This window comes from Triturus cristatus, chromosome 1_1 (assembly GCF_964204655.1).
Source record: "Triturus cristatus chromosome 1_1, aTriCri1.1, whole genome shotgun sequence".
NCBI classification, from domain to species: Eukaryota; Metazoa; Chordata; class Amphibia; order Caudata; family Salamandridae; genus Triturus; species Triturus cristatus.
The window spans coordinates 67,405,907-67,526,798 of NC_140579.1; the positions used below are offsets into that span (position 1 = coordinate 67,405,907).

A 120,892-nucleotide genomic window follows, 5' to 3' on the forward strand; every position below is an offset into this window, starting at 1 on the left:
GGGTAAAGACTCATGGGTGCAGGGCAGTTGAGTTATTGAGGGATTATGAGTCAATTGGGAGATTTGATAGGCCAAGGTGCTGAAATGTCTGTCAAAAATGTTGAGGTGGATATCAGATGCTTGAATGAGGATGTTGCCTGTTCTGAATAAGGAAATATCGATTTCCCCCTTGAAGGTGGGGGAAGGGGAAGTCGACAGTTTTATTCCATATGGGATTTTGATAGATTTGGTGACAGAAAGGTGGAGAAGGAAAGTGTTTTTCTATTGAGTGGTGCGCTTGGAGTGGAAAATAAAATCAGTTTTCATTGGACGAGAGAGGCTGCGGTAGGTATCAGCTGAGAGCGTTTCAGGGTGAGGCTTCAGTAATTTGTGGATGAAAATTTTCTTTGCGTATTTTGAAAGGTTGGACGCATATGAATTGCTCCAAGAGATAGGGCCCTGTCTAAAGAGGGAAGGATCCGGGGGTAAGGGGCGGGGGGCTTGGGGGAAGACATGGTGCAATGTACAGTAAGAAAGGAGGCAAGGACAGGATGGAGGCAGGACAAGGACGGGTGCAGAGGAAAAGCGCAATATGGGGTGAGGTTCTGGAATAAGGAGATATTCGAAGTGGGGAAAGACCAAGGGCCATATTTACAAGCAGGCGATACAAAATTATCGCCACTTTTGCGTCCGTTTTCGGCCGAAAAGCGGCGATAATTTTATCGCTAAATTAGCAAGGCCACGCTAACGAGTGAAACCTTGCTTTAGCGTCAAAATTCCTAACGCCCAGCTTTGCATCTCTAATGAGATGCAAAGTGGGCGTTCCTGACCTAACATGATAGGAGAAATGTCGCTAAGCGACATTTCTCCTATCATCAAGCCCCACGCTATGAAGCATAGCGTCAGGAAAAGTAGCGATAACCCCTGTTATCGCTACTTTCCTAACACCGGCTTCAGGACTGACTTAGCCATGATATCCTATGGGAGGAGGATATCATGGCTAAGTTTGTCTGTCCCTATCAACAAGCTAACGTGAGATTATCGCTGGGTTCCAGCGATAATCTCACGTTAGCCAGTTAGCGTGAGGATTTTTATCGCTATTGAGATAAGCGTTGCTAATAGCACGCTATCTCAGCGATAAAAATCCGCGCTAGCCGGCGATAATTATCCTCACGCTAAGTGCGCTTTGCGATAATTATCGCCGGTTGTTGTAAATATGCCCCCAAGCCGGGTAATGGGAGAAAGGTAAGGTCAGAGGAAAAAAACGGAAAAAAACCATCCAATGCAGGAACATAGGTAAAGTCAGAGTATTAAAAACATCCAATGTAGGAACACCAAACAGGTAATGGAATAGTGCTCAAAAAACAATTAACATCGAAAAACATCAACATCGAGTTCAAAACATCAAGACCAATGTGAGTAGGAATAAAGTTTATTTTTTATTTTTTTTATTATTGTCCCAAATTGTAGTCCTTGATCAAGTAGCAAAAATTCAGTCCAACTTCCGTTTCCTTAGAGGGTATTATTAGTGGTGACTTGTGTCCGTGACTACTGTGGGAATAAAGAGGCCATCTTGTGAAACCACCAGTGAAAGTGAAAAGAGAGAGGTACACAAAATGGAGGGGAGCCCTCGGTCAAACAGAAGTGATAGAGACAGTCATACCTCCGTTTCCATGGAGAATTGTATTACGAGTGTCTTGTGAATATGACTATTATGGGATTTAAAAGGCCATCTTGTGAAAAACCACCAGTTACGAGTGGAGAGAGAGGAGAGCACAAAATGGAGGGGAGCCCACAGACCAACAGTAAAATGAGCCGCATAAACGATGAGGCCGTCACCACGTGAAGGAGCAGAGCGAACCCAGCAGAAACAGCGTAGCTGCACACCGGGGGTTGAAGGGGCTGCAAGAAGAGCAGGTCACCCTCCCTGTGCAGGATAAAGTAGCGCAGAGGATTAAGATGCATGCCTGCTGCAAAGAGCATGTCCTTGTGTGTCCAGAGGTTTTCAGGCGACAGTAAAAATGTAAAGGTAACCTCGGCAATTAATGTTTCTGTGAGAGAGAGATCGGAAGTTTTATCCAATGGCTGTTTCCACTCATGTTAAAATAGCGCAGAGGATTAAGGTGCCTGCGGCAAAGAACATTTACTTGTGTGTCTGTAAGTTTTTAAGCAACAATAAAAATGTAAAGTTAACTTTGGCTGATTAATGTTCCTGCAGGAGACAGATCGGAGTTTAATCCAGTGGCTGTTTCCACTCAAGCTAAAGTTTCGTAGAGGATTAAGATGCCTGCTGCAAAGAACATTTACTTGCGTGTTCAGAGGTTTTTCAGGCGACAATGAAAATGTAAAGTTAACCTTGCCAAACAATGTGTCTGCGGGAGAGAGATCGGAGTTTTTTCTAGTGGCTATTTCCACTCATGCTAAAGTAGTGCAGAGAATTAAGATGCCTGCTGCAAAGAACATGTCCTTGTGTGTTCATACGTTTTCAGGCGACAATAAAAATGTAAAGGGAATTTTGGTGATTAATGTTCCTGCTGGAGAGAGATAGGAGTTTTATCTAGAGAGCCTGTTTCCACTCACGCTGAAGTAGCACAGAAGATTAAGATGCCTGTTGCAAAGAACATGTCCTTGTGTGTTCAGAGGTTTTCAGGCGACAATAAAAATGTAAAGTTAACCTTGGCAAATAATGTGTTTCCGGCAGAGAGATCGGAGTTTTATCTAGTGGCTGTTTCCGCTCATTCTGAAGTAGCGCAGAGGAATAAGATGCCTACTGCAAAGAACATGTACTTGTGTGTTCAGAGGTTTTCAGGCACCAATAAAAATGTAAATATAACTTTGGCGATTAATGTTCGTGCTGGAGAGAGATGGGAGTTTTATCTAGTGGCTGTTTCCACTCATGTTAAAGTAGCGCAGAGGATTAAGTTGCCTTCTGCAAAGAACATGTCCTTGTGTGTCTGTAAGTTTTTAGGCAACAATAAAAATGTAATGGTAACTTTGGCAATTAAGGTTCCTGCTGGAGAGAGACATTAGAGTTTTATCTAGTGGCTGTTCCGACTTATGTTAAAGTGACACAGAGGATTAAGAGCCCTGCTGCAAAGAACATGTCCTTGTGTGTCCAGAGGTTGTCAGGCAACAATAAAAATGTAAAGGTAATCTTGGCTATTAATGTTTCTGTGGGAGAGAGATAGGAAGTTTTATCTTGTGGCTGTTTCCACTCATGCTAAAGTAGCACAGAGGATTAAGATGCCTGCTGCAAAGAACATGTCCTTGTGTGGTCTGAGGTTTTCAGGCAACAATAAAAATGTAAAGTTAACTTTGGACATTAATGTTCCTGCAGGAGACAGATCAGAGTTTTATCCAATAGCTGTTTCCACTTATGCTAAAGTTTTGCGGAGGATTAAGATGCCTGCTGCAAAGAACATTTCCTTGTGAGTTCAGAGGATTTCAGGCGACAATAAAAATGTAAATGTATCTTTGGCGATTAAGGTTCCTGCGGGAGAGAGAAGGAAGTTGTATCTAGTGGCTGTATCCTTGAAGGAGTATGTGGAGAGGTGTGGAGTCTACAGTGGAACTAGATTTAACTTTACTAAAAAGTGTTGAAAGAGTTTATCTGGTAATGGGAGGTCGCGTTTGTGAGGCAAACGGTGGGTGAGTCCAGAGTCTTTTTTTGGGGGGTAGAATTTGGTGTATTTATTGTACTTTATGGGGAACAGTAAAGTTCAGGGATTTAAAAAAAAAGTTGCTAGATCATTGCAATGAGTGACTGTGTGTTCTGGGAAATTGCCGCCAATCAATGTGGTTAGGGTTTTAACAATTTGGAAACACAAACACTAAACATAAGAGTTAACGACAGGCCGGTAGTTTCGTTGTTTTCATTCGATATTTTACTATTATAAACATGTTAGATTGGTCCATGGGGCCATGCATATTACATTTACCCTTATTGCCCTTTCAATAAATTGTAGACAAGCATTATTAATCTAATTACAATTGGGGATTTTTGTTGTAAAGATGCATCTGCCACCCGCATGCACCCCAGCACACTACCCACATGCATCCCACCAACACACACCTTATAACAACACACCACACCATGCCACTGCCCCACGTCACTGCACTAGACACCAAGTTTGCAGTACGGAGCACAGCAGCCACACTGCTCTACAACATACGTAAACACTTACAAGCTCCTAAAGGCGAGACCTGCTGGCTATGCCAATGCTTGTTTAATTCTGCAGAGACTTTATGATATGTTACATGCGGTTTGGTGGATGATTCACACGGCAAACATTGTCTGCCCTTGTTTTAAAAATGTACATGGAAAAGAGATACATAGTTTCACGTGAGGCTTCTGGTTGTCATGGCAACAGGCGAGAGGGTCCTTTGGAATGTTGGGGTTTGAAGATCCTTTGGAATGTTGGTGTTTGAAGATTCTTTGGAATGTTGATGTTTGAACTGTAGATGACAGTTGGGGGGGAGGGAGGCTCACACCAGCCTCAGCTCCGTTCCTCCCCAGAGACCGAAGATGGGGAAGAGCCTCTGTGTGAATGGGGCCTGCGGGAAGGAGTAGAGAAGCTCCATGGAGTCAGCATTGTACAGGGACAGCCGCCCCCCCTCGTAGTCCAGATACACCCCCAGCTTCAGGGTCCTCTCACGAGGGGACAGAGGGGTCTGAGGGGAGGAGAGAGCCTTGTACTGACCCTCACACCCCCTCACAGCCCAGACTCCCCCCTCAGGTGACCATGTGATGTCTCCCTTCCTGTTCACAGACTCTGCCGTGACCCCCACACGCCACCGCAGCCCCTCCTGCAGCAGCTGCACCTCCCAGTAATGTCTGCCGGAGGTGAACCCCTCGCTCCCCAGCACACAGGGGAAGTAGGAGGTGAATCTCTTGGGGGGATCTGGCAGGGTCTGTGCTGTGCCCATCCGTCTCACACGTCTCCCCCCCTCAGACAGGAGGAGCCGAGGATGAGCCGTGTCAGGATCCAGAGTCACCATCACTGCAGAGAAGAGATTCACAATTAGAGATTTAATGACACAAAGAAAGGCTGTAATTACTGCTTCTGTTTTACATATGATTAATGTACACCACACCTGGAAGGAGCACACAGCGCTAGAGAGCGTGCGGCACTAGACTGCTCACTACACTAAAGCGAGCGGCACTAGACTGCTCACTACACTAAAGCGCGAGGCACTAGACTGCTCACTACACTAAAGCGCACGGCACTAGACTGCTCACTACACTGAAGCGCTTAGGCACTAGACTGCTCACTACACTAAAGCGCACAGCACTAGACTGCTCACTACACTAAGGTGCACAGCACTAGACTGCTCACTACACTAAAGCGCACAGCACTAGACTGATCACTACATTAAAGCGTGCGCACTAGAGTGCTCACTACCCTAAAGCGCGCGGCACTAGACTGCTCACTACACTAAAGCGTGTGGCACTAGACTGCTCACTGCACTAAAGCGCGCTGCACTAGACTGCTCACTACACTAAAGCGAACAGCACTGGACTGCTCACTCCACTAAAGCGCACAGCACTAGACTGCTCACTACAGTAAAGCGCACGGCACTAGACTGCTCACTACAGTAAAGCGCACGGCACTAGACTGCTCACTACACTAAAGCGTGCGGCACTAGACTGCTCACTAAACTAAAGCACATAGCACTAGACTGATCACTACACTAAAGCGCACGGCACTAGATTGCTCACTACACTAAAGCGCACAGCACTAGACTGCTCACTACACTAAAGCGCACAGCACTAGACTGATCACTACACTAAAGCGCGCGGCACTAGACCGCTCACTACACTAAAGAGTGCGGCCTAGAGTGCTCACTACACTAAAGTGCATATTCATCCAGAGCACACACTACACCGAACAGCACACTGCACTACACAGGACATTCTACTACACACTACACTGCACCACGCAGCATACTACATTGCTCTACCACACATGACGCACACTACAATAGCAGAGAGTAACAGTAACTTGATTAGATGGTACGGAGTGATAGCTACCCCAAGGTTTACTGTACTAGTCAGTACCCTGGATTATATTATACAGAGTGAGAGAGCTCCTAGAAGTCATGCAGTACTAGTCGGTACACTGCATGGTATACAGTACTGTACACTGCATTAGAGGGAACAGAGTGAGAGAGCTACTCTAAGTCATCCTGTACAAGTCAGCACTCTATAATAGATAGTAGAGAGTAACAGAGCTGCTACAAGGAAAACAGTACTAGTCAATCTTGACCCTTCCTATGGCCGTATTCTTGATGAAGGCCAGCCATGGTAGTTTGCTTGCACCCTGTAAGATCAACACTTCGCTCAGCTCTTCCTTGTGTACAGCCAGTTCTGGGGTACCCCACAGACGTCGCCAGAATAAAAGTGGTCTAAGAGCGGCATCGTCTGCAATTGGACTAATCCCAAGGTCCATGTGAAGCGGTGTAAGCGGGGAGCTTGGGGGAAGACCCAACAATTGCCTGGCAAAGGAATTCTCAATTTTCTCTTTAGAGCCAGATGGACGATGACCCCATATATCAACCCCATACAGCGCAGCACCCCTAGCTTGTGCTTTGTAGATTTCCACCACCGGCCCAACAGATATATGGATACAACTTCTGTATACCTTTGTCAGTTCCCCCATTGTCTGGGCCAGCTTTAACTTTGCTTTCTTGATTTTGGCACCCCAGTCCATTTTTTCGGTGAGCGTGATTCCAAGGTATTCAAAGACAGTCACCCTCTCAAGGGGTTTCCCATCTAGGCAAGGATTTGACTGAACACTATTACCTGCATTAAATACCATGCATTTGGTTTTCTGCAAATTGATCTCCAACCCCCTATTTTTGCAAAAAACATAAAAGCTGTCTAAGGCCCTCTGAATTCCCATAGGTGACTTTGAGAGCAGAAGGGGTTCTTCACGGTTCGCCAGCTTAGGGGCATCAATATCCTTCCCAGCAATCAGAGCCTCAACTAGGCCATTAATAAAATGGCAAAAAAAGGGTCGGGACAAGACGCAGCCTTGGCGTACACCTCAGTCTACAGGTATGGGGGCTGTAAGTTCACCATTTTTGCCGTTCCTAATTTGGGCAAAATTGCCTTCATGCAGTCATTTCAGCAGGTGGCAAAGGAAAGGTGGAGCCACAAGTCCAATAAAATAGCCCACAGTTTGTCCCTCGACACCAAGTCAAATGCGGATTTTAGGTCCACAAAAATGAGTTACAGGCTGCCACCCTCTATACACACTGTCTTCCAATGTAATAGTTGTAACCTAAAAATGAGATCTATTGTGGACATCTTTTCTATGAACCCGGCTGAAAGGTTCCCTCCCCGAACTTTCTCACTGGGATTGGGACAAGGAAGTACAATGTGTCCATCGATTTCCCTCATCACCTGCCAGGCCCTCATCCAGTGAGCGGGCGCTGCCCCGTGCTATATTGGTCTATTCTGGAAATGTTTTGTTACGCCAGGCTGTGTATGACCTAACCAGACCTAATGCTGAAAGAAGTTTTGAGGGTTTCTTCTTTTTTGCCAAACCAGATTTCGCACACGCTGCTGTTGAGAGGAGATGGCGGCTTAGACAGTTTATAACCCCTCTCCAGACAGCAGGGGCTGCAGTATTTTTGCAAAATCCAGCTAGGCTGAAAGTTCTCTTTCAGGGTCAGAATTTAAGCTTAAATTCTGAAATCCAAGTCTAGAAGCTACTGGATGATATCTTAGCAGGGGCCATCGGTGGTAAAAAATAAGTGTAACATGTTAGGGAAAGCGCTAGATAGAGGCTGGAAATCCCTCTTTATGGGAGAGCTGTTTTTTTTAATGTTTATTTGATCACTGGTGGGGGAGTGAGAGGGAGGCAGAAGAGGAGTGGTCCAGACGTCCTCACGCAGGCTCATGGTTGAGCCTGATTGCCTAGGTTGTGGCGAGGGGGGGGCAGGGAAAGGGGGGGAATGGGATCCTCAGACGGGTGATAAAAGGGGCTGGTTCAATAGTGTTTTTTGTCACATTTATCACACTTTTCACATCAGATGAAAAGAGTGAGGGATCGGTGTGGTGGGATTGCTGTACAGCGATGTGGTGCCAGAATCTGGTTAATGTTATAAGCCGACATGGGCAGACTTAGAATCGCAACTATCAACATCCGTGGTCTCAATGACATCAAGAAAAGGCAGAGGGTAGCGGTTGGGTTACAAGCGTTTATGGCAAATACTATTTGCCTCCAAGAGACACATATGGAAGGATCACAATTGCATGTATTAAAAACACTGGGGTATAGGGTGGTTAGTGCAACAACGCAGGGGGCCAGGGTTTGAGGCGTTGCTATATTGGCTCAAGGAGGCGGGATCCAATGCACACGGTCATGCTCTGATAAGTTTGGCCGGGGGGCGATTACTGAATGTCAATATAGTGTGGGTAAGAAACTGACACTATGTACAGTATATGGATGTAATAGCGACGATCCTGGTGTACTTGATACTATCTCCAGTGAACTCGCTCATTGGCCTCTTCCACTTACTCTGTGCGGGGGCTATAATATTAACTTACCCAGTGATTGGTCTCTAGAGGCCGGATGGAGCTATACGGGTAGGAAACCAAAAGCGTTTCAGGCATTAAGGAATCTATGCCAGACCCATGGTCTGATCGATTGCTGGCACCTGATAACACCAAACGACCCAGTGTACACTTATTTTTCTGACCCGCATACCACTCATGCTAGACTGGACTACATGTTTCTTTCAAATACGCTGAGCTCGAAATATCAGACCATAACCCGTTGGTCCTCGATTTAGAATTGGAATTATCGAGGCCAAACTTAAGATCATGAACATTTGAGAGATCAATGCTGGTAAATGAGGGATATTGTATACAAATGAGACAATGGATCCCAATGTTCACGGAGGATAATATGGGGAGTACATCAATTGAGGTGGCGTGGGATGCTTTGAAAGCAGGTTTTAGGGGGAAACATTGAGGTATTCCTTAAATCTTAACAAATGCGCCAAGAAAACAATGAAGGCTCTTCAGGATAATTTAGGGGAGGAAGAGGATGGTTTGGTAAGGGCTGAAGGACGGGATCTGGAGGTAGAACGACGACGGGTGGCGATCGCTAAAGCCGCCATCACTGATATTCTGGTGGATAAAGCAATGAGTAAAGCAACAACACAAAAAGAAACAGTTTATGAGTTTAGCGAGCAGATTGGTCACCATTTGGCAGTTCATACCACGCGGTAAATAACATCTAACAGAATCCGAGCAATTAATGACCCTGTGCTAGGGCGGATTACCAACCCAGATTTCATTAGGGCTGCATTTAGGAGGAATTATCAAACATTATATACGGCTGACAATGGGGTGGACCAGATTGATATCAAGGAACATCTCGATTCAGTTCCACTTTCAAAATGTTTAAAAGCATCCAGGAAAGTTTAGACAGCTCGCCTCAGTGGGATGAGACTTTACTAAACATGAACAGCTTGGCAAAAGGGAAGGCGGCTGGCACCGACGGCATTCCGACCGAATCCTATACTACTTTTTCCCGTCAGTTTAAAGGAATTATAAATTAATTATTTGTACATATTTTCAATTGTGGGTGGCCTCCGGGATCAAGGTCTTTGGCTAAAATTGTGGTTATCTTTTACAATTGGGCTCCTAACATTCTATTACCTTGATTAACGGCGACTCTAAAATCTATTCAAAGTTATTGGCCATCCGACTTGCGGCAATAATTCATAAGGTTATCTCGGGGCGCCAACATGGGTTTGTTCCCAGGAGATCTACAATTGACCATGTCCAGAGAGTTATCGCACTATTTGATATCACCAATGTTGCGGGAGTCCCAATGGCTCTTATCCAATTGGATGCAGAAAAAGCTTTTGATAGGGTCTCCTCCCAATATCTATGGACGGCCATGTCTAGAATTGGTATTAGGGATGGTTTTATTCAAGCGGTCAAAACATTATATGTCGAACCATCAGCGGTAGTAATGGTGAACGGTACACTCTGAATTATTTTTTATTTCCCGGGGGACTAGGCAGGGTTGCCCTTGCTCCCCTCTTTTCTTTGCAGTGTGTATTGAACCTTTAATCAGCAATATGGCCACAGAACTGGGTACCTAAGACCTTGGCCTACGCAGACGATATTGTCCTTGTTACATCAGATCCATAATTCTGCCATAAAGGTAATCGAAGATGCGGCTGAGCGCTTCCGGCATATCTCTTGATATGCTCTTGAATCAAGAGACGATGCAGGTTGTGCTTAATGATAAAGTCAAGATGATAGACAATCAGGTAGTCAAAAAGGCCACGTATTATTATAACCTCCAGATTGGATAATGTGGTCAAGGACAATATGGTGCCTCTAATGGAGAACACTAAGAAAGATCTCGCAAGGTTAAATAACCTACATTTTTCCGTAGGGGGTAGGTGTAATGTGATAAAAACGCTCTTTTTCATAAAATTTGTATACCTTTTTAGGGCCATCTGTTTAGAATTCACTCATCAATGGTTTATAGCAATAGAAAATATATTCTCTGGGTTTATAAGGGCATATCCGCGACCTCGCAGAGCCCTTAGGTTTCTCACCCTACCGAGGGACAGGGGGGGTTTGGCTCCCCCGAACCTGAAACTATACTATTGGGCCTCCACACTGATATATAGTCGCGAGCTGCTCATGACGAATGCAGGTTCCTTCTCCGTTTGAACTTATGTTGGGGGGAGAGACGGGAGGATGTTTTTGGTGACAATAATACGACAGTTATTACAAAAAAGTTTGCTTTAAAACTCTTTCTAGTGCCTTTAAAGTATGGAGTGCTATTCGTAGAACCCTGGGAATTGGTAGATTATCTTTTTATACACCTATATCTAATAATTGCAATCTTCCCGAGCTCTTTGGAGATTTGTAAATGGATAAATAGATTAGGGCTGGAATAGATCAGTTTGGCTGTTTTTACTCCCCCTGAAATTAAATAAGAATATAATCTTGATTGGTAGGATTTTTTTAAGTTTCTTCAGATTTGGGATTTTCTCTTACGAAAAGGAAGTGGACGGGCCAAGTTTGAGAGAGTGGAAACCATTGAAAGTATAGTTAAAGATAAAGTAAGTTCTAATGGGGAGATCTACGGTCTTATAAATGCGGCTAGGCCCGATGATTTGGACAAGTGTTCTCAAAGATGGCAGCTGAAATTGGGGGTTTCAGCCAAGATTTTTCTGTATGCGTATGAGATGTCACAATCTATATTAAAGTCCACTGGGCTACAAGCACAATTTTATAAGACCTGGTTTTTTTTATATCATACGCCCGACAGGATAACAGAATGGGGGGCTGAAAAGGGATCATTCAGTCCACGTTGTGCACTTTATAATGCTGATATCATTCACATCTTAGTGTCTTATAACGTATCGCAAAAATGATTCAATGATATATCAGATTTTTTATAGGAGGTGTTAAAAACTGAAATAATATTGTCAAAGGATGTAATATTGTTAGGGATTTCTGAAGCAAATCGAACGGGGAAGGGTCATGAATTCATTTTTATATCTATGGCGGTCTTAAGGATGTGTATTGCTTCCACCTGGCTGGACTCTAGGTCACCTGCTTTTCAACAATGGCTCGCCAGATTATTAGCAACGTGTAGGTGGAAATAGCTATATATAAACGGAAAGGGAGCCGCTTATGCCGAAAAGGCATGACAATATGGGACCTCCTGATTACTTGGATTCAAGGTCGAAGCGGGACATGATCGAGTATATGTATTTATTTTCCCCTGTAGGTTTTTCAGGCTGAATAATAGCGTTTATATTGTAAGAGGAAATCTGCACATTTCACTTTAGGAATGTTTTATCGGCGTCACACAAATTGCGCTTTAACAGGATTGTATCGGATTGATGGATCATTGGGAGTTTATATGTATTTTAAATATGAAATGATGTCATGTATTGCACTGCACTTGCACTTGATTAATTATGTTTGATGCAATTACGTTTTACCTGTCTGAGGTGGGGGCTGGGGGGTCCGGTGAGGGGGTGGATCGACAGGTATTTAAAATAAAATGAATAAAGATTATTTTGAAAAAAATAAAAATAAGGTATTCAGTAAGAGTCAGTACACTGCAGTAGATGATACACAGTAACAGAGCTACTCCAAGGTATACAGTACTACTCAGTACATTGTATTAGATGGTACAGAGTGACAGACCTACCCAAAGGTGTAATGTATTAGTCAGTACACTGAATCGGATGGCACAGAGTGACAGAGCTATTATAAGGTATACTGTACTAGTCCGTACACTCCATTGGATGGTATAAAGTGACAAGGCCACTCCAAGGTATACTGTACTAGTTACCAAACTATTAGGGATAAAGGACTAGTTAGCAAACTGCATTCAATGGCACAGCGTGACAAGGCTGCTCTAAGATATGCAGTACTCATCAGTGCACTGCATTAGATGGTACAGAGTAAGAGGGCTATTAGAAGGGATAAAGGACTAGTCAGTACACTGACAGAGCTAGTAGAAGGTGTACTGTACTAGTAAGTACACTGCATTAGATGGTACAGAGTGAAAAAGACACTCCAAGGTATAAGGTACTAGTCAGTACACTGCATTAGATGGTGTAGAGTGATAGAGCTATTCTAAGTTATTCTGTACTAGACAGTACACCGCCCTAGAAAGCACAGAGTAACAGAGTTACTCCAAGGTATACAGTAGTAGTCAGTACACTGCTTTAGATGGTACAGAGTGACAGAGCTACTCGAAGGTGCACTGTACTAGTCAATACACTGTATTGGATGTTACAGTGTGACAGAGCCGCTCCATGGCATACTGTACTTGTCAGTACTCTATATTAGATGGTACAAGCTAACAGAGCTAACAAAAGGTATAGAGTACTATTCAGTACACTGCATTAGATGGTACAGAGTTCCTTGATAAGAGTCAGTACACTGTATTGGATGTTGCAGTGTGACAGATCTACTCCAAGGTATACAATACTAGTCGATACACTGCAGTGGATGGTACAGTGTGACAGAGCTACTAGAAGGTGTACTGTACTAGTGACTACTCTGTATTATAAGGTACAGAGTTTCAGAGCTACTTAAAGGTATACTGTACTCATGAGTATTAGAAGGTACTGAGTGACAGATCTATTAGAAGGTCTACTGTACTACTCAGTACACTGCATTATAAGGTACAGAGTGACAGAGCTACTCCAAGTTATACTGTACTAGCGAGTCATTGTAGGTGCATGCGCTAGGTCAGTGTAGGTGCATGCGCTAGGTCAGTGTAGGTGCATGCGCTGGGTCAGTGTAGATACATGCAGTAGGTCAGTGTAGGTGCATGCGCTAGGTTACTGTAGGTGTATTCGCTAGGTCAGTGTAGATGCATGTGCTAGGTCAGTGGAGGTGCATGCGCTGGGTCAGTGTAGGGTTATGAACTGGGTCAGTGTAGGTGCATGTGCTAGGTCTGTGTAGATGCTTGCGCTAGGTCAGTGTAGGTGCATGGGCTAGGTCAGTGTAGGTGCATGTGCCAGGTCAGTGTAGTTGCATGCGTTGGGTCCGTGTAGATGCTTGCGCTAGGTTAGTGTAAGTGCATGTGCTAGGTCAGTTTAGATGCATGCGTTGGGTCCGTGTAGATGCCTGCTCTAGGTCTCTGTTGGTGCTAAAACTCTGAGAAATAGAATGTTATGTGGCAAATACCAAATTCTGAGGTAATTTCCCATTCAATAGTCCCAGAATACTGCAGTAACTGAGTTGCTCGCAGTTGTCACGTCTAGCAGTATCATTAATGTGGGTTGTGAAATTACCACATCTGAATTTCCAATAAACTTAGCATGAATGTCCAAGGGGAAGAATGATTTAAACAAAGGAAATGCGTCAGCACGTATACAGAATGGAGATAAGTAGAAATCTGGAAAAGATAAAGTTTAGAGACAAATCAAGTAACTGTACCCTGACGTGAGTGCACGTTACCACTAAATGCCACACAATACCATACCAAACCATACCACCCCATACCATACTGCCATCCCATTCCATCCATTACCACCATACCACACCATCCCATAACACTATACCATATTATACAATGATCTCACTCTATACTACACCCACCATTCCATCATAACATTCCATACCATACCAGCCCACACCATACCATCCAATCCCTTCCCACCATAAAATTCCATAACATACCATACATACCATACCATTCCGTAGCACACCACACCATACCATACCATAGCATACCACACCACACCATACCATACCATAGCCCACCATACCACACCACACCATACCATAGCACACCACACCATACCATAGCACACCACACCATACCATAGCACACCACACCATAGCACACCATTTCCATGAACAGTAATATTCAGAGCTAATTATCGCAATGGTATTTACCTTTATAACTCTTCACCACCACCTCTGGGCACTGAATCTTCACATTATTACACCTGTAATAACACACACATCATCTTTGTATTAAAGAACAATGACAGCTACAGGAACAAAGGATGAACATCACATAGGACCTGTATTTGAAATAAGATTCAGTATTAAGAGCAGCGCCTGCGGGACTAGAGCTCAGTGTGAGTTACTGTTCATACACAACAGTCAAAGCTCTAACGATATCCAAAAGTAGCGTTAACATCTTATGAGAGGATGTGGGTGTTCTATGGCAGATGGCTCAGTGAGACCAGTGTGCTTTATATGATGCTATGGAGTGCCTCGTTGTGGGTTTTCTAGGAGCGGCCGTTGGCTGAGTGAGAGGGGGGCGGTTGAGTAACAGGTTACATCTGCTCCTGGTGGGGTCTCGTGTATATACTTAATAAAAACCTTCCTACCTGAGGTCCACGTGAATTCCTGACAGGACGCACAACACAACATTGTCACATCCAATCCCTGCCAGTGTAAACCTTGTCACCATTCTGTACAACTAAGATATTGAAAAGCCTTAGTGGGATATATAAGAAAGATTTGAACCCAGATGTTAGTAATGAAAAACTGATTGCAAAACAAAAACTCCCATGTCTTACGGAACAGCAGATTTTAGGCCGTAGGGGAAGGATCACAGAGGGAGCGATAAGGGAACAGGTTAGGAGGCTCAGTAAAGGGAAAGTAGCAGCAGGCCCAGACGGGATCACAGAGGGAGAGATAAGGGAATAGGTTTGGAGGCACCGTTAAGGGAAAGCAGCAAGCCCAGAAGGGATTCAAAGAGGGAGAGATAAGGGAACAAGTTAGGAGGAACCATAAAGTGAATGCAGCAGGCCCAGACGGGATCACAGAGGGAGAGATAAGGGAACAGGTTAGGGGCTCAGTAAAGGGAAAGCAGCAGGCCCAGAGGGGATCACAGAGGGAGAGATAAGGAACAGGTTCGGAGGCTCAGTAAAGGGAAAGCAGCAGGCCCAGGCGGGATCACAGAGGGAGAGATAAGGAACAGGCTCGGAATCTCAGTAAAGGGAAAGCAGCAGGCCCAGACGGGATCCCATCTTAGTTGAACTGTGATTACAAAATGATTACAGGAATCTTGGCTAAGAGGTTGTCAGATGTCCTTCCAAAGTTGATCCATTTCGATCAAAAGTGGTTTGTGCCTGGAAGGAAGTTGTATAAATTAACCCATTGACTTATCGGTGCGAATGATATGGCCGAGGCCTCTAATCTCCTGTTGACAATCGCAAGAATCAATGCTGCTAAAGCATTTGATAGGGTTAATTGGGTCTATCTTTGGGAGGTATTGCAGTATTATCGTTTCAGCAGCAATGTTACAGACGTTGTGCAAATGCTATATAAGGTGCCGGCAGCTAAGATTTTGGATGGCGAACTTCCAGCTTCATTTCAGATATCCAGGGGAACTAGGCAGGGGTGTCCTTTGTCACCAATTCTGTTCTATCTATATATTGAGCCGTTTTCCCAGATGATTCGACAGGATTAGACCATTCTTCCCTTTGAAGCTGCAGGGTTACCAACCAGACTAGCACTGCATGCTGATGACAAAGTTCTGTATGCATCGAAACCAGAGCTCTCTGTTCCACAGCTTGAGATGCATGCCAGAGATTTTGGGAGTCTGTCAGAATATCTAATCAATAAGGGGAAGACAGAGATTATGAAATCGGCTAAAGAGAAGGTAGGGCTTCAAACTAGAAACCAGATTAGGAATCCTGGGATCATCGTAATTTAGAGTTTGGAGGAAATACCGGATGTAAACTTAACTAAGGTATCCCATTGTAAATTTTGAAAAAATTGATGCTGATATGACAAATGATACATTCATTTATGTGAACAAGATCTCGTCCTTATTAACAAATTCGCCTGTTGTGAATGCCACATCAACCCAACTCGCAAATACGTAGCCTGGCAAGCACTGAGACCGATGCCCAAGGTTACTGATTGACAGGCCACAGGTGGGGTGGCACGTAGCCGGCAGACAAATGCATGGACGGGAAACCCGAGATCAATCCCACAGATTAGTGAAGCGACACTACAATGGTGAAGGGAGATTGGCCCCAATAAAGCACGCATGGCTGGAGGGGGTACGCAAGCTCCAAAAACACCATAAAGTCAGATGCCACATGAGTTAGGAACATAGAGCAAATCAGAACACTGCACACGCAGTGATCACGTGCTCCCCGTGCCAGACATCTGGACACTTTAACCACTGGCCGCATTTTGTCCATGGAAGGTCGAGGCCCAACTGGATTATCCATAAAAATGTATTTAGGACTCTAGAGGCAGCAACTTACAATTCTCTCCCTACAAGGATCCCCAGAAACATTTCATAGCCTATAATGAATTGTAAATAAGAATGATACAGATCCATTGTAAACTGAGACAGTACTCAGACCCTGTGCCTGTAACTGTTCTCCCGGCCGCTATGTTTAATTAAACAAACTGTTCCTGTTTTGCCAAGCGCCTCTTGTTTTTCAAAGGTATTTCATGTTCAAGCAACACCGTGATATAAATGCTCTCCTTACAAGATGGAGGGAAAATCTGCCCCTCGGTATCTATGGGAGGGTGAACACCATTAAGAAGCTGGTTCTTCCGAAGGTGATTGTCTTGTTTAACACTAAACCACTTCCTTTCCCCAAAAAGCTTTTGCAGAAATTGCAAGGGAGGGTCAGAAGCTTTATATGAGCATCCAAAGGAGCCAGGATCTCATGAAAGAAACTCCGGATGAGACTGGAGCAAGGGAGGGCTGGCTCTCCCGGATTTTCAAGCCAATTGTTATGCTTTCCAGTTCAAGAATTCCCGGCTCTTGGCTGGAGAGCTAGATAATTCTTACATGGGTCAATTGTATAGAGCTATGTTGAATCATTTAGGCCTGAAAACGTATTTTTTTTAAGTTCGGGGACCTGAAGTTTTTAAACAAGGTAGGTTAAAGGTACTCTTAACAGCCCTGAGGGTGAGGGAATCCTTTAGGAAAAGTCTTGTGATAGATTACTATGTGAACCTGGCACCAATTTGGGGCTCTCCTGGAACATCCGAGTGACTTAAGGATAAACTTAGTTACTGTAGGAGAGTAGGATCTGCACTTATGTTGCCCCCACTTTTTTTCTGATGTATACACTGGTTTCTGGCTATAGTCTGGCTGGGTCCCTGCTAATCACGACCCCAGTCTCTCTGTTCTCTCTAAACGACTTGGTGTGCATATTAGGTGCACTAGTGATTGAATACTGTGGTACCTTATGAGCCCCTAGTATATGGTACCTTAGGTACCTAGGGCATAGGTACTTCACAGGCCTACCAGGGGATGCAGCATGTATTATGCCACCCCTGGGAAGCATTCTCCATCTGACACCACAGGCCTGCTACTGCAGCCTGTTTGAGGTAGTGTTAGCACTCCTCACAGAGATATAGGTTTCTATATCTCACCATACACACACATATAAACCTATCAGCCACCCCATGGCAGGCCCTATCAATCCTGAGGGCAGGGTGCATGGCTTACTATGTGAGGGGGTGCCTCTGCCTGAGCAGGGCCCCTCTGCAGCTGGCAGGGTCTATCCCTTGTGGCTGTTTGTGGATGCGGTTAAACCATATACTCTTAAGTGCATTATAACCTTGCGGTAAATGCTAACTTTGGAATGACTGCATCAAAACATGTCGTGTTTGGTGTCAAACAACTTGGAATCATACCCCCACACCAGTAACTGGTTTGGGAGTATGATCCCACCCTTCTAGAGGGGACGACATGTACCCACTGTGGAAACACGGTAGAAATCTGAAAGAGCCTTGGCATCACAAAATGGATGCCACCAGCACAGACACTGTGCTGCCATCCTGCTACTGACCGAAACTCGCAGTGGAGAAGGTCCAACAATAGGCATCCTGTCACAGGGAGGCGTCACCACCTCCCAGACAGGATTTAGTGTATTGGGGCTGGGTGGGTGCACTTCTAGAGTGCTTTGAAGTCCTGCACTGGGTGAGCAGTAGGCTCCTCTGTGCATATGCCAGCTCAAACCGGTTCAGGGGCTACCTGTCCCTGCTCTGGCGTGAAACTGGACAAAGGGAAGTGGGTGTAACCACCCACTCCCCTAACCCTCCCAGAGGAGTGGTCATAGAGCTAGTCCCTCCCCTATCTTCACTATAAGATAGCAAACCTTGCCCATGCAAATCAGATATCCCTGGACGACGCTCTACAAAGAAGAATCCTGGCCCTTCGACGTTCCACTACCTTTGGAAGACAGAAGAATCTCCCTTGGAGTCAAGGAGTGACTCCCCTGCTTGGCAGGCACCAAAACTCTTAATCAATGGATGCACACTTTCCTGCTCCCGCCGGAGTTCAAAGTCCCTGCTGCCCCGGATGCAGATCTTCTGACTTCTCAATGGCCATTGTGAGTCCCCAGCAGAGCTGTGGTGAGTGGACCTCATGAGTGATGAGGAACAGCAATACCCGGGTACCGTGCACTATTGTCGAGTGCAACCCCTTCACAATGTTCTACAAACTTGTGCTTTGGACCATTTGTGGCCCAAGCCTCCAGCAGGTCTTGCAGCGAAAATCAGCGGCCTACCACGTCCCGAGTGACCGTGGGCTCCTGTGAAGCATTTCCTGACGATGCGTCTTTGCGATCCTTTGCCCGTTGGCTAGCGGGTCCCCCGAAGACTTTCTGACCAACTCAAAGGGCTCCCCTGGTTGCTGCAGGCCTGCCCTCACTTACCCTCGCTGGGTAAGTCCATCAGACCTTGCTGTTCTGCACCATTGACTTTCTTCAGTCTACACAAGACTTGCAGTTGCCAAGGATTGTTGGCTCCAATCCAGTTGCCGACACCGCCATCAGCTGCAACTGTTGTGGGACACTCCGAATCCAGCTGTTGGTCATCGTCGATTCCTCCTGGACCTCGTGAGCGAAGAGTCAAAACACCTTCGATGACCTGAAATCACCCGACATCCGTGGTCAGCCATCTTCCTGCCACCGGTCACTGGCAAGTGATCTTGAACACTGTCCCTTCAATTTTCAGGTCTTCAGCAACTTGAATCCACCCTTGGATTCCACCGGACACTTCTTCAGTCGACACAAGCAGCAAGTCTTCTTTGGCCTCCATAGAATACAGCGACGCGACCCGACACCAAAAGACACCTATGCACCCGGCTTCCCTGGGTGAGGTAACTCGTGCACTCCGGTGCCCTAGTGTGTGTTGGCCAGTGGCGGCTGGTGACAATTGAAAGTGGTAGGGCCTAAAAGTTGGGCATGACTTAAGTAGCAAGCGAAGCGAGCAAACTTAATGAACAAACATGGTGTCCAGGAATGTATAAATATTGCTATATAATGAGAACTCATAAAATAAAATAGAAATACTTGAAAAGAGAATAGAATGACATGAATTAATAATAAACCATAAAATAATAATGAATGTCACATGGAATTCACCACAGCACCAAACCGTGTAATCCACCCATGGGGTTAGGGTGGGAGCAGTGCATTGGCAATCAATAGTGTAGCACATACAATAGGATCAGGGCCCAAGATTGTAATGGGTGGGGGGCATTATATCCCAGTTATGTCTGTCCATTACTACCCAGTTGAGGGGAGGGAGGCCAGTTTACCTTTACTACCTTAAGGCTCACATCTTTCTTTCTGTGCAAAGGTGAGCAGCTGATGATACTTCCTCCCTTCTAGAGTTGAGTGCAGACTGCAGAGCTCAGCTCCTGATGGAATAAACTTGTGCAGGCAGAGGCCTGAAACTGAATTTAATGGACTACGCTACTGTTTGCCAGCACACAAACAATCACATTGTCAGAAATGATTTGTCTCGTAGCATATGACATGTAAAGATAAACAAAGCCCCCCTCCTGCCCTCAGAATAGCAGAACCTGCCTAGAAGCACGGAGGGAGGGAGTTTTGGAGAGTGAAGAGGCCAGGGTACACAATCTGGACAGCGTGAGAGAGTCTAGGCATTTGCTCCTCTTACAAATGCTGATGTGAAACCCAACAAAATGCTTTAAACAGCTTTGGAAATTGTGAAACTTGACACCACAGATAAATTTCACGCCAAGCTTAAAACGGCAGTTTGCACAGGCATGCCTTCCATTTGCAATCACTTCAGATAGAGCGCTACATTAAAGTACTCCCGTACTTCGTGACGGTTCTACTCTTATCCTAATACCCATCTTGTAACCTTTTAGACTCTCAGGCATCATCTGTTCTTTCTGTAAATGTAGAAGTTCATGTACTAGAATAAATTCAGCATGTAAAGCCCACGGCGCTCTTTGCCTTCGGAATTTATTAGGCGCTTTCCTGCCCGTCTTTCCCCTACATCTAAATGTTGGAGCCCAGTTAACCAGGGCTCCAGCAGTTCAGTCAAAAATAGACAGATTTCCAAGACTGGCAAAAAACACGCTCTAGATTATATTGTAAATGCGACCCGTACAACTCATTCCGCTGTCTCCGCTTCCATGGATATCTGACTGGCACTGCTGTGGCAGCAGATAAACGCGGCAAGTTCTATTTTTATTTCTTTTGCCCAGCACTCCAGGGCCTAAGACCTGCACGCATTATAAAACACAGCAATGAACCTCCTGGATTGGAAGTAGCCCCTTTGGAAAGAAAGTCAGGAGTGACACCTTGTTTAAATGGATGTGGATCAAAGTGTGGCTGTTATGTTGGCTGAGGCAGCCAAGGGCAGTTGAGATTACAAAGGGTGGGGAGGGACACCGGCAGTTCCTTTCCATCCCATGCTTATTTTATATAGTTCACATGTAGCGCCACATTCTCACTCATTCTCGGTTAAAACACGCACACGACTGGGCACCGTCAGAGTGACCCATACCTTATGTATATGTCATTCGTGCCGTTTGAAAGCTTACCATCTCTCTGCTCTCAGCCCTGAGGTGCGACGCAGCAGAACTCCTCCAGTGGTGGGTGGGTTTGCCAGTCTTCAGTGCTCAACTCTCTCAGCAGAGCTGGTCTTCGGGGCCCTGTGCTGCCCTGAATGACTAGAGCCGCCCCTAGGCCTCACGCAGTACATGGGACACCTCTCACAGCCCGACTCCCGTGTGAATCACAGGCCCAGACAGTGCAACTGCTGCCAGTCTGCAGCAAGGGCCGGCCGCACCAACTAACTGCGCAACGCATATCAGCACACAGGCCTAGGAAGTACACCTGCCACCACCCTCCTTCAAAGCACAGACGTGCAACTGCTCCCACTCAACTTTACAAGCTAGGTACAGATAAATGATGTCAGTCACCTGCACGGTTGAAAAACTGCAAGTATCAGTCACGGGCACAACCACCCACTTTCGGTTTACAGAATGTACCAACTACCAGTAATCCACAGTCGCGGCTCGCGGGGGGAGGGGGGGGGGGGGGTGGGTGTCGCGCACGGGGGAATGAAATATTAAAACAAAAAACTTACCTTACAGCCGGTCCACGCCACCTCTCAGACCTCTGCTCCCCTTGGCGCCTTCACGAACGGCACTGGAGGGGCCTGCCAACCCCTCTCAGCCAATCCTGGCGCTGCCAGCAGCGCCAGGATTGGCTGAGGGCACAGCTTACGCTCCGCCCGCCGCCTGCCCTTTAGGAGACCGAGGGGCTCCTAATGCGCATGCGCAAGCCAGCGCAAACACAAGTACGCATGACTGGGCACGGGTGAAAATTCGCTCACCTTCCCCACTCATGCGCACTTGTGCTGCTGCCTGTTGCCCCTGGTCTGACAATCATGTCAGTCAACATGACGCCGGACCGCCCACCCACTTCAGACTCTGAAGGGGGTGGGCGGTCTGACGTCATGCTGACTGACAAGATTGTCAGTTGGTTCTCCCTCGGCGTCTTTGAATTTAAGTAAACTGATTCAGTTTACTTAAGTTTAGAAACGCCGAGGGACCTACGGGTGGGGGGGCTACGCCCCAACGCCCCCAATGGACGCACCGCCACTGGTGTTGGCCCTAGAAATACTTACCTTGTAAGTAGCTTGCTTGTAGACTTCCTCGAAGTACCCTAGAACTTTAAAAATCAAACCGCGACTTGCACTATTATAATCAATAGGGAACCCGTGACTGTGTTCACACACTGCACGCTTCTCCCGTGGGCCTGTTACTTACCTGCTAACACTGCAGTAGTGAAGCCCCAGCGATTCCCCAGGCCCTAGGTCTTGTCATTCTGCAAGTGGACATACTTATACCACTTTCTTAGTTTATGGTCTGGTACGCCCCTTGGGCTCCAGCCATATTTGTGCTTAATTTATTGAGAAACGTTGACATTTGAATGTGTACCTGGCTTCTAATCTCATAAAGAGATTAGTAGAGTGTGTTTAGAAATAAATACATCTATATTTGATATATATACCTGTGTGGTGTCTTTTCATTTGGTAATTCAATAGATTATAAGGTAAAACAAGCTGCTTCACATTCCTCTGAGACTTAGCCTGAAGGCTGCTCTCCACAGCTACCACTAGGATAGCTTTCTTTAAAAGGTTGTCTTAAACCTATCTACCATAAGAGTCGAATTGGACTGGTGCAAGGTGGCCACTATAACTAGTGACCAGCATATGCCAGGCCAACTTCTCACAGTTACCCTCACCAGTATAGCAATCTTTCCACCTGGGGTAACATGACAAGAGCTCTCTGAACTTTTGAAGCGGGGCTTTCAAAATTTAAATGCCTGCAGCATTGTTCTTGCGGGTCATCACAAACGTAGTCAGAGGTGAGCGGTTCGGTGCAGGAGTATATTCTCGAGTGGGTAAGGGCTAAGTAACAACCTAAAAAAGAGGTTTCCCAGAGGCAACACATGAGAAAATGGGAGTCTCATACCTGCGCTGAGAAAAGGATATTCTGGCGCTGGCCAAAGAGCAATTATTGCGAGTATCTTTAAATCTGTTATACACTCTGATCAAAACAGTACCACTTAAAAAGAATCATTTGTTAATCTTGTCTAAGATCACATTGGAACCATCAAAATATAAGAAGTGCGGTGACACAGAGGCGGATGATATACGCATGTTCGCAGACTGCCCGTTATTGGCCTTCATCTAGGGGTAGGTAAGTCAGGTGTTCCGAGAAATTATTGGCTGCGAAGTTAAGGTAAACCCCTGCCTGATCCGATTTGGGATGGACTTGTGCCCTTACTGGGACGAGTTAAACTCGGATCAGACCTCGCTGATATTTTTTCTGATATCGCTAGCAAGAGAGGAAATCTGTAAGAAATTGATCACTACCAATCCGCCAAAGGTATCAGAATAGGTCAGATCTGTAGAGATGTCAGTAGAATGGATTTGGACCACATGTCGGCCTTAGTAGAGGAAAGATGGCGTCACGTGGAGAGGTGTGGCTCACTGGTTAGAGGCGGCAGACCCGTAAGCAGAGAATCGGCCAGGGACCAGGGTTCAATTCCCGACGCGGCAGGGTCGTGGACCAGGGTCAAAACGGACTTGATAATTCTCGCCTCGGTACCTACTCTAACCAGGAACACACTCGGCAACTCTGGGCATTAAGCTTGCCTCATCTCTACAACGGCCCCCCACAGACGCCGGGGATGCCTGGTTTCACCTTGGAGATACCCAGAAAGGGACCATCTCACAGGGATAGCCAGGACGGGTTCCCCAGCGGTCTACAGCGCCGGGACGCCCCGTTGCTGGGGCAGCTGTGCGCTTTACAAGTCTACAACATTTACATTTACATTTACTTTGTGATATGGCAAAGTAAATCCTAACGTCCTCTGTCTTGCTGAGAAATGGGCCGTTCTCCTTCCTACAAAAGGGGAAAACTATAAGAAATATTCAATAAACACATAGGCTGGACACTCCAGGTGGTGGTGTCTTGGCTCACAGCTTACTTAGCTGGATGGTGATACGAGGACAAAAAATGTAAACCATTCCTCTACAACCTGGATTAGCACACAACCTCTGTTACTGCAAACTCCATCATCGCTGCTCTAGAACTTTGGAGCAGAAACCCCTCTAAAAATATATCCCTGAGTTTACAAGAGGGCTCAGTGAGGTAATTGCTGTTTGACCAGTAAGACACAACTGTGAATTTCAGCAAGACAAACTCATCCTTTCATCCTTGTCGGGTTGTTTCACTGCTCACCATCAAAGTGGAAAATATCTATTTCATGAACAGCAAAAATGAATGACCGAAAGCTGCAGAACTTTGGGAGGTCTCTGCCCACACACCCTCACTACAGAGGCAGACAGGCACACAATCACTGCCACTGTAATCACAGTCATCACTGCTCTAGAACCTTGGAGGGATTAGCACACAACCGCTAACACTGAAATCACCATCATCACTGCTCTAGAATCTTGGTAGGATTAGCACACAACCGCTAACACTGTAATCACAATCACTGCTCTAGAACCTTGAAGGGATTAGCACACAACTGCTAACACTGTAATCATCATCATCACTGCTCTAGAACCTTGATGGGATTAGCACACAACCGCTAACACTGTAATCATCATCATCACTGCTCTAGAACCTTGATGGGATTAGCACACAACCGCTAACACTGTAATCATCATCATCACTGCTCTAGAACCTTGATGGGATTAGCACACAACCGCTAACACTGTAATCATCATCATCACTGCTCTAGAACCTTGGTGGGATTAGCACACAACCGCTAACACTGTAATCATCATCATCACTGCTCTAGAACCTTGATGGGATTAGCACACAACCGCTAACACTGTAATCATCATCATCACTGCTCTAGAACCTTGGTGGGATTAGCACCCAACCGCTAACATTGTAATCATCATCATCACTGCTCTAGAACCTTGAAGGGATTAGCACACAACCGCTAACACTGTAATCATCATCATCACTGCTCTAGAACCTTGGTGGGATTAGCACACAACCGCAAACACTGTAATCACCAACATCACTGCTCTATAACCTTGGTGGGATTGGCACACAACCGCTAACACTGTAATCACAATCACTGCTCTAGAACCTTGAAGGGTTTGGCACACAACCGCTAACACTGTAATCACAGTCATCACCGCTCTAGAACCTTGGAGGGATTAGCACACAACCGCTAACACTGAAATCACCATCACCACCACTCTAGAAGCTTGGAGGGATCAGCACACAACCGCTAACACTGTAATCATCATCATCACTGCTCTAGAACCTAGGTGGAATTTGCACACAACCACTAACACTGTAATCACCATCATCACTGCTCTAGAACCTTGACGGGATTAGCACACAACCGCTAACACTGTAATCACCATCATCACTGCTCTAGAACCTTGGTGGGATTAGCACACAACCACTAACACTGTAATCATCATCATCACTGCTCTAGAACCTTGGTGGGATTAGCACACAATACCTACAACTTTAAACCCCTTCATTGTTGCTCTAGAATCTTGGACCAATAAACACACAATCCCTGACACTGTAAACCCCGTCTTCCCTATTCTAGAACTTTAAATGGGATTAGTGCACCATACTACCTCTGCAGAGAGGAGAAGTCATCTCACTATACGCTGTAATCTCGAGGCACTATTACTTCCTAAAATTCTTCTTTTCATCTTTGGTTCTGGCATCCATAGGATCTATCTGTTCATTTATCCTATGGGGGATCCATAGGATCAGCATTGCCATCATTCTATTAATGGTAGATAAAATTGGGGGGCGTGGCCAACAAGTTAGCCGGGAGGCAGCACTAAAAGAGAGCTCAGCCCAGACACAGGCATAATCCATCCTCCTGCCGCCCCCTTGACTCTGAAAATCTTGAAACTGATCTCCAGATAAGGCGGCGCCAGGAGGCATGGAAATAGCGACACCCAACGCGCTGATACACAACCCGTAGAGAGGCCTATGAGTCACTCCCTCTCTGTCGGCACCCAGGCGGCCTGCCGAAGCTGTGAGGCGGACCTGTGGAGCTGCCGCAAGGAGGTGAACGGAGTGTGGGCGGTAGAGCAAGACAGCCGATACCCCGATAGCGGTGGGAACGGCCTGCTGATAGCACCTGAAGCCTGGGATGGAGCCCCGGCGTGCCTCCGCTCTTGGTGACTGCCTCACCACAGAGAGACGCCCCAACTTGGCAGCTGCATTGATTTACTCCCCTCCTCCTGAGACCGAGTGCGAGAGAGACTGCGACCACTGATCCCCGGGACATTGCAGGCACTCCTACATGCCGTGACGGAGGTGCGCCCTGGTTGATGAATGAAATAACTTTTGTATAGTGCAACGTCCACTCCAAGGAGTATCTTGGCGCTGTATGCGGGGGGGAGAAGGCACCTTCCAGAAGAGAAAAAAACTGGCATAGTCTCAGAGATAGAAGAATGGGGACGGATCCGGTGGTGGTCCTGGTGGACTCATGGTGCTTGAGGTGGAGCTGTTCTGTGGACTCTAGACATCCACCCCCTTGTGCTGTGCAGGGGTAAGGCTGGAGGATATAATAAATGCGGCTGTACACACAAGCGAGAGGCTGCCAGCAATTGTTTAATCGCCCAACCCCGGGATTGTAACACTTGAGGATCGTGCAGAGGAGCGTGAGGGTAAACGGACCGTCAGCCTTGGTAGCGTGTAGGTGAACTGGACTGGACGTGAACCCACACACCTGGTGGCCGGCCCCATTAACTGGTGAGTGGGCTGTGTGACTTGCAACCTGCCATTGGTCTTGGCATTCTCCTCCGGTAGAATTGTCGTAGTTAACTAGTTCTGAACTAGGAGCGTGGCCTCCACAGTCACATGACTGCCTGGCGCCATTCCTGCGCAGGCATCTGAACTCCAGACCGTGGATTTGAATCAGAGCTGTAGGTGATACTAGGAGGTGAGAACTCTGTATCCTCTGTGCTGCTGCACCCCACCCCTACTCCTGGAGTGCCTCACACAGCCTGCCTGTGGGGAATTGGACTGGCAACACTGGTGGCATCCATTCTAGACACACAACAGGGTTGAGGTGTGGGAAGCAACCTCAACTGCAGCGCTTCCGTCAGGAATCCTGGAGATATTGAGGGAGAGAAAGTTGCAGGCCCTCACGGAGTCATGGGTAAGGACAAACTGCGCAGCGGCACCAAGCAAAGATTGACCAGTTCAAGGCACAGAGAGCAGGTACCACCACATCGCAGTCTCTCGGGGGCCCAGATTCTGGCATCAATTGAATCCTCAGAACAAAGCCGAAGCCACGGCCATAGACGTGAACCTCCTCTGCACCGACCTGTGCACGGTAGAGGAGCGATTAGTGGAAACGGAGACACAGGTCAGGGAAGTGCAGGGGGAGATCTGCGCATTGAAGCTGACGGTGGCCGCCCAGGAGATCTGCTTGAGTTGATTGAAGGCCCGGATGGAATATGTGGACGGCCGGTCCCACAGATGTAACTTACGATTAGTGGGATTCCCCGGGGGCGCCGAGGGTAATGTTCCAGAGACCTTCATGGAAGACTGGATCAAGATGGCATGCCCACTATTGTTCGTGGTGGAAAGGGCCCAGAAGTCATTTGCCCCAACGCCCGAACCAGGAGCTCCACCCAGAACTATATTAGGGAAATCTCTCAACTACAGAGACCGGGATGAACTCCTATGAGGGGTTCGGAGCCATGGAGACCCGATATTTGAAAATAGCAGTATACGAATATTCCCAGACTACACAAGAGCTGTCCAATTGCAACGGCAGTCCTTTGGTAGTGTCAAACAAAAGCTAAGCCCCGCCAGACTGAAGGTGCTGCGGGATGGACGTTCTCATATTTTCATAACGCCAGAGAACACTCAGGACTGGCTGGAGGTCCATAGTTCTGAATGTCAGTCTTCGACATCCACGGGATGGGCTCAGGGTTCACTGTGGCACGGAGATGTCCCCTCGGCTCCTCCAAGGAGATAAAGCTGATGTAGACGCCGTTCCAGATCTGCCACAAGAGCGGTGGTGCAATCTGATGGTACACTGGACCTACCAAAACAATGATAGGAGCGAGAAGCAGCCAGTACCTTAGTAGAGGCAGTTACCTCTGCTGCTTCCTCAAACACAGAATCAGATCTTTTGGGGATTCCCGAACACCCGAGCGAGACTCTAATTAAAAATAGTTATTTGTTTGTAAAAAATTGTTTTATTTATTTAATATATATTTCTAGATATTTGTCACATCTATTGAACATTATAATATGTTTCTATTTTTTTTTCTTTCATATTTGTATATATATATTTTATTTGTTTTTTTATATATTTTGTGTTGTTGTTGATATTTTGTTTGTTTTTAATTTTGAACTGACTCCAGTGGGAATATTCATTTTTACCCTTCCCCTATCCAACACTTTCCCTTATTGAAGCACTAACTGGAGTGGGAATAGTCATTTTTACCTCTCCGCTATCCAATACTTTCCCTACTGTTGCACTAACTGGAGTGGGAATGGTAATTTGAACCCCTCTGCTATCTAACACTTTCCCTACTGTTGCCCTCACTGTAGATGGGAATAGTAATTTGTACCCCTCCGCTATCCAACACTTTCCCTACTGTTGCATTCACTGGAGTGGGAATAGTAATTTTTACCCCTCCGCTATCCAACACTTTCCCTACTGTTGCACTCATTGGATTGGGAATAGTAATTTTAATTATTCAGCTATCCATCATTTTCTCTACTGTTGTATTTTTTGTTTTGTGAAATGTACGTTTTAATTATTTTTTTATAGTTAAATGTTTGAATTAATTATAAAATGGTCATTTTTTTAATGTATGTATATATTTTATTTTTATATAATTTAAAACTGAAAATTAAATAAAGATAATAGTGATTAAATTATTTGAAAGTAAATATATGTATATGTATAAAATATGTTTGTGTGTTTATATATTTTTAATTTGTTTATTTCTTTATATTTAGTTAAAATGTATATTAAATGTAATTCATTTTGTTAAAAATTTTAATATTATAAATATTCAATATATTGTATTATTGTATTTTTAAAACAATATTTTTTTACATCTATATTTTTGACTTCGATATTTTTGTACTTACCTGTTAAGGTATTGAAGTCGATATATTTTTGGTTAATATATTTATTTCGATATATTGATCATCTATATTTTTAACATTGATATTCTGTCATTGATCCGTACCAATGCTCAGTCCTCATGGTTGCGTCCGGTATGAGGACTGACTACTCTTTTGGTATTATACTAACCGATCACCACCAGTCAGTCATAAAAGGCTTCTTGCTTATTTCCCACTCCACTAGGAAATTCACAAGACAAATATTCATACATTGGCCCTTTGCATTGTATTCCTCTACACTTGGAATCACTTCCCTCGTTTCACCTGGGTGACCAGTTTCCTTTCTAAACTGGTGTATTTTTATATGTTGTTACTTGAACTTCCCTTTCTACTACTCAGGAGACTTCGCTCTCCTTACGATGTACTAATTTTTACTTTTCCGCACAGTACTATATTTTCCTCAGCATGGTCGCATATACATACAATTGTATATATTTTAAATAGATTCCAACAAGATCTTCTCTGTATCTCTCGGACTACTTTTGGACATTGTCCTTACTACAAGGCGCTCAGGTATTCTATATTCTTATTAAATCTCACTAATGTTTATTCTATCCTTGCATGCAAAATGGAAAACTAAATACACACATTTCTTCGTATCTTAGAGAGCACAAGGCATGCAAAATGTAGTTTTTCACTTGTATTATAATATATACTGGCATTCCCTATGGCCCCCTTACTTGGGTTCTCATCTTTCGGTCAACATCACCTATCATGGGTACCGCTTTTTATGGCTTTGGGTGAGCTGACGCTTCAATGCATTTTTACACAATATCCTCATTGCGTTGTGACCGGCATATATAATTTCATGTCACTATTTTCCAATGCCTCATCACTGCTATATGAGGTTGACTCGTAAGAATTTTACGTAAAAGATTTCATGAGTGATGATGTTCCATACCAATGTATTTATTTTTTCTGCAGTCTTGACAAAGCCCAATGGACGAAACACGTGTCGGCTGCTAGTGCTCGTATAGACCAGATATTGGCAGTTCCTGCTTGTATATAAACCGAACATTGTGGAAACTACAAATGGAATAAAATAACGTCACGAAAAAGAACAAAAACTTTGATGGTCTTCATATTAGGACTACTTTCTTTATTAAATGGACTTTCTATGTGTGCTCTAGTACTTATTATTTTGTAAATTTTTTGCCAAGGACATTGTCCTAAGCAGGTGCACACCCTAGGTGGCGGGGTGTCTGCCGTACCATGGTAGCTCCTCTACCCCACATGAAGATATATGTGTATGATCCAACATCCCTAACAATAGTGCTGAAAATTGGATCTGCAATTGTCGTGAGCGTAGCCACCATTTGTGTCTGTATAGTTAGGAAAGTATGACTTAGTTTTTGCCCAACTTTAAATTGAGGAAAACCTGGGGGACTTTTCTAGAATGGGCTTGCCTTGTCTGTATGTTCAGGGAACTTTTCTTAGGAATTCAGTTAAGCTTTAAAGATACAAATATGTTTTGTGAGGACAGCAACTCATTTCTGTGGCAATTACTTCAAGACTCAAAAGAGTTTGCTGAAAATTTGCAGAGATTTATGAAAATTTAAGAGAGCTTCCTGATGACCCAGGGAAGGTTTCTGAGGACTTAAAGATTTTTTTTTGAGAATGCAAAGTGATTTTATGAGGATCTGAAAGTTTCCTAACACTTTGTGTGAGCTCATTAGTGGCATTTACACACTGCAGCAGTGAGACCTGCTCCTTACACACTGACAGGAGGATAATAAATCAGCCTTACCTGCTTAGGGTGCTTCTAACATCCTGCAAAACAGAGAGACAAACAAAGTGAATTCAGTTTCCATAGGAGATGTTAAAGATATGGCAGTATTTTTAGGAGTGAAACATTTAACTATGTATGGTTAGAAAACAGTGACTGGGGTCACATGACACAGCACATTCTGGGGTATCGCATGACTAAGCACAAAATGTGATGCTCTGAATGAGGTCACAAGATATAACAGAAACTGATATTTAGAATGGTAATGACATAGCACAGTGCCATTCTGAATGGAGTCACAAAACACAGCACATTCTGATATTCTGAATGAGGTCACTTGGCACATTGTATGATGTTCTCAACAGGGTCACATGCATTGACATCATTTAGGGATTGCCAGGGGTCGCAGCTGTGACTCCTGGCTTGCCCCTTGTGACCCCTGGCACTGCTTGTGCGACCTCTGGCTTCAGAGGAAGCAAAATGAGGACCAAGAACACAGAGGAAGCTCGCCCTTATGGGAGCCGTGCTCCACCTTTGTTTTCAGCCAATTTTATATTACACTAATAGTGAATGATAGATTATTATTCACTGTTAGTGTAATAAAAAGTGGGGCACGAGGATCTAGAATGAGAACTTCTGTGGCAGATGTCTTAAATAAAAAAATGCTTCTAAATGTATGTTGGCTTTGTGAGAGTGTTTATACGTGTGAGCATGAGTGTGTGTAAGTAAAAGTGAGTGTCAGTGACAGGTAGTGTGAGAGAGCCACTAAAAGGGAGTGAGAATAAGTGAGAATGAGTGGCAGTGAGCGTGAGTGAGTCAGAATGAGCGACAATTATAGTGAGTGCACCAGTGAAAAAGTATGAGTGAGTAAGACTTAGAGTGAGTGTGAATGAGGGAGAGAGAATGAGTGATACAGAGTGTGTGAGAATGATGGAGTTAGAGCAAGTGAGTATGAGTAAGTATGTCGGAGTAAGAGTACGAATGAGTGAGAGTGAGGTAGACTAGGTGAGAATGAATGATTGAATGTGGTTGAGTAAATGTGAGTGAGAATATGATGCAAGGCTTATAGAGGGACCTATGGAAAAATTCTACTGCTGGAATACTGGAGGCAATTGTAGGCATGGACAGGCCCCTGAGAAAACCACTGCTACTGGCACACTGGAGGCAGCTGTTGGCAGGCAGCTGTGAAAACCAATGCTACTGGCACACTGGAGAAATTGTTGGCATAGGGGGTAACTGTGGCAAAATACTGGCCTAGCTCATTAGAAATGCTTCTTGGCATGGAAAACCATGACATACGGAAGCAACAATCACAAAATTCTAGCCCTGGTGTACTAGATGTAAATCCACCAATCAGCGGTTTCTCTATGGGGGCGATGCCCCCCTGTATTTGCTGCCCCCCTGGACCCTAATATGCATTTAGATAGTTTATAGTTTCGGCCGTAGTGCTTATATTACAGCTACGGGCCGGCTGCACATTGCAAGCAGCAGACTTTCAATTTATGAGTAGGCGGGGCATCATTAAAGACAGCACCGGAAGAGTGTCTGGGTCTAAAGATGTGCAAGTGCGCATGTCGGGTTGGACAGGTGTCTTCCTATGACCAACCCGACATGCACACGTAAGGCCTCTCCTACCTGCACAAGGTTAGTGAGCCAGGGATCACATCTGCAGCCTCCCCGGTCTCCTAAGGAGCACTGACTTTGCCTGCTCCAGCCAATCCCAACGCTGCTCTTATGCTGTGAAGCAGCTTCTGGATTGGCTCAAGAGGAGAAGAGTAGGCCTAGTCTTGGAGGCAGCAGGTTTGGCTTTACAGAAGGACATGGCCAATCACAGTATGCCTTTATTATGAAGCCACGCAGTGATGGGTCATTTTCTATCCCTTGCTGCCTTCCTTTCAGTCGCTCTACTATTCCTGCGTCATCATCATGCGCAGCTCAGGGAGTAGCAAAGACGAGGGCGAGAAGCGCTGCGAGTAAGTAACAGTTATGGTAAAAAAATATTTTACAGGATTAATCTTTTCTTAAGATGTTTTACAAGACAGAAATTAACCTGGTAAACAGATATAAGAGATACCTGAGAAGATGTTCAGAATATGGTAAAAAACATCATGAAAACGGACCATGGAATTGAAGGGTGTAGAGAGATAAACAACAGAGGAGTGAAAAATAAAATCACAACGGGAAGCCAGATGAGTGAGGCACAAAAATATACATTTTCTGGTTCGTAAAATGTAAATTTCATCATTTAAGTGTAACCATGCTACCTCGGAGACGATCTAGGAAGGCCAGGCGGCACTAAAACGGTAATATAGTACGACTTCAGGATAGACTTCAGGATGATAAATGTTTAATAATAAGCAAGCGTCCTGTGGTTGTATGTTAGTTCATTACAGTACGACTTCAGGATGGTAAAATTTCAGAATAATAAGTGTCCCGTGGTCGTATGTTGGCTAATTTTTAAGGAAATTACTATCAAGAATTATGGGGGAGAAAATCCAGAAACATTTAAAGCAGAGGTCTGCAACCAGTCGATGGCGAGCTAGAGGTGGCTCGCCGACAACCTGTCAGTACCTCACAGCCTGACCCCACCTGTGTGTCCTGCCATTGCAATTTTGTTTATTTTTAGGCCTTTTTGGTCTCTTATCCATTCTTGCCCGCTGTCGCACACACCAACTGCTCCAATTGACTATTAAGCTTCGCTAGGGAGTGCTGGGGCAAAACGAGTGACGTCAGTCCCGCATGTGCGGTGTTAGACTGCCCACCGTAAGTGACTGGTGTGCTTCCAGTCCATGTTGGCCGCTTCCCATTGGCTGTTATACAAGGTGGGATGTTCTTACACTGCCTCTACCAGCCCTTGTGTGCTGCGGCTCTGTCTGCAGCGCTTGAATAATGTCACAAAAACATGACCCACCACCTACGAGACCTTAACTGGCTCCCCGTTGAGTGGAGAATCACCTTCAAGCTCCTCACCCACACCTACAAATCCTTCTACAACATCGGACCGAAATACCTCAATGAGAGAGTATCCTTCCACGTACCCAAAAGGAACCTCCGCTCCACCGACCTTGCCCTTGCAGAAGTCCCCACATCTGCAGAAACAGAGCAGGCGGGAGAACCTTCTCCTACATCGCAGCCAAGACCTAGAACGAGCTCCCGGTGAACATCAGACGTTCCCCGACCCTGCACACGTTCAGGAAGGACCTCAAGACCTGGATATTCGACTGATCCGGAGCTGCTCCCCCACCAGTTCCTTGAGACCCTCACGGATGAGTAGCACACTCTGTAAACCTCCTGACTGATTGATTGATAGGTTCGCTAGTGCGGCGCCTGTGAATTTAAAGCTTTCTCTCGAAACAGAAGCTGGCGGACCCCCTCCTTGATGGACTGGAACCTGCAACCCGACACCCCGACCCCCCAGTGTCTTGAGACCCTTACGGGTGAGTAGTCGCACTTAACAAACAAACACCCAGTCCACCAAGCCATTCTCTGGAAATGATATAGCTTGACACGCTTGCAGCCCCTCATCGTTGAATTCAGGTAACTAAAAGTCTAATGTAAACATTAATACACTTAAAAAAGCCCTTTTGCGTGCATGTTTGTGCTGGTGAGTTTCCGTCAGTGCAGTGTGACGTTCTCTTCAGAGTCAAGTGACATCATGGCGGGGTTCCTTTTCAGCACCCTGCAGCAGGACCTTCTGGGTGCTATCCAAAATGAATAACCAGCAGCACCCGTTAACTAATAGCTTTTATATGAGATGGCACCTGCACGACCCTGGAATCCGCCCCAGATCAATAGAGGCAGGTTCACAATTCCGGAGTGTGACACAATTATGGGACATAATGTGGCCTAACGGCTAGAGCGCTCAACCTCGAAGCTGGGGGACCGGGAGACTCGACAGGGATGCTCACAATCCAGTGATTCTGGACAAATCAGTCAATCTCCCCGTGAAATGAATGTGTTCGTCTGTAACGCAACTGATGCTCATGTAAAGACCTCCGATACCTTCGGGTCGAGTTTGCACTAAATAAAAAGAAAAGAAAAATTATATTGTTATCTCAGGAAAGGCCACTTAAATACTTGTTCTTTTGGCAGTGCAGGTTGACTGGTGGGAAGCGGGTGGTGCATGTTCACGACTCTGTGACCGGAGATAACTGGAAACGTGAGCATACAGTGTTGTTTCGGGTGTTCCTATACCATCCCTCTCGCAAGATCCCGTACGTTTTTTTATTTCCCAAGAAATGCGTGAATTCGGGGAATGGGTCACCTCTAAATTCACGTTCAATGTGTCAGGCTCATAATTTGGAGATAATAGCAAATATACAGCACAATAAAAAAATAAGCAAGAAACTTGAGCGTGCCCACCCCTGTCGCCCAACCTTTCTTGATTTCCTCTCTACTTAAGTGACCCCCATTAGTGCCCATCCAGCTCCAGCAACATCGTATGGCGGCGCTTGAATGCCCTTGGAGCACAATGGGCGTTGCACGCCTGATAGCTCCCCTAGCACACTAAGCTGCTTCGAGGAACAGAACAGAAGTACAAGGAGGTAGAGGGTACAGAGTCTGAATGTACAACAGAGGGTCATGAGTGAGTAAATATACTTTACATAGTTTACATAGCTCCCAGAGGCGCAACTAGAGTCAAAATCAGCAGAGTGTAGCTGCTGGGGCTCTAAGAAAGGGTGAAAGAACAACAAAGCCTTGTTAAGTGAATTGTCTTTTTAAAGACCTGTGAAGTACTGAGTGCGGCCGCAGTAAGACCGACGGCAGAACACAACAGCTCCTCTCCCCCCACGAGAGCCATGCAGGGGGCCTGGTGTTGCTCTGGCCCTTGGGCCATTCACACTTTGGCTCCCCATGTGCCGGACCAGCCCAGAAGCAGTGTTTTCCGCTGACACCTCCGCGATATTGTTGCTGCCACCACGAGGCTCTAGCCCCCACCTTCTGGAAGCTCTCTCACACTCAAGCAGTTGGCATTTCTTCTCATAAGAGGTGTCCCTTTTATGAGAAGCAGAGGACCCTACAGAAGTGCCAGAATGATTAGATTACAGGGAAGGAGACCCTTGATCTTCTGGGTAAACGTTTAACTCTTCCAGGGGGGTAAAGAGAGGGCCACTGAGGCCTTCTCCCTCACCTTCAGGAACAGTTGGATTGTCCATGTTAGAATCATTTTGATCCTCCTGGCCGGCATCAGAGTCTGGGTCATACTAGTGTTCACTACTTGGCCTTTCCTCTTCTGCTGCCCCACCCATCCTGCCGGCCTCATCAGACCCTGGGGTCTTTCTAAGGTCATCTAAAAGCAAAGCCTCTATGAGGCGTTGGGTGTTTGCACTTTTCCCTGTCTTCAATTTCCTAGAAGTACACATCGCTCTCAATTCTTGGGATGGGAGATGGTCATATCTAGTTGGTAGGGGCCTACTGGCTTCTGCCCTTGAAGACAGAACTAGTGTGGTGTGGTGTGTGCACCTACCTACTCTAGTGGGGCCTACTAAACTCTCTTGAGCTGTAGAAAGGGTGTGCTAAGCATTTGACACACAACTCTAAGTTCAGTAGAACTTACTATATTCTAGACTTGATTCATATGTACCTATAGTACCTATAGTGGTTTTCAATTAGTCACTCAAAGAGATTATCTGGTAAAGCAATAGCAAGCTTGAATCCAACCGCTGCGCTACAATGTGAGAAGTTGGCCTGGTATATGCTGTCCACTAGTTATAGTGGGTACCTTGCACCAGTCCAAACAACCCTTATTGATGATAGGTTTAAAGACAACCTTTATTTAAAGCTATCCTAGTGGTAGCTATGGAGAGCAGCCTTCAGGCTAAGTCTTGAAGCAGTGTAAAGCAGCTTGGTTTACCAGATTATAACCTCTTGAATGACCAAATGAAAGGAGAACCCCACAAGGTATATATGTAAAATATATTTATTTATTACTAAACACTCTCTACTAACCTCTATATGAGATTAGAGAGCAAGGCACACAATATTACAGTTCTAAAACTATAGTAAATAGCACAATAGATAATGGGCTCCGGGGGAGGGACCAAACCATATATTAAGAAAGTGGTATAAGAACAACGACTTGACTAGACACAGTGCCTAGAGCACTTAGAATCGCTGGGACCCCAAAGAACCACCAAAGGTAGTGACATAGGGGGCCCAGGGGGGACGTGTGCAGTGTGAGAACACAGTCGCGAGCGCCGTAGGATTCTATGAGGAAAGTCGCGGTTGGAATTTTAAATTTTAAGGACACTTAGGAGAGGTCTTTAAGCAAACCCATTTGGACTTAGGGGGTTCTAGGGCCAACACCCACGGGAGCACCGAAGTACTCGAGATACCTCACCCAGGGAAGCCGGGTGCATAGGTATCAAATGGAGTCGGGATCCGTTGATTTCAATGGTGATGTGCTACAAAGTGCAGCTGCCGGGAAGAGGAGAAGTGTCCGGTGTGATCCAAGCCTGGATCAGAGATGTGAAGAACCTGAAAGCAGAGGGGACAGAGTCTGGGTCACTAACCAGTGACCAAGGGCATGATAGACGAATGCCCACTGATGTCGGGTATTTCAAGAGTGAAGAGGTGAAGCTTGACTCTGCAGCCACGGAGACCAGGAGATGTCGACGATGACCAGAGTCCAGAGGTGAGCTGTCCCACGAAGGATGTCGAGTGCTGGGGGGGGTCAGTGTCCGGATTGAACACCAACAAGCCTTGGCAACTGCAGCCCACGAGGTCAGAGGAAAGATGCTTCGGTGAGGACAAGCAAGGTACAGGGGACTCCCCAAGCGATGTAGAGTCAGGGCACGTCTGGAGCAACCAGGTAAGCCCAATTAAACTTAGTGTTGCCTTCACAGGGACCCACCAGTCGACGGACCAGGGATCGTGAAGGGACCTCGAGAGGAATCACACAATACCAGCCCACGGGACACTCGGTGAGTCTAGGCCAGTAATCTTCGGTGGAAACACTGCTCGGGCGTGGACTACAAGTAGTCCAAAGCACAGCCTCAGGGATCGCCAAAACGCATATGCTGCTGCAAATGGTCGCGGTGCCCAGGGGTTCGGGTTGCACGGTCTCCACGAGGGATACAGGCCTCAGACTTCCTGAGCACATAGATCGACCTCAGAGACCACGGGAACCCACCTCCTGTGTTGCAAAATTCTTCAGAGTCCTCAGGAGCTTTGGAGATGCAAATCGTACAGATGCGTCTTTGGTGCCTGCCAAGTAGGGGAGTAACTCCTTTCCTCCAAGGGAGATTCTTCAGTCATCCAACGTCGTGTAGATAGTTGAAGTTCTGGGATCCTGTAGGAGAGTTTCTTCCAGGTAAATCTAAAGTCCTGTAGTGAGGGGTTCCTACTTTATACCCAAGGAAGGGGCGGGATAAACTCTGGGGACCCACCTATGGGAGGGTCAGGAAAGAGGGGGGGCTACACCCATTTCCTTTGTCCAGTTTCGTGTCAGAGCAGGGGCTGGTAGCCCCTGCAACCAGTTTGAGCTGGACTATGCACAGGTACACCAAATGTGCCCCCAGTGCAGACTTCAAAGCAGCCCTAATACACTAAAGCCTGTCTGGGAGGTGGTCCCACCTGCCTGTGACAGGAAACCTATTGTCCAGGCCTCCCCTGCCGGAGTTTCGTCCAGCATCAGGAGAGCAGACTCTTGTCTGTGGCTGCAGCATCCATTTTGTGACGCCAGGGTTCTGTTAAGCTGGTACCGGGTATACCGGTGGTGCCATGTTTCTCCCTCTAGTAGGGTGGAATCATACCTCCCACACCAGTTACTGGTGTGGAAGTATGATTCTAAGGTGTTTGACTCCAAACATGACATGTTTCCATGCAGCCATTCCAAAGTAAGCATTTACCGTGAGGTTATAATGCACATAAGAGTATATGGTTTGGCTGCATCACAAACAACCCCGGAATAAAGATTCCGAAAGCTGCAGAGGGGCTCTGCTCATGCATGGGCACCCTCTCACATGAAACCAAGCACCCTGCCTTCAGGATTGTTAAGGCCTGCCATAGGGGTGACTGATAGGTTTACATGTGCAGTGATATGGGAAGATATAGGTAACCTATATCTCAGTAAGGGGTGCATACACCACCTTACACAGGCTGCTGTAGTAGACCTGTTGTGCCATTTTAAAAGGCTTCCCAGGGGTGGCATAATACATGCTGCAGCCCCTGGTAGGCCTCTGGGGTACCTATGCCCTGGGTACATAGTATACCATATACTAGGGACTCACAAGGGTACCACAGAATCCAATCTGGAGTGTATCTAAAGTACATGTAATCAATTTAAAGGGGAAAGCAGATAGGCTGGGGCCCAGAATAGCAGGATCCCAGCCAAACTAAGTCGAAAACCAGTAAAACACCAGGAAAGAAATGGGGGCAACCATGCAGTCAGATCCCACCTTCCTACATGATCAATTTTGTTTTACTTTTAAAAGTCTTTTAATTTCCTATCTTTGCACCTTCTGTCATCTCTTTGTAGTTAGTGTACACACTTTGCTTTTTGATTTATGCTTGTGCTTCTTTGTTTTGCTCAAACAGAAGTATCGCAGAAGTAAAACGAGTGAAATGTCTACCGTGCGCACATCAAAGGCCTAACTGCCTTTGCTGTTGTTACTTGCGGGAACGAGCGTAAGTCTCTCTACTATCTATTGACATGCCTGCCAACCAATGTGTCTCCCCGAACTTAATGGGGGTGACTCACGTTCCGAGCTGCTTCCTTCTCGGGCTTAAATTGCTAAATTGCAGTTTGGTTTGCAATGCTTTGGCTCCATCAAGTGGCCAAGTGGTGCAACTATGAAAATCAGTGACAGTCGGTTTCAACCGGGTCAGCTAATTTTCATCCGGTAGGGTACTGTCGGGCACAGTCGGTTTTAACCAATTTCTGTTCAGCCTAATAATACATCTCTTCAAAGCTGCATGAGGAATACATAACGGCCACAGGTGCAATGTCCCTGGCCCATGGTAATAATATCTATAATACGTATCTCCAAAGCTACATGAGTAATACATGACGGCCACAGGTGCAATGCCCCCGGACCACAGTAAAAATATTAATAATACGTCTCTCCGAAGCTGCATGAGTAATACATGACGGCCATAGGTGCGATGCCCCCGGCCCATGGTAATAATAATACGTCTCTCCAAAGCTACATGAGTAATACATGACAGCCATAGGTGCAACGCCCCCTGGCCCATGGTAATAATATTAATAATACGTCTCTCCGAGGCTGCATGAGTAATACATGATGGCCACAGGTGCAATGCCCCTGGCCCATGGTAATAATATTAATAATACGTCTCTCCTACGCTGCATGAGTAATACATGACAGCCATGGAATGCAATGCCCAAGGCCCATGGTAATGATATTAATAATACGTCTCTCCGAGGCTGCATGAGTAATATATGACGGCCATAGGTGCGATGTTTAAGGCCGTGGTAATAATATTAATAATATGTCTCTCCAAAGCTGCAGGATCTATCACTCAAATATCAGCTTTAAATATATTTTGGAAATCCATTTTTCCCCTAAACATCAGTTTATGAGTTCTGAAACTAAATACATATTCATCTCAAATACACATTTTAGAATTTTAGTACACATATTAATTCAATCAAAAACATCGAATCTAGTCGGCTGGGCTACACAAGAGAGCTACTTGCAGGTATCTGGAGAGATACCCGTATCTCACAAGCTACTCGTAGGAGAAGCCTGGTCTATTGAAATTATAAGTCAGTAGAGTTACTGAAGTAAGGGGTGGTAGCAAGCAGGGCACCACTATTATCAGATAAACCAAACACGTAGGACCCTTTGAGGTTCATCAACAGGTCATGGGCTCTCCGTCACCCTCGGAGGGATGCTCTCCGTCACCCTCAGAGGGATGCTCTATGTCACCCTCGGAGGGATGCTCTATGTCACCCTCGGAGGGATGCTCTCTGTCGCCCTACAAGGGATGCTCTATGTCGCCCTCGGAGGGATGCTCTATGTCACCCTCGGAGGGATGCTGTCCGTCACCTTCAGAGGGATGCTCTCTGCCGCCCTATGAGGGATGGTCCCTGACAAGCTACGAGGGATGCTCTCTGCCACCATCGGAGAGATGCTCTCTTTTGCTCTCAGACAGATGCTCTCTGTCACCCTCAGAGGGATGCTCCCTGTCACCCTTGAAGGTCTGCGTCACCCTGGAAGGGATGCTCTCTGTCACCCTTTGAGGGATGCTCTCTGTCACCCTGGGAGGGATGCTCCCTGTTACCCTCGGAGGGATGCTCTCTTCACCCTCGGAGGGATGCTCTCTTTTGCCCTCAGATGCTCTGTGTCACCCTAAAAGGGATGCCCTCTGTCACCCTTGGAAGGATGCTCTCTGTTCCCCTGAGAGGGATGATCTCTGTCACCCTACGAGGGATGCTCTCTGTTGCCTTATGAGGGATGCTCTCTGTCACCCTCCGAGGAATGCTCTCTGTCACCCTCAGTCATACATTTCATAATGTACACAAATTATGAATATTTCACTTCCTTCTTTTGTTTTATTTCCCAAACAGCATCTCACCTTCAGGAGTTCCCACGCTGGTGCCTCACACTTCTTTTCTATCTCTGTTATCACGGCATTGAGAGAGGTTATCTGATTGGACAGTTTGGTGATATTTGCATTTTCTACCATGGTAATTTTCTTCTCCATCTCCTTCAGTCTCCCGTGCAGTGTTTGCTCATTTTCGTTCAGGAGTTGCCGCAGTTTTTCAATCTCAGATTCAAGTTTTTTCTTCTCAGTTCTTAGCTTGTTCTGTCAGAAGCAAAGAAAAACTGGTTAGATATTATAAAGCTTCCGATAGGCTGTCCTGGAAGTGGGGGTCCAGGAGGAGAGTGGAGGGGTCGCTTATTGAGATTGTCATCACCTTGCACAAAAGGTTTGTCTGAGAGACCTTCAAAAAATGACATTTGAAAGCGAATTTAGATTTTTCACAGCCAATCTGTATTTTATTAAAGACACGGGGGCTAAGATTATGCAAATCTCCTTTATTGTCAGCTCACAGCAGCAACAATCGAAGAATATAGAACTTTAATAACATTCTAATAGGCTATAAAGTTCCCCTGCACGCAGTGTTCTCCCTATTTTGGCGCTGCGAACAAGATAGTTTCTAAGATCCATAATGTTGGACTTGGCCCTTTTTCCCTCATTTTTTTCGTTTTTGTAATGTTAAGGTGCAGGTGCTTACTTCGCCCAAGATGGCTGCCACAGACCCCTGCTACTGCAGGGTGGTCGTTTTTCATAGTAGCACCCTAGCTGCCAGGAGCTGGCTGGGACCCACAACAATGTTGCGATACCAGCCCGCCTTTTTGTCCCATAGTTAGAGTGGGGAAGCTCCTGGAAGAAGCTGGAACCTTCTAGAAGGGAGGTGGGGTTTTACTTTTGCCGCCTTGGCTAGAGGTCACCTGACCTAGGGCTACTTAAGAGTGGGAGGGAAGCTTTTGTGGTGAGTTGGCCATTGGGGTGAAGCAGAGCTGGAAGAATCCACCAGGAGTGTAGGCGGTAGGGCCTAGCCAGGGACTTATGCCTCTGAGAGTGACAGGATTTAGGTACTGCCTCTTAAGTGAGTGAGGTGCCCTGTGAATCCCACTGATCTTGCCCAGTAGTAGGAGGACCCAGAGACTCTCTGCCAGCCTGACTAGGAAGGACCTAGTCGCCCTCTCCATCCCTACCCCTGTAACAGAACCCCTTAAGGGCGCCAGATACATCTGCGCCAAAAGACTTCATCTGTCAACTGAGAACTGAAACCTAACTTTAAGAACTGAGACTGCATGACAAGAGCGAGCTGTAAGCCTTGAATGCCAGAGCTGAGACTGCGTGTCCAAGCTACCCTAGTGAACAAAATACTAAGCCGATTGCCAAGTCACCGGGGATCGACCAGGTACTAGCGCTGTGACCCCCGCGCTCCCTGCCCTGGTCTGGGACCCCCGGCAGCGTGCTCCGCTGAGCACCATATCCCCATCCTTAATTTGAGCGCCCCCCCCCCCCTGCGACGACGAAGCCAGCTCGCTCACCGCCGTGGCCTGGAGGCCTGGGAGAGTGCTCTGCTGTGTCGCGAGGCCCAGGCGAAGTCCGGGGCCCCGTCGCTGCCGTCGCAGCCGTGTGAGGAGAAGCGCAAGGTCGGGGCCGAGTTCCCCCAACGTCGTGAGGACGGACGCCTGCTGACGCCGAGACGGAGGTAAGCCCAGAGGCCGAGATCCCCCCTGGTGCGCCCCCTGCTGGTCTGGAAACCACACCGCACTTAGCCCGGGTTGTCCCCTCCGTGGGAATCCCCTCCCCTGCCTGCGCGACGGAGAGACCCCGCCGAGGGATCCTGTCCGTGTCCCCCCTCCTGTGTTACTGAGCGCGGTGCTCTGTGAACTGCACCGGAGCATAGGGACTCGCTCCTCAAGTCCAGTAATCTTCCCCGCTGGAAGCCGTTCAAAGTACTGACAGACATTGCTCTCGTGTGGCGCTTCACGCCACCGACTCTGCTTCCTCAGCCGGAGGGACCGGGACGGCGAGTAACCCCATGTGGTATATGCACTGCTCGAAAGTAACTATATGCCAAGGAATGCGAGTAGCGCATTGTGTTATATGCTCTGCTCGAAAGTAATTACATGCCAAGGAATGCGAGTAGCGCATTGTGTTATATGCTCTGCTCGAAAGTAATTACATGCCAAGGAATGCGAGTAGCGCATTGTGTTATATGCTCTGCTCGAAAGTAACTATATGCCAAGGAATGCGAGTAGCGCATTGTGTTATATGCTCTGCTCGAAAGTAATTACATGCCAAGGAATGCGAGTAGCGCATTGTGTTATATGCTCTGCTCGAAAGTAGTTACATGCCCAGGAATGCGAGTAGCGCACTGTGTTACATGCTCTGCTCAAAGGTAATGACATGCAACTGATTACGAGTCACGCGATGTATTAAATGGTCTACGCAAACGTATCCACATGCAACTGATTGCGCGTAGCGCTATGTTCATATGCCTTGCTTCACAGTACTAGGGGCCCTTGATCACGAGGAGCGCTCAGTTCTACAGGCGCCATGTTAGTGAACCCAATGTGCCCCCTTTCAAGTACGGAGGTAGTAGGAATTTCGACCCGACGCTGTAAGAGAGGGGAAGTTAAATATAAGAAAACAACCACCCTCCTTCCTAGGGTTAGGAAAAGACATTGGGACACATGGGAAGTTACATGTTGGACTTGGCCCCTTTTGCATGGTCATCCCTAAACTTTTTGCCTTCCTCCTGTATTTTTCCTGACCTGTTGTTGGCTATTTTATGACTCTGGGCACCTTACCACTGCTGATCAGTGCTAAGGTGCATATGCTCTCCCTATGGTAAAGTGTATACATTGATTGGTGTCCATGATTGGCTTATTTGGTTTACTATCAGCCCCTAGTAAAGTGCACCAGGAGTGCCAGGGCTTGTAAATACAAATGCTGCTGGTGGGCTTGCAGCACTGGTTGTGCCACCCACAGAAGCGGCCTAGTAAAATGTGTCTAAGGTCTGCCACTGCAGAACCTGCGTGCAGTCTGGTACTGTCGCACTGACTGCGCAAGTGCACCCACTTGCCAGTCCCTAAACCTTCCCTTAACTACATATTAGTCACCCCTCTGGTAGGCCCAAGGGCAGGGTGCATTGTAGGCATAAGGTAGGACATGCCCTGATGTGTGTGGCATGTCTTAATAGTGAATTACAGCCATTTTCGTTTTTCACTATTGAAGGCTACCTGCTCTCCATAGGCCAGAATGGGCTGCTGGAATTACTACACGCTGTAATCCCAGCGGACTCAGAGAGCATGGTAGAAAGTCAAGTTTAGTATGCCTGAACTCAGAATAATAAAATACTTCTTTTAGTAAAGTTTATTTTAATATCCTGTGTTTGTAAATACTACTTTTAGAAAGTTAGTATTTACTTGTCTGGCCATTTCAGTCCGCCTCTGCGTTGTGTTTGTGTTCTGCCTAGTTACAGTGGGGAGCAGGGCTGGGGAATTCCAGGAGACAGGCTGGCTGCCAGGTGGTGGGTAGAGAGATTACACCAGGATAGGTGGGAGGAGTACACCTTGACTCTGAATAGACCTGTGCTCTGCCACCACAATGCCGGCTCCGCCCCCTGTGGAGCGACTGATGTCTCTGCCCTGCTGCTGAAAGGAAAGAGCAGAGTCACCACAACAAAGTGCTCCAAAATCGGACTGAGCCAGGCCCAGGCCCCCTGGCGACAAAGAACAAAAGAAACTTGGTATAAGAGAAGGAGCCCTGCTCCTAAGAAATCAGATCCTGTTTGCGCCAAGAAGAAACTCTGCCTGAAGAGGAGGACCTGGGAAGCTGCATGGAGGAGTACTGTCTCTAAGCCTGAGAGACTGGCCTGTGGTGGGTGCCTTGCTGCTGGAAGGAGAGGAAGAAAAGAATGAAGAAAATACTTTTATTCAACTTGTGCTTTTAAACAATCTCCAAGGGCTTGCTGGTGAACTTGCCCCCTGAACTGCGCCCCAGGAACAGAGGCGCTACCCTCCCCTGGAAAAAGGGGAAGCTGCTGTGGGTAGATCTGCAACGCTGACCCCTGAGAACCTGTGTGACCCATCTCGCTGAGCAACGCGACTCCTGAATCGATTGTGCTGCTGTGAGCACCGTAAAGGCCTGCCCCGTCTGGCCTGAGCAAAGTAAACAACTGCCCCCTCAAGCCGGAGCTCGCAACGTAAGGAAGAGACTGAGCCGGCTCCAAGCGCCGATCCTCTGCGACCCCTGGACGTGGAGAGCATTGTAAGGACCTGCGACGCACGGTTCATCCCCTGAGTGAAGCCGACAGCGCGACGTGCTGAAGAATCACCCCCGAGCTGCCCCTCCTGCTTCTGACCTCGTTGTGTGCCTGGGAACGTCCTGAAGCGCCCCACGAAGCATCGCCGCCCACTGACCACGAGGGATGACAACGCGACGTGGGACACCCCTCTCTGGACTCCTGAGGCCGCCACGAACATTTCCCCCAAAGAACAAAGGTATTGTGAGCCGCGTGCCTTGGTACGACCCGTACGTTGCTTTGTTCGGGCCGTACTGGCGATGTCGTCCCGCTACGCTGTTCACGCGTGAAGCGTGAGCTTTGGCACCCTTCGTATCAGCTGTGCGAGGAGACCCGTCGAAGGTACGGTCCGTACCGCATTGAATATATAGAACGTTGCTCATGCGGGAAGCGTGAGGTTTAGCAAGAGGCGTACCGGACGTGTACGACGCGTACCTACGAGGGTACGGTCCATACGGCTCAAGTCCAGCGTACGCGTGCTCACGCGAGAAGCGTGAGAAATGGCAAGACATGTTCAAAACCTCGTATGAAACGTACTGAAAGCGCTACGAAGCGCACAGATACCCAAAGAAGCCTATTTTAAGTGGAAAATTGCCATTATAAGAACTGTGGACTGCCTAAAAAGTAATGCAAGTAACTGGAACCTTATTTAAGTGAAGATCTGTATTTTTGAAAGCCTGCTTAAAGAAATCTTTTATATAAAGAACTTTATTTTTACATAAATACAGCCTTGTGTCTCTGTGTGGTGGGTTGGTGGTTATTGTGTGGGACATCTTGAATGCTTAACCTAATGCCCTCTGGAATCTAGCCTGACTGATCGCGCTACGTTACCTAGAGGGTGAGCAGGGGTTATTTTTAAAGAGGTAATCCTACGCCCTGACTTAGAGGAAAGGGTCCCTGCTTGTCGCAAGTGCATACCTGCGCCAACCAGAGACCCCGGATTCTAACATTACAACATAACCTGGTTGAACGTGTTAGCACCAGGGTAGGAGGGGGATATTATTCCTATTTTCTATAGGGGAGGGTGGGATATCTCAAGGTAAAATAACACAGTAAGGCGCCGATTATGATGCGACCTGTAAAAGATCCGACCTTAGGTCGGAGCCTTTAGGCCCACATCGTAATGGGACGGTCAGTTTACTTTTCGACCGCCTAATTAAGATGAGATATAAGATATAGGCGGTTAGAAAGTAAACCTGTAATCTCAAGGGCCAGTCTGACCGACATGGAAACCATGTCCAACGCATGTTTGGGGGCCATCTGGATGGAGGCCGAGGGGGGACCTATGGTGCTCCCCTGTTGATCCCTGCACCTGCATTGTGCAGGGATGAACCGCACCTCCCATTTCACTATGGGAGCATGCATTACGGCCTGCTTACAGCCGGAATGCATGCTCCCATAGTGGAATATAGGTATGAGATAGAACAGTGTTCCGTCGCATCCTAATGAGGAAGTCGGGACCGCCGACATCAAAATCAGTCCTAAGTATTAGTATTATAAAGGCTGTACTTATCTTGTGAGCAGAAGCAACAACGAAAAGGGAGAACACTGCATGCGGTGGTTCTTTATAGATAATTAAAATGTTTTTGAAGTTCTATATTCTTCAATTGTTGCTGCTGTGAGCTGGCAATAAGGATTTGCATAATGTAAGCATATGGGTCATGCCACAAAATCTAACTCAATCAGTTTCAAAGCTTTAGAGCTTTAGTTGCAACTACCAATGATGACCAATTGCTGAAAACTCGACCCTGCGGTTGCAACTTTTATTTAGAGCATCTGTGTGCAACCGTCCTTGAAGCCCACACTGTCAAAGACAAGTGGCGTGATGGAGACCTGACAAACTGATTTACGCTATCAGTCCTTGGCTCAAATGAGGCTGCCCTACAGCTCCGTACAATGAAATCCTGTGCTATAGGAACGGGTACTCCGAGCACGCCACCACCAAGTACGTATAGTAGGGCAGAGAAATGTGCAGTCTGAAGAATATAGTTTTTGCCTTGGTGAACTCTTTGAGGCAAAAGTCACTGAACTGAAGTACACAGTAGTCAGTGTGGTAACCCAGAGTCTGTGCTTGATAAATACCTATGCTCATATGACATACAGGGGACTATAGTATCTAGAACTCTTACAGAGGGTAGAGGCTAACAGAGGTCCGCTGCGCTATTCTGGGGATCATACAGTGCAAACGTGTAATTGTACCTTTATTGAACTGGGTGGTATTTTTTTGTTGTGACCTTAAAATATTTTTTTCTTACTAAAAATAAGTACTGGGCTAGACATAACATTATTGTGTCTGTTGATTGACTGTTGGGTTCTGAGTGCTTGCCGCGCCCTCTACCTCCATCAGAAGCCTTTGACTAGTCGACCCAGCTATCCTGGGAGTCAAGTGCAGAAAGAGATGTCCGTGGTCTGTTTCATAGCCACTGTAGGACAGACCTCAGGACACCAGAGGCAAACACCCTCAACCAACAAGATCATCAGCCCCTCTCTGACCTGCGTCTCTCCTGCCCCTGATCATGGTCGGGCCGTGCTCGAACCCTGAGCCTCGTGCGCAGGGCTAGGATCTGGTGCACAGTGTTGTAGAGCAATGAACGGGCACTCAGCTGTCAATACTACCAGGGGTTATAGCGGCAAGTGAGGTAACAACCACTACAGAATGAAGAGTGTACATTTGGAGGAACACTTCATGAAAACTTTGGGAGGGTTTATCAGATACCATGAAAGGTTTATGGCAATGACACCCTTGTTAACTTCATCACTACAGATACCCCCTGTTGAATAAGTAAATATCACAACCAATGGTAGTGTCAGAGTGGTAATAAATGTGCACCACTGCTGAAGGGGCTTCCACGTTACAGGCCTGCCCCTTCTCCCATCCTGATGCAGGCTAGGTGCACCAGTTATCCTGGGACATTCCAGTCAGCTGTGGCCTATCCCTGTAAGAAATATCTAATGAAGGCATAAAAACTGACACGTCAAACTAAGGCCGATTAATAAGACTGTTGCAGGAAAATCTTGTAATGGGGATTTAGAGAACAGAGAATGTCCAAGGTCAGAGGCTGAAGCTGAGCTGTGCCCATTTCATTTCTAAAATTAGAAATGCATATGTCCTGAAGAAGGGAAGGTAAATATACCGAAACGTGCTAAGTTTAGAGGGCATTTGGGTAGATGAACTATTTTAGGGTTAAAACTCATGTTCGCTTTATTACTTCGGTGAACTGTGTGGGATGTTCTCTGATTGTTGATGTATATACGATACCATAGCATGATTATATTGATAAAACCTTTGTTTAGCAAGGGGCTTAAACCAGGATTGCTTAGCCTGATGGATGTATAGATCACTACCAATCCACGCTTACACAACCCACAGAGGTACACACTCATACAGAAGCACACATTAATTTGCAGACACACACAAACCTTGTACAAACTCACAGGTGGATATCTTCAGGCCATGCATGCACAGACTCACAGAGGCACACGTCTATGCATATATATACTCACACACAGATGCATATATATTCTCACAGATGTATAACTCCAGATCCATGTATACACACACCCAGAGGTACACACTCATACAGATGCACACATTAATATGCACACTCACACACAAACCTTGTAAAGACTCACAGGTGGATATCTTCAGGCCATGCATGCACAGACTCATAAAGGCACGCACCCATGTATATATATACTCACACACAAACCTTGTAAAGACTCACAGGTGGATATCTTCAGGCCATGCATGCACAGACTCACAGAGGCACGCACCTATGCATATATATACTCACACACAAACCTTGTACAAACTCACAGGTGGATATCTTCAGGCCATGCTTGCACAGACCCATAAAGGTATGCACCCATGCATATATATACTCACACACAAACCTTGTACACACTCACAGGTGGATATCTTCAGGCCATGCATGCACAAACTCATAAAGGCATGCACACATGCATACATATATTCACACACAAACCTTGTACAAACTCACAGGTGGATATCTTCAGGCCATGCATGCACAGAGTCATAAAGGCATGCACCCATGCATATATATACTCACACACAAACCTTGTACAAACTCACAGGTGGATATCTTCAGGCCATGCATGCACAGACTCATAAAGGCACACGCCCATGCATATATATACTCACACACAAACCTTGTACAAACTCACAGGTGGATATCTTCAGGCCATGCATGCACTGACTCATAAAGGCACGCACCCATGCATATATATACTCAAACACAAACCTTGTACACACTCACAGGTGGATATCTTCAGGCCATGCATGCACAAACTCATAAAGGCATGCACCCATGCATACATATATTCACACACAAACCTTGTACAAACTCACAGGTGGATATCTTCAGGCCATGCATGCACAGACTCACACACCCATGCATATATACTCACACACAGATGCTTATATATTCTCACAGATGTATAACTTCAGATCCATGTATACACACACCCAGAGGTACACACTCATGCAGATGTACACATTAATGTGCACACTCACACACAAACCTTGTAAAGACTCACATATGGATATCTTGAAGCCATGCATGCAGAGACTCACAGAGGCACACATCCATGCATATATATACTCACACACAGATGCATATAAAGTCCCACAGATGTATAACTCCAGATCCATGCATACACACACCCAGAGGTACACACTCATACAGATGCACACATTAATGTGCACACACACACAAATCTTGTACAAATTCACAGGTGGATATCATCAGTCCATGCATGCAGACTCACACATCCATACATATATATACTCACGCACAGATGCATATACAATCTCACAGTTGTGTAACTCAAGACTAATTCATATATCAGACCTTGCGATACTCAAACCCATAGAGAGGCATCCACATACGCAAGTACAAACCCACAGCCAATAAATACAGACTAAAGCATACACAACCCTCAACCACACATGCACATAGACACGCACATGTATTTGCATACTCTGTGTCTCAAAACCTATATATGCATATACATACACACACAAGCCCTAATCCAAGCCCAAAAAACAGACAGATATAGAGATGCTCAGCATGCATGCACTCCCGCAGATAACTCCAGGGCCATCCATACTTGAACACATACTTAGACATGCACACCTAAGCGTGAACATGCAACCACAATATGCTCACACACACACACACCCATACACACACACACACGCACACACACACACACACTGCTACGTACTCACAGCCAGCTAATGCCACACCTGTTCACACATACTCTAACACACACTGTGTGAGTATGTAAGTACTACCTTAGGATCAGAAGAGTAATTCTTGATTTTATGTTTTTTTTAGGATGAGCCCGTGCTCGGTTTCAGGCCCAAATTTCAAGTGCAATGACTCCCGTCAGTATATTTATTTGGTGGGGACCATGACCCAGTTTGTAGGGTGACTCATCAGCCTCTGTGTGCTTGAACTCTCTTAGAGGTCACAAAAAAGACATGGGCATGGACATATACAGACAACAGAGACACAGCACTCACTGCAGCCGCTCACCCTCATGGTTTTATATTGTTCCTCTTCCTTGACTTTAGACTCCTGAATATTTTTTTCCTCTTTCTTCAGAAGACGCAGCCACTCTTGAAGTTTTACCTGCAGAGATGAGAGTGCAAGAAATAAGTGTAGATATATGGAGTGCAGTCTTTTTTTATTATTAACAAATTTTATTGACTTTAACGGCACATAGCGGGCGGTGCTCGAAGCATATATTTTGGATACAGTTTAGATGAGAGGCTACCAATTATATTCAAACAACAATACTGCGCCGAAGCCAATGTGAGCCCATGTGCACTTCTTCTGCTATGTACCATGACCATGAGACCGTGTGTGCCACACCCTGCATTACTGCACCGCTTCTGCTGTGTACCATGACCATGTGACAGCGTGTGCCACACCCTGCATTACTGCACCTCTTTCATCTTCACCTGGTCTGCTTTGTCTAACGACCATGCATGGCCGTGTGCTACACCCTGTATTACTGCATCTCCGGGTCTGCACCTCTTCTGCTGTGTACCATGACCAAGAGACCGTGTGTGCAGCACCCTGCCATACTGCACCTCTTCTGCTGTCTATCATGACCATGAGACCGTGTGTGCTGCACCCTGCATTAGTGCACCTCTGCATCTGCACCTCTTCTGCTGTCTATCATGACCATAAGACTGTGTGTGCTGCACCCTGCATGACTGCACCTCTGCATCTGCACCTCTTCTGCCGTCAACCAGGACCATGAGACCGTGTGTGCTGAATCCTGCATTACTGCACGTCATCTGCTGTGTCTCATGACCATGAGACCGTTTCTGCCACAACCTGCATTACTGCAGCTCTTTGTCTGCAGCTATGCTGCTGTGTACCATGACCATGAGACTGTGTGTGCTGAACCCTGCATTACTGCACCGCTTCTGCTGTGCACCACGACCACATGAGCTCCTAAGATAACCCTGCATTGCTGCACCGCTTCTGCTGTGCACCATAACCATAGGAGCTCCTAAGATAACCCTGCGTTACTGCACCGCTTCTGCTGTGCACCATAACCACATGAGCTCCTAAGATAACCCTGCGTTACTGCACTGCTTCTGCTGCGCACCATAACCACAGGAGCTCCTAAGATAACCCTGCATTACTGCACCGCTTCTGCTGTGCACCATAACCACAGGAGCTCCTAAGATAACCCTGCGTTACTGCACCGCTTCTGCTGTGCACCATAACCACATGAGCTCCTAAGATAACCGTGCATTACTGCACCGCTTCTGCTGTGCACCATAACCACATGAGCTCCTAAGATAACCCTGCATTAGTGCACCGCTTCTGCTGTGCACCATAACCACAGGAGCTCCTAAGATAACCCTGCATTACCGCACCGCTTCTGCTGTGCACCATAACCACATAAGCTCCTAAGATAACCCTGCATTACTGGACCGCTTCTGCTGTGCACCATAACCACAGGAGCTCCTAAGATAACCCTGCATTAGTGCACTGCTTCTGCTGTGCACCATAACCACAGGAGCTCCTAAGATAACCCTGCATTTCCGCACCGCTTCTGCTGTGCACCATAACCACAGGAGCCCCTAAGATAACCCTGTGTTACTGCACCGCTTCTGCTGTGCACCATAACCACAGGAGCTCCTAAGATAACCCTGCATTACCGCACCGCTTCTGCTGTGCACCATAACCACATAAGCTCCTAAGATAACCCTGCATTACTGCACCGCTTCTGCTGTGCACCATAACCACAGGAGCTCCTAAGATAACCCTGCATTAGTGCACTGCTTCTGCTGTGCACCATAACCACAGGAGCTCCTAAGATAACCCTGTGTTACTGCACCGCTTCTGCTGTGCACCATCACCACAGGAGCTCCTAAGATAACCCTGCATTACCGCACCGCTTCTGCTGTGCACCATAACCACATTAGCTCCTAAGATAACCCTGCATTACTGCACCGCTTCTGCTGTGCACCATAACCACAGGAGCTCCTAAGATAACCCTGTGTTACTGCACTGCTTCTGCTGTGCACCATAACCACATGAGCTCCTAAGATAACCCTGCATTACTGCACCGCTTCTGCTGTGCACCATAGTCACAGGAGCTCCTAAAATAACCCTGTGTTACTGCACCGCTTCTGCTGTGCACCATAACCACATGAGCTCCTAAGATAACCCTGCATTACTGCACTGCTTCTGCTGTTCACCATGACCATAGGAGCTCCTAAGATAACCCTGCGTTACTGCACCACTTCTGCTGTGCACCATGACCATAGGAGCTCCTAAGATAACCCTGCATTACTGCACCGCTTCTGCTGTGCACCATAACCATAGGAGGTCCTAAGATAACCCTGCATTACTGCACCGCTTCTGCTGTGTACCATAACCACATGAGCTCCTAAGATAACCCTGCATTACTGCACCGCTTCTGCTGTGCACCATAACCACATGAGGTCCTAAGATAACCCTGCATTACTGCACCGCTTCTGCTGTGTACCATAACCACATGAGCTCCTAAGATAACCCTGCATTACTGCACCGCTTCTGCTGTGCACCATAACCACATGAGCTCCTAAGATAACCCTGCATTACTGCACCGCTTCTGCTGTGCACCATAACCACATGAGCTCCTAAGATAACCCTGCATTACTGCACCGCTTCTGCTGTGTACCATAACCACAGGAGCTCCTAAAATAACCCTGCGTTACTGCACCGCTTCTGCTGTGCACCATAACCACAGGAGCTCCTAAGATAACCCTGCATTACTGCACCGCTTCTGCTGTGCACCATAACCACATGAGCTCCTAAGATAACTGTGCATTACTGCATCGCTTCTGCTGTGCACCATAACCACATGAGCTCCTAAGATAACCCTGCATTAGTGCACTGCTTCTGCTGTGCACCATAACCACAGGAGCTCCTAAAATAACCCTGCGTTACTGCACCGCTTCTGCTGTGCACCATCACCACAGGAGCTCCTAAGATAACCCTGCATTACCGCACCGCTTCTGCTGTGCACCATAACCACAGGAGCTCCTAAGATAATCCTGCATTACTGCACCGCTTCTGCTGTGCACCATAACCACAGGAGCTCCTAAGATAACCCTGTGTTACTGCACTGCTTCTGCTGTGCACCATAACCACATGAGCTCCTAAGATAACCCTGCATTACTGCACCGCTTTTGCTGTGCACCATAGTCACAGGAGCTCCTAAAATAACCCTGTGTTACTGCACCGCTTCTGCTGTGCACCATAACCACATGAGCTCCTAAGATAACCCTGCATTACTGCACCGCTTCTGCTGTTCACCATGACCATAGGAGCTCCTAAGATAACCCTGCGTTACTGCACCGCTTCTGCTGTGCACCATGACCATAGGAGCTCCTAAGATAACCCTGTGTTACTGCACTGCTTCTGCTGTGCACCATAACCATAGGAGCTCCTAAGATAACCCTGCATTACTGCACCGCTTCTGCTGTGCACCATAACCACAGAAGCTCCTAAGATAACCCTGTGTTACTGCACCGCTTCTGCTGTGCACCATAACCACATGAGCTCCTAAGATAACCCTGCATTACTGCACCGCTTCTGCTGTGCACCATAACCACATGAGCTCCTAAGATAACCCTGCATTACTGCACCGCTTCTGCTGTGTACCATAACCACAGGAGCTCCTAAGATAACCCTGCATTACTGCACAGCTTCTGCTGTGTACCATAACCACAGGAGCTCCTAAGATAACCCTGCATTACTGCACCTCTTCTGCTGTGCACCATAACCACATGAGCTCCTAAGATAACCCTGCATTACTGCACCGCTTCTGCTGTGCACCATGACCACATGAGCTCCTAACATAACCCTGCATTACTGCACCGCTTCTGCTGTGCACCATAACCACAGGAGCTCCTAAGATAACCCTGCATTACTGCACCGCTTCTGCCGTGCACCATAACCACATGAGCTCCTAAGATAAGCCTGCATTACTGCACCGCTTCTGCTGTGCACCATAACCACAGGAGCTCCTAAGATAACCCTGCATTGCTGCACCGCTTCTGCTGTGCACCATAACCACAGGAGCTCCTAAGATAAGCCTGCGTTATTGCGCCGCTCCTGCTGTGCACCATAACCACAGGAGCTCCTAAGATAACCCTGCATTACTGCACCGCTTCTGCTGTGCACCATAACCACAGGAGCTCCTAAGATAACCCTGCATTACTGCACCGCTTCTTCTGTGCACCATAACCACAGGAGTTCCTAAGATAACCCTGCATTACTGCACCGCTTCTGCTGTGTACCATAACCACATGAGCTCCTAAGATAACCCTGCGTTACTGCACCGCTTCTGCTGTGCACCATAACCACAGGAGCTCCTAAGATAACCCTGCGTTGCCACATTATGGGGCATATTTACAAGAAACATTCGGAGCGTGGTGTTAAGCCAAAATTGCTAACGCCACGCTTCAACAGTTTCAAAACGCAGGGGTGCGCCATATTTGCAAGAATGCGGCGCACTCCTGCATGTTCCCTAGTGATGGCACTAAATTTAGCTGCCTAGCGCCGCAAGGGTGCCTGCATTGCAGGGAATGATTGTTCATTTGCACATAAACAATCACTAATGGCGATTTGTATGTTCTAAGTGTGCTTAAGAATGCAGCACATATAGAAGTTGGAATACGTCATTTTTTTATGATTGTTTATGAGCACGAAGGGACCCCTTGCTGCACATGAACAATCACTAATGGTGAATTGCTGTTTCTGTGTGTGCTGCAGAATGCAACACACACAGAAACAGCAAAAACGAAGAGAAATTAATAATTTCTCCTCGTTGCACCTGTTTAAGACCAGGTTTTCCCTGGTCTTATCTTTGGTGCTGTCCCATATTTACACCACCCTTGCAAATAAGAGGCAGCGTCAAAAAGCAATGGGGTTTATGTGATGGAACGCCCACAGAAACACCCATAACCCCTCCCTTCGCTGCCGCGGACTGCTGCGGTAAGGGGCATATTTACAAGGGGACGTTAAGCCACGTTAAGTGGCTTATGTCCAGCTTGCAAATATGGAGCAGGGCATTGCGCCACAAGAACATCATTAAAAGTGACGTTACTGTGATGCAATGCCCTTGTAAATATGCCCCAGAGTCTTCTAACACCGATAAAACACCCACATACATATGACTTCTGATTACATGCAGCTACTTATGTGGTGCGATCTTTCTAGTTTCTTACATGGGTCACACTTTGAAACTCACTTACAACTAACAAACTTACCTAATGCGTATGAGCAGCCTTCTCCAGGGACCCGCTGAGATCCACAGAGTGAACTGTGATCCCTGAATGATCACAGATGTCCCTTGGCCTCTTCTAGGAGGATCGACTAACCTGTGAACCCTAAAATCGTGAACTCTGAACTCTGACTCACATACCTTGCGCTCTTGGAAAACCATTTATGTTTGACCAGAAGGGTGCCTTTGATTCCTGAACACCCAGATAGTGTATCGTTTGAGAGACTCCAGTAATGTATTAACTTGTGAATCTTGAACACCCACACACATACCTTGTGCTCTTCTGCAGCTTCCTATATGGGTTTCACTGAATGACTGAACACTTGCACACATAGCTCTGCTCTCAGTCTGCCTTTCTGATGGGGCTCACAGAGGGACTTTGTGAACCCTGAATTTCCACAGACATACCCTGTGATCTTCACTTGTCGTTCCAGAACACCCACACACACACCTTGTGCTCCTTAGCAGGTTGCTCAATGAGGCTCACACTGGGACTTTGGAATCCATGAATGCCCACGCACATACCTTGTACTCCTCTGCAGCCTCCTCTACAGGACTTGCTAAGTGAGTTCTATGGTCTTTGGACTCCCGGCACACCAAACATATCATCCTCTGATCTTCTGCACAGAACAGCCTCAGTTTCTCATCATGTTTCTCACACAGATTCTCCTCCAGGGGCTTCACGGGGGGCAGATGAAGCTGTTCTGCAATTTCCACCATATTCCCCAGTTTCCTGTTGGGTCGGAGGTTTCTCCTAGAAGATGTTGCCCTGCACTCAGGACAGGGGAAGTTTCCATCTCTTCCCTCCCAGCTCTGAGTGATGCAGGAGCGGCAGAAGTTGTGTCCACAATCGAGAGTCACCGGATCAGTAAAATACTCTAAACAGATGGAACAAGTGGCCTCTTCCTGGAGCTGCCTGAGCTGAGCTGCTGCCGCCATGATTCAGAAATGCAGGAAGTAAGTTAAGTCTCATTTCTCTCTCTGTGTGAAGTGGGCGTGTCTGTGCGTCTGCCCCTCTCTGGCTGCGCTGGGACTTCCGGGTTCATGTTACAGTCACAGAGCAGAGAACAGACTCTTCTGCTGCTTGTGATTAACTCTGGGTTGACACCATTTACGCGTCATGTGGTTATATTTCGAGGATCTGTAAGTGCAGAACTGGAGCTTGTAGATGGGTTTCTGTAAAATCATCTGTGTTATCTTTTACAGGCCAATTCTGCAAGTTCGCTTTTAGAAATCTTTTGGGAATCTCATAAACGTTTCTAAAATACTTTCTAAAGTGTTTTCTTCCTATATTTGTATTTGAATTTTTGTTTCAAAGGCTGAAAAATATCAACTTTTGCTCGTTTCTCAATTTTTTTACTGGCCTTACCATAACAATGCTGGTCAGGCCGGTAAACTAGTAGTTTTGTGTGTAAGGGAAGAATATATTGCTGCCTGTTTTGTCTGTTGTGTATGTTAAGGACGCTTACAATACTATTGCCTGCGCTATATTAGTTCTCACAGCCAGGTAAGCTTGCCCTGCTGATGCCCTGATGTACCTATTCTGTGAGTGAGGGAAGCCTGCACTACTGCTACCATGATGTGCATGTTCGCTGCAACCATGATATACCTGTTCTGTCAGAGGGATGCTTGCACTGCTGTTCTATTGATATACCTGTTCTGTGAGAAGGAAGCTTGCACTGCTCCTGCCTTCTGTACCTGTTCAGTGAGTAAGGGAAGCTTGCACTGCTGTCACCCCAATGTACCTATTCTGTGAGTGAGGGAAGCTTACGCTGCTGCTACCATGATATACCTGTTCGCTGCCACCATGATATGCCTGTTTGCTGCTACCATGATATACCTGTTCTGTTAGAGGGATGTTTGCACTGCTGTTCTCATGATATACCTGTTCTGTGAGAAGGAAGCTTGCACTGCTCCTCCCTGCTGTACCTGTTCAGTGAGTAAGGGAAGCTTGCACTGCTGTCACCCCGATGTACCTATTCTGTGAGTGAGGGAAGCTTGCACTGCTGATGCCCTGATGTACATCTTCTGTGAGTGAGGGAAGCATGCACTGCTGATGCCCTGATGTACCTGTTCTGACACAGAGAAGCTTTTACTTCTGCTCACGTGATATACATGTTCTGTGAGAGGCAAGCTTAGACTGCTGATGCCCTGATGTACCTGTTCTGTGACTGAGGGAAGCTTGCATTGCTGATGACGTGACCTACATGTTCTGTCAGTGAAGAAAGCGCGCACTGCTGATACCCTGATGTACCAATACTATGAGTGAGGGAAGCCTGCACTATTCATGCCGTGAGGTACTTGTTCTTTGAGAGGCAAGCTTAGACTGCTGATACCCTAATGCACCTGTTCTGCGTATGAGCAAAGCTTGCGATGTTTGATACCCTGATGTACCTGTTGTGCGTATGAGGAAAGCTTGTACTGCTGATACCCTGATGTACCTATAATATGAGTGAGGGAAGCCTGCACTGCTGATGCCCTGATGTACCTGTTGTGCGTATGAGGAAAGCTTGCACTGCTGATACCCTGATATACCTATAATATGAGTGAGGGAAGCCTACACTATTCATGCCATGAGGTACCTGTTCTTTGAGAGGTAAGCTTAGAGTGCTGATGCCCTGATGTATACAATTTGTTAATGATGGAAGCCTGCACTCATGATGTCCTGGTGTACCTGCTCTATGGGGGGAAGCTTGGACTACTGATGCCCTGATGTACCTGTTCTGTGAGAGAGAGAAGCTTTTACTGTGTCTACCATGATATACCTGTTCTGTTAGAGGGAAGCTTACTCTGGTGGTGCCCTGATGTACCTGGTCTTTGAGTGAGGAAAGCTTGCACTGATGATGGTGATATGTACCTGTTCCGTAAGTGAGGGAAGCTTGGTATGCTGATGACCGGATGCACCTGCTCTGTGAGTGAGGGAAGCTTGCACAGCTGATGTCCTGATGTACCTGTTCTGTGTGTGAGGAAACCTTGCACTGCCGATACCCTGATGTACTTATTCTATGAGTGAGGGAGGCCTGTCCTTATTTACCTGTTCTGTGAGAGACAATCTTTGGCGCCGATCCCCAGATGTCCTTGTTCTGTGAGTGAGTGAAGCTTACACCGCTGATGCCCAGATGTACCTGTTCTGTGAGTGAGTGGACCTTGCACTGCTGATGCCTTGATGTACCTGCTCTGTTTGTGAGGGAAGCCTGCACTGCTGCAGCCCTGATGTACCTGCTCTGTGAGTCATGAAAGCTTGCTCTGTTGATGCTATGATGTACCTGTTCCATAAGAGGCAAGCTTAGACTGCTGATATTCTGATGTACCTATTCTGTGAGTGAGGGAAGCCTGCACTGCTGGTGCCCTGATGTACCTGCTCTGTGAGAAGCAAGCTCAGACTGCTGACACCCTGATGTACCTATTTTGTGAGTAAAGGATATCGTGTAGTTCCTATAGTACCCTTACAGGACCTGCGCGTTTGGAGAACATACACTGTGGGCTTGGTGGCAGACTGATTCTGTACACCCCACCGAAAATGTTAGTCTGTTTGCAAACGGCTAGCTCACAGTGCCACTAATGTCCCCTCTTATCGGGGAGAGAATAGTTTCTGGCAACCTCAGAACATGACAACCCTGATCCATCAGAATCGTGGAAACAATGTACTACTATTTGCTCAGTCACTCATGCCTACTGATTATGTCTCAGAGATACACAGAATAAACAGTCTGGGTGTTTGAATAAGGATTAATTGAACAGTTGTTATTCTTGTGTAGAATATATGAGTTGCAACAACCATTAGACAATAGCAGAGATATATGATTAGCAGTACAGCGAATATAAATGTACCTAAGTGTACCTAGCCTGTGAGTAGGTATGTAGCCAAGAATCCCTCTAGGATTTAGTCGAACCCCATTACCTGAAGTATGAATGTAGGTGACCGTCTTGGTCTCAAGTTGGACACCCCGCAAGGGATGTTCAGACCACTGTCAGCTGGAGCATCTGCGTGCAGGAGCCTCAGCGTCTCTGGTCAGTGTGTCGGCTGGAAGTCTTGGTTCCCTCTGCCTAATACTAGCAAGAGGTGCTGTATTTATACAGAAAGTATATAGTGCTCTATTGTCCCTTGTCTCTTGTATTAGCCATTGTTGGCTCTGAGGATGACGTCCGGGATGAACCGTGTATGTAGATTTGGGGGGGAAAGTGGTGTAGCCCCAGCCTGGTTTCTAAGAACCCTCATGAATATTCATTCATACTATGTCTGTCTAAAGATCGCCATTGTTCAGGGAAACCCTCCTTCAGCACCCAGGACAAAACTAAGTAAAAGGTTCATATACTAGATAGTAGCACATAAAAACCATCATGAATGGGCTCTGTAAAAATGTGCTTTAAAATCAGTTGGAAAACAGTCTAAAAACCAGTCTAAAAAGGTGGAAGTGAAAAAATGTTATTTACTGCGAAAATCAGTTGGAATTGTTGCTTTAAAAGTTATAGTCCTAACTGAGTTCGTTCACACAAGTTGAATTTCAACAAGCGTCAAAAGGCCATGCTTTTTAGCGAGAACGTGTCAATTTGTAGGAAATGTTCCAAATCTACTTAGGTTTAGAAAAAAAAGAAAATCCAAATTCTTTCCCCGCACACGACGAGACAATTTTAGATTAAATGTCCTGGCTGGGATACGCAACATCATCGTTGCTTGCCGCTGCAGGGAATGGTCCTTGTAACACCTCGCAGAGTACGTCAATGGAGCACAGATAATATTCACTATAGCCAATAGCTGGTGTAGTGACTGCCGGTGCTGTAGTCGATACCAGGGTGCTAGAAGTAGAGCTAATGCTCTACCCAGTTATAAGAGGCACCTGTGGGTTTTCGAGGAATGCATTAATCAGGATAGGAATACGCTGGGGACACTGCCGAACATGGGACCTTAATGGTTCCAGCCTGGTATTCAAGTCCGCAGGCGTGTTCGTCGCAAGTGTCAGACAGAGGTTCAACAAGCATTCATCACCGCAAAACAGGCATCAAAGTACAGGTAAGATGTAGTCCATCCAGACGGGTTGAATTGACAGGAACTAAGAGGCGCTCAGTTCCCGTAGGCGCGATGTGCCCAGATGCTGTACCAAGCGTTCACAGTAATTACGCTCCAGGAGCGCTTTCGCCATCTTGTTGGTGGTAATAGGGCCGTTCATTGCGTAGCAAATAGATGACAATCAGAATACCCGCTATTGATAGCAGGATCAGAGGTAGACCTCCAAAAATGCTTCCAAATACAGAATGTATGAAGTTTGGAATAACTCTGAAGATGGTCTGAAATGCGCTTAGAAATACTGACCCTATGGTCTTAAATAGGTGTACAATACCACTCGTATCAGACATATTGAAGATACGACCCACAATTTCTGCAAAATGAATGGGGCAGTTTGTAGGTATAAGCGCCTGTATCTCAGTCGAGGTCCTTGCGATTTGAAGATCAAAGGTCTATCAAGCAGAGGTTAGAGGTACAGATTGCTGTAAAAGCATGGCATTCAGTCTGCTCAGAGTATCAAATTGTATAAAAGAAACATTCAACGAAGTCCATAATGGCGCCTCACTTACTGTACTTGTCGTGGGAAACAATGCTTGCATACACCCAGTAACCCTGGAATTAACGGTGACCAGATAGGCAATGCCCGGAAGCATACCGCAGCAACCTTGATCGCTCAGCATCAAGTAACTCCCATTTGAGAGTAGCTTGAATACTGGTGAAATCACGGCAGCTGGAGTCCCTTTCATGTTGCACGACATGTTTGCTACTGAACCATTACAAGCTCCGTGCAACGAAATGTCCTGGCACATGAGAGAACCGCTTAAAGCGTTCTTGCAGTTTGTACCACTTAGAAACACTTCTCGATCCCCACTCTGGCATCAAAATCTATATGGTGAGTCCCAGGATTCCTTAATGTATTCCCTACCCATTTTTTCATATTTTCTTGCCTGCCTTTGTTCAAGGCAATATTGAAACTGAAAAGTAGTGACGGGCCGAGTGATGTGGCCATGGAAAAGCCATTCCGTAGACGGAGATTCCGCTACTGTTTATGGTAGTATGTCAGGTTTTTCGATACGCAGCATTGTATATTTTGCTCCTCTTTGTGTCATCTCAGCCTGTTTATCTGGTAGATTGTATTCAGAAAACAGAGACGTACTGTTAATAAAACGCCAAGGCACATTCCCTGCACGCTAAGATTGCAGAGTCCAGCTCAATAACATAAGAGACCGCAACTGAGATTGCTCGTGTTGTAATAAGGCTAGATCTTGTTCCAGTATGTCCATTGCAGAAGATACAATGTTGCCTAAGGAATATATTCTGGAGGACAAGGTTAACATGTTAACCCATTGTCAACCACTGCTAGAGATTTTTCTAAATTAATACGGTCTATTTCCCGTATTCTCTCTGTGGCCTCTTGTTGGGATATTTTCCAGATATCATTGTAGGCAGAATAAATGCCAGCATATATGAAACGTGTTGGACGTGGTTTCCTGGGGCCTAGTAAAAAGTCCCTAAGGTCCATGTCTTGTGTGAGTAGCTGTTAGAAATGGGATCTCTGGTTGGCTAAGGCTTGCGCCAAAGCCAGGCAGAGACCACCACTCTAGTCAGGGCAAGGAAGTTACACGCCAAAGATAACTCCTGCTCACCCTCTTGGTAGCTTGGCCCGACCAGTCAGGCTTATCCCGGAGGCAATGTGTAAAGGGTTTGCGCAACATGCACACAGCAACAACATACTAGGCATACCACAAAAGAAACTCAACACAAGTTTATATATAAAAATAGCCTTTCTATTATCATAAACACATTAGAATAGTAATCACACAATATACACTGTGCCAACTGGCACTGGGCAATATTTACAGGAGATTATATACACATGACAGGGCCACTCGGGCCACGGTCAGAACCATCACATAGTAAAGGTAGTAAATGTAGAACATATAATAAACGTAGAACACAACCAGTAATTACTGGCAAACACTGTACTCAGCATCATCCTGTAACACAAACCATATTATGCACAGTATCACATTGGGCGTGAAATATATCCTGCACCAACCTTATAAGCCTAAACATATTAGACCATAACCTCCTAAGCATAACTTACATTAGGGATATAACTCACAGTAGGGAATAATCTCTCTAGCATAAACCACAGTATTCAAATAGCCTCATACATAAACCATATTTAGAGGCATAACTCACAGTAGAGAATAAACTGAAACATAAACACAGTATGCAAAACCCCCATGATCATAAAACCACATTAGAGGCATAAATCACGGTGCAGAAAACACAGTATATGAATCACATTTCCTGCGCACCACATAAATCACATTAGGGCCTGGCGCCCTACAAACCTCACAGTCCCCCTGGCCAGCTGGCCCTCTCAAAGGGGCTCAAATGCCCTATGTCCAAAGTGTCACGGCGTGCTGCCAATGCAGCAGAATCCAAAGGGCGCCATTGTTGGTAAAGGAGTGCATCTCACCCCTATCTCCTTTAAAATACCCCCAAAGAACTAACACCGTAAACGTTGCAGCTGACGCTACTTGCCGTGCAGCTGGGATGCAAAGAAGGCCTGGGCACTCACTGTGTCCTCTGGACAATTGCGTAAAACGTTGCAGCTGCCCGCACAGGTGCGGCGCAGTGTGAATAGGCAAATAGGCCCTGGCACAACTGTGCCCTCGGGGCCCTCACTGGGGCTCTCCAAATACATGTCCCCATTGTTGCAGTTGCCCACTGCCACGCGGGGCAACAGTGAAAAAGGCCATATAGGGGGGAAAGCACGAGCCCCTCTGGGCTATTTAACAATAATTATGCCCCTCGTTGGAGCCACACGGGCTCTCAAACCAAACATGCCCAATGTTGGAGCGGCCCGCAATGGCGGATCCGCTCAGGAAAACAGGCATGGTGCCTTCACCGGCACCACACCGCTCATCTTCAGCCCCCACTGCACCTCTCCTCACTTCACCGGGCCCCCTCCTGGAACCCGGGACTTTGATGTGGAACCCGAAAGGCTCCAGCCCTCCTCCTGAGCACGTCCCATTGCGGGGTGGACTCCCGCCTGGGTCTTAGAACGCGACTCTTTGCTTCCAGCCTCACTGCTCTTCCGCTACTGTCCACCAGGCCCCATCCACAACCAGGCGGGCCGCAGATCGCGGTTTCTTTTCTCTTCTTGGTGGTAATGAAGGGTAGGCTCCCTCTTAAGCAGACACATGCGGGGTGGGCACCCGCCATTAAAATACACGCATAAGCGGGGTGGGCACCCGCAATTAGGATTGAATAAGCGGGGTGGGCACCCGCCGTTTCCAGCATCACGGGGGAATCCCTCACGCCAGGGTTCCCTCTAAAGGGACGGGCAGGGCCGCGATGTGCAGCCCACGCTCTCCCCTTCCCTGGGGAATAAATAAAATATAGTGCTCACGAGGCGCTCGTGGTCCAAGGAAAGTCCTTAAGGTCCTTTAGGAATCAAGGGGGCAATGCTGGGCCCAGGGAGGCAGCCTGGCAGGTCCTCCTGGGACCCAGCAGCAGCACGCCCCCACAGGTTCAGGAACAGGTAAAGAACAACTTCATGAAGTCACAGCCCCTACATTTATATCCCATAATCATTTGTCTGCAGCGCAGGGCTTGGGGAACCAGATGCAACTGGTTCAAGGGGGATTTGGAGCACTTTGTTTTAGAAGCTCCTCTTCCCCTTTGTCAGGTGGGGGCTCGTCATCAGACACAGCACAGGGGGGCGGAGCCAGCATTCACTAGGGCAGGCACCATCATATTCAGAGTCAGGGGATTACCCCTCCCACTACTCCCAGCTGTCCTATACAGCCCAGCGCTGACTCACCCTGCCCCTCCTGGAGCCGCACACACCTCCCAGCCCCTGTCACTAACAAGCCAGACATGCAATTCACATCAGGCAGGCAGACACATAGCACACAGAAATGCCAACTTCTAAAAGTGGCATTTCCCAACTGGTCACAATAAATCTGCGCACACCATTGCACAGCATTTATTCTCACAATTTCATACATACCAAATTCGACCACGCTGCTCCTCCCATTCAGGAATTACCACTGACACACACTGATCAGGGAATCCCCAATGCATTCCTATGGGAGGGCAGGCCAACCTTACCAAATGTACACAGAGAGCGCACGCACTTTAAACTGGGCCACAGTGCTAAAGTGCCCAGAGGCCTAAAACCACCAACACCATGTCAGAGCTAAGGCAAAAAGTTTAAGGATGAACCTGCCAAAAGGGCCAAGTCCAACAGTAGTGATACATGCTGTTTCACTTCTGTGAGTGTTGAGGTTTCTAGACAATCAATGCACAACTTCCAAACACTGTAGGATGTCACTACCCCTGGATGTTCTTGTTGTACATAACGTGGATCTGGCCTATGGATAGTAAACCCTTCGTTTGTATCCAGAATCTTTTCTGACATCTGTTCATGTCTAAGGGCCAAACCAACCATTCTTTCCAAATTAGGTCTGTTTTATTGTACTGTAAAATGTCATCTATTGTTGCCCCTTCCTTTGAAGTTGAATTTTGCCACCCTCCCATCTGTGATGGTGTTGGAAATCGAGGTGTGTTCAGGTCCTTATTGTTGGCTAATCCAAGACAGGATGTCTGTAGCACAGTGTTGTTGAGAAATATCATCTGCTGTGGAATGAGGCATGCTCTAAATAGCACTCCTGTTCCCTGGACTTGCCAGTCCCTAGAACCCCAATCTGATTTTAAGTCTATTGTGTCCTTCCATAGGTCAAAACCCTGTTCATACATTTGGGCAATAAAGGAAGCAGAGTAAATCTGTTTGGTGTTTGTCAACTTAATTTTCAGTGCCGATGTTGGTGTAATCTTATAATAGTATGAGATCGGGTCACTGGTGTTAAATCCTGAAAAATATGGGAATTTCTGTGCAAACGTTTGCAAACTACCTTTAGGTGGAGTAGGGCAATGTTCCCACTGGTGGTACTCAAAAACATCTCTAGGTGATATAGATTTGTGTAAGAAATGATGACCATAATGTTGGTAACAGTACAACGTGTCATAGTCTGAATTACCTTCTAACATTTCAGTGTTTTTTTAATCAGACAACAAGTTATTTACAGTTTCAGAGTCCCAATCATCAGAAAATGTACTGGAGGTAATGATCTTACTTAAGGAAATTTTAAACACATGATTCCGTTTTAAAAGTTCAGTCGGATCGAATATTTTGAAATCAACCTTGTCCCAAACTATACCGTCTGGTATAGGAACCGCTGTGATGTTCACTGATGACAAGTCTCTGTGTTCATGATGAGACGATTGATGTGGATTTAAAATCAAATTAACATTTTGGGCTGTAGAGCTTTGTTGAAGCTATCGTCCATTAATAAGCATGCTAAAAGTTAAAACTAATCCTAGCCAGATAAGAAAGAATAGTACCCCAGTAATTACCCAGAGTTCTAACCAAGGTGATACCAGGTAAGTCTGTTTGAGAATGTTCAGGAAGTCTATAACTTGTTGCTTGCGTGTTTTTGGGGCTGGCATCGTTTCCGTTTCACTTGGATCCAAGAAAAACGTATCAAAGTTCTTGAAGTAGCCAGAAGCAGTTCGATCAATTGTAGGAATTGCATCAGGATTTGTTGAAATCAAAGATTGCTCTCGTCGAGGCATGTTGATGTAAACATCAGTATTTGGTCTTATTGCAACTTGAGTGTTGTTTTGAGTTAGATTTTGAAGTTGAACTTCTGGTTCAAGGGGAACGAGTTCCATAGCATTGTTGCATAGTCCTTCATTCCATTCAGGAGGCTTTTCGAACATGATGAGTCTTTCTGTTTGAATGTTTGAATTTCTTGGATTGTAGCTAGAGGAGGGCGTCTGCTACTGTGGAGTCCACATGGCCTACTGTTTAGTATTGGCCACATACTATGGTTTGATCAAGTTGATAGAGACAAATCTTTTCTCCTTTTTCTTGGCAAGGTGCGGCAGACGTACAGTTCTTGTTCCTTGTACTGCTAAGAATGGTACAGCTGTTCCGTATTATGGTCCAAATTCTTTTTTGTCTGCTATTTTCTCTCTGACCAGATCCCCAACATTTGGGATACAGACAGGTCTTGCCGTTACTGCCTTGACTTCCGCAGTGGCATTCTGTTTTAGGTTGACATTGCTTTGTTGTGGCCTGGATTCATTTAGATCTTGTAAAGCAGCCAAACGATCATGGATGTCAAATGGTTTTTCATCCACCACTGCGCCTTCACAATCAAGATCAGGTACCCACATTCTTGTCCAAACAGGATCTCATATGGAGTGACACCCCCTAGAGAACTTCTTGGCTGGTTGTTAAGTGCTCTCTGAGACCCAAATAGGTGATCAACACAACTACCGCCCTTGCCTAATACCCTAGCTCTTAAAGATTGCTTTAAGTCCCGGTATTTCCTCTCCACAACCGAATTTCCCTCAGGATGGAACAAAGAGGAGTACCACAATGCTACACCCATACCTTCCATGGCCTCTTCTTAAACCCGAGAGCTAAACACAGGGCCACGGTCAGAATGTAACGTGCTAATTGCGTATGTACCAATAAAGACTCGTAAATCTTTGAACACACAGTTCGAGCGTCAGCCGAGCGCTGAGGCCAAATCCATAGGAATTTGGAGCATGAATCCACTGCAACCATGATATACTTGTAAGCCCCATCAGATTGTAAGGGGCCGCAGTGGTCCAGATAAACACAAGCAAGATGTTTGTCTGATTTTAATAATGGTGTTTAGGCCGGGCGTGTTATGATGGAGCCTTTTATCTGTTGGTAGATGTCACATTTCAAGACATATTCTTTAGTTTGTTTAGTTAGACCTGGACACCAGTAGCGCTGCTTCAACAAGGAAATAGTCGCTGTGATGCCTGAGTGCACAGAACCAACACCCTTGTGTGCTGCTGAAATTAAACCTAGACTACGATCCATATGTGGTATTACTTTATCGCCCACTCCAGGAATCTGAGCATATGGAATGTTTTGTGCATCTAACTTGTAGGAGTACTTGAGTGGGAATTTCTACTGCTGTGCTGCCTTTGCGTGAAGCAATGATAACCACCGTTATCTCACCGTCAATTCTTGTTTTAGAATGAGTGATTGCAGCTACAGAAGCCGTGTGTACAGCCCTCTTTGCGGCTTCATCAGTCAATGAATTCCCCTCAACGTGAACACCATCACGCTGATGACTCAGTGTATGTATCACGTGAGCCCTTGGTAGTTCGTTTTTCAACTCCACTACCTGTTCCCATAGCATTTTATGCTTAATTCTGCCACCTTTTGCATCTTTGAACCCATTCTGTTCCCAATGATGTAAGTATTCATTATATGACTGTACACAGTAAAAGGAATCACTCACGATTAGTGTGGGAATTCGTGATCTGTATTTACAAGTGCCAGTACTAGTGCTTTTAGTTCTGCCAACTGTGCCTTGCAGTCTCCTAGAGATTGTGTTTTTGTGCAATTTGGAAAGGATTTTCCGTCCCACATGTACCCTTTAACGATAGCACATGCTGCGCTGGATTGTTGCTTACTTCCTATGGCCGGTTGAGCAGATCCGTCAGTGTAAATAATATATTCAAACTGATCTAGAGACAAGATTTCATTTGGTAGAGGATATTCTTGTCGGTATTGCAGGAATGCTTGTGTTTTTAGACTTGAATCAAATCTGTATTCAACATCCATTGCAGTAAGAGAATTAGCTCATTGTATCCATCTCGGATGTAAGGCTTTTGCATTCGGAATGCTTGCCATAGCTTCTAAAGCCGGTACTGGAGTTACAACAATTATACCCCTGAGCCAGGGCTCTTTCTCTTACTACCGTGGTCTGAACTGCTCTCAGGATTTTTTCAATTGATGTGAAACTCATTTCTGCGTTTGTGTACAGGTGTGATTTGTATGCAATAGGTACCGTTGCGCCTTCATTGAAGGTTAAGTTAGTGTACCACATTGACCGGCTATAACACGGATCACCAAGTTGTGTACGTTTACGCGTGTCTGTAAGTGTTTGGAAGCAATCATGTCTTCTTGTAGTGAACGCAGGATGTTTGAGTGTTCCTGTGTCCAATGTCTAGCTGAAAAGTCAGATTTCATTAAGTCGTAGAAAGGTTTTACTCTCTCTGCATAATCTAAAATGTTTGTTCTGCTGAAATTTAGGAATCCCAGTATTGACTGCAAATTTTTCAATGTTTTTGGAGGTTGGCGCAGCACACGCTTTTCTAAAAAGCCAGCTGCCAGGCTTTTCCCTTCACTTGACAGCTCATATCCTAAAAACAGGACACTGAAATGGGCTGCTTTTGAAGTTACATTTGTAGCCCTCAGAGGCAAATCCCATAATAATGGTGCTCACCCTGGTCAAGTGCCTTATTAGGTCATTGTCCGTCAGATAAATATCATCCACATAGGACAATGCTTCCTCATCAAAATTTTGGAGTAACTCAGTTACTCTTGCTGAGAATACCCCGGGGCTGTTCTCATACCCCTGGGGGAGTCGACAAAATTGTCAATGTCACCCCAACGCTGAGAAAGCGCTCAAATACCTGCTTTCAGGCGCTATATTTTGGCAGAAAAATCCATTTGAGATATCAAGTGTTGTCTTGTATTTTTTGCGCACAATGTTATTCATAAATGCTGCACTGTGTGCATTTTGGACAGCGAAAGTTTAAATGTCTGTAATCTAAAACTAGACGATATGTATTGTTGGGTTTCATGACAGGAAACAAAATATTGTTCATTGGTGAGGTGCATGTTTCAATCACCCCTTGATATTCAAGTTGATCTAAGATCTCCTTGGCCTGTTTTTTAGATTCTTGCTTTTTAGGATATTGCCTCTGTGCATTTAGTGACACTTTTAACCGGATCACGTGGTGGGTTGAATTCTCATCCCATCCAGCATGATTTTTGTACAATGCTAGAGCTAGGGCTACTGCCCACTCCAGTGCAAATGCATGTTTAAGATGTATGGGAACAAGGTCGGAGAAGGCTGGAAAAATGATTGTTTCTTCCCTAGGGCACTCCATGACAAATGCTGGCGGCCGATGTTGTTCTGCTACTAGGATGTCATATCCAGATGACAGATTTTCCCTAAAGAGACCTTTAATTTTCCTGGTCTTGTCCCCATCCTTTTTTCATTGTTATCTTGTGTAACTTATATGGGACGCCAACCCTTGTATCTGGTGTTTCCACCGAGATGTAATCATTCAAGTCCGCTGTCACCAGAAATTCCTTCAGGTTCTGGCGAGCTATTGTCACTTCTGTCGTGCTGTCTAGCATCGTCAGAGCCCATTCCCCGTTCAGAAGTTGCGTCCTCAGTATTCTGGGCATGTCTGATCTTCAGGCCTGCAACTTTGTTTTTCTTAAATTGAGGTTTAGATTTTGGCTTATCGTGTTTTTTAGAAGTGTAATCCTGAGCGTCTTGCTTGTCTTTGGACTTTGTACGCTCTTCTTTGTGTTCTGACCGTCCTTACCTCTCGGAGTTTTTTTATGAACCCTGAAAGGAACGAAAGGAATGTGTATCAGTATCCTGATACAGGTCAGGTTATCCCTATTCCTGAGATTACACCTCTTTTCAGAGGGCTCCTATGAAGGAGATCTGTCTCGGGATTGAGATCTTTTTTTAGTAAAGTTTTGTTGTTTTTTGTTTTCCCACTGCTTTATAGAAGAAGACGGTGTCTGCATAGTAGTGTCCTTTTCAGGATTGCCCATTTGTTGTGGTTTCACAGCTTTCCCACCCAAACTGTCTCTTTCTAATTCTGCATATGCAATTTCAGTAATTTTGGACAGTTCGTGTTGTTGGTGCACTGGACAGGGGCGTAACACAGGCCCCTGCATCCCCCGCGGTGCGGGATGGCCCCCAAGCTGCAGGGGGCCCCCTCGGCACAGTACTCATGCCACTGCAGTCTGGAGCACAGAGCTGCAGAGTGCAGAGAATGACTCACGGTCTTTTCGTCTGAAGGACCAATCTTTTCGGTGTTGAGTTTGACAAACGTCCACTTTTCAGACGACGGTCTGTTATTCTCAGGCAGCCATAGTTCTGACGTCAATATTTCGAAGGTTTACAATGATACAGTTTGTATATTTTGTATGTGGTTTAACTTTTAACATTGTTCAAAAAGAACCGCCGAAACGGAACCCATTCTCAGCTTCATATTTTAAATCAACAGTTGTTTGTGCGGTGCTGTGACTAACTCGGTTCTATCTATAAGCATAATTTCTCAATTATGTGCACGTCTGTTGTTTACGCACAATGCAGCCGTGTAATATTTTCTTCCAGAAAGATAAAAATGTGGGCCTCTTTAATTGTCAACGCGGGCCCGTGCGATATTATATTTTCTCTAGTGCATGTGTACCAATTAATGGCTGGTGTAGCTCTGATTTTGCGTGACAATGCAAACGATGGGTGCATGGAAGAAAAACATCAGATTATACGTCCCCAATGGATTCATAAACTGCATAAGGTACTGCAGGAAGGCACTGGTGCACCTTGGGTGATCACAGCTGGGGATTTTTTAATTGAAAGGAACATTCCCAATCCTGCTGCAGAATTGATATTTATGGCTTCGTGAATTTTAATGGTTGGAAATCTTTCAGCTGAATCCTAGTTTTAACTTGGAAACCGAACGTTCACCATCTCTAAGCTGTATTTCATGCTTCTATTTAAGTTCTTTATGGTCTTGCTCTGTTTTGCATACAGTCAAATTGTGGGATAGCTACTGGTGTGGGGCTGCCCTGTGTATGGATGTAAAGTCCTGGTCCTCTTCCCTGAGTGTTAGGCTGTATCTGGTTTTTGGGTCTCGTCTGAGACAGCCCAGGCTGTCTCTTCGAGACATTTTCTAAGTGGGCTTTTAAAAGTGCCACCAGAGGCTTTTCCTAGCATGAAGCTTGGGTGCATGAGCACGTGCACGCGCGCAGCAGCCATCTGGCCGTCATGGCCCATAAAGCACAGCGCTCTCCCAAGCCCTCGCTCTGCCCCTCCACTACCTCCTCGTCTGCTTCAAAGGGTTTCATTATGTTTTTTAGGTCTCGGGACCATCCGGTCGGCAGACCGGAAGTCCGGAGATTTAATGACTTGGGAGAAGAGGGGCTTGAACCCGCCCCTCTTCTGCCCTGTTCTCCATTGGCTGGCCTCGTAAATGCTGGCCAGCTATTGGAGAAGAGGTCCCGTCACTCCAATCATGCCCCGTCCTTTTCGGATCGGGGGCGTGTTTTTTGCAACTTTTCGCATTCTCTCCTCCAGCCAATGGCTGGAGGAGAGAAAAGACAAACACGCCCCCGAATCCGAAAAGGACGCTGCCTTTCTCCGAGGCATTTCTGCCCTGCCTCAGAGAAAGGCGGTGGTGTCTTCCGGTGCCCTCGTCGTGTTTTAAAGTCTTCCACAGAGTATCCCAAAGTTTTCTTTTTTCCAACTCTTCATTCTGATTGGACTGTGTCACTTCGTTCGTTTTCTATAATATTGTTGATTTCGCAAACAGCTTGTTTCCGCTTCTGTATGTTGTAGCTTTTCTGTTCGGTCTGGAGTGCATTGTCCGACTTCTCTCTGGCAGCCCTTTATGGCTGGCTACTGGCGCGAGGCATGGCGCTGGCTTTCTCTTGCGTGAACCACAGCCAGCGGAGCAGTTTCTAAGTGGAGCGCAGCCGACACCGACCCAGGCGGAGTCTAGCTGGCCTTTAGCCTATGAACCGCGGGCTTTTGCAGTTTCTGTTCCCTAGTGGGCTCTCGCGAACTTAAAGGCTGACAATCCACTATTGATACAAAATGTAACATGAATGCCTTCCTAAAGCGCTGTAGTTGCGGTACTAGGCAGTGCTTCTGACAGATGTGCGCTATATAAATGACAAAGTTCAAGTTGGAGATTACGAGGCGATGAAATTAACCATCCATTCTGCGATAATTACATCAAACGGCCTTAAACAGGCATGGGCAGACCCTTCGTTGTATTACCCGCACACTGATTTGTTTTGGCCCAGTAACATGCTATCGACCATTTAAATCAGATACAGGCCGCAAACTGAGCAACTCCAGCATATCATCTGTTCTCACGGACATCAGTGGTACTCATTTTATTAGTTGAACATTAGTCTGGCATTTAAATCTGTGGCATATAGTTACACATTGATCGTTGCCTTGCTTAACATAACCCTCTGAGCTACCTCACCAGTTTATTTTGTTTTATGGACCGCTCATCTCCAGAGTGCCTAGATAGAGGATTCGTCCAAGGTCACAGGGCATGGGTGTGGTCAGGGTCGGATTGGGATCACAATTAGGTCTGGGCACTCCTTAAAAACAAAAAGTGGCCCACATTCCCGGATCGGGCCTTTTCATTAAACACCAATTGATTAGTCTCATTGGGCACATGTTTATAGAAATGTTTGGTAATTTTAATATTTTATGGCTGATATAGACAGTAGCGTGGGTAAAAACTAGGCGCACTGGGTTTAATTAAACTGTTTATTGTTCTGGTGTTAATTCAATTTCTAATGAGCATCCAGTGCATAATGCACACGACATTGGGTGGCGATACGGAATTATTGACATTTACGAAAATATTGCCGACTTGATTAGAAGTTTGCGCTTTCCTAATCAAAAGATCGAAGTTTCAAAAAGCCACAGGAATGACGCGAAGGCAAACAATACTGGCAGCAACAGTGACACCTAGTGGCCTTATTGCGTGTTACACTGTAATAAAGACGCAGTAGCAGTGTGCCTATAGAGACGGCTGCTAGTACCGTACGAATCCGCATGAATATTCATGAAGCGGAGAAGGCCGCGTGTGCGTGTCTCTGCGCGCGAGGACTGGTGGTGTTGGCACACAGGAGAGACAGCTGCACCAGCCTCTACAACACACACGCGGAGCGCGGGGGCCGCAGCTGTCGCTGCACGGACGCGAGCTCTCGAGCCGGGGTAGGCAAACAGGCGGAGCGACAGACGGCCGCCATACCAGCCAGCCGGTTGCTTGAACATGCGCACGGCGCCTCCGGAACTACTCTACGTTTTTATAAAAAAAAAGAAATACAGTTTACTCTTTTAGAAGAACTACGCTGACTCAGCCATTGTTTTTGCGTTTGAGGTGTCTAAAGGTAATATACACATACAACTTTAAATGTAACCTAATGAATGCAGACAGGACAAGTCGTAAACAGCAATTACCTCTGTTTTCCAACTTGTGCCGTCAAAAGTTCTTTCATGAGCCTGCTGGACTACTCTGTGTAACCCTGTATTCTCCAGTGTTGAAATTTAAGGGTTACAGGCAGGGCTTTAAGTGGGATGAAAGATTGGGCGTGGGGTGGGGGGTGGGTCTCAAAGGGGCGTTGTCAATGTAATTAAGGGTGTGGCTTAAAACGCGTAAACTAAACAGCTGTGCTTAGAGTGGTGTGCCGCCCAACTTGCATTTTGATGATTTATTGCTAATCTCGTCACAGGTGCTGGAAGGTTTGTGGAAGCCACTGTGTGTGTGGCTCTGTGTATGTGGCTCTGTGTGTGTGGCTCTGTGTGTGTGGCTGTGTGTGTGGCTCTATGCGTGGTGGCTCTGTCTGTGTGTGTAGGTGGCTCTGTGGGTGGCTCTATTTGTGTGTGGGTTGCTTTATGTGAGTGGCTCTGTGTGTGGGTGGCTCTGTGTGTGGGTGGCTGTGTGTGTGTGGCTCTGTGTGTGAGTGCAAATGCAAAAGGTCTCGCATTTGAGAGTGATTAGAACCCGGGCCGGGGAGGCGAAGCCAGACCCAATAGGGGCCCGGGCAAAACGCTGTCCGGGGGCGGCGCCCCTCCCCCGGCCACCCCCTTCAGGCATTTGAATAAGGGCTAGGCCGACGGGGGCCAGGATTGGCCCGGAGGGCGCGAGCGAGCCCCCCTCCAATCAGGGGTCGAGCTCAGGGGCCGGGGGGGGGGAATAAAAGGGGGTCACCGGGTCTAGTGATCACAAATCCCCCCTTCCCGGGCCAAGGGAGAACAAAGAAGAATCGGCGCGGGCTTACCTGGAGGCGACCGGCAGCGGCGAACGAATTTTTGGCGCCTAAAAATCCAAGCGGGTCGAGTATTCGGAGGATCCAGCAAAGAATCAGCCCACGCTTCGCCAAGGCTCGGGGGCTTCGGACACGTGAGGCACACGCCTTCGTCAGCCGCTGATCAACGAGCCGGCCACCACGGGACACCACCAGCAGGGAGGCGGAGGAGCGGGGCCACCCCCATTGCAGGCAGCGGGGAAAGGCAGCGACGGCCGCGGGGAAGACACGGCGTTTGGCATCTGGCACTGAGGGAGCCCCGGGAGCAGCGGAAACAGGGCTAACATCAGCCGCGAGCTGCCCGGCATCCCCCAACATCCCAGGCAGCTTCCCCGCCCGCACGTTGGATTGCAAGCGCTTCCGCTTTCGTCAGTTCCACCCAGAGGAGGGGAGCGCGCTAGAGAAGGGCGCGCCCCCTTAAAGGGGCAGTACGCGGCGGTGGGAGATCGTAAAGCAAGCTGCCCAGCGCGAAAGGAGAGGAGAACTGGGACGGAGGATGGCAAGCAGGAAAGGGGCAACAGGAAGGAAGAAGCAGCCCCCGGCCCGCTTCAGGGAACTACAGGAGCAACCAGCCACAAGGAAGGCAGACACAAGGAAGCGCAAGGAGGACGATCTGGACGAGGATCTACTGGACATGCTGGAACAGGCAAGGGCACTGGTGGCGCTGAAGGGCAGGAGCTGGATGGAACAGCAGATCAAAGAAGCCCCCCCCCCGGGAAAAGGGAGACGACAAGGCCAGGTTTCCACATCGCCACCCCCACCAAAGAGAGCAAAAAAGGGGGGGTCTGCAGCCAACACGGCGCCCCCCCACAGGAGCAAAACACGGGCAAACAACGAGGGAACCCCGTCTCAAGCATCCAGGAGGAAGACCCAACCGGCAGCGGTACAGGTGTGCAGCTCGGATTCGGACGATGGCAGCGAGGGCGAGGGGTCTGTGGCCAACACGGCGGCCCCGCATGAAGGACCCAAGAAGAGCACCCTGGGTAAGCATGGACTACCACGCAGCGCTCGGGGGCAGCCAGGGGGGCTGGGGCCACAGAGCAGAAAGGGGCCACAGGCTGAGACAGGGATTGAACACAGCGCAACAGTAAGGGGGCCGTGGCACACGCAATCCCCCTGGCAAACAGGCGCGGGCCTGGGGGAGGCCTGGCCGGGGGGGGCGATGCAACCCCCACCCTGGGTACCCTGGTGGCAATGGCCAGGAAGTGGGGTCCCATTCCCGGGGAATGCACCTTGGGCCGCAGGGGGCCAACAAGGAGCCTTGCGGTAGACAGAGCGGCCAAACAAGGGCCCCAGGCAGCCGGGAGGGCGGACGAGGAGCCCCCAGGGGGCAGCCAAGGAGAGGGGGCAGAGGCGGAGCAAGCGCAACAGGAGCACGCAGGGGCCATGACGGGGGAGGGCGCAGCCACAGCAGGGGTAGGCGAGGGCAAGCCAGCAAGCGAGTATATGCGCCCATCCCCAAGCGACCCTCCCACAACAACAAGGTTACTGGGTCTGGCAAACCTCATCCCACTCCCGGTAAAGGAGAGAATCTGGAGGAAGGAATTTATAGACATATTTTCCCTGCTCGAAGTGAGGCAGGCAGGCTTGGATCTCACCACACAAGACAGGAAAGACGAAGACAGGAGAGGCCCCAGGAAACCCAGGGTGGACAGAAGCATAGAAAACTGGTTAAAAGCCTTTAGGACATTAGCGTGCGTTTTTATTGAAAAATTCCCGCAGAGCGCAGCGTCGCTGATCCTATATGAGCAGAAGGTGCACGAGGTGCAGCAGCAGTTCCAAGGGAATGCATGGCTACAGTACGATGAGGGTTTCAGGGAAAAAATGCAGGTATGGCCAACGATAGGCTGGGACTGCCAAGACATGGAGGGCTATTCCAAACACATGGTTGCAGCCAGGGAAGGTGTGGGGGTGAAAGAGACTAATTTTCGCCCCTACGGGAGTAAGGGCAAATTTGAAGGGTACGGTAAAGATCCCAAGGGAAGGGGACAACCAGCCACGAAATCCAACAAGGCGTGCTGGAAGTTTGAAAAGGATGAGTGCAAGTGGGGGGCCGCATGCAAGTTCAAGCATGAATGCGGGTCATGCGGGGGGAACCACCCTGCGATACGATGCCGGCGACACACAGGGCAAGCGGCAGAGAAACCAAAGGCAGAACCAAAGAAATGAGAAGCGGGCCCCAACGGGGGGGGCCGGGGGAAAAGGGGGCGGAGGACAGGCGCTCCCTACACCCATAAAAGCAGGCAGGCTATTGCAACTGTTAAACAGGTACCACAAACCAGCAGACAGGAAATTATTGGCGGAAGGGTTTACGCGAGGTTTCCCCATCCCATACTGCGGCCCTAAGGGGGCACGGGAGAGCAATAATTTGAAGTCAGTCAAAGACAACCCCGAGGCAGCAAAGCAAAAGGTGGAAAAGGAAGTTGGGTTGGGCCGGGTGGCGGGCCCTTTCCCTACTCCGCCGCTAGAGGACATGGTGATATCCCCGCTGGGCTTAGTCCCCAAGAAGGAGCCAGGCAAATTCCGCTTGATTCACCACCTATCATACCCGGAGGGGGAGTCAGTCAATGACTGGTTAGAGCAGGGAGCATGCTCGGTGGCCTATGCCTCGGTTGACGATGCAGTGGACCTGGTTAGACAGGAAGGGGCGGGGGCCCTCATGGCCAAGTCTGATATAGAATCAGCGTTTAGACTACTACCGGTGCACCCAGACAGCTATCATTTGTTGGGCTTTAGACTGGAGGGGGGCTACTACTACGATAGGTGCCTCCCCATGGGCTGCTCAATCTCGTGTGCACATTTCGAAGCCTTTAGCAGTTTTCTAGAGTGGGAACTGGGCCAGCGGACGCCGAGAGGGGGGCGGGTCCACTACCTGGACGACTTCTTGTTCGTGGGTAGGGCAGACACAGAGGACTGCGCCAACCTCCTCACTAGTTTCAGGACATTGACGCAGGAGCTGGGCATCCCGTTAGCTCACGAGAAAACCGAGGGTCCCACAACGAAACTAACGTTCCTGGGGATAGAGCTGGACTCAGTGGCAGGGACATGCAAGCTGCCAACCGACAAGGTAGCGGACATGCTTAGCGACATACGTAGTTTGAGGCAGCAGAAGAAGGCGACACTGGGAGCTGCAACAGCTACTGGGGAAACTGAATTTTGCCATGAGAGTAATTCCCGCAGGGCGCGCATTTGCCCGGCGGATAGCCTGGCTTACGAGGGGCTTGGCACAGAGGCACCACAGGGTTCGCATTACACAGGGAGTGAGGGACGACTTGGTCCAATGGGAGAGTTTTCTAACAGATTTCAACGGCACCCTGATCTGGCGGGCCCCCTGGGCTCTTGCCAGTGAGTTAGAACTCTACACTGACGCAGCAGGGGGGTACGGCATCGGGGCCCTCCTGGGGACAGCGTGGTCGGCAGGGGCATGGCCGGAGGCTTGGCACGCAGCAGGGCTAACCACGAACATATCACTACTAGAACTTTTTCCCATAGTGGTAGCCTTCCACATCTGGGCCCCCCAACTAGCGAATAGGCAGATCACTTTGTGGTCAGACAACCACGCAGTGGTGCAGGCAATCAACACAGGAGCGGCGCGTTGCCCAGCAGTAGCGGCCTTGCTGAGGAAGTTAGTGGGCTGCCAGTTGAGAGGGAACATTGCAATAAGGGCCAGGCACATTCCGGGCGTGGAAAACTTAGTGGCGGATGCTATTTCTCGTTTCCAGTGGGAAAAATTCAGGAAGCTGGCCCCGGGCACAGACAGGAAGATGACCCCGATGCCGGAGGAAGCGTGGGCATGGGTGGATGCGGTTTGAGATGGTTGCTGGAGAATGCACTGGCCCCAAAGACCAACAGCCGGTACCGGAGGTGCTGGGAAACGTTCAGGGCCAAAGCAGGTCTACAGAGGGGGCAATGGGCCGGGAAAAGGGACATCCTGGATTTCATCGACTGGGCCTTCAAGGAAGGGAAATCAAAATCCTGGGCACAAGCGCATTTAAGTGCGGTAGCATATTACACGAAATTGGCAGGGCAGGTCGACCAAACAGGGGCGTTTGAATGTCGCATGGCCATGAAAGGGTGGGGTAGGTTACAGCGGGCACCAGAGGACGCAAGGCGCCCCATCCACTTCAGATTACTTCAGGCGATGCTGGGGGCCCTGGCCGGGATATGCTCCTCGAGGCATGAAGTCACACTGTTCCGGGCAGCGTTTGCAGTAGCATTCTTCGGGGCATATAGGGTCAGCGAGGTGGTATCCCCCTCAGTGGTGGACGCAGGAGCGGTATGCATACAGAGAGAAGGGGTGGTCATGCAGGATGAACACATGGACATACTGCTAAGAAGGTCCAAGACGGACCAGACGGGCAAGGGAGTATGGACCAGATTGCACTGCACGGACAATGCAGATCATTGCCCGGTATGTCTACTAAGAAGGCACCTAGAGAGCAAGCAGGGGAAGACGGGGCCGCTATTTCAGCACAGAGATGGATCTTTCCTCAGCCGCTTTCAGTTTATAGCGGTAATGAGGAAGGCGGTAGAAGCGTTGGGTCTCCCCGCACGGGAATATGGGTCGCACTCATTTAGGATTGGGGCGGCCACCACGGCGGCAGGGCTGGGCATGGGGGGGGCGCTATTAAGGGGATAGGGCGGTGGGCGTCCGGCGCTTACAAGCGTTACATACGCCCAGCAATATGCTAAGACCCCCTCCCTCCCTTCCCCCCCCCTCTCTTCCAGATTCGGACGCTGCACGCAAGAAGGTGTGGATCGTGGGGCACTCGTACGTTACGTGGGCACAGCGGTGGGCAGCGGCCAGACGGGACTTTGGCGGGATCTGGCTACGGGACACCGACATAGAATGGTGGGGGCGCCCCGGGATGAGATGGGGAGAGCTGCTGTCCATGGTGCGGGATGCGCTACAGCGGGGCAGCAAGCCAGATGCAGTGGTGGTCCACTTGGGCGGGAATGACTTGGCAGCAATGGGGCGAAAGGCACTCCTGGAAGACATGCAGAAGGGCCTCACAGCACTAGCACGAATGGTACGCCCCGCGGACATAATTTTTTCAGAAATCATAGTGCGGAACACCTGGCGGGGGGCAATCGACCTGGGGGCGGTGGAAAAGTTTAGGAAGAAACTCAATATTACTATGGCAAAAGTATGTAAGGCGAATGGCTGGGGTTTCGTACGTCATGGGTTCATAAACTTAAGATCCCCGGGGTATCACAGCGAAGACGGAGTTCACCTCACAGGGGTGGGGATGGATATGTTCCTGCTGAACATTGTGGGGGTTCTGGAGCAGAGGGGTTTCCTATGACAGTCAGGCAGGGTAGGAGTCGGCTAGGGGGGAGCTCCCTCTGATCGAGAAACCATAGGGAGCGTGGCGGAGCTAGACAGACTAAATTAACAAAAGAAAGGGGAGAACCCATTAGAAGATAGATGAGAGGCTCTCGCAGTGCCTTGGGGATGCCGCACGGCAGGGGCGCTGAGGGAGCCAAAAGGGCGGCACGCCGCCAACAAAGAGTAGAGACAATGCTCTCCCCATGACCCTTGGGATGCCTCACGGCAGGGGCTCAGAAGGAGACAAAAACAAAGGACCCAGTCACAAGAAATTAAAGTAGATACACAAGAAAGGCCCTTGGGATGCCAGCCGGCAGGGGCCTCTGGGAGAAGGGAGGGCCCATGTAAGGACACAGGGCGAGCGGGACGGCACTTGCGGCCCGGACAGGTCCAAACGGAGACCCGCCCAATCGGTAGCAAGCTGAAGCCTAAACCCGGAAGCAGGAAACACAGAAAGGGTTCCCTCCCCTCCCAGGTGATTGATAAAGCTGGGGCAAGAATAACCATGCAACATGTACATAACCATGAACAATGTGTTACAATTGTATAAAGTTTTTGTGATATGAATAAACTGCGACCTTTTCAGGCACCCAACAAAAGTTGTCAGTGGTGATTTGAGGTAGCAGAGCATAGCAGGATGGTACGAGGGGGGGGAAGCAGGGAGGGGAGATCCGCCGCCTGGATGGGGTTAGAACCCGGGCCGGGGAGGCGAAGCCGGACCCAATAGGGGCCCGGGCAAAACGCCGTCCGGGGGCGGCGCCCCTCCCCCGGCCACCCCCTTCAGGCATTTGAATAAGGGCTAGGCCGACGGGGGCCAGGATTGGCCCCGAGGGCGCGAGCGAGCCCCCCCCCAATCAGGGGTCGAGCTCAGGGGCCAGGGGGGGGAATAAAAGGGGGTCACCGGGTCTAGTGATCACAAATCCCCCCCCCCGGGCCAAGGGAGAACAAAGAAGAATCCCACCCACCCACACCTAAGAGTCGGGCGTCGCAGCTGCAAGGTGGAGGGTAGCGGAGCTAGACAGACTAAATTAACAAAAGAAAGGGGAGAACCCATTAGAAGATAGATGAGAGGCTCTCGCAGTGCCTTGGGGATGCCGCACGGCAGGGGCGCTGAGGGAGCCAAAAGGGCGGCACGCCGTCAACAAAGAGTAGAGACAATGCTCTCCCCATGACCCTTGGGATGCCTCACGGCAGGGGCTCAGAAGGAGACAAAAACAAAGGACCCAGTCACAAGAAATTAAAGTAGATACACAAGAAAGGCCCTTGGGATGCCAGCCGGCAGGGGCCTCTGGGAGAAGGGAGGGCCCATGTAAGGACACAGGGCGAGCGGGACGGCACTTGCGGCCCGGACAGGTCCAAACGGAGACCCGCCCAATCGGTAGCAAGCTGAAGCCTAAACCCGGAAGCAGGAAACACAGAAAGGGTTCCCTCCCCTCCCAGGTGATTGATAAAGCTGGGGCAAGAATAACCATGCAACATGTACATAACCATGAACAATGTGTTACAATTGTATAAAGTTTTTGTGATATGAATAAACTGCGACCTTTTCAGGCACCAACAAAAGTTGTCAGTGGTGATTTGAGGTAGCAGAGCATAGCAGGATGGTACGAGGGGGGGGAAGCAGGGAGGGGAGATCCGCCACCTGGATGGGGTTAAGCTATTGACATTGTAAATAACAATGCCGTTCCTTTAAATGTTTTAAAAACAAAAACATAAACAAAAATAATGTCATGAGCAATGCCAATAGCTCTAACTTTACCAATGCCGAGACCATTGCATTGTAAATGCTTGTTTAGACCTTTATGTTGGTTGCAGCTCGGAGCCGGTCGGTCCGTCCATAAAACACAGAATAAATAAGAATGCACCAATTCATTTCAACAAATTCCCTCCCAGCAGACATGAAGTGAACGTCCATATCGTTGGCTGTTTGTGCCTGCTAAAAACCTAAACGAGAAATAAAATCTTTGCTGTAGATTCAGATATTGCCTCGGTGCAGTATTTGGGAGAACCGTGCAGTGGCTCTGCGCCTTTGACTCTTCATTGTCACACTCGTTCCAGCTCCCGACTCTACCTCCCCTGCTCTGTGCAGACATTTTATTGAAGCTGATCCGCAAGCTGATCCGCGTCTCTATCTCTCAGTACACAATGTTTCCCTGTCTCTCATTCACTTTCTCACGCTCTCTTTCTAAGTCTCTCTCTCTCAATCTCAGTTTACCATCCTCCCCCTTTCTCGCCCAATTTACCAGTCCACCCATGTCTCTCAATCTCCTCCCTCTCACGTTTCCTATCCCTTGTCTCTTTATATCTCTCTCTCCCTCTTTCCGTCTCTCTCACCTTACTCATCCCCTTGTCCTTTCATCCCACTCTCGCCCTCTATCTCTCTTATTTAACTCACCCATCCTTGACACGCAATATCTCACTCCTTCCCTATTTATCTTTCATCTTACTCACCCTGTTGTCTTACCTCACCCCCTCTATCTCTTGCTCCCTCGCCAACTCCTTCACCCAAGTTGCCCCATCTCTCTCCACCTCTCCCTCCTGCTTTCTTTCACCTTACCCACTCACCTGTGTCTTCATCCCTCTACCCTTTCTCTCTCACCCTACACACTGACCTCTGTCTTCGTCTCACTCCACTTTTTCTCGTTCTCTCTGCTTACAATCCATGTTGCCCCATCTCGCTCTCTGTCTTTAACATTTCTTGTTTGTTTACATATGTATCTCTATTTCTCGTGTCTGTGTTTTACGCTCGTCTTTCCGCTGTCTCACACACTCATCTCAGTCTTTTGTTTCTCTGTCTGCCGCCCTATCTGCCTCTTAACTCCATCTGTCCATCTGTGTCTCGTTTCTATGTCTGCCACCCTATCTGGCTATTATCTTCATCTGGCCCCTGCCCCTTCAAAGCACTTTAAATGCTTACATTTTTCAAACATGTTAAATAAATATTTAGTTCAAGCCACATCACGGAGGTGAGGCAAGAGACACAAGAGTATGTGTGTGTATATGCGCACGTGCATGTCTGCATGCACGTGTGTCCTAGTCGGCACAAGTGCGTAGGTATATAGGAGTGCCTGTGTGTGTGTGTGTGTGCTTGTATATATGTACATGCTTGTGTGAGTGTGTAAATGTATCCCGTCTTGGTAATGCTGTATATGTATGTGCATGCTTGCTTATATGCATGTCTATGCGCGCGTGTGTCTGTGTTTGCATATGCTCGTGCCTGCATGCTTATGTGTGGATGTGTGTGTGTAGCTATGCTTATATGGTTGCAGCTATGTGTGTATGCCGTTGAGGTTGTCTGTTGCCAAATATGTGCATGTCTACGTGTTTGTTTGTATCTGTGTATGCGTGTTTCTTTGGGTCTGTGCTTGCACGTTTGTACGTGTCTCTGTGCATCTATGTTTATTTTAAAGGTATTTTGTATTGCACATAAAAGGGCCAGGAGTGGGTGAGAGCACTTTACTTAAAACAATATATGTGATAATAACTACTACTGGCTGGAGAAAAGATTAACCAACCTCATTAGTACCAGTTTAGTACTTGAATTCAACAATCAGCAACTGTACAGTGACAGATTAAACATTGGCAAGAACATGCCAGTGCCCAGCACCACCTGTCATTTTTGTGTTGCTTTTGTTTGAGCTACGATGTGTTTGTTGTAATCTGAGATAATGCAGAAGGTTGTGAATTATGTGTCATGTTTGAGTAATGCATAATCCTGTTGAAAATGTTGTAGCTTCAGGCGCATATAATTCTATTGTTGTGACATTTTCTTTTGCCCAGGCAGCAAATTACTCTGGTCTCCCCTCCCTCATAATCTATTTCCCATTTTCTGGTTTTCCAGCGCGGCGAGTTCATACACATGTCAATAGCGCAATGGAAATATTACTCCACTACATACAGCAAACTAAAGTAAAACACTTGTCATTTTCAACACCAAACGCTCAAGCTTTCAAAAACGAGAGACCTGTTGCATTGCAAATACTTGCTTAGTTTGGTTCAGCAATAAACTTCATTCTCACATTCGGATGGTAGCTTATGAAGCTTGCAGCTCACATGCCGTCGGGCTAGCCAAAACAATAGGTGCACAAACCTTTCAAAACTCTACCTCTGCAGCAGCAGTGGCTGACTGTCCCGCTCTACGCGGGTGATTATTTATGCGTGTGCCATTCAAGCTCCTTTGGGGTATAAACCGGGATCTAGTGAGTCTTCTCCACAAATTGTACTGCTGTACACTGGGCTGTGCCCAGCAGGCTGCTGAGGAAAAACGTTCAAAGAGATAGCATTTCTAGTTTTTAAAGTTAGAATAGTAAATAACGCAGGGGTCTCAAACCTTTTCTGTAACCAGAGCTACTTATGTTCAATAAAAGATTTCCCGAGCTACTAATATTGTTGGCCTTGTAATAGCAACCACATCAGACAAGATTATATAGGTGGCCACGCTATTCAACATTACTCAGTGCATAAGGCAGGGTTGCCAGAAATAACTTTAAAAAGTCTGTCAATTTGGAATCTTTTTACATAGGAAGCACATAACAGCTGTAGCTGAAATGCTCATGGCACTAAGGTAACAGTATTATTAATATGTCTCCCCAATGCTACATGTTTTATCACTTAACTTTAAAAGTAATTTCAAATTCAACCATTTTTCTCCAAAAATCTTATGACTTGAGCTCTGAAAATACATTTTTTTCTCGAATAAACACTTTTTCTATTTAGTAGAGTACGCTGCACACCGGAAAGCTACTCAAAAGGAGCTGGAGAGCTACTGGTAGCTCACAAGCTACTTGTAGGAGAAGCCTGAAATAACGCTATAGTCCAAAATGTTTCAGGAAGACACCAGGTTATATTTTGATTGGTGTTTGGCCTTGCGTATTGCTATTCCCGAAGAGGAAAGATAAATGATTATCAAAAAAATTATGAGTCTTTTTTAGGTCTCGCCTACGCAGTGTGTATGCGCTGCATAGGAGGACCTTTAGCCGTAGTTCTGCTCATTTTCGAAGCACATACTTATGCTTGTGGCGGTATCCACATTGCGGGAGCGAGCAGGGGGCGCACCACAAGCACGAGTATGTGCTTCGAACAAGAGCAAACTGCGCGCGCACGCACGCACACATGCATCATTCCTAGGCCAGCAAACACATGATTGCAGTGCCAGCAGTGTGTTTTTCTTTTACTGTGACAAGCACACGTGTGGCGCACGCACGCACCGCTCCCGGGCTTGCTAGAGTTATCGCTTCTGACATAATTCCAGCCGCTTTAAGTAGATTTACAGAAAGGTAGCAAAGTCAGACCCTTGCAAGAATTGAAATGCTGACATAAAATGGGCCCTAACATAACCAGAAACGCTATTTTCAAAGCACTGAATCATTAGAATGCTCAAATAAGTTGTGATCATCCTGGAGGTCACCAAAATGGCAAGTGGGATTTATACAGAACATGGAGACTTTTGAAGCATTTGTGTTTTAAACAAGCTGATATTTTATAACATTCCACACTCAGTTGCCCTATCCACTCCCCCTCTTTACCCATTTTTATTCTTCAATCTTTCTGTATCCTTTCATCCCTCTTGCTCACTTATGTCTTCCATCTCCTCTTTATCCCCTCCATTCCTTCCTTCTTTCTAGCTCATCTTCCTTAACCTCTCTTCCGCCCTTCTTTCACCTCCTTTTTTTCTTTCTCCTTCACCCAATCTTTAGTCGCTCACTTGCACCCTATACTTTTTACTCTCTTCTGACTCAAATTCCCACTCTCTCTTTCTATATCCTTTCTCTTTCTCCCTCCTTTTAGCTCTTCCTCATCTCTTGTTTTAACATTTTTAGGTCTCGCTTGAATGATCTATTGTCTACAAAACCAATGCTTACAGAGGGCTTTGAGTCAACTTATTTCTTATGATTGTATGACTTTCTTGCCTCTTTTGCGTGTTTCTTACTCAATGGCTTTCATTCCTTTTCTTGTGTTTGCCCATCCTCTTGAGCATAACTGTTTTACAGTGTTTCTGACTGGATGAGCTGCATCCTTCCACTGTTTCTATTAAGGGAACAACTTAAAAAAATGTTTTTTTAAATCACCCCATGGAAGTGCATGTGTTTTCTTGTTGCCTTTCCCGTGTGCTGCTTTCCCCTCACATCCCCACCCTGCACTCTCTGTGTTGTTGCCCCAAGCTTGTCCATTTTTTGCTCTGCCCCACTCTGTCCTCCACAGACTTTAAAATGTTCTTCCCACCTCTCCCTAGCCCCGACGTTGTTTGTCTCCCTCACCATTAAAAAAAAATATAATAATTTGTTTTCGAAGGGCCCCGGAGCTTTAATTTGCTACTGAGCTGCTCCTTTCTCTGTAATGCATTTACACACACTTTAAAATATACAGTAAATTAAAAGTAAAGAAAACAAGCATTGGGATAGCCAATAGGTTTTGCCTTTGGGACCTTATAAGTGTTTAGTTATCCAGCACAATATCCTTGGTGCAACAACATCAAGTGTTGCATGGCTAAATACTTATAAGGTCCCAAAGGCGAGACCTATTGGCTATGCCAATGCTTGTTGTTTTTGGCTCTACGTTCACACTAACCTAGTGTGCGCACGGATGCCTAGGCCTGTCCCTTGACCAGCCACGCCGCCACGGCCCGTGCAGGTAAGAGCGGTGGGCGGGATTTTGACAGACTAACACGAGGGAAAATTAATTAAATGATTCATTTTCCCTCGTGGTTCCTCCGTAAAACACAAAGATCCTTTGACGCCGCTTGAAAACTGACCTAATGAAAAATGCAAGCACATCAAAAACGTATAGTGCTTATGAGAAAAGTTGTCCCGGACTTGGATTGTAATAACACCTAATAAATAATACAAGCACTTGGAATATTAACAAGTACGATGGAAACGGTTGCCCCAGAGACTGGTTATAGTAATACCTTGAGTAATGCAATGCCTCGTAATATAGCAATTACTCCATATTTTGTTCCAAATTCAACGATCAGGCGTTCGAGAATGAAGACGTGACCACGCATTACGGCGGCCGCATTACTTGATGCTGACTAAAACACTGATCATTGAATTTGGAACAGACTATGGAGTAATTGCTATGTTACCAGGCATTGCATTACTAAAGGTATTATTATAACCAGTCTCTGGGGCAACCGCTCCCGTAACGGTAGAAACTCTTCCAACCTCTCTTTCCACCGAAGCCAGCCCATGTAATGTCTGAGTCAGACCCTCGCAGATCCTTGTGGACATCACATGAACTTGTGTCTTCAAAGGAGTAGTGATGAAAGGAGGGACCAGGCACACCAGGCATGTCTTAAACATCAGAGAAGAAGCTGCAGAATTAAACGTCTGCATCAGCAAGCACAGATTTGAACAAAGTGATTGATTTGAGAGGATTACATTGTTATCCGTTGCTTTCTGTGAAAGAAAAAAACTAACTTTTTGTATTCATTTAAAATCATTGGACGTTTTGTATTAAAAGCTTACAAGTTTAATTTTACTTTTTTCAATTGTTTAATTATACATTGTAAAAATTATATTGTATGTTGAATTGAATATAACTTTTGCACCAAAACACTTTATATATATATTTAATTTAAAAGTAAAAAAAAATTCATGTATTTAATAGGATTTCCCATGAGGTGTTAAGTCCCTCACCCATTACTTTCCTTGGGAGTGGGTGTCTGTACCAGTGAGTGGCCATGTGTTGTGCTATACTCACTCCAAGACTGGTCTGGATGCATTTCCTAGTGATTTGTGACCTTTTGAGTTATAGTAACTTTAGAAGTGTAGTTCGTGAATAGCAATGGGTGTGTTTGTGTTAGCAGGCCCCACCCTTAGCCCATCCTTACACCCATAAACTTCTCTTTACTGCTCCTTGAACCCCTCCTATTTAGTAGTAACTATTGCTCATTTCCCAGCAGCTTTCCATTGTCCCTCCGACATTTACAGCTAAATGGTAGGTTTATGTGTGCGGAGACCTCCGACACTTTTACAGAAATCTCGACAGAGAAAAGATAGGAGGTATGGAGGGCTCTGTATGTAATTTTGGGAATAGCATTTTAAAGTACATGAGAAGGACTACCTAGTGCTACTTTATGTACTACAAAATGCAGTTTGTGAATGGACCCCTTTTTGATCTGTTTCAAAATATTAACCACACCCCATTCTAAATACCTACAACAGACAGTGTGTTGTTTTATGGTCACTTATACAGGTGCCAAAACGGCGCCTCCTCTGTAGCCTGGAAAGAGGTCCAACCAGCTGTGCACAGCCTTCACTGAGGCATGGACATGGATTCTGCCACCTCTGAGGCCTGTAGTGGTCACTGCTAGATGTGTTCACAGCCTCCTCTAAGGTCTTAACAGGCCTTGCCAGCTGTACCTAGTGTCCTCTGAGGGCTGCAAATGGATCCTGCCAGCTGTGTACACCGGCTGTTCAGACGTCATAGTGGGTACTGCCAGTCAGCTGTGCACATTCTCGTCTGAAGCATGTACATGGATCCTGCTAGCTGTAGTCAGCCACTTCTGTGCACAGCCTCCTCTGAGGTCCTAATGGGCCCTACCAGCTACGTATGCAGCTTCCTTTCAGGCCTTTACACGAATGCTGCACAGCCTCCTCTGAGACTGTAAATGGATCCTGCCAGCTATTTATGAAGCTTACTTTGAGGCCTGTAAATGGATGCAGTCGGTTGTGTGCACAGCCTTCTCTGAGGCTGTAAATTGAGCCTGCCAGTTGTGTACTCAGTGTGCTCTGAGGCCTATAAATGGATGCTGTGAAGTATGTGCACAGCCTTCGACTGAGCAGGAAGACTTGCACGGACGTCTTTGTTAGTTTGGGCTCATTTCCAGCATTCCCTGTGGTCTTGTGTTGTGGAGGAGCCCTAGTGTGCCTGACCCCTGATGCAAGCACGGGGCCAGCAGAGGGCAAGCACCCAGGGTATGGTGGGGAGTCTCAGCTTTGCAGAGCACTCTGGGATATGTTTAGAGTGGGCTGTGACACTTGCACTCTGGGGATGACCCCTATGCTCAGCGTCTAGTTGGCCACTCTCCCGGCATGTGTCTGGCCTGTAGGACAGCCCCCTTCTGCAATTCCAGTACAGAGATCCACTCAGAGTTGCATATGTGCCCAATCAATTCTGATCTGCAGCTGGCACTTCTAGCCCAGTACTGGGGCACCTCACTCACTGATGCAGCTCTACCCAAAAGTGCAGTGGCATAGAGTAGAGTGGCGTAGAGTTCGGGCCATCAGCGCAGTAGTTGTAGCGTGCAGCTGCAGCATGGGTGCACTAGTTGCCTCATATCAGTCTTGCGGCCAGGCGGCCTGCCTCATAAATTGAATGGTGCGCTTCTGAGCCTCTCAATAGTGAAGATGGGCTGCCCCTCTCCTCTCTCCTGTTTACCAACCCAGCATCATCGTCTTTGTTGTAGCGCATTCTGATGACCAAGTTATAGATAGAGCTACACAACTATAAGGGCAGCGATTACATGTTATGTTACGTTATTTATGTTTATATAATGCATTCTATGGAAAATATGGCTCTTCCTTGCATTTGAAATTTACATTTACTGCTGTAGTGTGAGAATGCATTTCATGAAAAGGAATATAAAGTAGGGTTGCCAAAAGAAAAACGCCAGCCATGTGTTTAAAGAGCCTGGAAAGACCTTGTCTTAGCACTAAATATGGTTATAAATAAAAAAGTCTGTATTCATTTGTAATGTGACTTTTCTGCCTTTGTTCCCTTTAATTATCAGTCATGGATCTCATCATTCAGGCAGCCCTAGAACACAAAGTGCATTCTATTTATATTTGCTGTTCGATGTATTCACAGATAAGTGCTGAAAATACGGCTTTAGGTGATAGTTTATTTTTGTTGGTGGGGCAAAGTTTTGGTACCAGTGGCCAACACCACAGTATGATTGTACTCATTATTAACTAAAGGAGCTGGCACTAATGTCCTCAGAAGCTGTAGTGATGCAAACAGAAGTAGGATGGATCAAAGGCGTGGCCTTCATGAGTATGCAAATTACTTCCATCCAATCATAAAAGCCAAGGAAATAAACATTTTGCCATGCTCACCTGCAATGGATGAGGAGTTAATGAGGTTCTTCCCACTGATTTTGAAATAAAAATGACTGATAATAATTATAGGTCCGTTTTTCACTAGCTAATGCACCCAATTTCAACCCGCACAGTTTTTAAAGACATATCGCAGAGTCCTGAATGGCAAATCTACCGCTTGTTTTTAGGTCTCGCGAGCCAAAGGCTCGAAAGAGACATTTTATATCTGGGCTTTTCAAAGTGCTGCCGTGGCCTAAAGCTACAGTGCACGTGAACGTGTACGCGCGCAGCGCCATGTGTCTTTCCGCCATAGCGATCGTAATCACGATCACTTTCACTTTCGCGGGCTCCTCTGTTGCTGGCATTCCCCCCTCCCTTCTCGCCCGGCCCTCTTGGATCTCTTCCATTTTTACCTCATGGCAAGTGTGTTACGTGACTATGTGCCAGGGCTCCTTGGTTTCACGTTATTTTTTTGTGATCCTTGCCCCCCTGCCCTCCATCTAGCAACAAACCAAGTGTGCGTAAAAGGCAGCTCAAGCAAAAAGATCTTTCAAGATTCTTTGTTTAAATTTCATCTCTCCGGAGATATTTATTTGTCTTTTTTTAAATTAAGAAACCGATTAAACGTTCTCTTTCCACTACACCTTTATACCGTAACAACAACCGACCTAGTTATCAATGTGGGTGGAAGCTGCAAATACAAGTATGTTTGTGTGCATTGTGGAGTTTGTGTTGGGGCATGGGTTTGCTATGTCCGCACCAGCCTGGGGACCTTAAACACTTAAGACGATGTATATTTTTGTTTTGCAGAAAAACACATACAAATGAAAAATACAAACAGCTCCTCCAAGCAATAATAAGTGAAAACGTGCGCTATAATAAATAACAGCTAGCCTCAACATGTCATAAAGCACTATCACTAAACCCCAAGACATACTACTAGAGTGCATTCACCATAAACACTAATTTGTATGGCACAAAACAGGAAGACATCTTTTCACCCATTTGTAGGGTGCAGTGTCCACTCGTAAAAGATTTACGGACTCTGAGGCAAAGTCCTGTTCACACAGGCAAGTTATGGCCCCCAGGTGTGATAATTATTTGAAGTAAAAGTACCCTTCCCCGTGTCCATCCCTCCTCCCCACCCAGTCACAGCATGTTAGTTTTGCAGTTGGACATTAACATAGAATTAGAACACATATCAATATGTAATGCCGCCACTATTCAGCGGCGATGTCCGTGCAGCACTAACCAGTTCACACTGAAAAGGGAGACCCATTCTGTGGTCAAAGACACGTGCAGGACTGAGAAAGTGCTGCATTGAGCTGGTGCACTGGTTATGTTGTGCACCTCCTCAGAGTCGACCCGGAGATGCCCCCACTCAGCATTAACCGTAAGATCTCACTAAAGACGAGGGTGACTGCAGAGAGGCGCTGCACTCAATGGCGCTCCATTCACAGGCAGGCACCGAAAAATATAATGAAAGTAGAAGCAGCGTACAAATGCACGGAGTGAACATAACATGTTGACCCCGACTACAACAAATCAGACCCTGTCACAAATGCGTGATCGCTCCCTTTAGGAAAGAGAAGGTTAAATAATCAAGACCCTGGATTATTCTCCCGACACACTCCTTCACTTGAATAAAATGTAATGTTTTTGTCATAATCAATTACACCTCACAGTTTATATTCGTTACTACCATTTAAAGACATACAATCGAAGGCTGTGTCATTGTCAGCAAACGTATTTACTGGACTAGAACCCCAGTGAACAAAAACACCTAAATAAGAGGTTTAATTGTAAAGAATATTCCTTACCTTCTCATGGCAGCATAAATATACCGTTTTTATTTACAAATGAAAAACAAAGTATAGGCTGGAAAAACAATATAGTGCCTAAGAAAAGTAGAGGCGCAGACGTTACTTTTCCAACCACAAAAGATCAATATCGAATTATGTGCTAGCCAAGATCTCTAGCTGGTTGATGCGCTGGTTATCTATATATATGGAGGGGGGGTGGGTGGGGGAGCCCGAGCCGCCACCGATCCTGGTCAGGCTGCTTCGGAGACCCGGGTCTCTACCGAACACAATGGGTCCTAGCCTGCTGTGCCCGCTACCGCACCCCCTGCTTATCTTCCCCCCTTGCCAGGGTTCCTCTCCTCTGCAAAAACGAGGCGCTGGGCGGGGCTTCCAAGTTCCGAGTGTCTGCCGGACTCGGCGGGTCTGACAGGCTGCATCAAACGACAACTATGCTTGTTGAATCCGGTGTATTGTTAAGGGGGGGCAAATTTGTTCCACCAATCGGGGGACGGTCAAAAATAATGTTGTGTTCACATTCTGGTCACTTAGTATCCACTGCCACTAAAAACAAACCCTAAAGTATTCTTTTTGGTGGCCGTACATGGAACAAGATGTTGATAACATTAGCAACGTGAAAAATATCTGTTATCAAACAAACCCTGGAAACTTAAATTAGGTCTTTGCCACTGGTTCCTTTTGCAAAAGCATGGAGCAAGTTAGCTTTAGATTTTGCCTGACATATAAAAGCATTAGTGGATAAGTTGTTTTACTGGATTGTACTTGTTTTTTTTTTTTATTTGAGAAACAGAACTCCAATCTTAGATCCTTCGCTCGTCCGAAGGGGACTTAACTGGCAGTCTCCTGTCTGGCTCTATTTTTAACACTAACGCCGGCTTTTCTGCGCTTTGTTTTGTTTTTGTGTCTACCCAACCTGTAGAGTGTGGTTATAAGGCCTCCCCCTCGAAGCTCCTCGTAGGGAGCTAGCACCCTTATTATCAAGGGGTGAGTGCCTTTTTATACCGCCTATTACAAATCATGAAAAAAACCTTTTTTTTCTCCCCTCCACTCCCCTGCATGTTTGTGTGACACTGAGCAACAATAATATTACAAATGGCATGAATGAAATAAAATTTTGATTGCATTACCCACCCATATAATTTATGGATGAGCGACCAACCATGAATGTGCTCACTGATATAAACAATATGGAACACCAGACTTACGCCCTGGTGCTCCCCACAGTGTACCAGACACGTTCACGGCTCGTTGATCACAGGGAACGATAACAGTGATTAATTTTTGCCACCTTTTGTCACATTCCGGCCTCACAGCACACATGGAACAGAATCTGCTATCTTATGTGTATCTGTGTTTTGTCGCTTTCTTTTGCAGGAAATTCCTCACAGAAAACAACAGCAGGTATTAAACTTACCCTCCTGTCGTAATGTGACACTTGTTAATTGCATGAGCTCTCACATTCACGTCTCTGGGGAAGTTTCTTTTTTGCATCCCACCCTGATGAAAGCCCAGGACCAATACATAGGCCAGTAGTAAGGGCTGAAACATGTGGGTGTGAAGTGTAGGGTCATAGGACCATCGTATCCTCCCACCCTAACATAGTCAGTTTTTAACCTTCCCTCTCACTCCACTCATAAAGGACACTTGAGGAGCAAGAGAGGAATTTTATCTTTAACATCACGCCCCCAAACACAATTTATCTAAGTGCTCCCTAAAACACGGTTGCGCCAACCCTGACCTTTAGGAGTTGGGCTGAGCCCGATAATGAAGCGTGTCACTGGTAGAGTGAGTGAGGGCTATAAAAAGAAAAGGGTCTCTTTCCCTTTCCACTCTTGAACTAAGGGGGGCTAATAGACCTAGGGACTTACAGACTGGTTTGGGAGTTTTCTAACACACAACATTCCCTGTTCTTCACCTGCTGTTCCTTTCCCCTACTCCACTTTTTCACCAGGGACCACCCTGGTCCCAGGAGGGATATTCTTTTGTGATACCTAGTATACAAAGGGAGGACGCATCTCTTCATACATCCCAAGGGCCCTCTGAACCCTTGCGTAGGTCCACCTGGGCCACGCACACAGTGGTACAGGTTAATTTGTAACCTCCTATGAGAACTGACCCTTTTACTTCAGTTGTTACACGGTACATCTTATTTACTCTGTAAGCACTATTTTCTTTAATGGTTTCTCTTACTGCAGGCACTACATGCTTTCCTACAACATTTAGCATGTCATGTGTGCTTTCACGGGCGCTTTTACAAAAAAAAGCATTTGTTTGTCAACTTGACAAACAAATACTTTTTTTGGTAAAAGCGCCCCCTATCACGCTTTCAGTTTAATAGTGGCCCGGACCTTTCTTTAGACACGGCTTGTCTAAAGAAAGGTGTGTGGCCAATAGTGAAAGCGCAGCATGGGGCGCTTGTAATCAACAGGCATTTGCAATGCAATAGGTCTCGCATTTTAGAAACTTTGACCTATTGGTATTGTAAATGACAATGCCTTTTATTATTGCAAGTTTTTTTAAACCCAAATAAAAGGCATTGTCAGTTACAATGATAATAGCTCAAAATCTCGCAATTGCGAGACCTATTGCATTGCAAATGCTTGTTCTATCTATTGCCAACCTCAATGCTTGCACACTTTTATCTTTAATTTAATCTCACTGGTCTCTGAACATTGGGGAGATTGTTCTATACATTGAAGGACATAAGAAACACTGGTGTGTCCATGCACATTAGAACTTACGTTTTCCTTCTAGTGGCCATGCCATTCTTATTAGCATGTAATTGACTTTTACGTTTTACCAAATATAGGCATGGGATTCAGATAAGCACACCACCTGGATCTGTTCTCTTTCAACAATTAGACAGCAAATATAATGAACTTGTAAAAAAAGGGTGATTTTCATCACAATATTATTCCTATAAATGTATGGGATTATATGTCTCCCTTCTAAATTCCTATATGTTTCTTGCTACAAGGGTCAGATTTAACATAAATAGTAAATTCACAGGTGGTATCGGTAATATATGTTTTTTCTTTGTATCCTAGGAGGATCTAGCTCCTCTGCCAGCTCCAGCACAAAAACAAGCACATCTACCACTCAGGTCCGAACCATCGTGACCGAGGAGGTTGATGGCAAGGTGGTGTCATCCTCATCTCCCTACCTTCTGATATTCAGGGGCCCTCTTTTGTTTATGAGTACTTGTTACTAATAAACATAGGGAAGCTTCCCCTAGATTTAAATGTACGAATTCTGGTGCAGATTAGTACTTACAAACACAATTATTACGGAGTTATGAGTTATTTGAGGTTATTGCTTCCGAGCAAGTCTCCTTTTATACGAGCCCTTGCTCCATCAGAGGGACTCTCAATCATTTCACAATATATGATCATAAAGACGTCATCAATGGCTATGCACAGCCGACGGTCCACACCTCATTATCAATAACTGTCTTTCACATAATTCTTCGTGCTATTGATCCCAGAGACATTATCCAAATTATCTTACACTGAAAGGGCTTTCTCTGCATGCCCTCCATCTAGGAACCCAAATTTATTATCAAAAACTGGGATCGTCCAGCTCATGTTTCCGATCACTGACAAATTGTCAGTTTCTCTGGCATACAAAATAGTTCCATTTCTTTAAGAAGATTACAGTACTCCGGTCACTGGGATACCTTTGCTACTTAGAGCCTTATTTAGGGTTCGGTGGACAAAATACTCCATCACAAACGTGATGGATCTGCCATCCACCGTATTACAAGTGCATTTTACCGTGCGGCACCTGAAACATGGCGGACAGGATATTCGCCAAATTCTGAAAGAGTAGTCTGTCTGCCAAACTCCTAATGAGTCCCTTATTCTCCAAATCAATAACCTCAAATATATTATCAATAAGATTGTGCTTTATCATATCATTCCCAACACATTGCCTACTGTTGGCATATCCCACAGTGTTGGCTTCTCTGCGTACAGTAGTCTTGTAGGTCTACTTCACGTACTCACGAAATGCTTTGTGAATGAGCTTTATGCTTTATTGCCGTCTTACTTCTGGAAATAAAAAAGTAAGTCTCACCTACTTTGTAAGTTATTCACACCTATGATCGGTGTTTGTCAGCCCTATTTTGGGTGCTAGTCACACCTATGATCGGTGTATGTCAGCCCTATGCTGGGTGCTAGTCACACCTATGATCGGTGTATGTCAGCCCTATGTTGGGTGTTAGTCACACCTATGATCGGTGTATGTCAGCCCTATGCTGGGTCTTAGTCACACCTATGATCGGTGTATGTCAGCCCTATGCTGGGTCTTAGTCACACCTATGATCGGTGTATGTCAGCCCTATGTTGGGTGTTAGTCACACCTATGATCGGTGTATGTCAGCCCTATGCTGGGTCTTAGTCACACCTATGATCGGTGTATGTCAGCCCTATGCTGGGTGTTAGTCACACCTATGATCGGTGTATGTCAGCCCTATGCTGGGTCTTAGTCACACCTATGATCGGTGTATGTCAGCCCTATGTTGGGTGTTAGTCACACCTATGTTTGGATTAAGTCACACTTGCTCACAGAATATTTTTTGTGAGTTGAGCTCTTAGATGGTATTTAAATAAATAGCTCAAAACTCGTTAGAAACAAATTATTCATGCTGTTACTAAGAGTGTCTATTTGTGTTCTTTCTGTATAGGAGATGGGTGAAATTCGCACACATGCGGCCGGCAATGTCAGCGTGGAGATGGACGCCGCTCCAGGGAATGACTTGACCACGGTTCTTGCAGAGATGAGAGAGCAGTACGAGTTCATGGCCGACAAGAACCGTAGAGAAGCCGAGGGCAGGTTCCTTGCCGCTCTGTACGTTGGCCAACTTAACATCTGCATAACTAAATTTCACAAAGCGTCGTTACTAAATGCTACTTGCTAAAAAAAAAATTTTATTCCCCCCCCCCCCCCCCCTCCTCCCCTTTGACATATAGAGTGAACAGCTGCAGAAGGAGGTGGTGGCCAACGTGGAGCAGGTGCAACCCGGCAAGAGCGAAATTACCGAAATAAGACGCAGCTTGCAGGGCTTGGAAATCGAACTGCAGTCACAACTCAGCATGGAATGTTAACGTTATAGTTCAGACCATATCCAATCAGAATAAAACAATTCTACAGCATGGTTCACTAGATGAGTTGAGTTTGTCGGTATGCTTCACGCCCGCAATAGCATTCATTTGCTTAGGTATATTTGGGTAACCACAAAAAAGCCACTGAAAAATTAACTACAGCACAAAATTAGGGAAAAGGTGTTGGAGAAGATGCAGGATTGTGGTAATATGGTTTATCCCTTGTAAATGAAAAATAAGAACTAATGCAGTTGAGTTATGATGAGGAGCAGACATGTTGGGTGGCAGCTAATCTGTTAGTAGCTATGTTGTGTGATGTGGTTAGATAGTTTTAACCTTCTGTGTCAACTGAATCCATCATAAACTATCATACCACTAATTCCAAATTTAGGAACTGGTTTACATGATCGCTTTAAAATATGTTGACTATAATCTATCAATTTTAAGACCTACCATGTACCATTTCGCCTTTTTGGTCTTAGAATTTATCCTCAAATGGCAACCACTTACATGCCCCTAATATACTACTCGCTCGCCCCAGGTATTCGAAAATGCTGTTGCTTTTATCATGCAGGCGCGACCACAGTGTTCTCATTTACAGTTTGACTTTAGGGTGCGAGGAGGCTTTTTCCCTGTCTTTGCCATTCCTATTAAAATAACTAAGTGTTTGGTGCTGATTCTCTTCTATAGATACAATGGTTGGGTGAAACTATAATTCTTCAGACAAAGTTTATGTAAGTTAGCCACTTTTACATTTGCCTCAGGAGGCAACTTTCACACTAGCATCTACTTTTTTCTTGAAAAATAGATTTTATGTGTTTTTCTGTCTCTGTTTCCATTTTGTTGAGGTTGGTGAACATTTGAAAAAAACTTTGCAAAACTAGTGAAGTCCACCTTCACCAATGTTAGCACGCCTAAATAAAATACTTATAATACAATTCAGCACATTATAACTGGATTGCATATGTCAAGGCATCTGAAACTAGTTTGACTGAATTCAGCGTTTAAATAACAATTTACAAATGAAATAAAGGTCTAAAAATGAAGTTCCATTGCAGATGGTTAAACTAATTCCTCGCAAGGCCAGATGATAAATTCTAGAATCTCTGTGCCCTACAGTGTTTCTGTTTACTTTTACTATCAAAACAAACACATCTTGTAAAGGTACAGTTAAGTATATCTTCTCGATCTACTCTATACCCCAAGGACAGAATCTAACTCTACCTTAGACTGTTTGATGTCATGTTAAGCCACCTTGTGTTAAGATCTGATCCCCTGTTTACCTAAATCTTCTTTTCCTAAACCATCAGAAAACCGGCCTGGAAGCCTCCCTTTCCGAAACAGAGGCTCGCTACGGAGCCCAGCTCCTCCAAATCCAAAATATCATCAGCGGTTTGGAAGCACAGCTCGTAAACCTAAGAGGCTACATGGAGAACCAGAACATGGAGTACAAGAGGCTCCTGGATGTGAAGAACCGCCTGGAAATGGAAATCGACATGTACCGACAGCTGCTAGAGGGTCAGGATGCCAAGTAAGTGGCATAAGATACCTTCACATCACAGTTTCACAGACGGCATCAATAAAGCCCATTCTTCATCAGGCATGAAATAGGATCCTCATTGAGCGCCATTCTATTGTGCAATATAACGACTGGTTATGGCTGATGAATAGTGTACATCCCGAACCTCCGGTGGCTGCCCATACAATTTTAACTCAGATTCACTGTGATGCATGGCTCATCTGCACAATTTGTGAAGATAGCTTTCTCTAAACTGAAATTTACCCTAGCACAGCTCATCAATTGCTCCCCTCCATCTCTTTGCGCACTTCTCCCAGTTCATTTTCTTTTCTACTTTTTCAGTCAAGTGACCCTATTACAGAGTGTTCACCCTAAAATGGTTTTAGGACCATGTCAAGATGGCCACCTACTTGGGTGCCTGTGAAGGCATGCACAGCAGGCACTTAGGAATGGGTTTGTTTTATTTTAATACATTCATTCAGAGGTGACCACTGTAGATGTGGGCATCCACGGTGGCCATCTTCAAATGGGTTTGTTAAAATGTTACAAATGCATTAAAAGATGGCTGCCTTGGATGCACTTATATCCATCACAGACATCTGTGGTAAATAAAATAAATATTACCGGACTGAATTTCATGCGGAATCTTAAAATAAAGTAAAATAGCTCAAAATAACAAGAGGCAGAATCCGTGGTATAAGAGGTTTTCTAATGGGCTTTATTCCATTCAAAATGGCCGACTCGAGTCGCGGCCTTCAGGTTCCGTCACCACGAGGGTTCAGGAAGTGAAGTACAATAATTTATTAACAGACATGTATTTTTATAATAAGTTCATTACAATGAAACGAATGTAGAAGGCGTAACATTTGATAAGAAAAATGACGTGACAGTGACATAATCGAAACTAGGCGTAATAAGGAATAAAAGAAACATAATTGGTTAGGATTATCAGACATAGGTGGATCTATAAGATAATACTTGGCATAGATGCGCGCGCAGCAGTATGACGTGTAATTGACGTGCAACTAGGGGGTGAAGGGGACTTGACATTTAGCTCTACATGTGGAGACGAGAAGTCTGGGGGTCAAGTCAACCTAATCCCAAATCATATCTAACATCCTATGTTTAAAGAACTATGTTATCCTCAAGGAAGAGACTCTCGGACAGAATCTATTCTATACTGACTGTGTACGTGTACAAGCGTCTAAGTGTCTATATGAGATGCGAGGGATAGAAAACTTTCCATGGCAGCAGGGCTATGAATCACTTGCAGGAGGACGGAAAGGCTGAGTCCCTTGCTTGTGAGCTAAAGGAAATGTTTACTTAAATCACTAGACAGGAATGCATCGGCTGAAGAGCAAAATAGATAATTCGAAGGTGAAATACAGCTTCTTGGCAGACAGGCGAAAACTAGCCGAGGCAGGCACCGTTAGCTGCACAGGGAGTAGGACAAAGTTCATGGATACAGATGCGAGCTCAAGCTGAAGCTGTCAGAGACAGAGAGCAGGGAAAGGCTTTGAGGACAGAATCGGGCCTACTCGCCTGAACTGTAAAAATGGAGTAACTTAGCCATATAAAGTCGGTGGCCTGTCATACCTAGGAATCGAATATCCAGCCCATTGATGGCGGATCTGACAGAGAACATGTTGACGGTAGACACACATATGTTTGCGTCTTAGAAACTGGAACTGGAGGGAACATACATGTACTTGTAACATGTATATAGAACCGTTGGGGTCCAAGATAGGGGACATAACTGATCAGGAAAATCCACATTTCCACATTCCCTCCTTGTCCCCTTCTTGCCCTTCAAGAGACATCAATCTTCATTATTCCATCGATTTGCTCATGGAGCATCATTTCTTCTTCCTTCTTCTTCCGACATTTTGAACGAGAACTGTGATATGGAATGCATGATGTGGCACACAGACCACAAATCGCTGGTCCACATTGTAGGCATAAACAACAACTGAAGAGCATAAGAAGGCCAATACCTAGGAAGGATAGAACTCTCCATCCCCAGGCTGATATCACATTCCAAAACCACCCGGACCACGTCCAAGTGCCTGGATTCTCGTGTATCTGGCTTACAATCTTATGAAGGCGTGTTATAGCTTTATATACAGATGGCGAATTTTCTGGTATGAATATGCAGCAGCTGGATCCGATGACCCTGCAAGCTCCGCCCCTATCGGCCAGGATGACGTCAAGGACAAGACGATTCTGGAGAACAACAATTCTCATCACTGATTGTTCCTCTGTCAGATTGCCTAGGGCGGCTATAATCTCGTTTACTACAGCTTCAAGAGTCTTGGTGAGTCTGCGTATCAGCTTACTATTTGATATTGTACCTATATAGGGAAAGATACCTTTATTGAAATCTACATACTTGTCCCATGCTGTCTCAGTATAATCGACAACTGGGAGATCTCTTTGCTCTCTATTGTGTACTAAATGAACATTTCGATAATAATCAGGGGGAGCTAGGAAAACAGGTGGCAAAAGGAATGCTATGTAACAGGTACCATCCCAATCTAGAGGCAGACACATATATGCCGTCTGACCACATATAAAGTAAGAATGGCGAGAAGCTCTAAATGAAGATTTACCTTGATCACTATATTCTACTGTAGTAACGCATTGGCTATGGCCCATGTGTATGGAACCAACTTTTCTTACACATAATTCACCCTTTACTGGAAATACTGACATAGTGGGCAGAATTAGTTCAACTTCGGATTTGACATTCAGAATCATAAGATTAGGCGTAAAATTACCTAATTTATACACTTCATTTTCTAAATCAGTTCCTGTTCTACTGGGGTGACCCTCCTTATTAGGGTGACAGACTTTGAATAAAACTAGATTCAGATTTCCCCATATCCAATGTTGTTGATAAACTGCTGTGTCTGGGTCTATGGAATTTAATAAACTAAACCATGCTCCACAGGAGCCATTGTGTGTGAATGGATGTGGAAAGAAAGGCAGAACTCCTTTGTTATTCTGATAGGGAGGAAGTCGGCCACACACCCAACAATTGGTGGCATTACTAGTCTGATGGGAATGATGTAACATACTAATGAAGGTGTTATTGCGCAGCGCAAGTCTATAGGATAATTCATGTGGCGGTAGGTCACTAAAAGAATGTTCATCAGTTATATTGAAAACACGTTTAGAAACAGGATAATACATATGCAACAATATACTTGCAGTAACTATTAAAAAACTCAAGGAAGACAAAATTAATAAAGTCACAATACAGTGGTTACGCAGTAATTTACAATAAGCATGTCGTTTCATTATGATTCTGGACTCTACGTGATTCAGACCTAAGGGGTACATGTCGGGACAGATTCAACCGCTTCACCTTGGAGAGGACTTAAACAATCAAATCGTCCGACAGTTTAGATCTGGACCTGAGTTTCTGTTTATAGCACTGAGAGTCATTCTGTTCAACAAAAGGAAGTTTTGAATCAGTCTGTGAGGGAGTGCAGGGCACAGTGTCTATATCTGAAGGTAGTCCATGAAATCTTTTGACGTGACTTGAATGAATCCACCCTTTGCGTCCCTCGATCTTCACGGCTGTTCTTGTGGTCAACAGGACCAACTTGGGTGCTTTCCACCTGGGCTCCAATTGACTTTTCCTGTCGAAATTTCTCACAAAGACAAGATTACCCGGAACAACGTCATGGGGTTTCGCCTCAGTGTTGTCGGGAAAGGCTGCAGCTACCTGTGAACGAGAAGATTGTAGTGCAGACATCAAGGAAGCCAAGTAATCTGTCAGCATATTACAGTCAATGTCAGTTATTTTGCGTGGTATAGGCGTCCCCCACATATTTGGTGGTCTACCAAAGATCACCTCATACGGGGATAGCCCTGTTCTAGAGTGCGCTACCATTCTCATGTAAAAGAGTGCAACTGGTAATGCTACTATCCAGTCGACACCTTTCTCTCTACATATTTTGGACAGTCTGATTTTCAGTGTCTGGTTATGTCTTTCTACGAGACCTGCTGCCTCGGGGTGTCGGACACAGTGGAATTTCCACTGATATCCCAACAAGAGTGAGACATGTTTCATTAATTCGGATGAGAAAGGCTGACCGTTATCTGAATATACAACACGTGGTAAACCGTACCGTGGGAAGAATTCTCGAACTAACTGTTTGGCAGTAGTCGGGGCAGTGTAATCTGATACGGGATACGCCTCTGTCCAACGGGAGAGAGCGCAGACAACTACGAGAACATATTTGAATCCTCGACAACGTTCCATCTGAATATAATCCATCTGGAGGACTTCAAAAGGATGGTCAGGAGGCTGAAATCCACCCTGCTCTACGGGAACACTCTTTCCTGGATTAAACTGACAACATATCATACAGGTACGAACTTTTTGTTTAGCTGCTGCTCGTAAATGTTTGTTGAACCAAATGTGCTGAATGCTGTCTAGCATAGCCTTCTCTCCTAAATGTGCTGGACTGTGAACTGTAGCTATAATGGCTTGAACCATGGAATCAGGGAGAAACCATACAGATTTCTCCTTCGTCATCCATCCTTGATCTGTCTGGATCCCTCCTAGTTCCGTCCACTTCTTTATTTCTTCTGCTGTGGCATGTGTCTGTATGTCAATTACGTCAAGTGCGGGATCCTTAATTGTCATACACTGTGTTGGGGTCTGAACTATTGGCTTTGTCATGTCTAATGTGCGATTCTGAGCAGTCTGTTTAGCTGTTCGGTCAGCTAAATCATTTCCTTGAGAAATGGTATCAGTAACCTTCGTGTGTGCTTTACATTTCATAATCGATATAGCAGTGGGTAAATGTATTGCGTCTAACAAAGCATGAATGAGGGGCCCGTGCTGAATGTGGGCACCATGGGACGTTAGATAACCTCTCTCTCGCCACAGCACGCCGAAGTCGTGTACAACTCCGAATGCATAACGTGAGTCAGTGTATACATTAACTTTCTTATTTGTGGCTTGAATACAGGCTTGCGTTAGAGCAATAAGTTCTGCTGCTTGGGCTGACAGAATATCTATACAATGTGTCTCAATAATTTCAGTGTCTGTTGTGACTGCATACGCGGCCACTAAATCTCCTGTACTTGTTCTCATGCATGATCCGTCTACATACAACGTCAGGTCTGGATCTAACAATGGAACGTCTGTCAAGTCTTGTCTAGGTTTCGTCTTTATTTCAATGATTTCAACACAATCATGAGCTAGTGGGTCTGTTTCAATTACAGGTAATAGTGTAGCAGGATTCAATGTATTACACCGTCGGATCTCTATGTGTGGTTGAAACAATGTCAGTTCATAACCGGTAAGTCTTGCTATGGTCAAGTGTTGTGTTTGTGTTCGGTTCACAAGAACCTCTACTGCATGTGGTACTTGAACTGTCAATGGGTGTCCTAATACTATGGCATCGCTTTGTCTGATTGCTAAAGCTGTCGCTGCCACTGATTTCAGGCATGCAGGCAAAGCCTGAGCTACGGGATCTAATGTACTGGAAAAATAAGCACATGGCTTGCGTGATCCTGCTTGATCCTGAGTGAGTACTGACAAGGCAGTACCTTCGCGTTCTGTAACAAAGAGTGTAAAATGTTTGTTATAACATGGTGTTGCTAAAACAGGTGCTTGACATAAAGCTTTCTTTAGGCTTTCAAAAGCTTGTGTATGTTCCTGAGTCCAAGGGAGAACAGTCGATGTGGCTGCCTCCTGTGTGGTTAACTGAATGAGTGGTTTTGCTAGAAATGCGTACTGAGGGATCCACTGCCTACAATATGAAGTGAGGCCTATAAAAGCTCGCACCTCCTTCTGTGTCTGGGGTATTGACATATTAGCAATTAACTGGATGCGATCTGGTGTAAGCTGCCTTCCCTCCTTGGACAGCGAGTGACCAAGATAAATAACTCGCTGAACACAGAATTGCAGCTTAGAAGGGGACACCTTGTGCCCCTTGTCGGCTAGGAAATGTAAAACTGTCAGAGAAGCTTTTTCACATTCTGGCTCGCTTCTCGCGGTGATCAGCAGATCATCGACATATTGAAGCAGTGCTGTATTGACTGGCATGTGGATACTGTCAAGTTCTCGTTTCAGTGCTTGGCTGTAGATGCTGGGGCTTTCTGTGAATCCTTGGGGAGCGCGTGAGAATTTAAAGCTGCGCCCATTTAAACTGAATCCGAACAAGTATTGGCTTTCCGGATCTATTGGGACGCTGAAAAAAGCATTCTTGAGATCAATTACAGTAAAAAATGTTGCTTCGGAATCAATTGCTGTCAACAATGATGATATATCAGGGACCACAGGGAATTGTGGTACAATACACTTGTTTAGTTCACGCAAATCAATAACCAATCGGTACACTGGTGGGGCAGTAGGATCAGTTCGTTTAAGAATCGGAATTATCGGTGAATTACATACATTGGAGTCTGTTTCTACAACTACTCCTTGGGCAATTAGCTCATCAATGATTTTCAGCAAAGCCACTACAGCATCATGCGGTAACTTGTATTGTCGCATTCGTGGTAGTACCACTCCTGCTTTCAATGTAACTCGATAGGGTGTAATGTTCATGCAGCCAACATCCGTAGGGCCTTGTGCCCATAGATGTACTGGTAAAATCTGTAGTCGGGGATCCATGTCTCTAGACACATAGTGACCTTTAAAATCACGCAAAAACAACCTTACTCCTTCCGGAGAACAACATATTATGGCTCCTAGTGCTTTCAGAGTTTTAATTCCTAACAGATTTTCTGGGCATGATTTAGTAAGCAATAAATCTGTAGTTCGTGTCAAAGGTCCTATCGTAAGTGGTAGAGGCTGTGATACTTCATTAACAATAGGTTTTCCTGAAAAACCAAGGGAAACATTTTGAGAGCCTGAGAGGGGTGCCCCTGGAACTTCACTACGTTTTATGGTTGTTCGACTTGCCCTTGTATCGAGTAAGAATTTTCTATCTTGACCTAATAATTCACTATGTACATAAGGTCCTTCTTGATCTACAGGAATCTCAATAAGCGGTAAGTCAACTTCCCTCTCTAGGCTGGTTCATGCGTAACGCTGATACTCAGGGTATTCATACTGTGCAGTCTGATACATTTGTCGTGTTGTAGTTTGTGTGGCAGTAGCAGGCAACGGTGGTGCAGCTGGCACAAACTGTATGGGTTGCTGTGAGGCTGGCATGGACTGTTGCTGAACTGGCATAGACTGTCCATGCTGCATAGCTCCTTGTTCATTCTGATCTTGCCTAACTAATCGTGGTCTCTCCTTTGCAATACCTGTAGCTATATTACGTTTCAGGACTGGACAATCGTGTACATAATGGCCTAGTTGTTTACAGTAATTGCAGGTTCCTTTTACAGGAACTGCAGAATCACCAGGATGTGTCACACCCTTTTTGTGACCATCTGCTGGTACTGTCTGAGAAACTAGCATTTTCATTTTTGTATCCTTCATGCGTCTATGCTCGTGTTCTTGTTCATCCCTAATTCTATTGTGATGATACTGTAACATTTGTAGCATTTGCGACGGAGTGTTACTTTGCCAGGTACTCTCGAATTTCAATATTCTATTCTTCACTGGAGGCAATGCATTTTCCACTAATTTTGTCACAAATAGATGTGGATATGAGTCACTACTTGCTTTTATACCACTATTTATACCAAAACATTTTTCAAATCGAGCATAATAATCGCTTGTGTCTTCATCTTGCTTTTGTTTACAGGCTGTGATTGCACCCCAATCTTCCTTTTTTGTAGTTAATAAACGTGGCAGTACCTGTACTAGTAAACCTGGTAATAGTTTAACTTTATCCCCGAGCCCTGAACCTGCAGCTCGGCCCCTTTCTTCCTCTGCTAATGCTGTCCAGTCTATCTTTTGGTCTCCCACTTCCCACTCTTTTTCTTTCAGTTTTTCATAAATGCCAGCAGGCAAAAGCACCTTTAATATCGTCATAATATCAGGAAAGGTGTACTCTCCCATCAGTAACATGTCTGACTTGTCATGACTAGGTACTACTTTCTTCATTTCTAATAATTCCATTTTTGATATGGGTGTGTAAACAAATACACGGTGAAACTCATTGTCTTCGCCTTTTATTGGGTGCACTTCCCGTAAAGGATTTTGTCTATCCATGTAGTACGGTGCTCTTTCTCTGGGGGGCAAGGAGAGAGAATCTGGATTTACAAAAAGGACGTACTGCTTACGTGACACTAATATCTCTTTAATTAGCTTGTTACTAGAACCTCTCCATCTGTACGTGAGTAGTTCCGTTAATATATCAGGTAAAGGACCAGGGTCAGCATGTTGGCTCTTATATAATATGAGGAGTTGCTGAATCATATAGATTCCAGCTAAACGTTGTTCATCTGTACTGAGGTTGAGAAACGTGTGTGCTACGGTCTCATCACCGTATTTTTCAGGACTAACAATCCAGTGAACGGCTGATCTGGCTAATTCTTGCTCATCTATGGAATCGAGGAGGTGGTAACCCCTTCGTTCTCGTAGTATTTTATCTGCGGCTTGAAACAAATGTTCAGGAGATTTCAGATTTATTACAGGCGTCGGATACGTTCTGCTATTATTTGGGTATACAGAGTGTATTGGATCAGAAAAACATCTAGTATTTTCACAGGATCTTCCTCTGCCTACATAAGCTATGGTCTCTGACTGTCTTGCAGAGTTCCCTGATTCGGACACTTCATCTTGCTCAAACTCGTCTGTTCCCAATCTTTCTTCATGAATACGCTCTATTTCTTTACGGATTTTTCGGCACATGGCTATTATACAATTTTGCTTATCGTGTCTCCCTTCTGATATATTCTGACTCCATCTTGTAAGAGTAAGCATTACATTCGGGTCTACCCCCGGACGATCTTGATTTCTGATCACACAGTTTATGAGGAAACGTAACAGTTCCCCCTGTATCTCTACTTTCTGGAATTCCATAGCTCTGTTAATACATCCTGGATCTCGTCCTGTTTGAACAAAATGATATATGTTATCCAGATGCGTAGTCATTCCTGGTAATCTTGCTAAATACTCTGCGGCTCGTCTGATACGTAATGATGCCAGGACCATTTCGTCCTCTTTACCAACCACTGGGTCATATCTACAATTTACAAGGAGTTCCTTAAGCGTACGTTCATTTACGAATTTTGGTGTACGTGAATGTGTTGACTCTTGAAAGACAAGTTTATTTATTCTAGGTGGTGTAAAAGTACTGCTAGCACCTCCCGTGGCCCCATCTGGGGCGTCGGGTGTGAAAGGGTTCGTCGAACGTGACACCGCAACTATGGGTGTCGATACCTCTGTAGAGTCGACTGCGGAGACAGATGCGGAAACGGATGTGCTTGCCGACGCTTGTGTCGGAACTTGCTGTTGCACGGGGACAGATACCTGATCCTGACGTTGAACCCCTCTGCCAGATGGTCTATGTGGTGCGGCGTTAGCATACTCGGGAGCTGCGTCGTCTAGATATGAGGAAAGAAAAACATCTTCTGCGGTTCTGGGAAGCCCCTTTGGATGTACCTTAATTGGAAATAATGGGGGTGGCAAGTCTTTTGGCACCTCCGTAACAGCCTTAGGTAGTCCTTCGGCTAGAAGGGGATACATACCATTCATAAGAGCATTTCTTTGTCTATTCACTTGTTCTGATTTCACTCGGATACCTTCCTCAATTAATAGATTTTCTTGAACTTTATTTGAACTTTCTTTACTCCTCTCTTCTTGTCTACGTGCTTTTTCTGTTCGTCTATGAGATTCTTTACGCCATAACTCGACAGCGTCTTTCTGTGACTGTCTGACCTTTCTTTTCCATAACTCTTCCTCCACTTTCATGATGCACTCTGCATCCCAGGTTCCCGCTATGGGCCACCTTTGACTTTCCGGTAATCCTTTGGTATAATCTACCCATAGATCAAGAAACAATATGGCATCTAAGCCATGCTTATGGTACATGAAATGTCCTGGAGTGTCTCTAGGAGGAATAGGAACTGCTTCTTCAAGCACCCCTTTTCTGGTAGTAATCTGTCTTAACTTCGAGAAGAGCGGCATATTGACAACTGACCTGATACTTACTCTTGAACTTACTTAATACGAAAAACACAATAATGAACAGTGAACAATGAACAATCATTCATACCACAATATGCAAGACATTTTCTGAATACTTTAAACATTAAACATTAAACATTTAATAATGGTCGACAATGATGACAGTCTGCCTAACTAATCACCACGCTGAATTCTTGACAATAACTGAATACTTCGGAATACTTGATATACTGCTAAACAGTACATATACACTGCTAAACAGTGCAGACCGGATTTGTGTACCCAAATCCGTCTTGACCGGCACAACCTATGTGCGCGTCAACACGCCTCCCCGGCGATGGTACTCACCGAGTAGCTCCTTGAAACGGAAGGCCTCAGAGAATGGACAGGACTCGATAACTGCGGACATCGGACCCTCTGGACGTCGGGATTTCGGAAAACCTGGTGGGCCTCTGTATACCTCGGATCTTGCTCTCTCAGCTAGGCTCTGGTCGGGATACTTCGCACTTCTCACCGCCTCGTCTGGGTTGATCGCAGCCTCAGTCGCCCCCGCTTGACCGGAGGGAGCTTACAGGAAATCCTGCTGGTACGCGTTTATGGTCCGTCCAGCTGTGGCAGGAGACCGGGCCTGCAACGCACCGCCGGCGCGTGAGATGAGAAAGTGTCCCTGTTCGGGCGCCATTATGTGGTAAATAAAATAAATATTACCGGACTGAATTTCATGCGGAATCTTAAAATAAAGTAAAATAGCTCAAAATAACAAGAGGCAGAATCCGTGGTATAAGAGGTTTTCTAATGGGCTTTATTCCATTCAAAATGGCCGACTCGAGTCGCGGCCTTCAGGTTCCGTCACCACGAGGGTTCAGGAAGTGAAGTACAATAATTTATTAACAGACATGTATTTTTATAATAAGTTCATTACAATGAAACGAATGTAGAAGGCGTAACATTTGATAAGAAAAATGACGTGACAGTGACATAATCGAAACTAGGCGTAATAAGGAATAAAAGAAACATAATTGGTTAGGATTATCAGACATAGGTGGATCTATAAGATAATACTTGGCATAGATGCGCGCGCAGCAGTATGACGTGTAATTGACGTGCAACTAGGGGGTGAAGGGGACTTGACATTTAGCTCTACATGTGGAGACGAGAAGTCTGGGGGTCAAGTCAACCTAATCCCAAATCATATCTAACATCCTATGTTTAAAGAACTATGTTATCCTCAAGGAAGAGACTCTCGGACAGAATCTATTCTATACTGACTGTGTACGTGTACAAGCGTCTAAGTGTCTATATGAGATGCGAGGGATAGAAAACTTTCCATGGCAGCAGGGCTATGAATCACTTGCAGGAGGACGGAAAGGCTGAGTCCCTTGCTTGTGAGCTAAAGGAAATGTTTACTTAAATCACTAGACAGGAATGCATCGGCTGAAGAGCAAAATAGATAATTCGAAGGTGAAATACAGCTTCTTGGCAGACAGGCGAAAACTAGCCGAGGCAGGCACCGTTAGCTGCACAGGGAGTAGGACAAAGTTCATGGATACAGATGCGAGCTCAAGCTGAAGCTGTCAGAGACAGAGAGCAGGGAAAGGCTTTGAGGACAGAATCAGGCCTACTCGCCTGAACTGTAAAAATGGAGTAACTTAGCCATATAAAGTCGGTGGCCTGTCATACCTAGGAATCGAATATCCAGCCCATTGATGGCGGATCTGACAGAGAACATGTTGACGGTAGACACACATATGTTTGCGTCTTAGAAACTGGAACTGGAGGGAACATACATGTACTTGTAACATGTATATAGAACCGTTGGGGTCCAAGATAGGGGACATAACTGATCAGGAAAATCCACATTTCCACACATCTACAAATTCATTTGTAATACTTTAACAAATCCTGTTCCAAGATGGCCACCACAGCTGTATTGCATTCATGCTGTTGTCAAACATGGAAAAAGCTTTTTCGAAAGTCAATATGTTTCACTTTACCATCTCTTATTTGTTGTGGTTCCCAAAAAATGCAATCACTTAGAAAACTTTATGCATCAATTCACATTTTCCCTCTGTCACAATTGTGTAGAGTGCACAACAGAGGCCCCACTTACCTCAACACATGCATCCACCTCCACCAATCATCCACGCACCTCCAATCAGTCAGTCTCTCACTCGCACACATCCCCTGCATACAGAAGATCAGAGTGGGGGTTGCACTTACTCACACACCACCCCAAAGACTTAGAACAACCTCCCCCACCAAATCAGGTCCTCAAATTCCACAAGAAGCTGAAGACTTGGCTCTTTGATTAACTCCAGGGAAGTCCACACCTACCTACCGGCAAGCACCTGGATACCCTCACTGGTGATTGGCACTCTATAAAAAACTACATTGCATAGCATAGCATGTTAACTGAAGATCTTGGGATCATGCTATTCCTGACTTATTAAAAAAATTAGGGTTTGATTTATACCAGGCGCAATGGCAGGTTTACTAATTCCGGTGTAACTTGTGTCAGAAATTCATGCATAATAATTGACATTTAGTTTAATACTGAAAAGAAGCTATGATTTAGAGTCCCCACAAATAAAACTCATTGCACCAATTGGTACCTATCTAACCCCGGGCGGAGATGGCGCAGTGCCACTGCGCGGAGTTCCACAGAGTTGGAAAAAAACTCCGCTCCCCTCCACCCTCCCTAATTTAAATATAATCAAAAAGGTACTTACCTACTGTGGCTGCCTCCTCCTTGCCATGGTCTCTCTCTCCTTCCTCATCCTCGCCGTCCTCATCCATGGCGACCCCTATGTTGTACGTCTTGCGCGTAGACGTAACTTAAATAAATCCGAGTATTGATGCCAACAGAATCTGGACTGAAAAGGGTGCTTTGTGGAGTATGATGAGGGCTTCAGTTCTTCTGGGAGTATGGGTGCATGCTGGCTTGTGTGTGTTTGTTACAAAACCATCATATGATGGAAAATATGAAGAGGGCCTTAATAAATGTAAAAATAAATAGCTGTATAATGTAAAACCAATGTTTATCTTCTATTGCATTCTTAGTAGGTCAGTAGACTCTATAGTTCATCCTATACAATCTATGGTTTTGAATTGTATAAATGTTTTTTTATCTGCCGCATGGTTAACAAAGAGGTATTTTTCACAGATCTGCCGCTTGGACATCTGGAGCTGTAAAAGGCGGTGAGTAGCTTTTCTTCTTATGGAATAGATCCACAAAACAGTAGCATAACAGATGACATTAAAGACAGCCCCAGAGGGAAATTAAAATTCCTACACATGCACCAAATAGGTTTATGAAAGGGCAATCATTTATTTGAATTGCCTGCCATGTGACTGTGTCCCTCCTGGAATTTAGGAGGAACGTGCAAATTAGGCGACGCCCAACGTAGTCAGCTCATCCCACCTTAGATAACGTGGGGGAACGGTCTTATTAAGGAGAGAATGTATAGATTTTATTAAAAGTTTTAGCAAAGTGTAGGAAGAAGAACAAAACAGAAATCATAATTAAAGAATGCTCTGCATTACTCGAGCCAGACTGTGAATTTGCCCGTGCTTATCTCTGCTTTGTGCTTTGGTACCAGTGGCCAGCGCCACAGTATGATTGTACTCATTATTAACTAAAGGAGCTGGCACTGATGTCCTCAGAAGCCGCAGTGATGCAAACAGAAGTAGGATGGATCAAAGGTGGGACCTTCATGACTATGCAAATTACTTCCATCCAATCATAAAAGCCAAGGAAATAAACATATTGCCATGCTCACCTGCAATGGATGAGGCGTTAATGAGGTTCTTCCCACTGAATTTGAAGTAAAAATGACTGATAATAATTATAGGTCAGTTTTTCACAAGCTAATGCACCCGATTTCAACCCGCACAGTTTTTAAAGACATATTTCAGAGTCCTGAATGGCAAATCTACCACTTGTTTTTCTATCTCTTGCCAACCTCAATGCTTGCAAACTTTTATCCTTAATTTAATCTAACTGGTCTCTTAACATCGGGCAGATTGTTCTATACATTGAAGGACATAAGAAACACTGGTGTGTCCATGCACATTAGAACTTACGTTTTCCTTCTAGTGGCCGTGCCATTCTTATTAGCATGTAATTGACTTTTACGTTTTACCAAATATAGGCATGGGATTCAGATAAGCACACCGCCTGGATCTGTTCTCTTTCAACAATTAGACAGCAAATAAAATGAACTTGTAAAAAAATGGGTGATTTTCATCTCAATATTATTCCTATAAATGTATGTGATTATATGTCTCCCTTCTAAATTCCTATATGTTTCTTGCTACAAGGGTCAGATTTAATATAAATAGTAAATTCACGGGTGTTATCGGCAATATATGTTTTTTCTTTGTATCCTAGGAGGATCTAGCTCCTCTGCCAGCTCCAGCACAAAAACAAGCACATCTACCACTCAGGTCCGAACCATCGTGACCGAGGAGGTTGATGGCAAGGTGGTGTCATCCTCAGAACGAAGATTCTGAACACAGTCAGCACAACTTCCAACCTGTGAGCCTGGACTGGAATCTTTATGCTACAGAAAATAGAAATCGTAACTACTAAGTGAGGAAAAGACCGTAAAGTTTGCTCTTTAACTTGACCAATTAAATGTAACTCAAAAGACCAACTTCAGGCCAGCCGCCATTTTATGGTACCAAGTTGTCCTTGGGAACCTCTGTAGATCCCAACTCACAAAGTTAAAAGGCCTTTTGATGTCTGCACTGCTCAGTTTAGTATTGAGTGATGTTTTACAGTCATGCTGTCATTGCTAGATTAGATAAAAATGTGAGGGTGGTCTCATGAGGCTTTTTACTGCATAAACAATGTCCCCATCACATTGTCTGATTTGTATTAACACTTTCCTGTACTGTATCCTGTTGCTAAAGTGGATACATGATGTGCGCTCATCACCTCACTCTTCACTGACTATCAGAACACAGATATTTGCCTTAAAATAAGTCGAGAGATGGATATTGGAGCACAGGGCTGAATATGTTATTGTTGTGCAGTTATAGAGTGGGCTACATTAGCAATGCTCTTTTGAAGGTCAGCGGGACGCAGCATACAGTCTCATTCAAGAGCTAACGTGAGCTGCTATAGGCCCATGAATATGTTATTGTTGTGCAGTTATAGAGTGGGCTACAATAGCAATGCTCTTTTGAGGGTCCGCGGGACACAGCATACAGTCTTATTCAAAGGTTCTGTTCACAGTTTTTTTCATTACAATTTCATATGTTTCTTAAATAAGGTTCTTTGAAGGTGCCACTGTCATTTTTATCAAAGGGTTTGTTTTCTTTTCTGTAAACCTGATTAATAAAGATTCCTTTCTGACTTCTGCAAATTCAAGGTTACTCTAGATTTCATTTCTGCTTCTCATCATTCTAAGTTGGTACACTTTGCACTTCCTTGATTATTATGAACACTGTTGAACCACCAAATTGTTTGGTTGTACACAGAAGGTTTCAGTGAATCCCGTCACTGTGGCAACAACATATGCGGTTCTCAGTGATTGAGCCAAATATGCAGACTAGAGTTCTGAGAGAGAAACAACTACTAGTTCTAGTATCTGCCAAATTGTTGGCAGCCACGTGGATCCAACCAGAGAAAGTTGACAACTCGTGAGATAGGTTTGTGTTATATAGTTAAAGATGGAAGCTGTCAATCCTCATCACTATAATTTGATATTTTTCTTGCACGGAACATGATATTATAAAACTTGACCTGACTATGGGCCAGCGCTGTGAATTTTATTTTCCGAACATCTTTATTGTGACATTATGGTCAGATAAGACGATTAGATTTATTGATGAAACAGTGGACAAGACCCTTAAGATAATAATGTGTTCTACACATAGTAGCCCATCGCAGAGAATGCAATCCTGACTTCAAAAGTAATGCAAAAGAGAAAACCTAAACAACGGTTGGTAGGGATTCAGTGTGCATCATCTGTGGAAGCGGATTTATTAAAAACCCACTGGTGCAGGGTCACCCTTCGTCCATGAGTTCTAAACAAGTAAGGAGGAATCGACACTGGAGTGAAGTACAAACCAAAGATCATTTATTAGCATTCATGAATGGGGCCTCATCTGACAAGCACCATAGAGATACTCAAGGAGGAAGCACACTGAATGACGGTTACATGGGTTTTTATAGCAAAAGATCACAAACAAGGGATGCCCAGGGGTAAATAGAGCTTTGGGAAGAACACACAAATGAAGTAACGGTAAGAATCGACAACCTTAGTGTCTTGCGCAATTGTCGCATCCTGAGGCTGTACAACAAGGCAGGCTATCTAAGTAAACTTTACATAAGGCTTTGTTATTGTCTAGAAACCCCAAGCAGACGCCAGCTGTTCTTTTGCGCAGACTCTGCATGTATGCACAGCCTACAATACCCCAATCTAGATTCTTTACCAACGTTTATACAGGTGCGGTGTCAAGGAGAGAGCCGGGCTGGAAATAGGGCAGGGGTAAAAATGGATGATGCATAGCTCAATCAAACAAACATTGGCAATGCCAATTGGTCTCTGCATATTAATGAGTTTAGTGGAGTAGTTGCTATTATAAATATATTAATATACTGTGTTTAGTATCAGATGAGTAAGTTAGCAGGTTAGCAATGACTTTAGAAGTAGCAGAATAGTAATGCAGCAGTTTTACTATTAAAGCAGTTGCAGCATGACCAATAGAGTAGTGATATCAGTTACGTTACCAGGAGAGCAGTGATAAAAGTTAGCGAGAGCATTAATAGTAGTGTTAGTAAAACAGCAGTGATAGTAGTGCACAGACATGCCTGCCAGGGGGGGCCTACAGGCCAGTGCACACACACGCAGGGCCAAATGGGTACTCACTGTTACAGGCCCACACACCGTCATGATGGTTCAGGCAGCGGCAGTGCTCCTCTGTAATGCACCCGGTCATCTCGTGGAGTCAATGCAGGCATTCAGCGTTGGAGCAGCAGGCCGGTCCACCATGCCTACACGCCCTCAATAGTAGTGAATGGGATGCAGTTAGTCGGGTTCGTTCACCACGTCATCTTGCTCCCTCCAGGGCGAGCAGTTAATGGTGCACGATGAAAGATGTGCCCACCTGATTCATAATTACAACTGCGGGAGCGGCAATGGAAGACCACTGCGGCCTCCTGGGGCAAGTCGCCACGCAGAGCAGGAAGCTGGGTGGGCCGCAGAGCGAACTCCCTTGTTCGGCCCCGGCTGCACAGCAGAGAGTCGCATCCGACACGGGCTTCAGTCAGGCAGGTCCGGGTCGTCTCTTCGCCGCCGCACCGCACTCCCAGCCAGCGGTCCCAGGTACAGCTCCGCAGGCCCCACAGATAATCCGCCAGTCCGCAGCCTAACGCCTCAGCTAGGATATGTTCCTCGACCCAGTGCGGCTCAGGGAAGAAGTCACAGCGACGACTCGAAGTCCCTGCGGGTGTGACCAGCAGGCAGGGCAGGGTTCAGCTGTGCGTGCCCCAGGGAAGTGCAATACCAGGTGCGGGTGCTACGGGCGGCTCCGGAGCAGGCTTGCGTTGTGTAGTAAAGCAGCGGATGGCAAGCAACATCGAGCAGAAAGCAACAATAAAAAAAAAAGATTCTGCCAACCAACTATTCAAAAATGAAAAAATGAAAGTGCAAGGAACCCGTACTTAGGCGGTGCTCTTCTGCCTACAGAGTAAGTCTTTTCGCGTGCATGCACACGATGTAAAGCATCGCATGCATGCGAGAGTCTGGACAGGTTAGGCAAAAGATAGTGCGGATACAGGCAACCAATCATATGAAAAAAAGCATTTACAAATGCAATAGGACTCGTATTTACGCGAGTCGTATTGCATTGTAAACAGAAATGAGGGCAGGAACGGAAGTGGGTGGGGGGGGGGTGGTGGTGGCCAGTGAAGTCACAGACTGCTGGAGTGAACAGGGGGAGGCAGGGGAACAAAAGAGTTGCTGAAGTAAAGGGGCTGATAGCCATGGAAGGATAAACATGACGTCATGGCAGTAAGGAGGCGGGACTAATACGCTGGCAACCAATCAGAATGCAGCATTTCAGATTTCAGCCAATCAATAGCATGGGCAGAGCTTCCCCCACAATACTGTATACAGCATCTCTCGACGAGACAGAGCATGCGCTGCCTAGCCGAGACCTAAAAAGTAAGAAACATGAAGAAAAACATTGGATTGTTGGAGCAGAAGGCTTATACCTGCCATTATAAAGCCAGCCATTATCAACCCTGACCTACTTCAAGGTGCTAATATAGCATTAGAGCCCGCTGTAGTGGGCTTTACTGGCTATTAAAAGCCCGCTCCAGCGTTGCGAGGGCCTTTCATAACATCTCAATGTTCTCATAAAAGTTACTGCAAGTCTTTCAAATGATGTGGGCTATCTCTCCCTCCCTAAAGTTCTCGCCTTGTATTAGTTACAGCACATGAGAAATGTCATATCCTGCTTGCTGGATGACAAAGCTGGAGAAAAGACAGCCAGGGTCACCTTGAGAATTCACAAATTAACTTACCAATCTAATCTATGATAAAGACAATTGTGACTAGGTAATAGCTGTGGTCACATTAAAGAAGGGTACCAGAAAGGACTGGCCTTTGCTGATAGACATGTCATGGACAATCTCTGCCAAATATGTTTGTCCCTCATAGCCTGGTACAGGTAGAGCGGAGGGCAGGTGGTGGGACTCTGAGTGACTGTCTTGCTCTCTTGAATGCACCCTGGAAATCCACAAGTGTGATTTCCAGGCTTTGTCTATAATCCCATAAAAGGGTGAACCAGGTTTTGACAATTTCACGCTGCATTTGATGGTGTTGCAAAAACCTACTCTCTGGTCCGAGTTACTTATCCATTTATTGAGGATTGTTTCACTGCTCTCAAGGTTTATGTCAGGAATCTCCCTTTGGAGGGGGGTTGTCGGCACACAGAGAGCTGTACCCCGCTTCCCTTCCATTTTGTGAATATCTGGCGGTCCGTTAACTCTCTAGAACCAAGTGCAGTCTGACTGTTGCCAGAAGGATGGGAATAATGGACTGCCAAAGCAACTGCGTGGCCTGTATGTGTACTGTCCCGTCACTTAAAAGAACTTTTAAGTAGAAGCAAAAATAAAGTGGCTCTGGATAGCCACTAGTGGGAGGAGGACTGCCGGGGCATGTCAGAACCAGACATCTCTTTACATTGGACTAAGCACCTAAAGATGGGTACAGCTGTAAAACGTTAGCCTGACATGGATAAACCCCCAGTTCTCCTAGGAGCCCTTTAAACATGCATATTGCCACCAGGGACCACCTTAAAAAGCTCAAATGACGTCACGCGGTATTCTGGGAACCAGTGCGAGGATTACTGATGAATACTGCGGTGGAGGCTTTCAACTGGTGAACAGAAGCGCATTCTGTATAGTTCCTTTACATGCTAGTACTAAGCAGTGGCGGATGGTCCATTAGGGGCGTTGGGGCAGCGCCCTACAAAAGAAACTGCTCACTGCAGTTCGGCCAACAGGAATGTAAGCAGACAAATTGACAGCTTTTACAATTCGTCTGTTTACATTTCCGGGCCGGCCTGTGCTTCAGGGGTGAAAGTGCGGCGCATGTGTCAAGGCACTGCGCACGCAGCCGATAGCAGGAGTCTAGAAGATGGACTGTCTGCGCATGTGAGAGAGGAGCAAAGCCCCTCACTCACATTAACAAAGCATTAGGCATGCTGCGCATGCCTAGTGTAGTGCAGGAGTCTGGAGATAGGCTCCTGCTCGGGCGGTGACGTGTTTTTCGTTAAGTCGCCCCATGCCCTATCAAATGCCAGCCGCCCGGCCCCCCGTCGCATCCAGTCTCCTGATTTGGCAGTTGGTATCCTGTTGAGCGGCAAAAGAAAGAGCTAGGAGAAGTTTGTTCCACGGCGGTCCACCAAGTTGCAGAGGGGACGTGATGCAACTCGGGACTGGAGGAGATGCCTGGTAAGTTTTATCATTAAATTAAACCCCCACCCACCCCCCTCCCCGCGCGTACCCCCCCTCCTCCTCAGTCATGCCCGCCGCCCGCAACTGTTGTGTGGTGCTCGATGTGTATGGTGTTGGGTGGGTGTTGAAGAGCACACGGGGTGTGCGCTCTGCATTCTCTCTTTTTATTTTTAAAGTACTTTGTTTGCACTGTGGTGTAGTGCGAGTTGTGTTTTGATTCTTTCACTGGGGTTATTTCTGTGATAAAACGCGCCTCAGGACGGCAAAAATAGCAACGGTTTATAGATGAGGCTTGGCGTTTGTGGCCGTCAGAGGACGGGCGGGTGAACAGACATGGAAAAAGACTCTGTTTTTAACTTTTTGCCCAGAGAAGTCGAGGACAGTGTCCACTTCTCCTGCTCTGATGCTGGCAGCTGCTCCCTCTCTTTCTTCCTCTTCTTCCCTCTCTTTCTGTCTTTCTGAAACTCTTACCCTCTTTTTTCCTCTACTTTCGTTTATTTGTTCCCCTGTGAAATGGATCCAAAAACAGAAAAACACTTTTGCTTGACATATCATTCTATTCCAAAGTGCAGCCTCAGGACAGAGAGAAATAAAATGTTCAATATATGAAAAATATCTAAATAAAGCAATATAGAGTGGTCACAAATAGGTTAGATTGATTTTAATCACACCCAAATTCATTAGCGCCACTCTGCTTTGTTTTCTTGTCTCTTTTTTGACCATCATTGTTTTCCCTGGGTGGGGAAGTGCACCATTCCTAGAGGTACTGCAATACCTGGTTGATGGGTGGATTGGAAAACAAAATGTGTACCGCACCTATGTGTTCATGGAAGTGGTCTTTTTAAACCATACTTCTTACGTTTTGTAAGGATATACGCAATGGACACAAACCGGTACCTTCTAGTCCCTGTAGCCATGTCCTTGACTTTTCAGGCAAAATCACTCACTGATTTCTGAATGAATGTAAAAGCTTTAAGGTAACCATGTTGTTTATTGTACCTGCTTGCATTTCACATACTTTACCTAATTTTGCATTCCCTTTGAGTGTTTGCTTTTTCCAGGATGTTGTTACTTTTTTTTCCCGGCAGCATATTACTGTCGTCTAGTGCATAATTTGAATTGAGTCGCATCCAGGTGTTTATAGAGGGGCACAATTGGGTTGTAGCTGAGCTGAAGGAAGTGTGAGTTTTTCTCAGTGGGGCAGTAACATGTTCAGTGTGGGAGAGGATGTGGCACTACGGCCAGAGCTGCTGAATTTGGAACTGGCGAACCAGTTTCAGC

General features: G+C 46.1%; 2 protein-coding genes across 3 annotated transcripts; one reads left to right on the top strand and one right to left on the bottom strand.

Annotated features, from left to right (window-relative positions):
* Positions 1 to 1,395: 1,395 nt before the first annotated feature.
* Positions 1,396 to 57,774, bottom strand: LOC146869431 (E3 ubiquitin-protein ligase TRIM39-like). 2 transcript variants are annotated; one of them, XM_085599834.1, is made up of 6 exons: positions 57,296 to 57,774; positions 51,508 to 51,603; positions 41,692 to 41,922; positions 31,171 to 31,193; positions 14,393 to 14,445; positions 1,396 to 4,979 (listed from the first exon to the last, which is right to left on the bottom strand). In XM_085599834.1, the coding sequence occupies exons 1-6, from the start codon at positions 57,707 to 57,709 to the stop codon at positions 4,465 to 4,467; spliced, it is 1,332 nt and encodes a 443-aa protein (XP_085455960.1). In that variant the 5' UTR covers positions 57,710 to 57,774; the 3' UTR covers positions 1,396 to 4,464. The 2 variants fall into 2 exon arrangements, with proteins under 2 accessions (XP_085455960.1, XP_085455961.1); XM_085599835.1 differs by lacking the exon at positions 51,508 to 51,603 and having other exon boundaries at positions 57,296 to 57,740.
* Positions 57,585 to 114,259, top strand: LOC146869432 (keratin, type I cytoskeletal 14-like). The gene is made up of 5 exons (XM_085599837.1): positions 57,585 to 57,727; positions 97,651 to 97,814; positions 97,937 to 99,599; positions 112,802 to 112,836; positions 114,029 to 114,259. Exons 3-5 carry the CDS (start codon positions 99,496 to 99,498, stop codon positions 114,148 to 114,150), a joined length of 261 nt encoding a protein of 86 aa, XP_085455963.1. The 5' UTR covers positions 57,585 to 57,727; positions 97,651 to 97,814; positions 97,937 to 99,495; the 3' UTR covers positions 114,151 to 114,259.
* Positions 114,260 to 120,892: the final 6,633 nt, after the last annotated feature.

Excerpts from the sequence above, each read along its gene's own strand:
- LOC146869431 (XM_085599834.1), bottom strand. The coding sequence starts at position 57,709 with ATGGCGGCAGCAGCTCAGCTCAGGCAGCTCCAGGAAGAGGCCACTTGT. Across the intron at positions 14,446-31,170 it reads GTTAGAAGCACCCTAAGCAG|GTGTAATAATGTGAAGATTC; the intron begins GTAAGGCTGATT and ends GTGTTATTACAG. Across the intron at positions 4,980-14,392 it reads GGTGGTGAAGAGTTATAAAG|TGATGGTGACTCTGGATCCT; the intron begins GTAAATACCATT and ends TCTTCTCTGCAG.
- LOC146869432 (XM_085599837.1), top strand. The coding sequence starts at position 99,496 with ATGGAGAACCAGAACATGGAGTACAAGAGGCTCCTGGATGTGAAGAAC. Across the intron at positions 99,600-112,801 it reads CTAGAGGGTCAGGATGCCAA|ATCTGCCGCTTGGACATCTG; the intron begins GTAAGTGGCATA and ends TATTTTTCACAG. Across the intron at positions 112,837-114,028 it reads ATCTGGAGCTGTAAAAGGCG|GAGGATCTAGCTCCTCTGCC; the intron begins GTGAGTAGCTTT and ends TTTGTATCCTAG.